This window comes from Haliotis asinina, chromosome 9, assembly GCF_037392515.1.
Source record: "Haliotis asinina isolate JCU_RB_2024 chromosome 9, JCU_Hal_asi_v2, whole genome shotgun sequence".
Lineage (NCBI taxonomy): Eukaryota > Metazoa > Mollusca > Gastropoda > Lepetellida > Haliotidae > Haliotis > Haliotis asinina.
The window spans coordinates 45,584,650-45,702,084 of record NC_090288.1 but is presented as its reverse complement, the minus strand read 5'-3'; the positions used below and the strand labels follow the sequence as shown (position 1 = coordinate 45,702,084).

At 39.5% G+C, this 117,435-nt stretch overlaps 4 protein-coding genes and 1 pseudogene across 4 annotated transcripts; all 5 read left to right on the top strand.

Moving 5' to 3' along the window:
- Nucleotides 1-5,092: 5,092 nt before the first annotated feature.
- On the top strand, nucleotides 5,093-25,765 carry LOC137296759 (proton myo-inositol cotransporter-like). Its single transcript, XM_067828604.1, has 10 exons — nucleotides 5,093-5,206; nucleotides 8,034-8,424; nucleotides 11,088-11,247; nucleotides 11,603-11,817; nucleotides 12,878-12,992; nucleotides 13,524-13,684; nucleotides 14,449-14,575; nucleotides 21,279-21,508; nucleotides 22,533-22,682; nucleotides 23,547-25,765. Exons 2-10 carry the CDS (start codon nucleotides 8,061-8,063, stop codon nucleotides 23,714-23,716), a joined length of 1,692 nt encoding a protein of 563 aa, XP_067684705.1. The 5' UTR covers nucleotides 5,093-5,206; nucleotides 8,034-8,060; the 3' UTR covers nucleotides 23,717-25,765.
- A 15,228-nt stretch (nucleotides 25,766-40,993) lies between these two features.
- Nucleotides 40,994-57,471, top strand: LOC137297285 (proton myo-inositol cotransporter-like). Its single transcript, XM_067829298.1, has 9 exons — nucleotides 40,994-41,351; nucleotides 42,477-42,636; nucleotides 42,778-42,983; nucleotides 54,380-54,494; nucleotides 54,633-54,793; nucleotides 55,141-55,267; nucleotides 55,447-55,676; nucleotides 56,110-56,259; nucleotides 57,317-57,471. Exons 1-9 carry the CDS (start codon nucleotides 40,994-40,996, stop codon nucleotides 57,469-57,471), a joined length of 1,662 nt encoding a protein of 553 aa, XP_067685399.1.
- Nucleotides 57,472-71,789: 14,318 nt separating this feature from the next.
- Nucleotides 71,790-79,231, top strand: LOC137297284 (proton myo-inositol cotransporter-like). The gene is made up of 9 exons (XM_067829297.1): nucleotides 71,790-72,153; nucleotides 72,547-72,706; nucleotides 72,858-73,072; nucleotides 74,659-74,773; nucleotides 74,912-75,072; nucleotides 76,295-76,421; nucleotides 77,587-77,816; nucleotides 78,060-78,209; nucleotides 79,044-79,231. The coding sequence occupies exons 1-9, from the start codon at nucleotides 71,790-71,792 to the stop codon at nucleotides 79,229-79,231; spliced, it is 1,710 nt and encodes a 569-aa protein (XP_067685398.1).
- An 11,007-nt stretch (nucleotides 79,232-90,238) lies between these two features.
- On the top strand, nucleotides 90,239-98,304 carry LOC137297283 (proton myo-inositol cotransporter-like). The gene is made up of 9 exons (XM_067829296.1): nucleotides 90,239-90,602; nucleotides 90,929-91,088; nucleotides 91,248-91,462; nucleotides 93,252-93,366; nucleotides 93,505-93,665; nucleotides 95,272-95,398; nucleotides 96,301-96,530; nucleotides 97,044-97,193; nucleotides 98,117-98,304. The coding sequence occupies exons 1-9, from the start codon at nucleotides 90,239-90,241 to the stop codon at nucleotides 98,302-98,304; spliced, it is 1,710 nt and encodes a 569-aa protein (XP_067685397.1).
- A 5,865-nt stretch (nucleotides 98,305-104,169) lies between these two features.
- LOC137297282 (proton myo-inositol cotransporter-like) lies at nucleotides 104,170-113,417 on the top strand (annotated as a pseudogene).
- The last annotated feature ends 4,018 nt before the right edge of the window (nucleotides 113,418-117,435 follow it).

Sequence of the window (117,435 nt, the reverse complement as noted above, 5' to 3'; positions counted from 1 at the left end):
ACCCCAAAACTTCTTTTCATCCTATAAAAACCACGAAAGAGATTTTCGAAGAAAACAGCGTAAACAGACTAAAACTGAACTGGACCAAACATGTGAAACTGACATTACAAACATATTTTACAAACATGTTCGTTTGACTTAGACATAAGAGTACAATGTAGTGTGTGAGTGAATTTATTTTTAAGCCTCTTTTAGCAATACTCCATCAACATCACAACGGGGGGACACCAGAAATGGGCTTCACACATTGCATCGCACGTGGGGAATCGAACCCGGTACAACAGTACAACAATAGACGCACTGGAGTACAATTTACGGTGCCTAAAATTATATCCACATCTGATATAAGTCTGTTTTTTTGCGTATTTTGTTTTTTAACATTGCACTGTACTAATAATACAGCTATTTGGAGGCTATCTGCAACTTAACCCAGGCAGTCCATTATTATAGCATATCTATTTGGCGCACATACCCATGCAACTATTGCTTAATCATGGCGCTGGTATTTGTTCCCCTCGATCATTGGATGTCTGTCTCTACGTCACATCGCATTATCAATCTCAACTCCCTGGTGAGTATACAACTAGAGCTGCCACTACACATCTAGTTTCACTGTGGCTGTCTCACCCTAGCCAAATACTCACTTCTCAGTTGGCTGGACTGCGACACCTTGTCACGGTATTTTGTCCAAATTTACTGCACGTTGCTGTACCCGCAACTAGGTGTATGCACGTATTCATATGCCCACCATCTGGTCATATATCAAAGGATTCCACGAAAAATATTCACGAACGATACAACTGTACTCTTGATATAATTGTGGAAATAGTAAGTGTTGTAGTCATTTGGTGGCTGAGTGACCAAAAACCACAAATGATTCCTTAACTTCGCTTCTCATCAGTGTAAATACAGCCACTTCCTTTTGATGGGTAGTATTTTACTGTTGTCCATATGGGACGAGCAAGTGTGTGGAAAGGCCGCGCAGCTCTGCAAGAGACCCTGTACTTCGACTTTGATATTTCAGTTCACAACTGTATTGTACACGATGACACAAAGAAACTACAGTTCTTAAGTAACGATAACGTTTCTGGACCGTAAAATTACAGAGACTCTCTAGACACTAAGTAAGCAAGTCCACTACGACTAGCTACTGACGCTACTGAATTTGATCCATACCAGACTTTACGTGGCGACTGATCAAGGTCGTCAGTTTGCCTTATAATTTGTCCAAAACGCTCTTCAAAATACACCCGCCTTTAAATTGAATCCTGAAACAGTCTGCACCATATGAGCAGGAATGTGTTTGTACAGGATTCACTCAACCGAGCAAAATATGGCAGCATCAGCTGAAAACACCAGGGAAAGCGCTTAGGTTGATAGAACTACTACTACTTTAAACGAAACACTCAAAGTAGAACCTGATGAAAGTATGGTATATGGCGATTCATCAAGTCATAAACAGCCAGCCAAATTAACCTTTACCACTTTAAAAAAATAGTGAAAATGGAACCCAAGGTCAAACTATATCAATGGGATGTAAATGGGAGGCCTCACTGCAGGAGCTACTGTTGTTCCTGGTTGATGTCGCTAACCTGATATAACGCTACAGACAGACCCTGGCAGACTTCTGAGAGGGAACAAGAGCAGGTAACTAGTCACAAAGACGACGTGCGAAAGATGCATCTCCGGAATCGATTTCTGACAGTGACATGACGTCATCAGCGACAAATATTTTGGGGCATGAGGATAATGACATGGCCAGGGCACCCAGGGCTCAAGTAATTACCGCCAATATACCCAACAGACGACTTTTATTGACAGTTCAACATTGGACTCTGAGACTAATACCCTGTTCGCATGGATCCATTTGCACACCATGTAAATATACATACGTACGCAAATAAAATACACATGTGCAAACTAGCCCATGGGGACACAATTTACACACCATGCAAATTTGCACTGGATGTAGATTTGCGTCTGATTTGACTCAGGTGTAAATGTACTTTTACACATGTGCAAATTTGCATGGCAAGCAAATTGGCCCGTGCGAACATATAATAACTTTGCACATGTGCAAAATAACATGTCTCGAAATATGAACTTTCATAAAACGTTTATAGAGGACAGGATTGCATAAGATCCATTTACAATTTTGGCGGGAATTGTTGCCGTCTCCCTCACAGTGATTCTTCGTGCATCAGACTTCCAAAATGACAGAGAGGGTCAAGAGGCGGGGCGCGTCCTGGTCAGACGATGAAACACTAGCCTTAAACTAAAATGCTTTATGGTTCAACTTCTATATTATACAAGGTCACAGCAGTTTGGAACTAGTTCCTAATCTTTCACCCGAAGAAGAGACTAGGAACTGTCTCGAAACGTTGTGACCTTGTATAATAAAGAAGTTGAACCATAAAGTATTTTTAGTTTGATTCCACCTACTTCTAAATGCCGTTGAAAGAACAAACACTTGCCTTGTTGAACATCTGACATGAGTTACATGTGGAGGAAAGCCTAGATGATCCTAACACCAACGATACAGGTATTTATAGGACTATTTCTTCAGTCTTTTAGGACTATGGATTTCAAAAGACACCAGAACAATGTAAAGTTGAATTGCATACAGCTACAGGATGTGTAAGGGAAAACTGAAGAAGAATGGTAGAGACTGTTCACTCTGCAAGTATTTTGAGACACTTGGTAAAATATTGGGATGTAGACCTTCGTCTTCTCCTGTGAAGATCATTGAAAACTCTGCAATAGATAAAACCCATGACGACATGGTTACTGATGTGTCTAGTGATACAGAGGTTGGTCCTGATGCAGAAGTGTCTGGGGCTACTGGTGATACAGAGGTTGGTCCTGATGCAGAAGTGTCTGGGGCTACTGGTGATACAGAGGTTGGTCCTGATACAGAAGTGTCTGGGGCTACTGGTGATACAGAGGTTGGTCCTGATGCAGAAGTGTCTGGGGTTACTTCCCTTCCTGGGGGGTTTACCCTTTTGTGAAACTGAGGAAACTTTGCTTTTGCATATGTATGTAAATATACATTAGGGTGCAAGTTTACACATGTGCAAATCATGTACCATGCGAACAGAGCTTAAGATGCCCCGGACTGTACGTCGCGGTGAGCAACGTGACTGACAGAAGGTCGTCTTCGGTGACGGAGGCTGGTCCTGTCTTCAAGAGCTATGGCAGCGCCTCACGGGAGACCGAATGCGTTGTTGCGCCCAGGAGGTAGTGCCATTTGGAGGAAGGGTTGTTATTAAGTAGGGAGGAATATGTGGGCAGAAGAGAACACCACTGTTCATCATTAGCTGAAATATGACAGCCCAGCGTTAAACAGAGGGCATGGAAGATCAGTCCTACAACAGCTTTCACGTCATGTTCTTTAGGGATGAATGAAATGGAATGGATGTTGGAGGACTTGGATCACAATTGTTTCTCGATCATAACATGCATTATTATTTTATTAATAAACCGTGTCCAATATATTGCACATATAAATTGCGAAATGAAAATGTCCAAAGGGCATTTGTGCTGTGACTACCATGGAGTGCGATTCGGCCAGTCCATCCCATACTGTGACGCATCAGCCCCAGATGGCCATGGTTTATGGGGACAGTGGGGTAACCTTGTGGTGAAAGCGTTGACTCGTCACACTGAAGAGCCAGGTTCTATTCCCGACATGGGTACACATTGTGTAGCTCATTTCTGGTGTCCCCCGTCGTCATAATGCTTGAATATTGCAAAAAGCGGCGTAAATCACTCACTCATGCTGTACGACGTTAACGTCCATCCAATCCGTTTCCGTCATGGAAGCAGAGAGAGAATCATGATTCTCCAGACAGCAGGAAACACGTCCAACCTAGACAACTCTCGTGTCAACACTACCGACGTTTCTGATTTTTGGTCTCAGCTGCCGAGAGCACGCCTCGATGTGAACGCATGCCTTGGACTTGGTCTTCCGACAGTTCTCTTTTCAGGGGAATGTTGAATGTTTTTCCTGCATCCAACTGCAAAAACCATGTGAGATTTTGCACGACACTACTTGAAACACAACGATCAATAACCACTATGACAGCAAACGATTTTGAAAGAATCGTCATGTGACGCCACGGAGGCGGGACCCTCTTCCTGAAATTTCGTTCGTGGGAGAAAATTGTACACTGTTGTCAAAAAGGTCGATATATTATAATCAAACGTCGAAATGAGTAGTTTTAATGACGGAGTTCCATTTATAACGATGTCAAAACGATTTATGTATTTGTACCCCCTAGAGTATATGTGGTCCACAGTCAGTGCATACAGACAGTAAGGGTAGCCTAGTATAGAGATCGTTCGTCACGCTTACGGTCTCCAGAACACAATGAGCGAAACTCAGTTCAGTTTCCCCAAGAAGAACCTTATATAGTTCGTCCTGTTTCAGACTACCGTCACATACTTTGGACACCTAACGGAGAATGCTGCTCTAGATTTTCTGTTGAGTGTTTACACTTCTGAAGCTAACGGAGAATGCTGCTCTAGATTTTCTGTTGAGTGTTTACACTTCTGAAGTCACCAGGTCTCTTGAAGGTTTACTTGTGTTTACTTGAAGCATGATGTGAAAAGCTCCCCCAAATGACTCACTTTAGTTTACTAAACTCGAAGTAAGTTAAACTGAACATATCATGATCTTCGTTCACCTCACCTTTATTTGTGTATCTGTGTATAGATTATTATTTAGATACATAAATTACTGAAGTTATGTCACTGAAGGTTTCTTCAAACGCCTTGCGTATCCAGTTTCTGGTTTTATCTCTCTAATAAAATAAGGATAGAGAGGTACATCGCTAGGAAGAGCATTATGAATCTTTAAACAGAAGCCGCGTGAACTGTGGGCGACATTAATATTGAGGCAAGCCGTGCATGTCATTTTTATACAAAATACATCATGAATGGGTGCACATGTTTTAAGCTTGTGACGCCCCCAAACTATTTTCAGAAAAATAAACCATTCAAGTCATTTTTGTCACATTCACAAGAATGGCAACAAGAATGAATGGACTGGTGGTGTATGCAAGTTGTTTAGCACAGACATTTTATATATGTGCACTGAAACGTGTATATCCAAACATGAAATGATAACGTGCTTGTAGCCAAAAATCTGGGCTCACGACACAACATTTGAGGTCTTTAGAGCACATCGTAAAGAGGGCAGGCTAAGGTGAGTAAGTTTGAGTTGTATCTTGTGATTTAAGGCATTTAAAATAGTTTGGCACAAAGGAAACGTTTATGAAGCTACAGCACTGTGGATGTATCTTCCAAGTGAGTGCATGTTCTTGGCCAGGCTGCCGCTTCGTTAAATGCAAAGGATATTCTTCATTTTTTCGTGAACACCTGTTTCGAGCACTGATTTTCAGTTTCCACATTACTGGTCCGTTAAGATCCTGGTTTGAATAGATGTTCAGCAACCTAGGATTGTCACAAGAGGCACCTACTTGATGCATGTTATCGCATCTAGCTTAGATCGATGTTCATACTGTAAATCACTGGATTATCCGACTCAGACGCGGTTATTCTGAGACCGACAAAGGCCTGCTTATGCCGAATGTGGCATTACATAACATCACCAAACAAATCACCTGAAGCTATTTTGCAGTATATGCTGAATTGACGTTGTACTTGTAGTTGCTTAGTTTGTAAGTCGGTAAGGTAGTCGTCTTCAGGTATTTGCTTATTTCTTTTTAGTACAGTTGAAAAGGAATATAACCCGGATCAGTATGGTACTGTGAAAATGACCACTTTGCGACTGACAGGGTCCTGGACAGCCACAAGGGTTACGCGTTAATTTGTAAAGTGAGAAGATCCGTGGTCGATTTCTGGACTGGTACAATGTATGAGACATTCTTCACACAGCCAGGCAATTTCTTGTAATGCGTGTAGGTTAAAATATATGCCGACATTCATACAATTTAGGTTGGTCAGGTAGTGGTTAAACCATATCTGGAATATGATGGGAGACGCCGACGATAGGATCAATACCGGCTGGTCTCAGGTTGACATTTGGAATGTCTTGTTTTTTTTCCATGCTTTACCACTGTCTTGCATGTACTAACGCAAATGGTGTCCACAACCATATTGTTTATTTATCTGTTAGATCACCACATTTTAGGCCGTTTGTGTCTGTTGACTTCATAACATCACATGTTATCCCATGTTTCTCATGTCTGTGTTCATGTAGTCGAAATCATGTACCTCAAGATGTTTTACACGACTTTGCATTTATCCAGCATTTTTCAAGCATACACGTGAAGTCACGCCACCCGCATTGCAGTACATTCGTAGCGCAACGGTTTGTGGAAAGATGGTAAAAGTTTACTTCCCTTCTTTGAACTCTCTTTCGGAATAACATAGCTCGGGTTTCTCAAGTCAATGCACATAAAAAACACATTCAAGCCTGCAGGCGATGCTACACAAAATGAATCTATTGTGCACATGAGGACAATGGAACAACGCTTGAGTTTGTGTCCGCTCCAGTGAGCGCTAAGTTGTTCAACTGAAGTTTCAGTATAGGATGCTTCTTAGAAAAGAAGTACAGTTTGTCCTGCCACCATGCGTTATGTAATACAGTGTTGCTTCGCCTTTAACTATCACCATAACAGGACACTGGCGTGCTATGTGCTATGACATTACAACCGTTTAGAGCAAAACGATACTTACTTGATGAGAAAACCTGCGAAGATCGCAGTTAGAATTGGATTTCAGCATCACATGCTTGTCGTAAGAGGTGACTAAACGGGATCGGGTGGTCAGACTCGCCGACTTGGATGCCACATGTCATCGAGTCCCAGTTACGTAGATCGATGCTCATGCTGTTGATCACTTGGTTGCCTGGTGGAAACCCGATTATTTACAGAACGCAATAAAGCTGGAATAATCCTGAGTACGGCGTAAAAATAAATCAGCAAGAATGTCCATCTTCAGCAGTGAAGACCGGGGCCTACTCTACAAATGGACGCTCCAAAATCATCATATTTCTGTTCCCCGCCGTTGTGTTGAAACAAATACTTATGAAAAGGGTTAAATCCATCATGCACATGTTGGAAACACTTGCACCCAGTTCGTACTGAACTTGACCTCATTCGTCATATCTTGACACCAGCAGTTGCAGGGAATGGGTGTTTGCATGATAATTACATTGCGCTTGTTGCACTTCAGACCGGGTGGAAACAAACGATGAACCGCACAGTAACCCTTTGTTGAACATTTTGCAGAGTCACAGTTTATATAGATGTTATTTAAGAGGTTTCTGCATAGCTTGGTATAGTTATCTTGCACAGACTCTTTTAAGCTTAGCCTAAAAAAATGAAATTCTTAATAGACAACCGCATTTATCAAAAGCAGAGAGATGGGAGTTTGAGATTCTTTATTAAAGCCACAGAACAGATGTAAAGGGTGAGCAATTTAATTGATATGCTTCAAGGACTACGTGACGGACCCTCCTGTATTCTCCCATCTGTTAAAAAAGGCAGCATAAACAATAGTCTGTGCCTACGCTCTCCTGTATCACGAAAACCTTTAGCTCATTTTTCAGGTTTGCAGCTCTATTTGGTTTGTTTAATCTCTCCGTTCTACTAAAAAGAAAATCAAGTATGGACCAGACGGTGGAATGACTAGCATCCTGAGCAGCATGAATATGGCTCTACGCCGCGTTTAACAATATGCCAGCAATATAATTCACAAACTGTACCTATGTGGGCAAACAAACAAAAGATTATGTCATGAAAAGCACACCACTAAACAACTGAACTTGTGGAACAAGCTATTATATGCGACCGCAAATGAGTATGTATAGCAATTCAGTTTGTGTCCTGAAAATAAGAAACTATTCAGCTGACACGTATGGCTGGATTTCAAACAACTGTGTGTCTCCGATACGTATGACAGAAGGACTGCTGTGAAATTGTAAGTACAAATTTCCTGAAAGTTTTGATTTGATTATGCAATGAAAGTATCATAATGCTATATCATTCTAACCGCCTTCTTAATAGGTTTGGCAGAACACCTGGAACGTCATCATGGGTAGTGAGGGCAAAGGAAAGCCAACAGAAAGTCATCCACGGTTCGTCTACATCTCAACAATATTTGCATCTACACTGGCGCTTTTGGTGGGCTATGCTTTCGGCATCATCTCGGGCGCCATGCTGCTTCTGGTTGATACGTTCCAGCTCGACACCATGTGGCAGCAGCTGATAGCTACATTCGGCACTGTCGGAGCTGCCTTGGCCCTTCCACTTGCTGGTTACCTTGTCCAGATTTTGGGAAGAAAGAAGATGATCCTTGGATCAAATACACTGATGAGTGTCGGTGCCATCATTACAGCTGCCGCACCAACAAAAGAGGTGGTTCTTGTTGGCCGATTGTTTGCTGGGATGGGAGCAGGTAACTGTACATATTCAGGCATCCCCAACAAACAAATCGAGTATGCACAGATCTTCAATCTCAAACCTGTCTCAAAAGAGTATTGGAAATGCGATTAAAATGAGATTAACACTAATAAACGACTTTTCCGGACCCACAGAATATTCATTATAACACATGTCTGACAAATCTGCTTGAGGGCATTTTTATGTTTCGAAATATTAAATGGGTAAGCGAGTGAGTGAATGAGTTAATATTTAACGTCACATCAGGGATATTTCAACTGTATCGTGGCGAGAACATGTTTGAAAAGAAATATGTATATATTATGGAAACATGTCGTCAAAGGACAGAAGAACAACTAGAATATGACAGTTACAATTAAAACTAGTGTGGAAAGATAAAACTAACAGCACTAACTGGGCAAAATAATATAGAACACGGGCTATACATCACCAACAACTGAAGGCAGATCACCATACTTGGGACCATGGGGACTTACAGTACTTTTGCTACCTCCATGGGCCCTAGCTGGATTTACACCATCCCGTCCGACGCTGGCGATGGTAGGAAGATTTAGCCATATTTTAAGAGAACAAGAATACCACGATTAAAAAGTATACCCATGGAAAAATTTAAGGGAACGCGTGTTTCTCAGGGCAATTCAAAATTTCTGTTTACTAACTTCAGCGCCGTGTATTATCGTTTTCGTGAAGAGCAGTTCACTCACACTCACCATAATGCTTTCCATGTACGTCCACTACATGCTCCTGAAGTTACATGCACTTAGATTTACACGTTACATGTATGTGCACTGTCAAACACAACGGTTCAAAACATTGTTAAGACGGCGAGACAGTACTTAACTTTGGCACAGAAATGGGAGGCAATTGGTATGGTTAATGGTGGAAGCTCATTACGACATTTTGCAACAACTTTTCACAAGTCTGTTAGCGTGATATCCAGACTTTGGAATCTCTATAGAGCGACTGTTGACGTCAAAATGAGGCGTGGTCGAGGACGGAAAAAAAAACACCCCACGGGATGACCGGAACCCACGCCTTATTGTTCTACGAGACAAATCCTCCTCCAAAATCAATACGGAATTCAGGCGAAGAACAAACGTCAGAATTTGTTCACGTACAGTGCGTAATCGTCTTAAATCGGCTGGTCTAAAAAGCCGCCGTCCATTGGTTGGAATCGACATGACTGAGCAACACAAGCACTTGAGACTGCTGTGAGCACGGAACCATGGAGGCAGAACCGTACTTCAATGGAGAAACACCATGATTAGTGATGAGAGCTGGTACACACTAGACTATAATGACGGTCGAATTCGAGTTTGGAGACGCGGAAGGGAACGTCACAGTACCTGCACTATCAAACAACATGATCGTTATGGAGGGGGCTCTGGTCGAATGTTCGAGTTCCAGAATGACAATGCCCGCCCTCACATCGCTCATGTTTGTCGGGACAGACTGAGGGCTGCAGGTGTCTGGTGTGTTGTAATGGCCGGCTAAAAGTCCTGACTTTAACCCCATTGAACATCTTTGGTATGTTCTAGGCCGCAATGTTCGGGACAAACCTGTTCAACCCAACTATTTTGATGAACTTTTCGTGGTTCTCCAGGAAGAATGGCGTAGAATTCCGATTGGTACTATCCGTACACTCATTCGCAGCATGCCACGGCGATGCCAAGCAGTTCTCCAGAGACATAAGCTTTTTCATCTGTGTGAACTTTTCTCTTACTGATTCAAAAGTCACAGCTGTTTCATGCGTTCCCTTAAATTTTTCCATGACTTTATATATGAGCAAAAATGACTCTAAAAGTTTTTCGGACTTGCCTCTCGGGAGGACGATATTTTTACACTACTTCAGCCCCCTTTGAGGGTACAGCCACTACCAATCGCAGTTGCATATTTATACTACCTATTGTGAAATACAAATTATCTAGGATCAAAGCCTATTCAGAATGTATCTAACAATTTTGTTTCCTTTAAAATTGTAATTGTTTATGATGATTAACATTATAAAAAATCCTTTACAGTTTTACCTGGAAATAGTTATCCCTTGTGATGGCAAAATCAATACAGTCAAGTAGGACATACTTGACCGTGATTCTTTCATCACAAGGGATACAAAACGGAGGATCCACACGTTTTGACAGGTACTCATGAGTATATCTTTAATGGCCTACAGTGACATCGTCGTATTATGAATATTAAATTAGACATTGATAACATGTTACATAGCCGTAATTTGTATTTTCGAGTTTGATAACTTGGTTCAAATGGTTTACATTTTTGTCAGCATTTACAACAGATTCCACAACGCAACTGAGGTTATAGTATCATCTCATATTTTGGAAACATCGGCACTGTCTCCAGTCCCAGTCTTGAGACAAGATTTGCATCTGCTGTTTTGACGGGCTCTACTCTCGGCATTATCCCGGGGTCCATGCTGAAATCATTTGGTCCACTGGACTGTCATGTAACAATATAGCTTGCATGTTAATACTGGTCATTTAGTTGTGCAGTTCGCTGTTATATACGTTTTCGAGTTTGATAACTTGGTTTAAATGGCTTACATTTTTGTCCGCATTTACAAAAGATTCCACAACGGCACTGATGATAAACATGTTATATGACGTCGGAAATCTTCACCTACTCACAATATTGTTGCAGGAGCTGCATCTCTCGCAGTACCAATGTATATATCGGAATGTGCCCCCGTCGATATCAGAGGACGTTTGGGAACTCTTACACAGGTCTTGATTTCTTTTGGGGTGTTTCTGTCATCAGTTGCGGGAGGTGCTTTCAGTGGACTAGGGGAAGCCGGATGGAGGTGAGTACACTATATGATGATACGTTCCGAAGTATCTCAAGGAGTAGATTTGTTTGTTGTTTATCACCACACTCAACAATATTCCAGCCAATGGCGGTGGTCTATAAGTAACTGTCTGGACCAGGCAAACCAGTGATCAGCATCAAGGGCATCGATCAATGCAGTTGGGATGTGATGACAACCATGTCAGCGAGCCTGAACACCCTATCCTTAAGACAATCATTAGTTGTCGAAGGCCCAGTCTGTCCCGTGTCCCCACGTGTATGAAGGAATGACACATTTGGGCAGCATGCCTTGAGCTTTCCGCGAAGTTCAGGTTTCAAATATTTCAGTACTTTAATTCCTGTTCCATCAGATGGATGTTCGCATGTCCGTGTGCTCTTGGTGGTGTCCACTTTGTGGGATTTCTGTTCCTCCCGGAAAGTCCTCGGTGGTACATGGACAGAGGAAGAGAGGAGGAAGCCGTTTCTGTCCTCAAACGACTGAGAAGTAACACGGAAGAAATCGACATTGAACTCAACGACATGAAAAAAACTGTTGCGGAAGGCAAGAAGCTGAAACTTGAAACAGGTTGGTATTCTCGCAATGTCAGTTGTCTTATGTTGAATTACATGCACCTATTCGGGAACGATTTGTGGTGGAATTTACCAAACTATTGTAAGTTCCACCAGAAATCTCTGTAGATAAAGTCGAGGAGCGGATGACTACAATATGAGTCGTTTTGTTTGATTGGCATTTATTAGAAGCTGGAGAGTAATAGAGGGTAAGATTCTTTGTCTAGACGTTTCGGTATTGATCCTTATACCGTTGTCTTGACAACGGTATAAGGATCTATACCGAAACGTCGCATCATACGAGAATAAAGAAGTTGTTATCCATAAAGAATCTTACCCTCTATTACAATATGAGTCCTTTTGCAAATATACTGTTGAATCGCCAAATTTATTGATGGCTTATTTTCTGGGTAATTATTATTTGTTTTGATGAAAACGGGCGGAGCGGAGACGAATACATAACGCCATTCAAGAGTGGTCAAACATGACTCTAGATTCTAGTTCTTGTGGTGTGCTGAAATCCCATCTGACGTATTTACTGTTCAGCAGAGGGATGACAGTTACTATTACTAATACGATAAAATATGAATAAACTTCAATTATTTCATTGAATGATCTGAAACGGGATATTAGTAAAATTTATATTGATGGTTCGAATGAACAGTGGTCCTGTACTGGGCATACCTGCTTCCCATTATCAATAGATGAAATTACTTTGGTCGACGTTTGCCGTGTTTGATTTGTCACATGCGACTGAAAAACAATATCAAGGAAAGTGAAGTGATCTAAAAATGTCACGAGTTCATACTTTCGTGTGAAGTATATCAAGTCCTGCTTTATGCAGTTACCAGAGTATTTCAAACATGAACCATTTCTAAACCATGTTATAATCTATTTCTTTACAAGAGTGTTCGTTATAAAACTACATTCCGTACTTCAACTTATAGTCATACAGACTTAGGCACAATTTCTAGTGATTTTCAGAAGAAAAATCAGCTGGAAGCATTTAGGTGTCCTGCTCTGGAACCTTGTCGATCCACCTTTGTTTTCGTTAATCTGACATTGCTTCGGTACAGAGCACGGTTCCTCGATCATCGTTCGGATACTAAAAACGCCTCCAGTCCGAAGAGCGCTGATGCTGTCAGTGATCTTGTCTTTGATCACACAGGTGACAGGAGGGGGACCAGTTATGTAAGTGGACTGTAGTTCGATTTCGATTGCAATATCCCCCAAAACAACACTCACACATTGTGCTATTCATAAGTGATAGGTTATCTATCATATTGAGCGGTAGTTAGTGAGTCAAGGAGTTAATATTTAAGGTCGTTTCGGCAATATTTCAGCCATATCGTGACGGGAATTTGACGTTGGTTAAAAACATGTGTATTTTATAAAAGCTCTCGTCAAAGGACGAGACTGATTGCATTTTGTGACAATACAGTATAAAACAGGCCACAGATCGCCAACAACTGAAGATAGATGATCACCATACTAAAGAACATAGGATTAGTGAGTGAATTAAAGTATGAAGTGAAATCGTTCAAATCATGACACGAGACCAAATATATACATGCATATATGCAAGTGCATCATAAATACAAAGCAATTTATAAAGCAGATAAGAAATTTAAAAAAGACATACAAGAATAGCGACAGCATAAAACTCGGTTTAGACGAGTTCAGCGGAAGAAAAGGATTTGGGGCAAAAATGATGTTTTGCAGGTTCTACACAGGAACGATACTCAAAAGAGGCGGTTTCGCAGTCACTGATGCACTGTGGATGACAACAGTTCCAACAGCAGTGCAGGCTGTAACATCCCTCATAGGCACCTGCTTGGTTGAGAGGATGGGGCGCAAACTTCTGTTTCTTGGCACACAAATAGGTAAATAATGTCACGTCACGCTTGCCGACGTTATGACCATATATGGAGCTACATCTTAGGTCACCTAAAACCTACCTTCATAACTGTTCACTACATCTGCTTTGGTTTTAACTTTGTTTTATGTTGATAATGTCACATAATTGATATATATCATTATGTGATATATACTCATATCACACCTGTTAGTGACGTATTAGTGACGTCACCCTATTCATCCCAGCTTAAATTCACATTCATTTAGATAGATTAAATAGATATCCGCCAACATATTCAAGATCCGTAACATTTTTGTTCAGTATAATCTGAAAATTCATTGCTTTTATTATTTATTTTATTTTGCGGGGTGGGTGTGTGGGTGTGTGGGTGTGTGTGTGTGTGTGTGTGTGTGTGTGCGTGTTATTAATCTGCACCCCGTCCGTTCCGTGCTCATTTATCTTTTGCTGCGCAGACCGTTCAATATTTCTTCACCAAGCTTGACACATGGATTGGTCTAGTGGCGTACTGGTGCCTTTTCACAGGTCTGGAATTCTGAATAAAATATTTTTGGCGTTTTCATGGCAACAGGTTTGACTTCGACTGAAATTGGAGGTAATGCGGGGGATATTGATGACTGTGTCTTCTTGTTTAGCTTGCCGTACCACGGCAATATGTCCCATATTGAACATGACTCATACTGGAGGACAACATACCCAGTTCCACTATAATCAGTGTATATAAACATAAATCTACAAAAGGATGACTTTTATGACTTTCATTGTTAACAGGACTGATAATTTCTTTGGTCATTCTTGGACTTGGTTTCTATCTCTCCACCACCCATTCTCCCGCCGTTAGTGAAGACATTCAGAGTACCATCAACAACGCTACAACAGGATCCATATGTAAATTCAGGTATGTTGTCATATGTTTTCAAATCTGAGAACAATGAAACCACACATTGAGACTAATGGACTACATTTGATATGAGTAAACTGTTATTTGACATTAAGTGACACACGTTCTGCAACCCAATTTCGTTAACACAAAGGACATAGGACATAGTGTAACTCTAATGTAGAATGTATGCGTTGGCAAATAAACAAATAAATAAATAAATGAATGCAACATTATACGACAATGTAATGTATTTGCTGAAGACATTTGAGCCCTAGCGAAGACAAAAAGGCGAAGTCGGGAGATATTTCGTTTTACTCATAGAAAGATAAAATTAAGTGTGAAACTGGCCAGACATACCTTCACACCCACAGTCGAGGTTGTCTATATTCGCACTATAGTAGTCCTTAAGAGTTAATTCCCGTGTGGACCCGGGGCAGAATTTGTCCACAGCACCCCATTGCTGGTCGTAAGAGGCGACCAAATTGGGCAACCTGTTTGCCGTGGGTTGCGTCCCGTGTCGGTGGAGGACGGTAGTCTGGTGGTTGAGGGCACTGGGAGCCTGGGACGTGTTCCTTTTGCTCAACACACCACTTTGGCCCTTACTTCACCTAGACGGGTGGTAGAATCGGCCCGATTCTATCAATCGGCTGGTCACATCGTGCACTGAGCATGGACACATTCATCTTGAAACTGACAAATGTGAAAATTATTGTGACTGATTTGAATGAATATCATCCATAACCTGTTCTCTTCCAATTGCCTAGAGTCCTATGCCAGAAGGCGGTGGCTCATGGGCCAATCTGGCAATAAAGATCTCTGAATTCTGTGTTTCTCCAGAAAGGTGTGAAGGGCGAACCAACCTGGCATTCTTCTGTTTGATTCCATAGCTTTTCAAGTTTTTATTAGCTGGAGTATAACATCCCTGTAGCCCTGGTGGTACAGACTGGTTTCCGCTGTTTCACCGTCCTCGTTGACACTCCATGGTGGGTGGGGAGCAGGGATGTCGAACGCTTTTCCTACACCATGGCACTTTCTATTCCATCTGGTTCATCCAAACATAAACGTCGATATGTGGAGTCTATATCGTCTCATGAAGGATCTTCTGATATTGTTGACACGTGGCCGAGGTTCATAGTTATCTCATCTCCAAACGATATTCCGTTGAAACTGAACCCCTTTGCAATATCTAAAGGCATTCAAGGTGTCTGTGGAGAAGTGAAGGACGTTACACGTCTCCGAAATGGTTCGCTTTTAGTGGAATGTGCACGGAGACAACAATCGGACAATCTGTTGAAACTAAAACAGTTTGTGAATACACCTGTTGTTGTCTCAGTGCATAGAACTCTGAATTCCTGTAGAGGTATAGTCAGAGACAGGGCACGTTGCCTTTGTGACATGAATGAGGATGACATTGTCAATGAACTGGAAAGCCAGGGAGTAACCGGAGTAAAGCGTTTTACTAAAAAGAAAGATGATGGCACAATCATGAAGCTGAACACTTACCTGTTTACGTTTTCACTTTCTTCACTTCCAAAATATGTTAAAGCTGGATACTTTAATATCGGAGTTGAGGTGTATGTACCATCTCCACTCCGATGCTTTAAATGCCAAAAGTTTGGTCATGGGGCCAAGTTCTGTCGTAACAAGACGATATGTTCTCGTTGTGGTGATGCACATGGACTCTCTGAGTGCACAAATGTCATCAAGTGTGCCAACTGCAATGGTGATCACTTGGCTTCATCCAAATCTTGCCCTTCTTATGAACTTGAAAATAACATCCAAAATATCAAATACACCAGCAATATTTCATATGCTGAAGCTAGAAAATTGGTAGCTATTTCAACCACTTCATCAGTGTCATATTCTGATGCAGTTTCATCACGTGCCACTACTTCTAAACCTCCCATGAGATCTACGTCATGCCAAACGTCAATATCATGGGTACACAAACAACTTACAATAGGTGACACAGATGAGACCTCTCAAATGGTCGAATCCAATACTTCAACATCGGCCTCTCAGACAGATTCTATCACATCGACTCCTTCAGCTGATCCTGTGTCTGTAACAGAATGTACATCGAAAATACAACATAAATCATCTAAAAATGTGCAAAAGGAAAAGAAGCAATCGAGAAGAACCAGAACCATCCAACACTTGGAGGTGCCTTCCTCTCAGTCGTCCCCCATACAGGTTCAAAATCAATTTGATCCTTTGGAGATGGAGGTCACCCCATCTCCCCCAGTCTGTGGGAGTAGACCCCACACCAACTCACGAACTCCGATTGAGCCTCCATGAGTAGTTTAGACACCATTGTTCAATGGAATTGTAGAGGACTAAAGAATAATTTTAATGATTTGCAACTACTAATACAGGATTTCAAACCATCGGCATTTTGTTTACAGGAAACTTATTATAAAGCAACGGATCAATTTGATATACGGCAGTATGCTTCATATAACTTCTTTTCTCCTCCAGGATTTAGGGCTACTGGGGGATTTTCCATTTAGGTGCGACAGGGTGTCATTCACAGCCCTGTTCCTCTTAATAAAACACTTCAGGCCGTCGCTGTGAGATTGACTTTGAGCATTGTTTTTACATTATGCTCCCTATATATACCACCATCTACTCATCTTCACCAAACTGATCTTCAGGCGCTCTATGACCAACTGCCGAAGCCATGTATCATTATGGGTGACTTAAACGGTCATAATCCACTTTGGGGTAGTTCTGACACAAACCAAACTGGAAAGATACTGGAAGATTTTCTTTCAAACAACGATCTGTGTATATTTAATGATACTTCGAAAACATATTTGCATCCTGGTACGGGCACATATTCATCTCTTGATTTGTCCCTCACTGATGCAGATCTGTTAAATGAATTTGAATGGTCTGTCCATAGTGACCTGTGCGGCAGCGATCATTTTCCAACCATTCTTAAACCATCAGTCCCGGCTGATATTCCTCCATCATCACGATGGAACTTGCCTTTATTTGAATTACTATGTACTGACAAACTGAATCCTGCTCGTTTTGTTGGTGCTCCTGATTCTGTGCAATTATTCTCTGATGAACTAAACAAAATTGCCGATGAATGTATTCCTAAGTCCTCTACCAATCCACACATACGTAAACCGTGGTTTAATAATGACTGCAAACAAGCTCGAAGGCACGGAAAAAAGCTGAACACTATTTCCGTCGCCACCCAATGGTGCATAATTTGAATAAATATAAAATCTTAAATGCTAAAGCACGGCGTACCTTCAAGCACAATAAGCGCCAGTCGTGGCAAAATTACGTTTCGAAAATCACTTCACGTACGCCAATGTCTAAAGTATGGAACATGATCCAGAGAATTAACGGTAAGGGTAACAAATCAAGCATACATCATCTCAAAACTGGAGATCAGGTATTAACAGATAAATCTGATATCGCAAATAAACTGGGTGAAACACTTGCTAAACATTCTTCTTCATCAAACTACGTTCCTCAATTTCAAAAATACCAAAAACTGCAGGAAAAGAAACGAATTAATTTTCATTCTGATAATGGGGAAGACTATAACGAACTCTTTTCCATTCATGAGCTTCATACTGCCCTTGAACAAGCTCACGATACTGCAACAGGAGCTGACAACATACATTATCAGCTCCTGAAACACTTACCTAACTCCTGTTTAGAGACACTATTGAATATTTTCGATGAAATGTGGATATCGCGTACATTTCCTTCCTCTTGGCGTGATGCTATAGTTGTGCCCATACCTAAACCTGGATGTGATCATACAGATCCACCCAACTATAGACCCATTTCCTTGACTAGCTGCGTTTGCAAAACCATGGAGCGCATGGTCAATAACAGATTAACTTGGTACCTAGAATCTAACAATTTAATCACTAATATTCAATGTGGTTTTCGTAAAAATCGCAGTACCATTGACCATTTAGTCCGATTGGAGTCCTTTGTTAAAAATGCCCTTCTTCACAAGGAGCATTCTGTGTCAATATTTTTTGATGTGGAAAAAGCTTATGACACAACATGGAAGTACGGTATTTTAAGAGATTTACATGATTTTGGTTTACGGGGCCGTTTGCCTGAGTTTATAGCTGAGTTTTTAACTGACAGGCAATTTCAAGTGCGTGTGGGTTCTACCCTGTCTGATTATTATAAGCAGGACCAGGGTGTCCCACAAGGCAGTCTGTCACTTTATTCAGTATTAAAATAAATAGTCTTTCAAATGTTTTAACAGATTCAATCAATGGTTCCCTTTTCGTGGATGACTTTAATATTTCTTGTCGTGGCAAAAATATGCGAACCATTGAGAGACAGTTACAAATCTGTCTCAACAAAATTCATAAATGGTGCCTAGAGAATGGGTTTAAATTTTCTCAATCTAAGACAAATTGCATTCACTTTTGCCGAAAATACAAACCTCATAAAGACCCTGACTTGTCTTTAAATGGTGCACCCATCAAAGTTGTCAAGGAAGCTAAGTTCCTTGGTTTTATCTTTGACTCACACTTAACCTTTCTGCCACATATTAAATACCTAAAAACCAAATGCTTGAAGGCGCTTGATTTATTGAAAGTCGCTTCAAATACAAAGTGGGGAGGAGACCAATCAACCCTCCTACATTTATACAGATCACTCATCCGTTCTAAACTGGATTACGGTTCCATTGTTTATGGTGGAGCCTGTAGAAGCAACCTCAAAATACTTGATTCTATCCATCATCAAGGGCTAAGATCGGATCATTCCGAACTTCCCCTATTGACAGTCTATACGTTGAAGCAGATGAACCTTCCCTTGATCAACGCCGTATTAAATTATCGTTGCAGTATCTCACTAAACTGTATTCAAATACGTCCAATCCTGCGTATAACTGTGTCTTCAATCCCCCGTATGGGGATTTCTACAATAAAAAGCCTTCACTTGTTCCGCCTCTTGGACTAAGAGTGAAACCTTTTCTCTCAGCTGCTGGCATTGAACTAGAAAATATAGCCCCTTCTCGCTTGTTTTCTTCACCTCCTTGGCAACTGGTTAGACCACAAGTTGACCTTACATTAAGTAAATACAAAAAATCAGAAACTAATGAATTACAATATAAACAAGCATATAATCAATTAAAAAGTAACTATAGTACGTATAAATCCTTATTTACAGATGGGTCCAAGGATGGTGGCGCAGTTGCTTGTGCCACTGTCATTGGATCCAGGACAATATCTTCCAGATTACCAGACAGCAGTTCCATTTTTACAGCAGAAGCACATGCCATATTAACAGCCCTAAAATATATAAAAAACCACCCAAAATATAAACAGTACATCATTTATTCAGACTCTCTTTCATGCCTTCAGGCTATTAAAAATGTATCTTCTCAACATCCACTTTTAACTGATATTGTTGAATTGTATAATGATCTTGCTACTGGCCAATACGACATCGTCATTTGCTGGTTACCAAGCCATGTTGGAATCTCTGGTAACACACTGGCTGACCTTGCTGCCAAGGCAGCACTCAACAAATCTGTAACACCACTTCTGATTCCATACTCTGATTATAAAGCTGTTATTAGATCTTATATCCGTGATCTGATGCAAAAGAAGTGGGACACCCAAATGGGTATCAATAAATTACACCAAATCAAGCCAACAATCGGTTATACTTACTTGGGTTGTCAGTCCAGATTTGAAGAGGTCATTATGCGACGATGTCGTATTGGTCATACAAGATACACTCATGAGTATTTGTTAAAGGGCGAAGATCCCCGGGTTTTGCATCCCTTGTGATGAAGGAATTACTGTCAAGCATGTCTTGCTTGACTGTATTGATTTTGCAATCACAAGGGATAAATATTTCAATATCAAATCAATTAGGGATCTTTTTAATAAAGTAAATCATCATTTAATAATTGGATTTTTAAAAGAAATAGAATTGTTGGCTAAATTTTGAATAATATGTTTTGTATATAGAAAAAGTTATTTAATTAATGGTAGTCTAAATTAGCAAACTGCGATTGTTAGTGGCTGTGCCTTCAAAGGGGGTTGAAGTATTGAAAAATTATTGTCCCCCTGAGAGGGTACGTAAGTCCCAAAAACTTTCAAAGTAAAATTTTCTCATACCAAGTTTTTAATCGTAGTATTTTTGTTATTTTAAATTTTGGCTAACTTGTCTTACAATCGCCAATGGCTGAGGGGATGGTGTAAAACCAGCTGGGATCCATGCAGGTAGCAAAAGTATTGTAAGTCCCCATGGTCCCTAGTATGGTGATCTACCCTCAGTTGTTGGTGCTTTATAGCCCGTGTTTTATATTGGATCGTCTTCTCTCATTACAGTGTTTTAGTTTTACATGCTAGTTTTATGTTCATACCTGTGATAGTCTAGTAGTTTTACTGTCCATTGTCGACAGGTTTTACTCTTCCAGACGTTTTCAATTTATTAAGTGAATTGTTCTCGTCACGATATGGCTGCAATATTGCCGATGTGACGGTAAATTTTAACTCACTCACTCACCTTAAGAGTTAACGCAGTGTCATAATTCTGTACTGCTGGTACTGATTAGGGAACCTAGCTGAATCACAATAAAGGATACCTTGTGTGTTGCCTCCTGTAAGCAACAGTATTCAAATATAACAGAGGACATATTTTATTTGAATCGTGAATGCAATCTCGTTAGCTCAGATGAATTCCAATTCTGTTTTTCTTATTATTTTAGAACATGTGAACAATGCGTCGACTCTTCACAATGCGGCTTTTGCTACGACGTCCTCTCAAGAGCCTCATGTGTACCCGTGTCGTTAAACGGCAGTGCTACAGCAGGGAGATGCTCTTCCACCAACTCTTTTAACAGTTCAGACTTTACGCTGGAAACACAGGCCTGCCCGAGTGATTATAAATGGATTCCTGTGATTGGGTCTTCACTATATCTGGCTATATTTAGCGCTGGTAAGAACATACTCACAAATATATATTAGGACATTTCTAAAACGTATTTCCAGCAAATATGCTATTTGCAGTGACATATGTACGGCCTTGTACATTTCCAAAACCATCCTTGATATCTCCAGGATACTAGTATACGTTCCGATGGATATCCACTGTACCCTGGATGTATCTACAGCGCGGCCCGACAATTTTATTACCTCCCTTTGCTGGCTACCCATTCTCACAGTAACCAGTCAAGTGAGCCGCCGTTACAGTTGAGCTCGGGCTTGCCAGTGTCAACAAAGGCAAGATTTGTTCCCAGTGCGACTCAGATTTGGGGGGAATCATATTTATTAGGTCCGAAACTTAAAAAAATATATGCAAGAGCTCCTTCTACTTCTTTAAGAGAACCTCTGTCTGGTTTGTGTTGCCAAATTTAGTCGGTTAGATACTATATAAAGCAAGAATTAGTTGTGATTGGTTCTCTTAACTTCCCAGCGAAGACACCGGATTGGATAAAAAGCCAGTGAAGGGGAGGTAATAAATTTATCGTGCTGAGACGTAGATGCATCCAGGGTATATCGGAAAGTGTGTCCTGGAGATATCGAGGATGTTCAAAAACGTGTTTCCTGCAAATATGTTATTTGCAGTGACTTAGTAATGACTCATATACGGTCCTGTAAAATACTTTTGTGGCAGAACATTTTGTGCGTATAAATCCCATTGAACCGAAAATCAAATCTTATTTTTACAGTTGGATGAAAATTTCAGCAAATATTAACATAACAAGAGTAAATAGTGATAGTAAATAGCCAATGGTGATTTTCCTGTAATGTCTACAGGCTCTGCTTCGTGTATATGTCGGTGTGTTGGGGTAGTGTAATGGGATAAGCGCCCGTTTGTCACGCCAAAGAATCGAGTTCGATTCCCCAACATGGGTATAATGTGTGAAGTTGTTTTCTGGTGTATCCCGCCATGATATTGCTGTAATGTTACTACAAGTGGCGTAAAAGCACACTCACTCTCTCACTCGTTTGTATTTCAGGAGTTGGTGTGATTTTCATTGTGATATCTGAAATATTCCCCCTGTGGGCACGCGGCATATGCAGTTCAGTCGGTACTTCAGTGATCTTCATATCTCAGGTCGTCGTCAACATGACTTTCCTGTCACTTGCTGACGCCATCACAATCCATGGTAATAACAATGAAGGAACTGTTTCGACATCCACGCTTCCTCGCGAAGATCCGGGTTAGAACTGATGTTCCACAATCCATGCTTGTCGTTAGAGGCGACTGACGTGATTGGAGTAGTCAGGCTCACTGACTTGGTTGTTGCATGTCATCGTATGCCAGTTGTGTATATCGATGTTCATGCTGTTGATCACCGGATTGTCTGGCCTTTACAGACAGGCTGAATATAGCTGGAACATGGCTGAGCGAGCATATTAGTCTTGCATTTACTAATATTTGAAAACTTGTTATGGCCTGATACTTTTACAAATCTCCTGTGTTTCTACACCTGTCGTGTCGTGTAAGCAGTGACTTGTATGCACGGTAGGCTGCTTTTGCCTCCATGTCAATTACTTTAATGAGGCTCCTCTAAGCAGATGCGTTGACAGAAGTGTGATATGTAACTATTACAAAGTGCCGAATTGTCCAGATGCGTGTGTGCATGATAATGTTCCAAGGATGAAACTGAGCCAGTAGACCCAATCCAGCGAAGAGTCTTTCAGACGAATCTTTCAACCCACTGCATTGGATTTAGTAATTTCTGAAATATTACTTGCTGCAAACATATTCTAACTAATGCCAGCTCTGCATAAAAAATATGAAACCATGTGTACTTGTTCATTCATCGCCACCTGCGTTACATAACCTAGTGTAGTATAGATTCTCATACATACTTATGGTATTTGATCAATGAATTGTCTGGTCTAGACACAATTCGATTATTTACCGACCGCGGCCATATTGCTGGAATATTGCTGACACAATCAACAAAACATCACTGATTACTGTTGGATTGTCAAGATGTTTCAGGTAACATCTCATCTTGTAGGTATCTTCTGGTTATACGCTGGATGCTCTGTACTTGCTGCTGTCTTCATCTTTATATTCATGCCGGAGACGAGAGGGGTACGCCTGGAGGAAATCGATCAGTTGTTCATGACACGTGATGAGAGGACGGTGCTGAAAAAACGGGAAGTTGATGAACTAGCAAGTCACTGAACAAATTACCGGAATCCATTCTCTGAATACCTTCATACCTATGACTTCAACATTACAACGATTAAATCCACAATCTAACATTGTGTAGATATAACAACGGTAATGTTTTCAAGTGCAGGACATATATATGTCCTGCCTTATGTGCAGAGTAGAATATTGTGTTTTGGTTCGGTAATTCTGGTCTAGTTATCATCTTGCGTTAGTTTTAACTGAACCATTTGAGGCATTTGTCATTTTCAATTATGCACACAACATTTAAAAATGTGTGAAGTTCAACATCAGCTAGTAACTACTTGACCAATATACTAGATAGAGTTAGTAACTTTCCGGGATGATAAGTACACATCTAAAAGATGAGGAACCAGCTGAAAAATTTAACGCAGGATAGCAAACGTCCATATGTTTTGACCACATTCGCCCTTACCACCTACTCTGATCATGATGTATTCCTTGTAATACAAAACAATGCCGAACATATACTTTGCAAAAAGAAACGCAAAAGTGCTTTTCTCGTGTATAGTTTATGTATCATGTACATAAACAACGGTTCATATGATTATTTCATGAATATGATAAAGGCCAACATCAAAAATACATTATACAATTTTCAAAAACGCATAACCAAGATTTGCTCGATCACCCAGTCCTTTTTACAAAGACCTTATTTGAGAAAAGATAGCACCAGAAAGAAATAAATCTTCATGGATAATTCAAGTTATGGTTTTGTTTTTCAAGAATTCATGATACGTAAATCTGACTAAGTTGAAGGTTAATACTTCAATTTTTTTTGCAAAAAAATGTATAAACTTTGGAGACATGTATACATCCAAAGGTAAATAGCGACGTCTGAATGTTAGATGCTTAGGACAAACCATGATAACATGATATTCATCCCCTATGTCATTGTTGCAAAAAGGACGTAAACGGTGTAATAGAGCTAGTTTTCGTCGGTCCTATCTTCCATTCTCAATCATAAGTGGATAAGAAGATAATCGTATGTGTATGCGGTCATACTGAAATGTTCCAGTGTGGCCCGAGTCATTGTCACTGACCAAGGTTCATCATGGTACTGGAATGGCGAGTTAGTTGAGCCGCTGGTTTAGCTGAGCCATCGCCTTTTTTGACTTTATGAAATGGGTCATGTGACCTTTGATGCCATATATAGAGAGGCTACATCTTCTGCTTCCACTTCTGTAGTGGCCTGAACTACATGGAGATAGTCTTCTCTTCAGAGCCGAACATTCAAAGTTTATGGAGCAATGTGGATTTCCATTCATCAGGTAGACTTCCCCTCACAGAAAGTTTAGGTTGGTCCTTGCTCCTGATGGCTCAACTTACCCCACAGCAGAAATCTGATTACCACACTGATAAAAGTTAACATCATCAAATGGCAAGCATCATCGTTGTCGTTTCAGCATGTCAGTCGATGGTCTGGATTGATTATGTTTAAGTGTGATCTTGCCAAGTTGGACTTGAATGCCTGGTGATTCCTTGGTGATAAAGACTATCCATGACCAGTCATGAATGCTTAGATAATGTTTTGTTGAGAATTGTGACTTTGTTGATGTTAAAATATTGCGTTAGTTTAATGTTAGTTCTTAAGAGCATTAAGGATAAATGTTGAAAAATGATACAGTGGTAGTGAAATATTCGGAAAGGTCACTGTCATACAAGAGTACAATTCTTGTCTGAAAATTTGATTGTTCCAAGCGCTATTCGTTAATGTTATACTGTTAAGCATTTCAGCGTTTGAAGTTAGTTCTTAAACGATCAGCCATGATAAAGCGACGGTAAAATGCTCAAAAGATCATTGTGGTACAACAGTAAAAATCCTACTAATAATATAGTGAGCTTATACATGTTTAATTAAAGTCTGTTGTCAGTTTCTTGATAACCGTTCAGGTAAAATATGAGGAAAAAAAAGTTAAGTTTGAATTTACTATTTTGTATACCAGAATAAATGCTTGGCCTGGTTAAAACCACTAACCATGATTTTTGTTTCAATTGTTCAAAAACACAGTTTTATAACAATAAACTGAATCAGTAAAGTGATTTTGTTTGTTGTCCTTTAATAATTAAAAAATTGCCATCATCAGCGGACATCGATCAACTTACCCCTTGAGCTGGTTCAACGTACCCCACTCCTTTTGTCAGTTGAGCCATTTTACAATCTTTTTAAAATTAATTGCTACGCGAAACGTACATGACATACTTGGTAGACATTACTAGCATAATTGCCTGAAAAGTTAATGAACATATTGCTCTACAAAAGGAATTGTACTGGTTATATTTTAGCTTCCACATTGTTGAAAGTATTATCCTTCCTCAAACTGAAATGTCGCTTAATGATTGGCTGAGCGCTCTTCCATTTTTACTGTACCCAACTTACAGGCGAGTAACATTTTTATGTAACCCGCTGGGAATACCGAAGTCATCTGGTACTTCCTAGTAGCAGTTCTTTATCTCGAATAGCACTGAATCACGTATGATGTACGGAAATTAACGACTTTTTGCAAATGCAAATCGATGGACGGAGATATCTGTATCTGTACTTTTTTGTCGTCTGCAAAATCTAGTGATGGCAACAAAACGTTTTGTACCAGTGCTTGAAACAAAACAAAATTAACACTGAGGAGTTCGGTACATAAATACGCTGTTCACTAACAAACATCTAGGGTACATCAACCCATATTCCCCACATGATGTAATTATTACTTTCTGTTCAACATATATTTCCAAATGTATATTTCTCAATAAGGTTTAAGAGTCACTAATAGCGTATGCATATGGGAATGTGCAAGTAATATAATATTGCTTTCAGCTGTATTTGCATGAAATCCCAAAACAGATACAAAAAGGGTACTTTAAAATATTTCTCAAACTGTAACCTTGCTGTCAATATGAAAATGAATACGTTTTAAAAAACTTTAAGGACACCAGAAACGTTAGAATAAAATGCCAACAGAGATCGGAACTGTAAGTCCAAAGACACAATTGATTAGTTATATATTGGTATATTGTTTTGACACTCGAAGCGATTTATGGTAATTTATTCATTTTCTTAGCGTCAGATCTCCAAAACATGCCCGCAAGATCGTTAGAAAAACACCCAATCATTGGAGCCATGAGAGCCTTCGTGTAAACAGAGACGTGCGTGTTTGAATCACTCACCGTTAATGACATAATTCTGATTAAAAACTTCAAATTAGGTGATGCAATACTGCTAGCTATGTTTGTCCTTTCAGTATGTTGATATAATTGGTTAATGATTTTTTAAACAATCACAAAATGCCATAAACGATTTAAGTATTCTGGATTACGTTTTATCAAAGTAATTTCATCATTACGCGCGTTCTGATTTATCAATGTACAGCCATCATTACTCGCGTTCTGATTAGTTTGACGTAACAGTTTGTATGTTCTGCCTGCTTAAACAGAAAGCCACCGTAAAATCCTTCACCTACAGCTGTGCTTAGCTGGTTGTCAAACTTTCAATGATAACATTCTTTCGAACAGTCCATAAAATACGTATTTAAACAGATTAAACATATTTATGGGAAGCAGACATTGTAAACCTTATAGGAAAGACGACTGTGTATATGATGCCCTTTAATATTATGGCTAGGAGAGAATAGATGGCTAATGGTAGACCAAGGGGCGTATCTTACTAACTACATGACAAAGATTTTGAAAGTTTACATCTCAAATCAAAACACAAAAAAGTGCGAAGAAACCAAAGCGGGGCTGGAACAAACATGTGAACCTGACATTAAGGCATTTCACAAACGTGTTCTTAGTTTCTGACACTTAAATACATTTATAGACGGACAATAAGGGAGACAAAGCTGTATACACATCTAGCATGTGTAACCTATGTACTGGTTACTACCTGGAAAAATTCAACTGAATCAAGGCTCCAATCTACAATTTTGGAAACCAACAAGCAAATCAATCACTAGATAACACCCTATCATCAGATATTCAAGCTCCGAAATCATTACGAACATCCAGAGCTTCCAGATGTGGTTGTTTGGTGTGTAGTTTGACGGCCCGGTCCGCAATGTTCCAATTTTATGGCGGCAGTCTGTAAATAAGCGTGTCTGGCACAGACAATCCACTATTCGAAATCACTGAGCATCGATTTAATGAAACATCGAGCAAATGTGATGCTCATTGATCACTCATATGGGGAGTATAACCCAGTCCTTTGGTCTTCGCGATGAGAATCGTTGCTGATTCTTTTAATTAGTGAATAAGTTTCGTTTTACGTCGCTTTCAGCATTATTCCAGCTGTATGGCGCGGTCTGTAAATAGTCGAGTCTGGATCAAGTAATCCAGTGATCAACAGCAGAAGCACCGATCTAACCAACTGGGACACGTCATGTGTCAACCAAGTCAGAGAGTCCGACCACCTCTATCCCGCCCGTCACCTCTTGCGACAAGAATGGGTTGCTGAATACCAATTTTAACCCGGATCTGCAGGGGTTGCATTCAGATGTTCATTGGTATTTATACAGAAAAATGAATCTTTATGTCACTGCAGTAAATCGAAACATTGTCATTGGAAGTCTCAATCGTCACCAGAGCACAATCAACCGTTTGTGAAACCGTTATCAAGAAACAAATGGTAGGACGATCGGGTTCCACGTGGTTTGACCTCGGATTACCACTGCATCACAGGATAGGTACATCCGGGTACGTCAAGTGCGTAATCGAACTACCACAGCCATAGCAAATACAATACCTGGTTTGAGGAGAGTGACACATCACTTGTACATACATCTCTTCGCTTATAATGCAGCCCAAACTAACTCACTTGTAATCCCGCCAGCCTCATGCACCTCCATCTTTACATAAAATGCGACCATGGACAGTATGGTGGAATCCTTATGAACGATTATCCTTTGTCTGCTATTAACATTATAAGGGAATATATAATGTTATCATTTGCTTTTTTGTCTGCTATTGACATTATATGGGAATGTAACGTTAGCATTTGCCCCTTTTGTCTGCTATTGACATTACAAGGGGAATACATAATGTTATCACTTACTTCTTTGTCTGCCATTGACATCATATGGGAATGTAATGTTATCATTTACTCCTTTGTCTGCTACTGACATTACAAGGGGAATACATAATGTTATCATTTGCTTCTTTGTTATTTACATTATAAGGGAATACATAATGTTATCATTTACTGTTTGTCTGCTACTGACATTACAAGGGGAATACATAATGTTATCATTTGCTTCTTTGTTATTGACATTATAAGGGAATACATAATGTTATCATTTACTGTTTGTCTGCTACTGACATTACAAGGGGAATACATAATGTTATCATTTGCTTCTTTGTTATTTACATTATAAGGGAATACATAATGTTATCATTTACTGTTTGTCTGCTACTGACATTACAAGGGGAATACATAATGTTATCATTTGCTTCTTTGTTATTTACATTATAAGGGAATACATAATGTTATCATTTACTGTTTGTCTGCTACTGACATTACAAGGGGAATACATAATGTTATCATTTGCTTCTTTGTTATTGACATTATAAGGGAATACATAATGTTATCATTTACTGTTTGTCTGCTACTGACATTACAAGGGGAATACATAATGTTATCATTTGCTTCTTTGTTATTGACATTATAAGGGAATACATAACGTTATCATTTACTGTTTGTCTGCTACTGACATTACAAGGGGAATACATAACGTTATCATTTACTGTTTGTCTGCTACTGACATTACAAGGGGAATACATAATGTTATCATTTACTGTTTGTCTGCTACTGACATTACAAGGGGAATACATAATGTTATCATTTGCTTCTTTGTTATTGACATTATAAGGGAATACATAATGTTATCATTTACTGTTTGTCTGCTACTGACATTACAAGGGGAATACATAATGTTATCATTTGCTTCTTTGTTATTGACATTATAAGGGAATACATAACGTTATCATTTACTGTTTGTCTGCTACTGACATTACAAGGGGAATACATAACGTTATCATTTACTGTTTGTCTGCTACTGACATTACAAGGGGAATACATAATGTTATCATTTACTGTTTGTCTGCTACTGACATTACAAGGGGAATACATAATGTTATCATTTGCTTCTTTGTTATTGACATTATAAGGGAATACATAATGTTATCATTTACTGTTTGTCTGCTACTGACATTACAAGGGGAATACATAATGTTATCATTTACTCCTTTGTCTGCTATTAACATTATATGGGAATGTACGACGAGGAATGGGTATGTACTTTTGGGAATATACAGTATTAGGTACATGGAAATGCACTGTTATCCTTGAAAATACGATCCTCCAGATCCTTTGTCCGGAAAACACGATCCCCTCTAATCGGGGTCCGTCTCGCGTAATAAAGCGTGCAGAGAGAGTCGGGAACTAGTTTAGCCCCAGAAGTTGCGCCTCGCGAGACTGACTTGCCCTTTCCCCTGTTTTGGGGTACTAGTACATGGAGAAAAATGGACACAGTTGACAAATATTTTATGGCATATGTTACTGCAGATTGAAAATATTGCAGGCTCACTGACCATGTTCTAATATCGTAAACCTGCCAAGTGTCACACTGATAATTAGCATCGAGCAAAAGCCGGGACCAGTATCTTTTAAGTTACCAGGTCCCGATTTCTCGAAACATACTGAGAGTCTGAGTTTTGACTTAAGTCTGAAATTTTACTCAAATTTGAGAAAACACATTTCTCAAAATGAACTGAAATCGGCACAAAACTCAAACTATAGGAAACAATTTGAGTTTCGTGAATAGCTTACTTAATTATGTCAAATATGCAGTTGAGTTAAAATTCAGCTGTTTCAAATTGTGAAACTCAGTTTGATATTTAAGTAAAAGTTTAAGGTTTTTTCGAGAAATCGTGATATTGCGATAGTTGATTGTAATTAAAGTACTGAATTACGTTGTGTAAACGTAAAAATGTGTATCACGGTTATGTAGTATGTATGGTATGGAACGCATCTACATGTGAATATCTGAGGACGATGTTGAAATTGTACGGACGCGGCGTACAAGCTCATCCCGTAGATGCTCGATCGACTTCAGAACTGGCGACATAGAAGCCAGAAAAGGAGAATGACGTATGCACAGATATTGGCGAGACAGGCACCTATTAACGAGATGTGTGAGGTCGAGCGTTGGCGTGTTAAAACAGTTCATTCTGGTGGTTAGAGGTGAGTGAGTGAGTTAAGATTTAACGTCACATCGGCAATATTGTACCCATATCGTGATGAGGATTTGAATAATAAATAAAATCGTAATAAATAAAGTCAAATTATGAAACCATATCAACGAAGGACGGTAAATTAAATGGGGGATAAAAAAATACTATAACTAGTAAAGAAAAATTAAAAGCTTTCAAGCATAGAAGACAACACAATATAAAAACAGGCTACATCATACAAGGGCCCTGGGGACTCAAAGTACATACGCGTCCTGCATGGACCCATGCTGAATTTACACCAAGGCGGGTTAAAAAGTTGGAGGAGGTGAGGTCGAAAGATTTGGTCGATGTAGCTATTTGTTGTAATTTTGCCTTGTACCACTACTACAAAGCTACAAACCGACCAGAGACCATCACAGGGACAATGCTAAAAACAAGTGGGTCTCCAACTTGCGAACCAAGGATACTCGGATGATATACTGCGACAGAAGAATTATGAATAATTAATCCACTAGAATGGCCCATCGTCATAAAGGGACAATGAACGTACCAGTAAATAAACAGTGTTTCTTTCAAGGTGTTTAATGGAGACATTTTAAAGATTACATTCAAACGTGTATACCCAAACATGATGTGATAATGCGCTTGTAACCTACAATCTGGATTCACGAAAGATCAATTTAGGTCTTTAGGTCACATCGAGATGAGTATGTTTGAGTTGTATTTTATGATTTATGGCTTTTGAAGAAGCTTTGCACAAAGGAAAAGTTTAGGAAACTGCATCATCGTGGCCATATCTGGGTGTATTTGACCATGGATAGATTGACAGGCCGCCGTCTCGTTTAATGCAAATTAGGTGAAGGGCTAGTTATAACTATAGGGCAAAGCCTACACATAACGGTTACATTAGGATCCTGATTGAAATGGATGTTCAGCAGCCAAGACTTGTAAGAGGCAAAAGTTTTCATATCGATAATCATAATTGTAAACCAAAAGTCACTGTGTTCTGTAATCTGATTGGTTGAAAAACATGATCAAATGGTATTAGATTCCCGGAAACTGCAAGACTATTTACTGCGTACTGACACGTAGAAACCTCGCAAACAATTGTTTTGTTGCGTCATCAACAGTGGTGACGTCATTCAAATCATATTGTGACGTAAAGTTAGAATGACGTCACAAATGAGCAACTCCAGATGCTACCATGGGAACCAGCTGAAACGGCCAGCTGATAACACTTCACTGCTGTACTCGTTCTCGATGTAAACGAGTGCAGACAGTAAAACCCTTTGGTTTACTTTTGTGTTTACAATGTCGATAAACATCATGTGTTGGCCAATTTCCGGGTGTTATTCTCCGGCTGACGCCGTCGGTTCCAAATGCATTCCCGTGCTTCAAATACTCAATAACACCCGGAAATTGGCCAGCACATGATGTTTATCTCCTAAATACGTTTTCCTATCGACGACATTTCCGATTTTTGCTCTCGGAGCCATAGTTGTTAAACAAGAGTATCAAAGCAAGCCATATAATGTTAACGCTTCACCCCCTGTATATATTATTGCAAATTGACTTTGTAAAGCCTTATTCTACTTTATATATTGTTTGAAATTGACGTAAACTTAGAAAATCAATATCGAAAAGTAGTTATAAATGGTCATTAAATCCACAGGGTTCTACCCGGGGGACAACTATTTGTTACGTAATGATATTATGGATGAAATCCATGATCAAAAATAACTCTTCAGTTATGATAGATCGCTGTCATCGTGGAAGACACGATCTCGCTCGCTAAAATTTTCTTACCCAACACCACCCAGCTCATGGGGTTGAAGTGCACGTCGAAGAAATTATCCGAAATCCCATTAAAAACTATTTCATGAACCATCATTCCAACGTCATGCGAAGCGATCTCGGGGACACGGAGTTATTCGATCAACCCGGCGATATGATACAAGGCACTACATGATACAAAGTTCTACCCTTATTGTCGACCTCTTTCTTAAAAATGCTCCCGGAATAGATGTCGTATTTCTTTCATGGTTAGAGTGAGTGAGAGCGTTTAGTTTTACGCCGCACTCAGCAATATTCCATCTATCTGGCAACGGTCTGTAAATAATTTAGTCTGTACCAGACAATCCAGTGATCAACAGCATGAGCATCAATCTGCGCAATTGGAAACCGAGGACATGTGTCAACCAAGTCATCGAGCCTGGCCACCCGATCCTTCTAAGGACAAGCATAGTCGCCTTTTATGGCATGCATTGGTTGCTGAAGGCCTATTCTACCCTGGACCTTCACAGGTCTCATGGTTAGAAATACGCTGGTACAAGCACAATGAAAATCAATGTTCTCGTATTGTTGTACAACCAGGAGCAATCGAGGGAGTCAGGGTGTTCGTTGACGATAGTGCAATTTTACTCTCTCATATATTTATAAGCAACCATTTGAACATCAGCAGCCTCAGGTACATCCATCAGCGATTGTCAGCGGACCAATTAAATATTATTTCATAAACTATATATATACTGCAAGATGCAATTGTATCCGGCCATGGACGACGATGGATTTCGTTTCGACAGGTCAGTGACATCCGACGCCAACTGGAGCATGAACGTGACGCGTGTCTCGGCTTGCATAAAAGCGAGTGAGCGAGTGAGACAGAATGTAACCCGCAAACCCGCCATTTAAATGGGCAGTATCGCCGGAATTAACACGAAAGAAACCCTTTAGGACACGTGTAATAGGGCCCTGTATAACTACTGACTGAGTGGCCGATCCCGTCAATCCCATTTACTTGGTTGACGCATGTTATCGTTTCTTAGTTCTGTAGATCGATACTCTTGCCGCTGATCACCTGTTTGTCTGGTCTTGACAGATCGACTATATATAGATGGAATATGGCTGGGTGAGAATTTGGATTTGCTGATATTTGGACAGTGTTTCTGGCCATTATCTTTACAATTCTCCCGTTTTCCTACCCCAGCTATAAAAAATGCAGAACTTTCAAGATGCATATGTGAAAGATACGTTTGAAGGCCCAATATACCCAATGCAGTGTCGAGTCTCTCAACCTTTGTTGCAAAAATATCCTAACGTAATTAATAATAACTCTGCACCTTGAATTTCAAAATGTGTACATGTTCATCCCGAGCCATTCGCGTGACATGGCCTCATAAGTATAGATTCTTTTACTTAGGCTTGATATCGGTGATCTGTTTACAGTATTTATTAGAGTGAGTGAGTTAAAATTTATCGTCACATCGGCAATATTTCTGCCATTTCGTGACGAGAACAATTATCTTTTTGCATAATAACTAATGATATATTGTAAAAACCTGTCAACGAAGGAGAGTAAAACTATCACAGATTCGATATTAAAACATAATTAGTTCTAAAACAGTTTAACTATAGATGACAATACAAGTTAAACAAACCAGGCTATATATTGCCAGCAACTGAAGGTAGGTCATCATACTACGGACATATTGATTAGAAGGCAATTGGTCTTCAACAACCCAAGCTTGTCGTCAGAGGCGGATGACGGAATCGAGTGGTCACTCACTAACTTGCTTGACATGTCATCGTATACCAATTACGTAGCCGTATACCATAATCTAGTCATCCGCTGCATTAGCATCGATCTACGCAAATGGGATACATGTGTCATGTGTCTGCAGAGTCAGCGAGTCTGACCACCCGATCCTGTTAGTTGCTTCTTACTTCTTCTTACCTCCTGTTAGTCGCTTATCGTATTGCTGCTACGAATGATAGGTAGGTTATACTCTTTCTGCATAAATGGAACAACTACTGAGTGAACACCTATCAGTTTTCAATGTCCGACCTCCAAATGAACGGCACAAGTAAGCGGATAGTGTCTGTTAGCAGTAAATGACTAAGTGTCCAGTGACCCTTGAAGATCCGGGCTAGAGTACGTCTTCACCAAACCATGCATATAAGGGGTGTTCGACTCCCGGGGTCGGATCGTGTGACTTAACTCATGCAAGTCATCGTATCCAACTTCAGCAGCTCGATGCAGATGATGTCAGTTACCGAGCTGCCAGCACCAGATTCAGGACAGATTTACAGACTACATTCTAAAGCTTGTACATTGCTAGTGCTGCGCACACAAACAAAGCATATAGCATTCAATCCCGTAAATCACCTTTCATGACACGATCGGGATGTTGAAGTTTGTTGTTTGATACGGTTTGAACGTCCATTAACACCAAACTTGATAAGAACAGACATCTCTACTGAGTTTGAGTGCACCGAGTTCGGTAAAGCATCTGTGCCACTCGCGAACGAGGCCGTATAACCCCAAAGAGCTTGTTCTGCAAAGCAAATAACATTCAGTCCCGTATATCACCTTTTATGACATGATCGGGTTGTTGAAGTTTGTTGTTTGATACAGTTTAAAGGTCCATTAGAATCAAACTTGATGAGAACAGACTAAGTTCTAAGTTTGAGTGCACATACTTCGGGTAAAGTACCTCTAAGGGTCCTCGGTTTTCCCTTGACCGTGGAGGTAGGTCATTGTATCGTGTTTGCCACTTGTGAACGAGGCCGTGTAACACATCTGAGCTTGTTCTGCACAACGTGCGGTAAAACACAAAACGCCCACCTCCTCGTGGTGGGTGCTGGGTAAGGCTAATAGCTCGCCAACCCTACGTTGTGGACCCGGGGGCATATTTGGTCCACCAACCCGACTGCTTGAGTTTGTGTTACGTCCCTGTGTTGTCGGTGGAGGAAGGGATTGTGGATTCTACACCACTTTGGACCTGACTTCACCTAAACCGGTGGTTGAATGGGCCCGGTTCAGCCAATCAGCTGGCCATGCCAAGCCCTGTGTATAGACTGTATGTGTGTCATATGCACAAATCTGATTTGGAATTGTTTGAATTTCGGTCTTGGACTTATAGTTACTCTGCAATGATTTTGATTTTGAAATATGATGATATGAAATTTGCCTGGAGTCTTATGCCAAGAAGGCGCTGGTTCATGGGCCAATCTGGTGGATTAGTTTTCTATAATTCTTCCGCCTGAGTATATCCTCTGAGTATCCTTGGTGCTGCAATTCGGAAAACCCAAAAGTACGGACACGGTATCTCTACCTGTACTAACTCGATAACATGCGCTCATTGCAGTGAGAAAACTCATGTTACTGAGGATTGCAATAAGAACAGTAGAAAATGTGCCAACTGTTCTGAAACACATTCATGTTTCTCTAAACAATGTCCCATCTGGACATATTTCCACCTGCAATCGATATTAGTTTTATTGATGTCAAGAAACTTGTTTTTCTCCCAACAGAGCGGACCATTTCTTGTGCCTCAGTTATGGAAATACCCTCTGCCGTCAATTAAATGTCTCAAAATATATAGCTGACATAACCACTTGAAAATCACCAAGACTGCATATTATTACAGCAAGTTGTTATGAAATGTCGTTTACTTACCCAGTTTAATTCCCCAAAAGGATGATTTTACTTCAGCTGATATCTCTATTCCCCAGCCCGATCCCATCCCAACCACTGCGTGCACCCGTCCTGGTTTTGCTTTTGAGACGACCCCCTACTTGTTTCTGTTATGATGATGGTAAGATTCCATGGTAGCTAGATCCTTAATGGTCCCAGTGTTACAGTTACTTATTGTTTTACGTCAGCTACCCTTTATCATGAGCTCATGGGTACTCATAAAAGTCCTTTGTAATGCAACGTCATCGCACACTAATTTGCTTAAGGCCATGGTCTGTTCCAAATAAGTTGCTTTGGACTTCAGGAGAGAAAAAACCCTCATTACTAATTTCTGTACTAATCTCTCATCACTAAAGTCCCTTTTCTACGTTTCTTATCTCCCTACTACTGAGACTGTAGTTAGACCAAACTTATGTTAAGTTAAGCATTTCACACTTTCACATGATATAAATGTGAAAACATTTTTTTTCTGTTTCCGACAGAACTTTGGTGATGTATGTATGACCGTCATACAAGGAACCGTGAGGACTTCAAATACCTTTGCTCTCCTGCTCTGTTCTCCGATAGGATTTTTTCCAGCTGATATCGATTGTAAGCAGTTTAGCGATTCGGCAAGAAGGAAAAATTGTGTCAAGGGGCTCATATACCCCCGCCGCTGTAGGGCCGCATTGCAAATGTGCGGACTAAAGTAGTATTTCATATGCGAGGACATGTCACTCATCTTTTGCGCATATGCTCTGCCCATGTACCGAGAAAGACCTAAACTCTACCCCGTCTATCCAAAATCAAGACAGGATGTTCCAAGAGGCATTGAAAGATAAGAGTTTGACCACAACACACAAGGATGAATCGTTTTTATTAATAAACAACAATGAATCAGGCATCGTTATTTTAATCATGTATGAAGGCACTGGATTGTGCAATACAGCAGAAGAAATATTTATTGATGGCACTTTCAATGTTGTCCCAAATATATCTACCAATTATACTGTATTGAAGAGGTCAAAGAAGCGCATGCTATGTTGCAGTACAACACGTGGAAGAATGGAACTATCACCTTATCACAATATCTGACTTACATGGGACACAAGTTCCGGCCAAAAGAAGATTTAGCATAAATCCGGACTTCACCAGATACTGATATCGTTGTGCACTGTATACATGACACTTTCAATTATTTTTAATTTTGTTCAGTACTCTATGATACTAATGTTCCTGTTCAAAATCCCGCATCCATCTGCCCATGTTGAACAGGGCTCAACAGATTAAATCTGGCTAACGGAAGGGGAGAAATCAATTAACAGTGTTTATTTACGGAAATCCAATGTTTGATTAATCTGCTCAAATGATATCTAAATTACGGAATTGTAATCTTTTTTTCCGCGCAAATATAATATGGAAATGCAAAACGCCCTGCTGCAGGAAGAGTTCCCTACACTGAGTGTGCCCTGGTGGATAGACTTAATCCCCTATTTCACTATCAGGGAGAAATTCGACACAATATGTCACAGTTCCAATGTCATGTCTCTAAACATACAAAGAACAATAAAATACAAACACAAAATATGAGATACACACCACTAGAGAGATGATAAAAGACACATCTAAGCTAAATGAGTTTTCGACAGCGGTTTTATATTCTGTTGTGCAGCTTTTCAGGAGAAGTGGTTAGACTTCATCCCCTGTAACACTACATTCAGAGAGAAATTCAACACAACTTATGAAAGTCCAAACAACATTAAAATACTAATTTAATATCATATGAGATTCACGCCTTTAGAATCCCTATGACGCACATGTATAATCTAAATGAATTCCATAAAATAGTTTTTGAGGATAACGTACATCACTCTTGGATGAAACGAACAGGCTGCACAGAACAAAATTCATTTAAGTTCAAGCATTTGTAAAAGTGACATTGCATAAAATGTTTATGAAAAGCACCATCCCTATGAAAGGCACGCAAAAGTTTTCTGGAGAAGTGGATAGACTTCATCCCCTATTACATTATCATCAGAAGCGTTGTTTTTTTTTATGTGGAGAAGTGGATACAGTGCAACAGTACTCTGGAAGCTGTCTAAAGCGACTGAAGAAATAATCTGGTATAGACAACGTGTCGGCTTGTTGAGCTGATGATGAATGCACATGCCACGGATGGGACTGTGATTTTATGCCGGTGTTGACAACTTGCCGGTTTGGGCAGATGTCGGTTATGACAGCTTCCACTGAGGGTAACCCTATATGCCTCATTCCATATATGGTGGGGGCATAAACATGTACAATTAACTCCAAATAAGGAAAAGTATATAGTGACCTGTGAAAGTCGCATAAAGTAACCTTATCATTTCATGTCCAAATTTTAAATATGTTTCTTGAATGAAAGTCGAATATATATTGTGTAGCAAAAGAAAAGCAAGTTTCGAAAATACTAAAATCTCACAAGAGTAAGTGTTCATGTTAATGCATTCGATTTAAAAACTTGACAAAGTGCCAGAGTTTCATTTCTTTTGCTCTTCATTATACAATTGCTAGATTTTGTGTCTGACATCAGAAAAAGGACTATAACAATTGTTATCATAGCGACACAAACTGGCAGTCATTCTGGGGTCCTCACATGGCCTAGATAATCGTATTACACTTGCTCCTGTGATAAGCTCTCACGTGTCTATTTTGCCAGGCCCACATGTCGAACTCGGAAGCAACAGTTGTCAACATCCAACAAGAGCAGCGCCAGGTAACTGGAAACGTGTTTTCCCTCTTCTTCAAGATGATGTTAGTACAAGCTTAATCCTACACGGTAAACTGGTAGACCCGTGAAGTTCCGGGGTAGAATACGTGTTCAGCAACCCATGCTTGCCACAAACGGCAGCTATGCTTGTCGTAAGAGGCGACAAACGGGATCGGTGGTCAGGCTTGTCATCGATTCCTAATTACGCAGATCGATGCTCCTGCTGTTGGTCATTGTATAACTGGTTCGAACTCGATTATTTACAGACCGCCGCCATATAGCCTGAATATTGCTGAGTGCGGCGTAAAACTAATCTCACTCACTCTAGTGATTATCTATCCCTCGAATGAAGGGCGAACGTCGCCAGACCAGTACTTGAAGATAGATACATAAATATGTGTATGTATGTCCGTTGTATCAGCGCGTGAGTGAGTTTAGTTTTACTCCACACCCAGCAATATTTAAACTTTATGGCGGCGGTCTGTAAATAGTCAAGCCTGGACCAGACAATCCACTGATCAACAGCATGAACATCTATCTACTCAACTGGGAACCGTGGACATGTGCCAACCAAGCCACGGGGCCTGATCACCGATCCCGTTAGTCGCCTCTTACGACAAGCATAGTCGCCTTTTATGGCAAGCATGCGATGCTGAAGGCCTATTCTACCCCGGACCTTCACGGGCCTGTATCATGGAAGGGACAAATGTGCTTCCTTTCCTCAAGAATTACCTCTTCAGTACTCAGCTAAGTCATACAATCGTCAGCGCGTTCGTGAAACACAAATGCAGATTGCATTTACTGCAGAATAACGCATGGATAATTATGTTTTCCCATATATACAGTCACTGTGGATATGGGGTGAATGTTAGTGGGTGGCGCACAGAGGACATCGCTCTTCGTGGTTACGGAGGTGTCCGCCCGGTCCATTGACAAACCACATATCGTCGGGCACAGGTACAAGTGACGAATGTGAGTCAGAAATGTTGTCAGTAATGAAATTCAAACTAGTTCAAACTTAGATGATCGAACATCACGTGCTGAGCTACTTATGACCTAAAAACAGGCTTGATTTTGGCCCGTCGTCAAGAATTTAGCGGGCATTAACAGGTTACAGTGGCTAGCTCATTTCTGAGAAGGTGCAGGCATTTCGATGATACTTCTGTCAATTATAGATATAATACAAATTAATACCCCACACTTACCACTATGTGGTCATGAGTTTAGCATTCAGTTATGCAGTCAAAGATAACGGGTAATTCTAAAGATTAAAATATGATCTTGATAAAGCTAATGCTGGTATATTTAAGCTGTTACATTATATTTTAGTATTTGTTCTCATTTTTAGAATTTTCTAAGAGACGCTTTTAGTCTTGTCATGGGTCAGTATCATCCACATTGGTTTAATAAACTGGAGTACTTCTGCTCTTTTGTGAAAAAAGCTATTATGTATGGCAAAAATAAGGTTATAAGGAAAGTGAGTTGGCAGAAACTGGAAAGGCATGCGTTCAGCATCAGACATTTCTTCTTGAGGCCAAGTCGTATATGGTTTCAACTCATGTAGACATATATATTCCAGAATGGAAGGGTAGAAAATACCAAAGTGGTTGTGAATTATCTCTGAAACTGTCGGTAAATGACAGGAAAGGGGTAACCTGCAATCATAGTGACACTTATATCGTATTCGGGACCAGGAGCTGTAGGGAAGTATGCCAAAAACTCTTTCGCTACCCTCAAAACCTATTGAAGTGGGTAAGAGGTTTTCTTCTGGTCTACCTTTAAGAAAGAAACTCCTAATCTGTATTCATTTACGTTTAATGGAACAGCAAAAAGGACCAAAGCGATGGACAGCACAAAGACACCATCAGACAGACACCCGTGGATGGTCTACATATCGACAGTGTTTGCATCCGTTCTAGCTTTATTAATAGGTTACAACCAGGCAATTATCTCGGGCGCCATGGTGCTCCTAGCTGATACTTATCAACTGGACACGTTGTGGCAGCAACTCATAGCAACATCCAATACTGCGGGATGCGCGTTTGCACTTTTTCTAACTGGTTACCCTGTCCAAATATTTGGAAGGAAAAAGATGATCCTTGCTGCAAATACGGTCATGTGTGTTGGTGCCATCATATCTGCGACAGCTCCGATGAAAGAGGTGGTTCTTGTTGGTCGATTCTTAACTGGAATAGGAGGAGGTAACATACTTCTTAGCTCTTCAAGCATGTATTCACAATGTAATTTGTATGCGTAGAACTGTGTCTCATAGGTAATACTGACAAAAATATTTTTATAGAAGAATACTTTTGCTGTAATATTTGGCATTTTATGTTCGTGCCTTTTTATCAAAATAAAACAAGTTAACTTCTCAAATTAAGCTAAGAGTAGTAGGGAGTAAGTAAGTTTAATTTTAGGTCGCAAGCGGCAATATTCGAACTGTATGGCGTAGTGGTCGAAATAACGGCCTACCCGACTGCCCGTGGCTGGTAAATTTTGAGTCGGGCTGCCTGGAAATTCTCTCCACCAGTCCGATTGTCTGGCTGAAATTTTTAAGGTTGACCTACTTTCAGTTCGCTCTCAGGACGATCATTCTTTTTAATTGTCATGTCATATTTTGTTTTAAGAAAGGTGAATGAAAGCTACGAGAATATTCTATAATTATACATGGACAACTCTTTAGCCAGTGAAGATGGTAATAGGACACTAAAACTGGCTGGCGTAGTAAGCTACGCAAAGATTGGTCATCTGCAGTCACATGATTCAATAAGAACCAATAAAAGAGAGGGTTAATTAAAGGTGGGCAGGAAACTTTCAACATGGGCAGACAACATTTATGGGCCACCAGCCCGGCTTTCAGGTTGAGCTGAAAAATTATTTTAATCACTGATATGGCGGCGGTCTGTACAGAATCGAGTCTGGACCAGACAATCCAGTGATCAACAGCATGAGTATCGATATATTTTTTATGTAACTGGGAACCGATGACATGAGTCAACAAAGAAAGTGATCCTGTTAGTCGCCTCTTACGACAAACATAGTCGCCTATTATGGCAAGGGTAGTGAGAGGCCTTATAATCACTAGCACACGATGAACTCTTGCCACTCCAAACATTATAGATCTAGAGATTTATTTATTCTTTAAAATAATTGGAACGATACATGTTGCCTGAGTTTTGAGTTATGGGCTACTCAGTAACTTTCCAGCTATATGGTGGTCACAGTTTGGCTGAAATCATGTAAATGAAGACATTGACAATACAGATAGGTTTATGGATCTTTAACAAACTGGATACATTTAGCAGCAATAACAATGTACATTACAGGGGCAGTATCCGTCGTGGTGCCGATGTACATATCAGAATGTGCCCCCGTTGACATCAGAGGGCGTTTGGGAAGTTTTACACAGTGTTTACTCTCTGTTGGTGTATTCCTGGCATCAGTTGTAGGAGGTGCCTTTAGTGGAATGGGAGAAGCAGGGTGGAGGCGAGTACTTTTTTTCTCAGGACTGAATAACTTTCACTTCTGTTCTGTATGTTTGCATGTTCCTTGAAGTACCGGGACTACATGAATTATACTTTAACAATATGTTCCATAAATACAAGCATTTTGAATTATTCTCAACAGATGGATGTTTGCTTGTTCCTGTGTTATTGACTTTGTACACTTTGTGGGATTTCTCTTCCTCCCTGAGAGTCCCCGGTGGTTCATGGACAGAGGAAGAAAGACAGAAGCCGAGGCTGTCCTCAAGCAGCTGAGGAATAATCCGGATGAAATTGCCAAGGAACTCGATGACATGAAGAAAAGTGTTGAAGAAGGAAAACGTCATGAAGGTTGGTATGTTGGAAAAATTGGTTGAAATCGTATGACAATAATATCGGGATTAAATCAAAATGTGAACATGTGATGTCTGCAACACCAGTTGTCATGTGCAATTGTCCGAGATATACCAAGTTGATGATGTGAGTTATAATCCATACTCAGCGTTTTAACTTTTGTGACCCATAATAACTAAAAGTTAATTAATGTGACACTTTAATTAAAACAAAAGAAAAGAAAGAAAACCAAAACCAAAACAAAATATATACACATAATAATACAATATAAAGCCTTTTCATGACTAAAACACGTTATATGATAAAACATATTAGACTCTATTACTTGTCAAGTAGAGTAAATGAACTAACACATCAAGGTACAGGTTCAAAACTACTTAAAACAATACTGATTTACATCCAGTTACGTGTATAAATATATGCAAAAGAATAATTTACCTACAAGCTTCTATGGCTGTGAAACCATGACTCCGCTATATGGCAAAAACATTGACTTCTTGGAAAATACCCAACGATATTTCGCTAAATGTATTCAAGGGTTCAAAAGACATATGTCAACAGATTCTGGACAATGGTTGGATACACTGGTAAGTGTAGATTGTTATTCCTCGGAAGATGATGTAACAACGCTTGTCATTCATCAATGGAAACTCTATTCTGTGCATTCTTATCACTCACTGTTCACTTAGATATCAACCCACACAGTATTTGCAACACTTTGTTTCGTACTGCACGAAAGTATAATCTATTGAAATATGTAGCAACTTATGTGCAAACTGGCATTTTTCCGTCTGAGACAGCTTGGAGAAGAATTGTTGTATGTTCTATCTTCTCTTATGAAGAAACTCAATGGAAACTGAGACTCTACATAAGAGAACGTATGTCCAGATATGCTGTAATACATCAAACACTGAGTCTACATAGACTTTTCACCCTAAGGAACAAACACTCTCAGACTATGAAACCCGTATACAGCTGTACGAGTCGGCTCTAAAGCCAAATTCCCAAAGGAATGTTTGATTTGAAATAAGTAAAGCCATGACCATGATGCCCACCTTATTTTACATTGTAAATCTGTAACGAGCAAAAGAAATCATTTTTATATGACACTACTTGACATACTGGATATAGATGTATATGTACTAATTGAAATGCCCTTGTACTCTTTTGTGGTGCCAAACTTCAGATCCCTGGCCTTGACGAAACAGCATGGCAAACCATCAACTTACACTTTTCAAACTACATGTATATCTATTCCTTAAAAGACTCTTTGATGTATACTTTCTAAACTACCACTCATGTAAATATCCATATGTTGTAAATATCCGTGTTTTGTTAATATCATATGCATCTATGTAACTGACTGATATCATAAATGCTTAATCTTCGAATGTATTTTGGAAGAAATAAAGACATTCATTCATTCATTTATTCATTCATTCATTGCAAAACGCTGTCTATTCATTCTTCCAAATTTAACACCACTTACTACAATACGAGTTATCAAAGTAGATCAATTAATTCTGTCTCAGTTAAAAAAACGCGAAGAGGGAAAAGCTGAACTAGTTAATGGATCCTGTAAACTATGAAATAGTCACACGTTGTTAATAACAAATAGTTTTCACAAGGATTGCAAAACGGAGGATCATCACTTCAAATGTATCTATTGTCTGGTGCCACAAGTATTTGGTGCGCTGCTTTAGTTGCAGCATCTGCAAATGTGTTACCAGTGATTCCAGTATGGCTGGGCAATCACCAAATGATGATTTCGTATCTGTTCATGTGTTCATGTGTTTTGCATTCTGGTAATTTCCAATAAAACATGTCATGCTGATATGTACCTGAGGGCACGAAAAAGAGTATGAGAACAGCGTTACCATTATTGGACGTTCCCTTCTGAATTATGCTCTCGCTAAAAATAAGAAAAAAGGGCGGATAGGACATTTATTTCCAAGGCTAATACTATATTTCAGCTAATACCTGCTGCAGAAATACCACTAAGGCTTCATTTTCTGATGGAATGGATTCCAAATACAGTTGTACGATGAGTTTGATTTTGATATGATGCATTTTATATACATGTAGACTGTGTGTAACTTACGATAGACCATGTTCTGAAAGGCCAAAGAAAACCCCACAAAACACTTAAAACCTTGATACGTAGTCATAGGTGTACGGGTGCATATGCAGGTTTCGCGTCACGATGGAGTTAACGATAGAGTCATTGCACACAAATTGCAAACGCTTGACTGATCCCCTCCCCATTTCGAATTGGATACTACTTTTAAAATTTCCAATGCCGTCTGTCATTTATTATTTAAGTGCTTGATATCGGATAGAACGTTAAATGTTGATCAAACATGATATTCACGAATATCGCTTTCTCACGCGTTGGTCATTAATTGCGGAAACGAGGCTCGGGACACATAATGTTTACTAGCGCCGCGCTGATCCATCGTCCGCTACAGAAATGCTATCTCATTGCACGTGACTGCCACAGTGGACAAGAAGTCTGTGGAATCTTGTGATATTGAAGTATGGACAACGTACTGCCGAATTCAAAGATAGTTTACAGCAATTTCGTTGAATCTTACATTCACGATATTGAAGGTAAACACGGTGAGCCATTGTTTGATATTTCATTTCTGGTGTACCCGTAACAATATTACTATGCCTGTTTGAAGTGCAGGTACCGGATATTTTTTATCACTTCATGTAAACTGATGTAGATTTTACCTACTGATTTATACAAAGATTTGACGCTGAAGAAAATAAATGGGACAAATCAATAAGACATGTTTCCTAAATCAGATCCCGCCAAGGTGAGAAGAATTCAAGGAGTGAATGAGTGAGTGAGTTAATATTTAACGTCGCATCGGCAATATTTCAGCCATACCGTGACGGGAGCATAACACTGAAATGGAATACATGTGTATAATAAAAACCTGTCGACAATACACTGTAAAACAACTAGAATATCACAATTAGCATTAAAACTAGCGTAGAAAGTTAAAAGTAATATCATTATATGGACTATACAGTATAAAACCTGGCTATAGATCGCCAACAACTGAAGGTAGATCACCACTCTTTGGGCTTAGGGTACGTTTGCTACCTGCATGGAACCTAGTTGGATTTACACCATCCTTTCAGCCCCCGGCGAATATACGGAATGCTGGCCAGAATTGAAACAACCAAAATACTACTTTTAAAAAGCCTGGTAAGTTTACATTGACTTGAAAATTTTGGGACTTACGTACCGCTTGACCGAGACTCTCGCAAGGGATACAGAACCGAGAATCCTTCCCCTTTAACAGGCATGCATGAGTGTATGTTGTATGACAAATGCGACATCGTCGCACAATGACCCCTTTAAATCTGGATTGACAACCCATTTCATGTAGTTTATTTATACCTATTTGGGTGTCACACTTCTTCTGCATCAGATCGTTAGTGTAAACTCTAATGCCAGCTTTGTAGTCAGAATAAGGAATAAGAAGTGATGTCACAGATTTGTTGAGAGCTGCCCCGGCATCAAGATCGGCCATTGTATTCCCAGAAATGCCAACGTGGCTGGGTAACCAACAAAAAATGATGTCGTATTGGCCAGTAGCAAGATCATTATACATTTTAAAAAAATCAATTATAAGTGGATGCTTACATGATAACCTTTTAACCGCCTGACTCGGGGTGACAAGAAAGAGAGTTTCAATAGATTAATTTATATATTGTTTAATTCTCAGCCCAAACGGCGGAATAAGAGATGATTTCTCTTGTTATACAGATCTTCGTAAAGAGGATTAAAGACACAGTGAAATGCAGGATTAGACACGTTAGAATATAACTTTGTAATATATTGTAAGGATAATTTTATACACCGTTGGGTAGAGATGTTCATCTGCCTCAACGTAGAGACTGTCAACAGAAGTTCTGAGAGACCAAAGACAAAGCCTTGGTGGTGGAAAGAATCTAATAGTTTCAAGTTGCAGTTTTTGCAGGCTCGACGACGAAGCCATAATCAAGTTTTGAGCGGACCAGTGACCTATATAATTGGAGGAGGGTAGCTTGATTCCCTCCCCACTTTGAATTAGAAACGAATTTTAATAAATCCAGCGCCTCCGGGCATTTAGTTTTTAGGGATTTGATATGGTGAAGAAAAGTTAAATGAAAGCCAAGAACTTTGCCTCCGTAACAGCTTTGATGGGAGTGCCATTTAAAACCAATTCTGAGTCTTTATGAGGTTTGTATTTTCTACCGAAATGTATACAATTGGCTTCATGTTGTTTATTTACTCGAGCATTTTAAACGAAGGATTCTAGTCGTTCCAGATGATCAATGGTACTACGATTTTTCCTGAAACCACATTTAATACATGTGAGAACGTTATTGGTTTCAAGATACCAAACTAATCTATTATTCACCACACGTTCCACACAGCTAGTGAGAGATATCGGTCTGTAATTCGACGGATCTGTATGATCCCTGCCAGGTTTTGGTAATGGGACTACAATGGCATTACGCCATGAATGATGAATTTTCCGGATGTCCATATTTTATCACATATATCAAAAGTGTAACCAGACATGGTTCAGGCAAGTGTTTCAGTAGCTGATAATGAATATTGTCATCACCTGCTGCAGTGTCATGAGCTTGCTCAAGAGCTGTGTATAACTCATGTAATGAAAAGGCTTCTTTATAATCTTCACCATTATAGGAATAGAAATTACGCTTTTTCTTTTGCTCTTGTTTCTGATATTTCTGAAACTCAGGGACAGAATTTGTCGAAGAAGAATTTTTGGCAAGAGTTTCGCCAATTTTATTTGCAATTTGAGATTTGTCAGTATTTAAATTATTACCATCTTTAAGATGGTGCACTGAAGATTTTGAACCTTTGCCTTTAATGCTTTGAACCTGGAGACATAGTTCCTCCAAGATCGTCGTTAGATTTGTTTAAAGGTACGACGAGCTTTCGCATTGAGTATTTTAAACTTATTTAAGTTGTGGACAGTTGGATGATGGCGAAAATAATGTTCTGCCTCTTTCCTCGCTTAAAGGAGCAAGGAAATCAATCGGATTTGAACCGTGGTTTCCGTACATGTGGAGCGGTAGAGGACCTTGGTGCATAACGTTTTAAAGAAGGACCAGTCTGCCTTGGAAAAAAATCCATCTAGTATAAGATGGAGAATCAGATGGATTAATTTCTGATGAAATAGTTGGAATATGGTCACTTCCACAGAAGTCATTGTGGACTGACCAATCAAATTCATGTAAGCAGTTTGAGTCTGCAAGAGAAAATCTAGACAGGAGTAGGTGTCGTTTGCAGGATGCAAATAAGTGATGGAATCGTCATTGTATATACACAGGTCGTTGTTGGAGACAAAATCTTTTAGTATTTTACCTTTAGAGTTTTTAGAGTTTGTGCCACCCAAGGGCGGGTTATGGCCATTGAGATCACCCGTTATAATGCACGGTTTAGGAAGTTGGTCATATAGAGCTTGAAGATCAGACTGCTGGAGTGCTGAAGAAGGCGGAATGTAGTGTAAAGGTAAGATGAAGAGTTAGCATCACTGCAACAGCTTGGAGATTCGTCACGAGTGTTACAAGACTATGGATTACACCCTGCGTGACAAGGATTGAGATCCTCCAGTGGCTCTGTCACTCGGAGCTGAAAAATAATTATATGCAACGAACTGTCGTAAATTAAAAGTGTCTGTCTGCTTCAAAAAGGTTTCCTACAGACAGAAGACTGAAGGTGCCTAATCTTGGACTAATAGTTGTAACTCATTTAAGTTGGTCCGTAATCCTCTGCAGTTCCACTGCACTATTTTATTGGAATAAATTATCTTTTAGGTGGGTTGATTGGGGATCTACCCCGCACCTTTTTGGAGGGCAACAACATGTGTAGCGAGGATGGATTTATCAGATACATCCATGTCTTCCAGTGATCCAAACTTATTTAACAGTTTGATCTTGTCCGATGCTAGAGCCTCGATTTGTTCTTGAAGTGTCTGATCTAGATTTGATTTTTGCTTTTTCCAGGCTGTTTCTGAATTGGCTCAGGTTGCGATCCAGGGCCCCGTTTCACAAAACTCTCGTAAGCCTAAGATCTCGTAACTTTTCTCGTAGCATTCGCATCTCCTACGCTACAGTATAGGAGGCACAATGGCTACGAGAAAACTTACGAGATCTTAGGCTTACGAGAGTTTTGTGAAACGGGGCCCAGGTTGCTGGGAGAGGTTCTGCTGAGCAAGTGATTTTTTTAGTCTGTGTCGATTGCTCAGGAGAAACAATTTCATGAGCTTCTGTATTTATCCATGTCAAGTCTGTTTGACAGGCATATGACAAAGTACTTACTGGTGAAGTGTTTTCATTTAGGTTTGCTTCTAAAGGTTTTCTGGTGATGGAGGCAGAAGGATCAGTAGGATTAGTTGATTGTGGTAACATTTGGGCTTCTGGTAATTGGTAAATTTAATCCTGTTGATCCGCATCTTCTTTTTCCAAATAGGACAATTCTTAGAAAAAGCTGAATGATTTCCATGGCAGTTGGCACATTTGTGGATCTACTTTCACAATCTTCTGTTACATGTGTATTCTCAGCACAGTAAGCACATGTAACAGATAACGTGCAAGTGTTCACACCATGTCCATATATTTGGCATTTAAAACACCGCAAAGGTTTGGGGATGTACAAATCAACGTTAACATTTCAGTAACCTGCCCTGATTGATTTTGGCGCATTTGGTGAGGAGAACGAAAAAAGATACGTGTTAGTTGGAACAACCTCATTATATTTTCCGGTCAGAAATTTTTAAACATATATCACTCCTCAATTCCGATACAGTGTCAGACTCAGTCATATCTGCAAATAGACGGTCTCGATCTCTTACAATACCTTTCAGAGTTTTATGTGCAGAGACCTTAACCGGAACTCCAACAAACATTTCAGTGGACAGCAGACTGGTTGCTTGCTGTTTTCTTTTACATTCGTGCAACAGAGATCCCGAAAACAAGCGTTACACGCGTTTAATTTCTTCTGCTATTCCGGGGGCACCTTTTGATATAGCAAACGGGTTCAGCTTTAATGAAGTTTGATCTAGTATCTCAGGAATTAGGAAACGAGGCCAATGATCAACGAATTTCCAAGGTCGCTTTTCATCATAATCATGTCAATTGGACGTTGCGTTTTTTGTTTGGGGTTTGGTATTCCATGCTAAGTGCTATTGATTCGTCATTCAAGCTCCCCATCCACCACGGAGTATCACAAGGACAAAGCTAAAATAAGCGGATCTCCAATATCACATTTACAAAATTCAAATATAATGTAGATAGTTAAAGTTTTCTTACATTAGGTAATAGGTAACTATTTACAGTTGACATAATTATGCACTGTTGGATACATTGACCCTGATTATAATGGCCAGGCAAGGTAGATACAAAGCGAGTTGAAATGTCTGTCGATTAAAAAGATATTAAATGGGGCAAACGCCCTGATGATTCAAAATCATGAAATGCTTTATGAATATCGTGTTTACATGTAGTTATGAAGTGACTATAAAGCCCATGTTTGGTGTCCGCCACAGGTGTGATATTGCTGGAATAATGCTGAAAGCGGCGTAAAACTAAACTCAATCTACTGACATTCTTAAGGAATAAGGCCACTGGAACTTTGTGGGGAAATCATATCGCATGTCAAGAGATCAGTGGACTGTTCACTAATACAATATCCAAAAACATTCGAAGTAAATTTGAATTTTCCACTTTTTAATCGTGGCATAATATGTACTGGTATATTTTGAATGCATGGCTAGATGTGTCTAAACATCTGAAGAGGTGATGTAAATACAGCTAGGGTCCATGCAAGAAGCAAAGGTACTTAAGTCCCCATGGTCCCTAGTATGGTGATCCACCTTCATTTGTTGACAATCTATAGCCTCTTTTTAACATTGTATTGGAATTTAGCGTTAAAATATTTTATATTAAATTACTAGTCTTAAATGTATCCCTGTCCTTCGGCGACAGGTGTTCTATAATTTGATTGTCTCTATTGTTTATTTAGGACGTTTAAGTCAGCATACGAAATATTACTATAAATGTTTACTCACTCACTCACTGATTCAGCCGCTGTGGCATTCACAAACAGTTTTATTCCAGGAAGACTGATCGATTGCTCTCTCCAAAGACATTACAAAAAGGGTGTGCCAGAGTGGAGAAGAGTTGCATTATTGTACTCCTCCACAAACACCTGGGATGCCCACAAGAGATGGCTGACGGACTCAGTGGGTTCCCCTTTTACTGCTAGACACATATCAGATGATCCTGCGCACTAAACGCATTTGTGATAAGAGAGGCGGTACAACGAATTGGGCAAGTACACTTGGCTGCTACAGGTAGCTTTACGATTATGCACGTGCAATTCATGCTAACCGTGACATTAAATCAACACCGCTACTGATTAAGACCCGTCTCACTACAGATTAACACCCGTCTCGCTACTGTGTAACACTTGTCTCGCTACTGTTTTACACCTGTCTCAATACTGTTAAACAGATTTCAGTTGTAGTGAAAAACATGGGCAAATAGTTCATTATCAGGCAAGGGAGATAGCATACAATGTTATCATGTATATGGACAGAAATTGTGCAGCCAAAGCAGATTCTCTTTTACAAAGTAGCCTTGCTACTGGACTCTCAACGGCAACTTTCAAGCGCATTAAGGCAGAAGGTGGTAGGAGTGCGGGTGGACCTACATTTATCAGTCCCACCAAGTTGCGGAAATCCAAAACTTGCAGTTACAAACTTGATGATTTCGACCGGTGTGCAGTCCGTCAATTTGTCCAAAGTTTATATGGCGTTAAAAAACAACTACCCACTCTGGATACGATGTATGATATGGCAAAATGTCAGTTGAACTACAAGGGATCTAAGGAAAAATTTCGAAAAAATCTCAAAGACATGGGGTTTAGGTGGCGAAAAACGCAGTCAAACCGTAAACTTTTCATGGAACGTAAAGACATTGTTTCCAAGCGTTTTCAATACTTGCGTGCAATAAAGAAATACAGAGAAGAAAATAGAACACTCATTTCTATCGATGAAACATGGTTGCATGTTAACCACATTTTCCCAAAGTGTTGGCAACTTGAGGGTGAAGTCGTAATAAATGGGGTTCAACCTCCGTCTGGCACCGGACCTCGGCTTATTGTGGTTCATGCAGGGGGGTGAAAACGGTTTTGTTCCAAATGCTTTGCTTGTTTTTGATTCCAAACTCAAATCAGCAGACTATCATGACGAGATGAACTTTGATAATTTTTCCAAATGGCTCCAGGAAAAGTTGATCCCAAACCTTCCACTCCACTCTGTCATCGTTATGGATAATGCACCATATCATAGCAAGCAAGTGAACAAATGTCCGCCAAGCGCCAACAGAAAAGATGACATAAAAGCGTGACTACAAAGGCACAATATCTTATTTGATGAGAAAATGCTTAAAGCCGAACTATTGTTTCTTGCAAAATCCAACAAATCGGGCCCTGTCTACAGAGTAGACACGATGTTGAAGCAACATGGTCATGATGTACTACGTCGAACTCCATTCCACGCAGAACTAAACCCGATAGAGTTAATTTGGGCAAATGTGAAAAATTATGTTGCTTCACAAAACTTGCAGTTCACAAAAAGTTCCTTAAGAGTTGCCATAAATGAAAGGATGTCTGCAGTCGGTGCAAAAGAATGGTCGGAATGTTGTAAACATGTTAAACAATTGAAGATGGTTACTGGCAACGCGAAATCGCAGTAGAAAGGGAAATTGACAGACTTGTGATTGACTTAGGACTTGCAAGTGATTCAGACACAGAGACTGATTCAGAGAATGATAATTAAAGCATAAATCAGTAAGTCCGCCTAATTTTCCAGCATTGTTGTGTCTTGTATAATAATTGACACATACTATATCAGGTTTTTACTGTTCCCATACTTTGTCATAAAAAGAGTTATCTTTGGTGAGTTGTCTGTATTTTATATTTTTTAGTCACTGATAAATCTACTGAGTAATCCCCAAACCGACAAATTTGTGTACAAAGATATTTCTCACTGACTTATCAATGTCAAAAGGTATTTTCAGTTTTCTGTACACAATTTTGGTGACCATAATAAAAATATGACAGAAATTTGGAAATATTGTTTGAATACTAACCATTTCTCTAGAACCGGTTATATAAATTTCCAAGACATGTATTCCCGGTCGATCACCAGCGGAATTATGGACGCAAATCAGCCCGTACAGAGAAATAGGAACAAAATTATGAGATAAAAATATTTCCCCCTTGCTACTCTGATTTAGCCACCACCATTCAGTAACAGATAACTTTTAACATATTAAAAAGTCAAATGTAACACAATATATATCTTCCCTATATGTAGTTATTATCTATTTAATATTTAGCAGACGAAAAGTCAACTTTACCCATTAAAACAACACCGCATATTCCTTCGAATGATAAGACTGCAATTTCAGGCATAAGATACTAATATTCCACGCTAACCTTTAGTTAAGACGAAGACAAATAGATGCTTGGGGCATTGACAGGCATTTTAGATATTCAACAATTTTGTTAAAAAAAACCCCAGGAAAATGTCAGTTGCTTCGTGAAATGGATCGGTGGTCCTAAACATATTTGCTCAGTTTATTGTGTAGATTCAATTCGTTGGGATTGTACCTGTTCCCAAATCGAGTGTGCACTAACAATTCATGTGTGAAACGGACGGGGAAAATGAACTTCTCGATATTTATCAGACAACCTGTCTCCCTCTTGTTTCAAGTGGATCGTTCTGTGGGGCGTTCCCAAGTATGCAAATTGGGGTCATTTGTCAGGTCGTGGATCATCTTATATGTGTTTACCAGTAAGACAAAATGACTGTAAACGTGGCTAGTAGTCTTTTAGTTCAGGCAAAATTTCGTTATCGGACAATACGCAAATGGCATGCTGATGGTTTTTATATGAAACTGAGCGTCGGTTATGAGACCAAATGGAGTAATAGTATTCAGCAACCCTGCTCCCCTCATTCCATCGATTGTGAACCGAAGTTGATGTGCCAGAGAAATTCTCTATTCCCCAAGGGTTGAAACAATGTTACAATCCAACAAAAAGCATAATCGATAGTTAAATCGTTCCTAGAAAGGCAATTTCTCCTCAAGCCAAGATAGTTCGAGTCATTTGCTGGTATCAGAATTTGTTCATTCTTCGTCAACATCTACTGTGTTCCAAATATGAGACCACCACGCTGGAAATTGCCTCCAAATATGAAATGGTAACTTGTTAAAAGAGGCATAAATAGCAATCCATTTCATCAGAGTGTATAGTTTACAGTGTTGTGTATTCAATCCTTACTGCTACACAGGGGACGGTTCTTCTATCATTGCTCGAGTGATAAAAACACCGCCAGTCCGCAGGGCACTGATGCTTGGAATTTGTCTGGGCGTGACAACTCAGATCACGGGGGTAGGGCCAATCGTGTGAGTATGCTTTTAAGAGCCTATTTATTCACTTACAGTTAATAGTATTTACAAGGTGAAGTCACTGAACACACATTCTACTTGTGACCAGCATTACAGTTTGACAATGTACATCCTGAGCGAATCGTGTTTTTGTAGTTTCTACTCTGGTTTAATATTCCGACGAGCTGGATTCAGTGGTGCAAGCGCCATATGGATGACTGCAATACCCGGTGGAATAATGGCTGTGTCATCTTTCACTCTCACATGCTTGATTGAGAGATTTGGCAGGAAACGTCTGTATCTTGCAGCCCAGATAGGTAAGTGAGGGTTTCATTTGGGTTCAACGTTACTTTGGCGACGGCTTGATGTGTGCAGACCTGAAACGTTTTCCACCGTTGCGAAACACCAAGCTGGTATGCATAGGTCCAAGCAGCCTTAGGTTTGTTTCATGTTCTTAATATTGTTGCTGATACGAGGTCAACATAACGTATATACGTCAGTACTGATACATTTTCTGATAGACGTGATACCACCTACCTTGGATATGTAGATATTCTTTTATCCGGTGCAATCATATTCTATCGAGACGATGTGAGAGTGTTGGATAACATAATTACACATTTTGCGGCTTATATGAATAGTTCTTGTGTTTTATTGTCACTAGGTCAATTTATTGCCTTGGTTATTCTTGGACTTGGCTTCTTCCTCTCAGCAACACATTCTCCCAGTGTCAGTGATGACATTCAGATAGCCATCAATAACGCCACATCTACATCCATGTGTAATTTCAGGTAATGAATCTACTTACCATATTACAGTCAAATATGAATGATCCAATCAGGCAAATGCACAAAGCTTATTTTGTGTAAATTTTCAGTCAAATTACATGTAAAACTACCATTTACCGTTTAAAGTGAATGTTCATGAAGGATCAGATGAGTTATAAATCCTCATCCTTTGTCTATTTCAGAACATGTGAGCAATGCATCGACTCTTCACAATGCGGCTTTTGCTACGACGTCCTCTCAAGAGCCTCATGTGTACCCGTGTCGTTAAACGGCAGTGCTACAACTGGGAGATGCTCTTCCCCCAACTCTGTTAACAGTTCAGACTTTACGCTGGAAACACAGGCCTGCCCGAGTGATTATAAATGGATTCCAGTGATTGGGGCGTCAGTTTTTCTAGCTGTATTTGGCTCTGGTAAGACAATAGACAGGCTATGATCGCCAAAGGCCTTTTCTGCTTTTGACTGGAATAAGTCAGATTTCATTTCATATCTGCTCTGAGTGTCTGTATGATAGTGTAAACAATGCACACCACGTCTTCAAAAGATATCTTATGCATACATAAACAGTGAAAGGATCAGCGTATCTAATTACGTATCTAATCGTCAATACTCAGGGTATTCGCTAAAGCATTATTTTGTCAAAATACAGAAATTAGAGTTTTTAACCACTCAAGTCGCTGAATGTGTAATTTTATAAATCATCTTACAGAGAGATACAAATCATCAAACCGATGATCAAATCACATTCAAGAAACATACCCGGAACCACGATATCGGATTTCATTCTTTGTTAAGATTGTCACACAAGACAAGGACAATCTGTTTTTGTTTTTTTTTAAATTTCAGTTTGTGGCGTCGTGTTTGTTGTGATATCTGAAATATTCCCTCTCTGGGCTCGCGGCACATGTAGTTCAATCGCCACTGCTGCGGTGTGGATATGTCAAATTATTGTCAGTGTCACCTTTCTGAGTGTGACTCAAGCTATCACTGTATATGGTAAGTGATCTCACCACTCACTCTGTGTGGCTGTGGTACGTAGGTTTATCTGACTGTGGCGCAAGCTATTGCTGTCTATGATAAGTGATCTCACGTCTTCCTCTTTGAGAGTGTGGTATTTTAGGCCACACGCAAACTGTAGAGCAAACTGGGTTGTGCAGCATAAAGAATATGACCAGTCTTCTTATGAGCGAGCAAGGTTGGCAACGTACTTCGTCGCTTCGGTTCGAAAAATATTTTTCATGTCAAAATAAAATATCCCCACCATCAAAGTTACACTGCCACTTCCCCGCTTGGGTGTGCTGTCATATTTCCAACCTCATATTTAATAATTGTTCATGTGAAATATATTTTATTCAAACTTTTAACCGTCACTGGTGGTATACAGATCGTCCTTTACCTCCATTCCATTTCCATCCTCTATCCTGACAAGGATGTTTCATTTTCAGTTCTGTAAGAGTAAGACTAACTGACTGAGTTTGGTTTTACGCCGCTTATGGCAATATTCCAGCAATATCCATTTATAGGGTTTGCACATTTCACTCACGTTGGAAATCAAACTCGGGCATTCGGCGTGACTACCACTTGGCTACTCCACCGCCCCTGTAAGAATGAGATGTTTCGAGGAATTGATAATTGTGGCCATAAGCAAAGCAGTGTTTATATCGTGAAATTGTAGAAGCGTATTATAATGTCGGGAGCATAATTATGGCACGACACGTGCCAACATATAAAATACAAAAGATGATACACGTCTTGCATATAATGACATGTCAACACCATTAAAGGGGTAGTGGGATAGCCTAGTGGTTAAAGAGTTCGCTCGTCACGCCGAAGACCCGAGTTCGAATCCCCACATGGGTGCGGTATATGACATCCATTTCTTGCTGACTCCACCATGATACTGGTGCAATATTGCTAAGAGAGGCGTAAACCTATACTCAGTCACAAACTCAACATTATGAAAATGTTTACATACATGTACTCGTCTTAGAGTATAACTGGCGACCTTGTGCACAGATATGTGTTAATCCTATGAACTATTTCTGATTTGAAGGTCTCTTCTGGTTGTATGCGGGATGCGCCATGCTGTCTGTCATTTACATACTGATGTTCATGCCAGAAACAAAAGGGGTACGACTGGAAGAAGTTGTGCTGCTGTTCTTGACTGACGACGAGAAGAATGCACCGCGAGGAAAAGACATTGATTAAAATCTCAGACCTGAATGGAAATGCGGCAACTTGTTCACCGTACGCTCTAAGTATACGGAAATTAGCAGAAGACTGTCATTGACCCACTGTTATTCTTGTCATGTAACATACGGGGTGTGGGGGAGGGTGTGTGTGTGTTTTATGAAAACGTTTTAGCCTAAAATACATCTTTATGATATCGAAGAATGGTTTATATTATTCACATAAACCAAATACTGATATGCTCTTTGCTCTAGTTTCTGATAACATGACATATAATAGCATGTACTCCCATTAAAACGACAGAAATAGGTACGTTTGAGTACAGATCTGTCATAAAGTGTTTGGTAGTTGAGGCCCACCCGGTGAGTGAGTTAATATTTGGCGTCATGTCAGCAATATTGCAGCCATATCATGACGTGAACAAATATATTTTGTCAATATTAAAATCAATAAACTGAGAACATAAAAACCTGTCATCGAAGGACAGTAAAAATACTAGACTATCACATATGTGAACATAAAACTAGCATATAAATTCAATGACTGTAATTAAAGAAAACACTACAATATAATATACGGGCTATAGATCACCAACAACTCAAAGTGGATCACCATACAAGAGGCCATGCCACCCGGTGAGGCACATTAAAGTACAGCATTAGGAGCGGGAGAGTCAAATGTGCATATCCATATGACGTTAAGGAATGAGATACACATTTTCAGTATTTTTTTTCAGCATCAATGTCTTAGTTGTTTTTATTCATATTAGGTGTATTTTTAGCTAAAATCGTTTTGATGGCCCCTTAAGCTTGTATGTTATATTTAGTAATATGTCTTCGTTTTCGTCTACTCAGGGAGACTATATATAGCCTGAAATTATAGAGGTATGTTTTGATTCATCCTCAATATCTACAGGGTATACTTTCCGATTAGTCTGCGCAATACCCTGGATACATCTATGGCTCAGCCCGATAAATTTATTACCTCCCTTGACTGGCGTTTCATCAAATCAGGTGTCTGCGCTGGGAAGTTGAGCGAACCAATTACAACTCGCTTTCGCTTTTTATATTATCTAACCTATTATATTTGGTAACAAAAAACACGCAAAACTCCTCTGAAAGAGGTAGAAGGAGTTCTTGCATATATAAATATATATTAAGTTTCAAACCTATCAGTTTGTCTGTATGATTTCCTCCAAATCTGAGTCGAACTGCAAACAACCTTCGCAGTTGCGACCGCTACCTTGGTTGACGCTAGCAAGTTCGGCTGTAACTGCGGCTTAGCCGATTGGCTATTTAGGTGGTTGGCTCTTGTGAGAATGCGGAGCCAGCAAAGGGAGGCAATAAAACTTATCTCGGAGATGCATCCGGGGTATAGTGGAAATTTATCGGAATGTTTAGCCTGGAGGTATCGAGTATAATTTAGACTGGACTAACGAGTCATTGCACATTACAATCAAAATCACTTCTAGTAGTCGAGATTGGGTGCTGACTGACCACCAAGACACGTTGGTCCACTGAGGGATTGGAAAGCAAATTATCCGTCAGGTGAGCATCCACAAACCTATGATCGTTGATATTTTCATGCATCTGGTCAAGGAATTCAAAGGATTTAAACAATATTTTATTTTCACTAATGTTTACATTGTTCCAACAAATTGGAACTAGGATTAGCAAACAGGCTAAGGGGCCTATCTCAATTCTTCTAAGGAATTCAAATTATTTCATGCACTTTGCAAAGTAACACCTGCTGTATTATGCAAAAACAGAAATCAAAATATCAAATTGTTTTGAACTGGCGCTGCCATCATCTGAAGCAAATGGAATCTGATTCCACCATTAACACATTGTTTTATATGATAAAATGAAAAGAAATTGATAATATCCATAAAACAAATAGTTCACACACTCACTTACAGGCAGCTATAACATATTAAACATCATAGCTGTATATGATATAATCCTAGTATGTAGGTCGATGTTGATAATCAGAGGAAGAGGAAGAGAGATGGAGACCGACCGAATGATGATACAACTCCAGTATAACTTTTAGGATAAGTCCGTGTTAGTCCCGTCAACACGATACCCAGCCTTATATATACACAGTTACTGATTCTTGAGCATTCAAGCGAAGTAAGGAATCTTCGCGATTGGCCTCGGTTATCAACAGTCAAAATACACATTCAAGTGGTTAAAGGAAGGCAGCTCTAAAGCACTACCTTAAAAGGAGTGGCTCTAAAATACTATTACTGCAATACGAAATGTGACCCATGATTACTATCACTCAAAAATCTACACATTGTGAGCCAATAATAACAGTCGCTTAATCAAAAATCATAAAAATGATAATAATATAAATAAATAAATAAATAAATAAATAAATAAATAAATAAATAAATAAATAAATAAATAATACCAAAAACACTCTCGCAACACAATACAGAGTAGTTGCAGTTAACATTGCAGTTAACATTGCACGTCACATGCATTTGTGAGATCTGCAGGAGATCGAAGTTCATCTACATAGTCCTAGGCCAAATGTTAGAAAAGTCCCTATCTTTTAGGATCTCTCAGCAGGAGTAAACGTGTTATTCAGTAATTGGTATGACACCTCCCACCCGCCAAAAATTCTTGTTGATGTGGAACTAGCAACAGGAGGTATCAGGTTACTAAAAACTAACTGGGTTCAGTCCACTGTTGAAACAGTGTCCACATGTTCATAAACAAACTGCTTGAGAATTGATCACATTGTCTAATGTGTGGTGACAAGCACTGGTGTTCAGCATGGTCAAGATATGCAGTATGGGTGATAAGGCTGGGTGTATCATATTACCTGATTTTCATGATATCGCTACATTTGGCCTAGGAGTATACAGAATTGTAAAACTACTTGAAAAAGCGAGGTGAAGAGAATTAGCATTGTTCGAAAAAATATGTCCAAATTCTCAACTGTGTGACATCGAATTATATATGTAAAGGTATGACAATAGCCGCTTTCCTGCAATTGTAGATAATGCCATAAATGGCAACCAGTTTCATACTAAAGTATTCATATGTAACAGATCAACTTTAGACGGACGTTTTAGGGATCTTTCAGATATGTTGCAGAGTATTCATTTTCAATTACAGCAAGGGTATATGGAAGTTCAGTTTCAGACACCGCATACTCTAAACCATAATAAGACTTGCTATGAGTTCTTCAGTTCGAGATAAATTTTTAAATTGTTTTCCTGTATTTGGAAATACACCTTTGGAAATATAAGCTGAACATTCGGTTATAATTACATCAGAATGCTTTCAACAAATCGTCATTATTATTGTTTGAAGCAGTTTGAAAATCATTTCGATTTTGATTGAATGCTTCAGTAATGCTTATTACTCTAGTAGTAAACAGGAATAGAGTTGTCGTTCTTGTTCTGGTGTTCATGCGTCAATATGAAAGCCTTCTAGTGGAGCACAAGTTGGTATTCAGCTTGTTCGGGAATAACACTAGTGGTTAACAAATGTGGATCGTGTTGACCATTCAGACTGAGGCCCAAATGAACCTGTTTAGCCTCAGTGTACATATTAAAAACATTTCACTACTTCTCTGGGTGCCATTACATAGAAGATGGAGGGTAATCAACGACACACTGTATGGATGAACAATTTCTCAAATCAGGTGCCACGACGTTTCGATAACACATTATTGCATACGTGCTTGACACACCATAAAATAATCTCTATTGAAACGTTGCGTCAACTGAATAAAGACGTTGTTTATTGATACGTTTGTCCATAAATAAATACATGTTGGCCATGCCAATAGCATATGATTATTATCACATGACGAAAAACAGTTTTCATCAATTGTACTAATACGTCTGGTTTGACGAGACTTTCCAGAACGAGTGAGTGAGTACAGTTTGACATCGAAGTTCAACGATATTCCACCATTACTGGAGTACAAGAGAACCTTGTGCCCATGTGATGAATCGAACCTGACTCTTCAGCTAACCCCGTCGCAGAAGGTGGAAATTTAGAATCACCCAACTTGTGTGTTCGCTCGCATGTTTCACTATTGGGGTTCACCGTCTAAGCATTGAACTACTATGTCTTTTCCCAATATTATGGCGTCACATCCAGATATAAGTGACACATCGCACAAGGTAACATTGGTTCAAGCTAGCTTGTGGTAAAAATCATCCATAAGACAAAAATCAATGCGATCTTGCCACTCATTGATGAAAGGAGCGAAGGAGTTTAATGTCATGTTGGATTACATAAGGGATCGAAATATGGGCACACTGGGTGTCAAGAGAATCACACAACACATCTGTCAGTAGAAAAACCCTCCTAGGGTCTATTTATGCGCTCCTTGCTTCGAATCAAATGGCCGTACTTGGTAAGACTAAACAAATGGATTCATTGCTGATGTTGACTGTATCAGGATGCTGTGAAGTTAGGATGCGCGAGAGAAACTGTAACCTGAAGGTAGCCGTTGGTTGCCTGATATCACACATTGTGCGTATGAGATACAATTTTACGCCAAAGTGGCTCTATTTCAGTCGCCCTGTGAAGGTTCGGGGTAGAATAGGCCTTCAGCACCCCATGCTTGCTATTAAAGGCAACTATGCTTGTCGTAGGAGGCGACTAACGGATGGTCAGACTCGATGACTAGGTTGGCCCGTGTCATCGGTTCCCAACTGCGCAGATCGATGCTCATGTTGTTGATCACTGGATTGTTATGTCTAGGCTCGAGTATTTACAAACCGAGGCCATGTACCTGGAATATTGCTGGGTGCGGGGTAAAAGCAAACTCACTCACTCCTAAAATGCCACTGTCTAAGTTAATTTTGCCGTGACTTGTTCCTTTGACCTGTAACTTTGAGTGAGTGAGTGAGTTAATGTTTAACGTCACATCGGCAATGTCTCAGCCATATCGTGACGAGAGCATTTATTTCTGAAATGAAATAAATGTATAGTATAAAAACCTGTCAACGAAGGACAGTAAAACAACTAGAATATCACAATTTCAATTAAAACTAGCATGGAAAGTTAAAAATAATATCACTATTCGGACAAAACAATATAAAATCAGGCTATAGATTGCCAACAACTGAAGGTAGATCACCGTACAAAGGACCATGGGGACTTACAGTGCCCTTGCTACCTGCATGGACCCTAGTCGGATTTACAACATCCCCTCAGCTGTTAACAATTTAGACACATCTAGCCAAAAATTAAAAATACACATATGCTATGATTAAAACCAGTGGAAGTCTAAACGTACAGGAAACGTTTTGGGACTTACGTACCCTCTCAGGAGGACTATAATTTTACGGTACTTCAACCCCCTTTGAGGGTACAGCCACCAACAATTCAAGTTACTAATCCAAACTTCCAAAAACTAAAATACATCTATTTACACAACAAGTTTTCAAAATTCAACCAAAAAATCAATTTCTTTTAAAAAACCAATAATTATATGAGATCTAACGGTGGTAAAAAGATCCTTAATTGCTTTAACTGTATAATACTTATCCCTTGTGATGGAGAATTCAACACGGTCAAGCAGGATATGCTTGACCGTGACTCTCTCATCACAAGGGATACAAAACGGAGGATCCTCACCTTTCAATAGGTACGCATGTGTATATCGTGTATGACCAATACGACATCGTCTTAAAATAACCTCTTCAAATCTGGACTGACAGCCCAAGTAGGTGTAACCAATATACGGTTTTATTTCATGTAATTTATTTATGCCTACTCGGGTGTCCCACTTCTTCTGCATCAGATCACGGATGTAGGTTTTAATGCTCGCTTTGTAATCAGAGTATGGAATAAGAAGTGGTGTCACAGATTTGTTGAGTGCTGCCTTGGCAGCAAAATCGGCCATTGTGTTACCAGAAATGCCTACGTGGCTGGGTAACCAACAAAAGACGATGTCATATAGGCCAGTAGCAAGATTATGATACAATTCAATAATACCAATTAAAAGTGGATGTTTACATGATAAATTTTCAATCGCCTGAAGACAAGAAAGAGAGTCTGAATAGATTGTATATTGTTTACGTTTAGGGTGTCTTTGAATATATTGAAGTGCTGTTAATATGGCGTTAGCTTCAGCTGTAAAAATAGAACTATTATCTGGTAATCTAGAAGATATTGTTCTGGATCCAATGACAGTGGCACAAGCCACAGCGCCACTATCCTTGGACCCATCTGTAAATAAGGATTTATAATTGCTATATTTACGTTTAATTGATTATATTCTTGCTTATATTGTAATTCATTAGTATCTGATTTTGTAAATGTGGTCAATGCTAGGTCTACTTGAGGCCTGACCAACTGCCAAGGAGAAGAAAGAAGACGGGAGGGAGCTATGTTTTCCAGCTGAATGCCAGCAGCAGAAAGAATTCTATGTCCTAGAGGCGGGACAAGAGAAGACTTTTTGTTGTATAAATCCTCATAAAGAGGATTGAAAACACAGTTATATGCAGGGTTAGAATGATTAGAGTATAATTTAGTAATGTACTGTAAAGCTAACTTTATACGGCGCTGCTCACGAGAAGGATCATCAGCCTCAACATAGAGACTGTCAATAGGTGAAGTTCTAAAAGATCCAAGACAAAGTCTCAGACCTTGATGATGGACAGGATCCAGACGTTTAAGATTGCTTTTGCAGGCTCCACCATAGACGATTGAGCCATAATCAAGTTTCGAACGTACTAGTGATCGATAAAGATGGAGAAGGGTAGCTTGATCCCCACCCCATTTAGAATTTGAAACCACTTTCAACAACTCAAGTGCTTTCAGGCATTTAGTTTTAAGTGATTTAATATGTGGTGAAAACGTTAAATGCGAATCAAAGATAATACCCAAGAACTTGGCTTCCTTCACAACTTTAATGGTCGTCCCATCTAGAGATACTTCAGGGTCTTTATGTGGTTTGTATTTTCGACAAAAATGTATGCAGTTAGTTTTCGATTTAGAAAATTTAAAGCCGTTTTCAAGACACCATTTATTCATTTTGTTTAAACACAGCTGCAATTGCCGTTCAATGGTATGCATATTTTTACCACGACAAGAAATATTAAAATCATCCACAAATAACGATCCATCGATTACATCGTTTAAAACTTTAGATAAACTGTTGATCTTGATGCTAAAAAGAGTGACAGACAAAATACTGCCTTGTGGAGCACCCTGATCCTGATTGTAATGATCAGACAGGGTAGAACCCACACGGACCTGGAATTGTCTGTTATTTAAAAAGTTGGCAATAAATTCAGGCAAACGACCTCGCAAACCAAAGTCATGTAAATCTCTCAAAATGCCATATTTCCAGGTTGTGTCATATGCTTTTTCAAGATCAAAAAAGATAGACACAGCATGTTGTTTATTAATTAGTGCGTTTTTAACAAATGATTCCAGTCGCACTAAGTGGTCGACAGTACTTCTGCTTTTACGGAAACCACACTGTATATCTGTTATGAGATTATTTGTTTCCAAGTACCAAACAAGTCGATTATTTAACATGCGTTCCATGGTCTTGCAAACACAGCTAGTTAATGAAATCGGACGATAATTGGATGCATCTGTATGATCACGTCCAGGTTTAGGTATTGGTACCACTATGGCATCACGCCATGAAGGAGGAAAGCTACCCAATGTCCAAATATCATAAAAAATACTTAGGACAGTTTCCAGACAGGATTCTGGTAAATGTTTCAGGAGTTGATAATGGATGTTTGAGTAAATTTTATTTTATTGATCTCCATTTGCTTTTTCCAAATTGGGCACTGTTTAGAAAATGAAGAATGGTCGCCCTTGGTGCACTTTTTATAATCACTGTCACAATCTTCTGTTGTGTGTGTCTTCTCACCACAGTGAGCACACACAACAGACAATGTACAAGTATTTACACCGTGTCCATATTTCTGACATTTAAAACACCTTAGCGGGTTGGGGATGTAGGTATCAACTGGAATGTTACAGTAGCCTGCCTTCACTGATTTGGGAGGAGTAGGACATGAAAAAGTAAACAGATACGTGTTCGTTTTGGTGGTTTCATTGTTTCTGCAAGTTGAAAAGCGCTTGACGTAGAGTACACCTTGATCCTTCATTTCAGATCCTATATCAAGTTCCGACATATTTTCAAACAATCGGTCTCGATCTCTAACGATACCTTTGCTTGAGTTCAAAGTTTTGTGTGCAGAGACCGTGACCGGAATGCCCACGAAAGATTTGATGGTCAGCAAATTAGTTGCTTGCTGCTTTTTCCCGCACTCTACTAGCAGAGCACCTGAACGTAAGCGTCTTATGTTCTTCACATCCCCTGCAATACCTTCAATACCCTTGGATACAGCAAAGGGGTTCAACTTCAAGGGTGCCGTGTCAGGAGTCTCAATTACAATGAAACGTGGCCAATACTCAATCGATGCAGACGGTCTATGGTCAGTATCAACAGGGTCAGTATCAAGTGGACGTTTTGTTTTTTTGTTGGGTTTTCATAAGCCATGGTTAGTTTAATTTGATTCATCATCTGAGCTCCCCATCCACCACGGAGTATCACAAGGACAATGCTAAAGTAAGCGGGCCTCCAGCTTACAGCACGTCCACCAAGGATACTCGGATGACATACTCCAGCAGAAGAATTAAAACATTAATAATTCTACCAGACTGGCCCATGAGCCACCGCCTTCTGGGCATACGACTCTAGGCAAAAACATGAATTAGTAAAATTTGAAATTCACAGGTAATCCAAAAATCGGCCAAGACCTAATAAAATACATATTACTATTCTCAAAATTTTGTGCCACATTACATACAGTAATGCTCAGGGCTTGGCGTGACCAGCCGATTGGTTGAACCGGGCCCATTCAACCTCCCGTCTAGGTGAAGTCAGGGCCGAGGTGGTGTGTTAAGCAATAGGAACACTGGTCCTGCTCCCATTGCCCTCAACCACCAGGATCCCCTCCTCCACCGACACAGGGCCGCAACCCACGGCAAACGGGTTGGTGGACCAAATATCCCCCCGGGTCCACTACGGGGGTGTCAGCGAGCTCTTAGCATTACCCAGCACCCACCACGAGGAGGTGGCTCGCCACGGGTGCCTGTAACTTCGAGGCATCCCCATGTGAAGAAATGCAAGAGAACGAATGTGTTCATCATATAGGATTGATCAAACATATTCACTACTGATGTCAGATTTCCCATTGCAGATCTAGGTCATATGACTCTATACACCCAACTGTAAACCTATCCTGGCGAGCATCACAATGACTTAAGCTAAAAGTGCACCATCATCTCCCTGTTGAGACAAAGGTGACATCAGAGTTAGTGGACCAAAGAGAAAAGTCATATCCAAGGTCGTTATAGAAAGCGCAATACACAAATTCGTTCTAATGATACATACAGCACTGATATCACTTAGCATGCTTGTTTGGTGTTTAACGGCGCATTCTGCACGTCCAGTTATATGAAGTAAATATATGACGGTCTGTATATAATCAAGTTTGGACCAGAAAATCCGAGATAATGGACATGGTTCTACTGTGCTAGGATAGGGGGACACACAGCAGCACGACTGAGAAAGAAATGGTGGAAAAGAAACCGAACGAAAGGACAGTCATAAGAATCCTTAAGGCAAAGGTATTGTGTTTCATCTACATTCGTCTACTTCATCAGACAAAGGAGCCATAGTGTATACCTGTTTCTCAAGAACACGTGATATCTTATCTATATGTTGTAGACAAAGAATCATTGTCTGTTATTATTGTCAGTCTTAATCCCTGCCAGTTGGCAAATTGTAACTAAGACTACAGACAAAATATATCATCACAAGGGCATCGATTGTGTCTGGCTGTTTTGCAGACAAGCAGTTATACAGTTAAACAGCTATACTTTCTTCAGCTGAAAAAATACATACTTTTTTATAGGAAAAAAATCAATTTATCATATTTGCTGTGCATTACTAATTGAAGATGTACACAGTCGAACATGACAGTTATATATATGTACTTTGTGGCGTTAACTAATCGATGAATGTTTCATTATAGGAGCATCCAAGCTTCGCCTGTCTCTCACAGCCTACGCCTTACACACCTACAATACTTTACATGTGAAAGATGTAAACTTGATTACAATATGTAAATCTCCATTTACCCACACAGTCAATATATAATAATTGATATTTATATATACGCATGCTACTCAAACTTTGCTAAGGATCAAATCATGTATTCAACAGAAAACAATAAGGTAGGGTCAAATTGGGTTTATGTCTTTTGTTGGCAGGCTTTTGTAATATACATATATCCCATTTCAGTGTTAAATGTTCTCGTCACGATATGGCTGAAATATTGCCGATGAGACGTTAAATATTAAAGGGGCACTGATGCGGAGCAATTTACGTGGACTGGTTTAATCTTTTGTTATTGTTTTTTTCCCGTGAGTACCCGGATGAAATCCCACAATTCGTGACTGGTTCGTGACCCTGCTGCGCAGTCCGTATGCGCAATTGAGAGTTTAATTATAGACAGATCAACTAAAGTGAAGTCGTTTTTACCTCATTACAAAAGTATTATGAAAACAAATGAAACATTTTGAAGGATCCGCCAGTGGTAAAAATGGTGAAAAACTATTAGGAAGGAAAAATAACGAAGCCAATGTACGTCTCTATATATTGTCTCATAACCCTAATAACTTTATTGTCATATTTGTATGATTTTGAAAATTAATAAAAGAACACACGGTCTACTCATGCTCATAGTAAATTCCTAACATGACTGTAACATTTAAACATTGTATAGACTGCCAATGTGCATCCTATTTCACACACATATGCGCTCTAGTGTGTGTTTTCTGTCATATAGAATCTGCTGAATGCTACAACAAATAAATTAAAGCAAAATGCAAATAATGAATGTAAAACAGACGCATTTTATAGCAACAATGTCAGGCTATTACCTTGTTCAGGAATGTATCCATCAATATCCACATAAAAGAACGATATTCCATTCATCTGAATTTGGTAAATAATCCTGCTCTGTGTCGTGTTTCTTACAACAGTCTAATTTGTGAAAAATTAACACATCCTTTCACGTCTTTCAAATTGGTGAAAACCTGATAAACCTCTCATTGGTCACCCAAGACAGCACACCTGGAAACTAATTGTATGACGTCCGACATTCTAAGTAATTTAGTTAACCGATAATGAGCAATCAATCAACGTAATGGTGATTAATTCTTTGAAGGGAGGATGTTGATTTTACACTCGCACTTAACGACAGGGTGTAGTCAGGATAGATTAGTACATCTACATACTGTCTTTTGACAAATCCGCTGTAGAAGATAAAGGTAATTAATCAATCAGTGTGTTATCGGTTAATCCGTTGATCGATGTTTGTTTTGTAACTCAGCTGATAAACCGTCTTTCATCACTTACATGCACATATTACATAACATGCAATACATTTGCCACTACAGACCTTAATTTATAATGTTGAGTATTTACTCCAGACAGGAGAAATGCCAAATGGGAACCATTGTTGAGTAACCTGAGTGCTGTTATCACTAATTATACCTGTTATAAATTAATTAACTGGCCACCAAGAGAATGATCATCAAACGCGAGTTACAACAAGGAAGATGTAATCTCTGTGTTGCATGCAGCCCGAAAACACTTATGGTCCGAAACTGTTTTGAGGATACCAACGGAACATCGTTACATAAGAAATACATACAGGCATTTGCTGTGTAAATAGGTGTAATCAGTTTTTTTAAGTAAGAAAATTTTCAGATTTTTCGACCAGTGGCAAAGGCATTGTTTTTGGCTTACGAATTCAAATAAATCAACTCTGTGCTTTTATAGTCATAGATAATAAACCAGGTCCTTAGCTACAAAAATTTACGTATGATATATGCTATCACAGCTGGGCCAACACTCAAAGCTTATCTAAATATAAAGCTTTGCAATCTTTCGGACCCAAACCACTGGCTTGCTACGTGCCTGTAGAGATAATATTTTCACATAACATGATTAAATATCGAGGTAAAAAACGCAGAAATAGGATCAAATTGGATCAGTCACTATACCATCCAAGCATCCGAAAAATAAACTACACAGCTGGGATATTTTGTTACAATCAGACAAGTAATACCATGGATATTTTTAAATGATGGCATATGATGGGCATCCGGCGTCCTGACTGTTCAGGTGAAGAAATTCTGCTAATGTGGACCGGAGCCCAGTCCCTTTGTCCGTCACGGTCGAAGGAGCGGGCGCTGACCAATTTGCAGATTGGTTTCGTTATTAGACTGTTGGCGACAGACATTATTCGCTCCGCATCAGTGCCTCTTTAAGTCACTCAAATGTGGTTTAAATACCTAAGCTTAGGTTTTACTATGTCACTGCATTTTGTGGATCCCATACCATACAAATATGGATTCGTTCTATGATTTGCAGAATTGCATTTCTATGGTTACTCATGAAAAATGTACATAACGTCAGATTAGAGTGGGGACATCCTATATACTTGTCAAATGTAGCGGAAATATCATTACACAGGCTTTTCATACATACATTGAGAATCGATATGTGACATATGGGGCATCGAATCCGAACCTTTGACATGATGAGGGAAGGTTTGAGTCACAACTCTACCCTACACCGGCGCTGCGTGGCTTGGGAAGAGGTTTATGGACATCCCCCAAATTGCACACTCATTTGCTTGAAACATTTTACAGCTTTATTTAGTATCAAGTTACAGAAATCGAGTAGCCGAATCAGAAACGTGCAAAACCTAGACTCTGTGCTTGACAATAGCATAAAAGCGAGAACAAAGGTTGGTACTATGCAAATTCATTGTTGTTGCTGGTGCTTCGAACGTAAGGAACTCGTTATACAGACATCATCCAAAGGCAGGCGGGATAAGGTGCATCTGACAAGGGTGGGTAATAGACTCATATAACTACCTTATTAAGAGACGTATGCTGTAGCGTTAGCCCAAGTATGTGCCAGAACAGTTTACTGTGTCAGATCTGTAACCCCAAACGTTACTTTCATATTCTTCAATATGAAGAATTCTTAATATGGGTTCAGTTGCATCACTCTCATACATTGGCGAGAGACGAACATCGCTATACCGGTACATAAACTGTTGCAATAAGCAGATATGAATATCCATTGTTTTGTGGAAGGAAACATTGTTCATCAAATTTGCAGTATTTTTGTAAAGCAAATACTAAGAATTTTATTGCAAAGTAAGCACAACCATTAGGTTTTCCTGTTCGCTGTTGCTTTAACGTTGTTGACATTTTGAGGATACCGCCTCAAGTTATCTTGATGTAATCCGGAGGAACTGTTTGGGACAGCTAACCCCTTTTGGAAAGCAAATCTGAATTCAAAAGCTTTGCTTTACATGTGCACAGTTTGGATTTCTGTGCTTCTGTATGGCTGTCGTACCATCCGACTGAATTTTCCGATTCTTCAATTCTAGGTGATCTAGTTTGTTTGTGGGGCATGATGTTACTGCTTCTCTGAGTCGTCGGGTGAAGAATACTTCAACTTTTGGTCGGGATTTGTGGGTGGGCGGGTAGAGCAGGACACGGTTGTGGTTGCCCCTTTCACAAATGCCTGGTGTACTAGCTATTTTGTTCGTGTCATCTATTAATATAATTTTCACAACTGTTATTTCCTTCACCGGTCGGAGTTTGTTTCTGAGGATAAGCATGTCTGGGTGTTATTTTGCACTGATGCTCCATATTTAAGACAACGTTCGGTCGTGTCAAGGTCATCCCGATAGAAAAAGAATTCATAATTATTTCTGATGGTCAGTGAAATTGTTACACTATGTATACCGTCATGGTGTTAAGTAGGGGAATCTGAAATTTCGTTTACTTAAACTAGAAAATAATATCTTGCCAGAGATCAGTCAGGTCTTTTCACATAGGGACGGGGTGGAGAAGTGAAGTGGTTAAAGTGCTCACAATTCCCTTTCTGGTATTCCGAGCTGTAATATTGATGGAATATTTTTAAAAGCAGAGTAAAACTCAAGTCACTCACTCTCACATGGGAAATCTCATTATCTTCTAAGTGTTGTTATCTTCATGCTATTTTGATTCAAGCATATTTGTACGGTTTCTGCTTAACGTACTTGGAATGGAAATGGCATCTGTATCGTCTTTCAAGAGATGCTTGTCCAAGGCACCATGACTACGTTTAAAATGATATCTTGAATGAGGTAGGATATTTTCCCCTCTCGTCTATATGCATTAAAGGCTACTTTCTATATTCTGATAGGTTCGGCAAAACAGGAAACGATTAACAAGGAAAAGCACTGAAACGAAATGGCTATTGATAGTTCAAGATCATCAACAGAAGGTCACCCGAGGATGGTCTTCATCTCGACAGTGTTTGCATCTGTTTTAGCCCTGCTGATAGGTTACAACCAGGCAATTATCTCGGGGGCCATGTTATTCCTAGTTGATACTTATCAACTTGACACGTTGTGGCAGCAACTTATAGTAACATCCAATACCATAGGGTGCGCATTTGCACTTTTTCTAGCTGGGTACCCTGTCCACATATTTGGAAGGAAAAAGATGATCCTTGCGTCAAATGTGATGTTGTGTATTGGCGCCGTCATATCTGCTGCAGCTCCCACAAAAGAAGTGGTTCTTGTTGGGCGATTCTTGGCAGGAGTGGGAGGAGGTAACACGTTTATGTTTTGGCATATATCCATAATGTAAGTTACATGAGTGCAAGTTTATCTCATTTTTTGATAAATATAGACAACAACATATTTTTTAAACAAAAGAGTATGGTTCTTGCCTAAGTTCATTACACATTGATAAAGTAGGTTTTGTTAAAGATAATGAATATGTTTTTGAACGAAAGTGTCGACCTTTAGTCCCCTATCAACCTGAAGAGAACAAGTAAGACAACCTAGATCCTCCAACAAATGTTTAAATGTTAACCTCTCCAAACATTAAGAATGAAGAGACTGACGCCACCAAAGAAATCGTTGTTCTCATATTTAAAATATTTGAACGTATCATCAAGATACATGACCATGTCAAAACGTAATATATATGCATGTTGCAGGAGCGGTATCGCTCGTCGTACCGATGTACATATCAGAATGTGCCCCCGTGGACATCAGAGGGACCCTGGGAAGTTTAACACAGTGTTTAATCTCTGTGGGTATCTTCCTGTCATCGCTTGTTGCCGGTGTTTTAAGCGGAATGGGGGAAGAAGCATGGAGGCGAGTACTTTTTTCTCAGGACTGAAAAAATACACCTCATTGTTGTATGCTTTCATGTTAATAAAAGTTTTGGAAAAGTTACTGTTATTGATATGTGTGATATGGATTAGATTATAATGAATCAATAAATAGTTTTTACTTTTCTCAACAGATGGATGTTTGCTTGTTCCTGTGTTGTCGACGTTGTACATTTTGTGGGATTTCTCTTCCTCCCTGAGAGCCCCCGGTGGTTCATGGACAGAGGAAGAGAGAAAGAAGCCGAGGCTGTCCTCAAGCAGCTGAGGAATAATCCGGATGAAATTGCCAAGGAACTCGATGACATGAAGAAAAGTGTTGCAGAAGGAAAACGTCTAAAACGTCACGAAGGTTGGTATGTTTGAAAGGTTGGTTGACATTTTACGTCGTAATTTCGTCAAAATGTAAATTATTCATCCGAAACCAGTTTATCATTGACTTAACCCAGCGATATCAAACTTTGCATGTGGCAAATATTTTATCTTGTAACATATGTTATTTAGATGTGGCCACTTGGACGTTTCACACATTTTTATGTCTGAAATTGATGGAAATATCAACTAATAAGTAATATACTCACTCCATTAGATCCCAAATGCAACATTAAAGTACGAGTTGTTTTAATCATTTTAATGTATGAGAAGGGATGTCACAGATTCGGCTGCTTTGGCAGCTGTGGCTGGGGCATACGCCATTGTGTTTCCAGTAATTCCAACATTCCTTGGTAACCAACAAAAAGGATATGTGCGAAAGGGAGTGCACTACACGCTCTTCACTGATTATAACGTATTGTTGATATTGCAGTTGATTTAGGTCTAATTTCTTCAGTTTATATATGAAAACATCAAGCTGTGAAGTGGCAATGGAAAGTGGTGCCTTTTGCTATTTACAGATTTTGGTGATGTATCATTTTCCGAATTTCCATGGAAACGGTTCAAACTTAGTCTCAAACGGGAGGGATGGGTTCCGTTTCTGGAGCACAACTCGAAAACTTCGTAATATCTATCGGCACAACTTGGCAGATATGTGAGACGGACCCCAGGGTGGTGCCTTTCGCTATTTGCAGGTTTTTCTGGTTTTTTTTTTTATTTTCCCCGATTTTGATGGAAACGATTCTGACTTAGTATCAAATGGGAGGGAGGTAACTGTCAGATTATTTGTCCTTAAAAATATGTAGGGGCCGAAGGTATATGCCATCTTCTGTTGACTCTTGTTATATTGTACTGTCCAAATAGTGCCACAAACTTTACCTTTCTATAATAGTTTTAGTAGTAATTGTGATATCCTAGTTGTTTTTTCTTTCCTATTATATTGAATCTATACTATATTATAGGCATCCTCCATCTTTATGTCAAATATGTTCCCGTCACGATATGACTGGAATATTGCCGATGTGACTTTAGATATCAACACACCCACTCATAATCGAGTTAAGGATGGATTCATGTTCTGCGTAAAGCATAAAGCCATAATCGACTTTAGAATGGCTTAGTGTTCTATGCAGATGAAAAAGGATTAAAAGCAAAGTATATCCTCAGGTATTTTCTAGTTATTGTTTTTATATGGGACAGAAAGGTGAAACCAAAATGAAAGCATTTGGCTTTTTTACAACTTTAATCAGTGTAAACTTTGTACATTTGTTAAATATTTATGCAATGTCTGAGTACAGGACTGCAGAGGCGATTAGGATTGTGGTATATACAAAGAAGAAAAAAATGTAGCTCTTACTGCAACAGCTTAAAGGGGTATTTAGAGAAACAGGACCATGAATGACGACTTGAATCACTACAACGCATGAATATTGGTGACACGTCTAATCTATTTCATCGTGGAACGTTGTCCTTGTATATGTTGTGTACAAGTAAAATGATACATAAACATAAGTCTGATTTTATTAATACCACAGTGTCATTTACTATACTTTAACTGCTGCACAGGAGATGGTTCTTCTACCATTGCTCGTGTGATGAAAACACCGCCTGTACGAAGAGCACTGATACTTGGAATTTGTCTGGCCACGATAACACAGATCACAGGTGTAGGGCCAATTTTGTGAGTAATTTTGCGATGACTTAAGCAATATTAATTCAATTACCTCCTGATATATTTATATGCTAAAGTCATTGAGCAAAATTTATACTTAGGATTGACAAAGCTATTTTGAAGTTTATAAGAATGTTATGTTTGTAGATTCTACTCAGGGATAATATTCAGAAGAGCAGGATTCAGTGGAGCACGTGCAATATGGATGACTACAATACCCAGTGTAATAATGGCACTCTTATCTTTCGCTGTTACGTGCTTGATCGAAAGATTTGGCCGGAAACATCTTTATCTTGGAGCCCAAATAGGTCAGTCCGTTTGAAATGAGTATGCGTCAGTCATAATCATGCATCTTCTGCTGTCTTTAACCCATAAAGGTCCGGAGTAGAACAGACCTTCAGCAGCCCATGCTTGCCATGAAAAGCGATTAACGGGATCGGGTAGTCAGGCTCGCTGACATGGTTCACACAAGTCGTCGGTTCCCAATTTCGCAGAAGGATGGTCATACTGTTGACCATTGGATTATCTCGTCCAGACTCGGTTATTTACAGACTGCCGCTATATAGCTGGAGTATTGCTGATTGCGGCATAAAACTAAAGTCACTCACTCATTCTGCTGTCTTTGTTAGATGCATATGAATAGGTACGAGTCGTCTTGAGTTTGTATCCCCATGGTGCATATTTATATACAATATTCACGGAAAGTATTGAGAAAACATCTAAGACATGTATATGAACTACTTAGATGAATACAGTCTAAGTCTCTTTTCTGTGGTTCGGAAAAAAGTCAAACCAAACTTTCATCAGTAAGAAACACATTATCCCAAGCTCGATTTTCGTGAGCCCCTTTTCTAGTTTAAACGTCTTTTTGTTTATGCATCTTTCATTGGTTAGGGAACTCCACGCTTTTTACCCAGTCTAATCCGTTTATTTTTTGTCTAATGGTGTGATTAAATAAGTGATGATTACCATAATTAATCAAGTCATTCCTGGTATTCTCAGCGCTTCTCAATTTTCCCCTCCTCACAATCTGACCACGTCACCGGCGATCTGTAGTACTGAACTTCCCTGGCCTCAAAGCCCTGTCTTGTGACCAATCCCAACTCCTGACTGAATAATCCTCTTCTGTATACCGTAGATAGAGGAATGTTATGTCTATCAACTATCTCTTTTGCATTAGTCACGCCCCTTTCAAAATCACCTTTCTTTCATCTTCCTCTGTCCAGTCTGCCAGGTCAACAAAGGAAGCTGTCTGCTAAACCAGGGGAAATAACTCTTTATGTAGTAATGGTCATTTTTAAGCCACCCATATTGAGTACCTTACAGTAACACATTTACAAGTCGAATATCGGTATTAGAAAACAAAGATTTTCTCCATAATTTCTGAGGCAGTGTGTATTCAATGTGTATTTTGTGTAACTCGACGAAACGTATTAAACGTATTTTCTATTGTGAAGACGTGAGTGTCTAATGTATTTTCACGGGTTGTGGCAACTAATATCAATAATTGCTGTATTCTGTTGTTCCCAGGTCAGTTGATTGCCTTGATTATTCTTGGACTTGGCTTCTTCCTCTCAGCAACACATTCTCCCGAAGTCAGTGATGACATTCAGATAGCCATCAATAACGCCACATCTACCCCCATATGTAATTTCAGGTAATGAGTCTGAATGATATATATATATAATCAAACCTACTTGGTAGATGTTGTTCTCTTTTTCATTCCACTCTATATTTTGCGTCTTCACTGATGCTATATGTGACAGTGTCATTTGTCGACAGCTATTTTCAATTAATGGCCTTGTTTTCATCGCTATATGGCTGTAACACTGCCGATGCGACGTAAAATTATAAGTTACTCAGTCACTGAAGACGAGGGTTAGGACTGACCTTTAGCCACCCGTGTGTGTCGCGCTTGTTGACCACTGGATCTTTCAAGTCCAAACTCGAATATTTACAACCAGAACATATCTATTACATTGCTGACAGCGGTCGTAAATAACAAACAAGCAGCCAAAATATTGTAAGCATGAACGGGCACTTGTATAAACATAAAACGACATAATTTCATGTGAACCAAGTGCCAATCCAGAATTCGCATTAGTCGGGAATCATATACAGGATATATTTATGTGAGTGAGTGAGTTAATATTTTAAATCACATCGGCAATATTCAGCCATATCGTGACTGAATATCGAATTATACATTTATGACAACTGATACAGTATATATTAAAATCCTGTCAACGGAGAGTAAAACAACTAGATTATCTCAGATATATATGTAAAACTATAATTAAATCAAAAACATTTTAACTACAGATCACACATACAATATATACAATACATTTTAAAGCTGACAAGCATTACACATAGCTGAACGTTGATCACCATGCTAGGGACCATGGAGACTTACAGTACATTTGCTTCTTACACGGACCCTAGCTGGATTTAAACCATACCTTCAGCTTTCACGGGGTTTGTGAGAGAACGTTTTGTTTTCAAATTAGTACACATATTCGGAAACAATGCACTACACACTAAACACGTCCACAAAATGTGAAAAAAACCTGTTTCCTTACCCTACATTGCAGTCAAATTACTACACTGAGGCAAGCCATGACCACCGAACCCCGATGGTTGATAGGCATGAATTACTGAAGACAAATTATAACTAACTCGCTAACTGAGCAGATTCTTGCTACCGCAATAATTTAAGATAACAATTGCATTGATTACAATTAGCTATTGCTAATAAAAACAGTAACAGCATGTAGTCAATTACATAGTCATAAAGACGAAACATGCCAATATGTTTTTAGGACATGTGAGCAATGCATCGACTCTTCAGAATGCGGCTTTTGCTACGACGTCCTCTCAAGAGCCTCATGTGTACCTGTGTCGTTAAACGGCAGTGCTACAGCTGGGAGATGCTCTTCCTCCAACTCTTTTAACAGTTCAGACTTTACGCTGGAAACACAGGCCTGCCCGAGTGATTATAAATGGATTCCTGTGATTGGGTCTTCACTATATCTGGCTGTATTTAGCTCTGGTAATGAATTAGTGAATCACGTCTTTGTTTTCATATCTGCCCTGAATTTCTTTAAATGATGCACACTTTATTTTTTCATAAAAATATTATGTATCCGTAAACAGTAAAACGATCAGCGCATGTCCTTTTAAATCGTCACTTATGGTACACTTTACACAGTACAACATTTAAGTTTTCGGACATTTTTATCGTCATGGTTGCGAGTCTGCTGGACTCATTTTCAAGAGTAAGCTTGTATTTCAGGTGTTGGGGTCATCTTTGTTGTGATAGCTGAAATATTTCCTCTATGGGCACGCGGCACATGCTGTTCCATAGCTACTGCAGCTATATGGATAAGTCAGACTGTTGTTAGTTTCACCTTTCTGACTGTGGCTGAAATTATCACTGTATATGGTAAGTGATATCCGGACTCCCGTCGCAGATGTGGGCTATTTTGGTTTAACGACTTGATCACTTGTTTAGTAATATTAATAGTTATCTCCCTGGCATGGTATGAAATCCCAACGTCATTCAGATCTAAAAACCTTTACTCTGTTTTTGAAGCTGATGAACACTCAAACGCCCGTGAAGATTCATGGTAGAATAGGTCTTCAGCAACCCATGCTTGTAATAAAAGGCGACTAACGGAATCCGGTGATCAGGTTCGCTGACTTGGTTGACACATGTCATCGGTTCCCAATTGCGCAGGTCGATCCTCATGCTGGTGATCACTGGATCGTTTGGTCCTGACTCGATTATTTACAGAAAGCCACCATTTATCAGAAGTATTGCTGAGTGCGTTGTAAAACTATACTGTCTCATTTTGTTTTTTGGAGTACGTGCATGCCTGAAAACGTACAGAATGAATAACGTCTGAAGAACCAGGCTAGATTTAGTCTTCAGCGACCCATGCTTGTAGCAAGATGCAACTAAAGGGTTCGGGTGGTCAGTCGTCATCGTATCATTTTTGCTTAGACAAATGTTCATGCTGTTGATCACTGGATTGCCAAACTAGATTATTTCAGACAGCCAATACATAGCTAGAAGATTGCTGAGTGTTCAACAACAAACATCCTGAGCCTAAATGTCTCTATTTCGCCACAAGAAGGGCTAATAGATGATTAAATACTCCTTTTGTTTAATGGAATCTCCAAACCATAAAAAAATTATCCAGTAAACTTTTTTCAGAGTACAAATGCGCCTGTAAGAAATATTTTTCAATACTTCATGCAACATTCTGTTTTCAAGGTATGTTCTGGTTGTATGCGGGGTGCTCGTTACTAGCTGCCATTTACATACTGATCTTCATGCCGGAAACGAAAGGAGTGAGACTGGAGAAAGTTGGACTGCTGTTTATGACTGACGAGGAGAAGAGTGCACTCCAAATTACCGATGGGCCTCGGACACAAACCATTGTAGTGGATAAAAATGTATGAACTGGCACAATGCCGTGCATGGCCATACTAAGCAGACCGGCAACACTTCGACACTGACATGTTGTTCTCATCTTGAAATTCATTTTCCCGAGTCAAAGTTGGTAACTAACTTTGCGAGGCGAGGCCTGATTTATTAAGAAATGGACGACGTAATCATGTAAGCTACGTGAAACCTAAAATCAGAATTCGTAATGGATGTACTCGTTTCATTTAAGATGTAACGGGAACACAGTAACCATTTATCCATGAAACTAATACCTGAGGAGCACTACCACATGCAGATGGATACAAGCCGTACGTACACAGTTGTAAAGAACGACTGTTTGGACTTTAAAAACAGTTAAAAATTCATATAAATTATGAAGTCCGGAAGATCCAATCGCAATTCGCCACTTGAAAAAGATATATAAGGACAGTACCTTCAGCTGAAGAAAACAGCCAGTTATGACAATTGTGTAATAAGCGACGTAACATTATTGTGATGAAGAATGTTTCATGAATGCTTTATTCAAAATTTAGACCGGTTCCCAGTTACTGATTATTCATGATTCTAAATGGCTGATTATTCATGATTCTAAATGAATGAATATTCATGGTTAAGAAAGGGCGGGCGCTGATCGTTTGAAGTCTGGGGTCACATGCAGCTTGATTTATGAAAACACTAAATGAAAACGTGGACTATGACTACTAACAGGATTAATAAAATGTGAATACATGATGTATTTTTTTCGAGTTTATGGATGACTAGCAGTTTCCAAGTGAAAGGGAGTGTTATTGTGCATGTGAAATTTGAACTTGAGATTGATACTTTATTATTGGTTATTCATGAAAACAAGAACATTTTTACATTTTCTGATTGTTACATTTTGTGATTTATTATGTGGACATAATTGTTTTGGTACTATACAATAGCTGTCGTTTACCCAAACACCCTATCTGCCTTCTACCCTTAGAGGATTGCAGTTTAAGGGAGGTAACTATTTAAATAAGATCCAATGACTTGCACATATAAAAGCATGACTAACTTTGGGTTTACGCCGCTTTTAGCAATATTCCAGCAACATCATGGCGGAGGACACCAGAAATGGACTTCACACATTGTACCCACGTGGGGGTTCGAGCCTGGGGTTCGATCTTGGGTCTTCTACGTGCCGAGCCAACACTTTAAAAATTAGGCTACCACACCGCCTCATAAAAGGGTGAACGTCCGCTTCTCTGTTCTCGTATTCTCTGATGTAACTAACATCCATCCGTGTCCATCAGTACAACTGAAAGTTGCATCTGACGTTAATTGAAAAATGTTCCCAACATTTATCTGTAAATCAGTTTCTGGAAACGTTCATGTTAGGTTGCTTCATCGACATTAGACAGTACAATACGTTACAATACAGCAAATATATAAACTAACCCAATCACATTATCTGATGAAGGCTTGTGATCACAGCATCACTGTATTTCTGAGACAGGGACAGCCACGTATGCGAGAAAGCATGCGAACAGCTCAGCACAGGTTAATGAATAAATAACGTCCTCGGCACTTTTGCATGTGGTTCTCGAACACCTGGCAGTGCCTTTCTCTACACTCCTCCCTCCTAATAAGCAGTGAAGTGTGTCAATATTTTAATGATAATTCGTTAAACAACTTCTTATTATTAGGACAAAAATTCTGCGAAAAACCTCACAGAGTTGTTGCGGTGTTTTGATTATGATCAGTGTTTCACTGAGTATGTTATGCTTATTTGTTTCGAGTAACATTGCAATTCATCGGTCCGCTTTTGAGCTAAACGGACCATAGAACATATGGCTTCTAAAAGTAGAGGAATCATTTGTGAAAGGCAATGATATGAAATATGCACGGCGACTAAACTACCAGTATCCGATTTTCCCGAAACAAACGGTCCACGTGATTTGATTTCAGGATAAAAGCTAATAGGCTAAACATTGTTTTGTTTTTTTTCCTTTTTTCATATCGAAAATAGATTTTACTGTCGTGAATAAAAACATTTCGTTTTCCGACTTGGAACAGCGTGCTCTAGTTTTATCTGTTTTACATGTATTTTGGGGCTCATGACAACAATGGTTTTACATAAACAGAATATTCACGATACATAAGCAGAGTATACAATTAAAGAAGTTTCTGATTAGTAACCAAAACAAATTAGTGAAGTTAAATCGATATCAACTGTCATGCTTTTAAGATCATATACATTTGTGTGTAAATGGAAGTTGACGACACACGTGTAATTTCTTTCCAGTCATGGACAATTGGTTTATCTGAAGTGAAACCCGTGAAGGCCCGGGTTAGAATATTGTCCTTCAGTAAATCATGCTTGTCGTAAGAGGCGACAAACGGGATCGGTCGGTCAGGCTCGCTGACTTGGTTGACAGATGTTCTCGCTTCCCATTTGGGCAGATCGATGCTCATTCTGTTCATCACTGGATTACCTGGTCCACACTCGAGTATCTACAGACCGTCGCCATATAGCTGGAATATTGATGAGTGCGGCTTAAAACTAAACTCACTCACTCTGTGTCTGAAGTGAATGGGTGATCTGATGTGGGCAGTATTTCATATCCAGCATTTTTATGTCATCTTGATTATATTTTATGCTAACATTTATATAGCGCCGATATCCAGTACAGCTGCTCAGTGGCGCTTTCTTTTCCCTTCGATCAGGTAATAAAACATCGTATTTTCATCTCAACTCCCTGGGGATCATGCAACTTTTGTATGACCATAGTAGGCGCACCGGGTTAATGTGGCTTTCCCATTGTGACGAGGCATTCATTCACAGCTGGGTGGACTGGGGCACGCAGTCACAGTCCTACCTCCAGGTTTATGCACGCTGTTGTACCCGCAACGAGGTGTTTTCACGTATTCTTGTGGCTACCATTTGATCATTTATCCACGGATTCGTGTGTTCTTTTACCAACGGATTGCTGTGTTGTTCTAAGTGCACAGGACTGTGTACCACACACTAAGGGTTGTGATAACACTGAAAGTGAGTGAGTGAATTGAGGTTTACGCCAGCTATTTAAAACTGCCCTAGCATTTGCTCTTGAATTTACACTACCCTCGAGCTTGGATACACGCACGTGTAAAGAAAATCACATTTTAAATGCACGCTTTCTTTTTGTATTGTCACTGATTATTTTATTCACCGATTCAGCAAATTCAAAATGCCTAATATTCACTCGTGTATGAAACGTTTGCCTACTGAAGCCGTTTGCAATCATCAATCATTCCCGTGTACACGAAATGTGACGTCATATTGTTTTGTGGATGATACAGTCGGTTACAATATATCACTGTGTACAACAAACCACAGCAGTAAGCATTGACACTGAAGATCAGACGGTGAGATGTGAGAAGTTGGTGCTAATGGCATCTTTTTCATAGCGAGTGAGTGAGTTTATGTTTACGCCGCAGTCGGCAGTATTACAGCTATATGACGGTGGTGTGTCAATAATCGAGTCTGAACCAGGCGTCCACTGATCAACAGCATGATGATCGATCTGCGCATCTGGGAACCGAGGACATGTTTCAACCAAGCCTGACCACCCGATCCCGTTAGTCGCCTCTTACGACAAACAAAATCGCCTATTATGGCAAGTGTAGTGAGAGGCCTTATAATCACTATCAAATGATTTAACCACTCCACTCCTGTCACTCCAAACATTATAGATCGAGAGCTTCATTTCTTCTTTGAATTAATTGACAATTTCATCAAGATACATCATGCCTAAGTTTTGAATTTAGTTTTACGTGGTGCTCAGCAATATGCGAACTATATGGTGGCCACATCTTGGCTGAAATCATGTAAATGAAGACATTCACAATACAGATAGGTTTATGGAGTTTTAACAATATGGATACATTTAACAACAATAACCATGTACATTATAGAGACAGTATTCGTCGTGGCGCCGATGTGCATATCAGAATGTGCCCACGTGGACATCAGAGGGCGTTTGGGAAGTTTTACACAGTGTTTACTCTCTGTTGGTGTATTCCTGGTATCAGTTGTAGGAGGTGCTTTCAGTGGAATGGGAGAAGCAGGGTGGAGGCGAGTACTATTTTGCTCAGGACTGAATAAGTGTCACCCCTGTACTGTATCTATGCATGTTCCTTGACGTACCGGCAGTACATGAATCATACTTTAGTAATATGTTCCATAAATACCAGCATTTTTTTTATTCTCAATAGATGGATGTTTGCTTGTTCCTGTGTTATCCTGTGTACACTTTGTGTTATTTCTCTTCCTCCCTGAGAGCCCCCGGTGGTTAATGGATAGAGGAAGAGAGATAGAAGCCGAAGCTGTCCTCATGATACTGAGGAATAATCCGGATGAAATTGCCAAGGAACTCGATGACATGAAGAAAAGTGTTGCAGAAGGAAAACGTCTAAAACAGGGACCGATCAGACAAAGAGGAACCGTCTCCGAGAAGTAGGAATACGTGCCAAACGTCCAAAAGTTGCCCCCTCCTTGACACGAAAAAATAGAGAGGCTATCATCTCAAAAGGCTTTGTCTGTTTTTCCTCCAACTCTTTTAACAGCTCAGATTTCACCTTGGAGACATAGACGTGCAGAGGTGATTGTAAATGGATTCCAGTGATTGGGGCGTCAGTTTTGCTAGCTTTGTTTGGTGCTGGTAAGAAAATAGAATCTCAAAAGTCTTTATCTGCTTCTGACTGTAATATGTGCGTATGATAGCGTAAACAACGCACACCACATGTTTACAAGATATAGTTATTATGCATACATAAACAGTGAAAAGATTACCTTACGTATCTAACTATAAATACCCAGGGTATTCGGGAAAACATTTATTTCCTAAAATACAGAAACTAGAGTTATTGATCACTCAAGTTGTTAAATGTGTAACTTTGTCAAATAAGTCGAACCAGTATAGTACAAAGAGATCCAAATCATCAAATCTAATTTGCAAAAGTGCAATCCGTTTTGTAAATTCTCTTTCTCAGTCATATTCAAGAAACATATCCGGAAACACGATATCGGATTTCATTTTTTTTTTCATTTTTTTTAGATTGTCACGCAAGACCAGGACACTTTGTTGGTTAACAGTCTTCAAGTTTTATTTTTTTCATTTCAGTTTGTGGCGTCGTGTTTGTTTGTAGTGATATCTGAGATATTCTCTCTCTGGTCTCGTGACACATCGCTACTGCTGCGATGTGGATATGTCAGATTATTGTCAGTGTCACCTTTCTGAGTGTGACTCAAGCTATCACTGTATATGGTAAGTGATCTCACCTCTCACTCTGTGTGGCTGTGGTTTATCTAACTGTGGCGCAAGCTATTACTGTCTATGATAAGCGATCTCACTTCTTCCCCTGTGATAGAGTGGTATTTTAGGCCACAGACAAACTGTAGCATATAGGGTTGTGCAGTATAGAAAATATGACCAGTCTTTTGATAGCGGACAAAGGATGGCAACGTACTTCCCTCGCTCCGGTTCGAAAACTAATTTTCATGTCAAAATAAAATATCCCCACCATCAAAGGAACACGGCCATTAACTCACTTGCGTGTGCTGTCATATTTCCAACCCATATGTAATAATTATTAACGTGAAAACTATTTTATTCAACATTTTAAGCGCCATTGGCGGTATACAGATCGTTCTTTGCCTCCATTCCCCTACAATCCTCTATTTTGACATGGATTTTTTCATTTTCAGTTCTGCAACAGTAAAACTGACTGACTAACTGCCTGAGTTTGGTTTTACGCCGCTTATAGCAATATTCCAGCAATATCCAGAAATGGGCTTTGCACATTTCACTCAGTGGGAAATCAAACTCGGGCATTCGGCGTGACTACCACTTGGCTAGTCCACCGCCCCTGTAAGAATGAGATGTTTCGAGGAATTGATAATTGTGGCCATAAGCAAAGCAGTGTTTATAGACTGAAATTGTAGAAGCGCATTATAATGTCGGGAGCATAATTATGGTACGGCACCTGCCAACATATAAAATGCAAAAGATGATACACGTCTTGCATATAATGACATGTCAACACCATTGAAGGGGCAGTGGGACAGCCTTGTGGTTAGAGTTCTATCGTATTTATACTAATCAAATTTAAACATTAACACTGACGTTTGTGGGATCTTTTATATGTTTCAACGTATTCATTTTGAATTACACCAGGGTATGGCAACAACGGTAAATGGAAGTTCAGCTTCACTAGATACTCCAAACCATGATAGGACGTACCACGAGTTCTTCCGTTTGAGATAAATTTTAAAATCGTTTTCTTGTATTTCGAAGTATACCTTTGGAAATATAAGCTGAACATTCGGTAAAAATTACATCAGAATGTTTTCAACAAATCCTTATTATTATTGGTGTTTGAATCAATTTTAAAATCATTTCGATTTTGATTAGATGCTTCAGTAATGCTTATTTCTCTAGTAATAAACAGGAACAGAGTTGTCGTTCTTGTTCTGATGTTCATGCGTCAATATGAAAGCCTTCTAGTGGAGCACAAGTTGGTATTCGGCTTGTTCGAGAATAACGCTAGTGGTTAGCAAATGTGTATCGTCTTGACCATTCACACTGAGGCCCAAATGAACTTGTTTAGCCTCACTGTACAGTAAAAATACATTTCATTACTTCTCTTGGTGCCATTATTTAGAAGATGGATGGTAATTAACGAAACACTTTATGGATGAACAATTTTTCAAATCAGGTGATGTGACGTTTCGATAACAAATTATTGCATACATGCTTCACAACCATACAAGAATCTGTATCGAAACGTCTTGTCAACTGAATAAAGACATTGTTCATTGATACGTTTGTCCGTAAATAAATACATTTCGGTCATGCCAACTGCAAATGATTAATATCATATGACGAAAAATAATGTTCATCAATTGTACTAATATGTCTGGTGTAACGAGAATTTCCAGAGCGAGTAAGTGAGTACAGTTTGACATCGCAGTTCAACAACATTCCACCATTATTGGAGGACAACAGAGCGTTGTGCCCATGTGATGAATCGAGCCTGACTCTTCAGGTAACCCCGCCGCTGAATATGGAATATCCCAACGTGAGTGTCCGCTCACTGGTTTCACTATTGGGGTTCACCGTCTATGCATTGCACTACTATATCTTTTCCCAATATTATCGTGTCAAATCAGGATATAAGTGACACACCACACAAGGTAGCACTGGCTCAAGCTAGGTTGTGGTAAAAATCATCCGTAAGACTAAACATTCGTCAGATTGTAACCCCACTCATTGATGAAAGAAGCAGTGGAGTTTGATATTATGTTGGATTACCACAATCACACAACATATCTGTCAGTAGAAAAACCCTCCTAGGATCTATTTCTGCGCTCCTTGCTCCGAATTACTAGAATCAAATGCCTGTTCTTGGTAAGACTAAACAAAGGAATTTATTGCTGACGTTGACTCGTTGATGTATCTGCGAAATTAGGATGCTCGAGAGAGATCATGAGCTAAAGGTTGCCTTTGGTTGCCTGATATGAAACATTGTGCATCTGAGATACGATTTTACGCCAAAGTGGCTCTATTTAAGTTGACCCGTGAAGATCCGGGCTAGTCTGGATTATTTATAGCTGCTACATTGCTGAGTGCAGCGTAAAACTAAACTCACTCACTCCACTGTGCAAGTAAATTTTCCGTGACTTGTTCCTATGACCTGTAACTTCGAGGCATCCCCATGTGAAGAAATGCAAGTGAACGGATGTGTTCATCATATAGGATTGATCAAACATTTTCACTACTGATGTCCGATTTCCCGTAGCAGATCTAAGTTATATGATGCTATACACCCAACTGTAAACCTATCCTGGCGGGCATCACAATGATTTAAACTGAATGTGCACCATCATCTCCCTGTTCTGACACACACAACACTAATATCACTTAGCATGCTTGTTTGGTGTTTAACGACGCATTCTGTACGTCCAGTTATATGAAGTAATCATATGACGGTCTGTTTATAATCAAGTTTGGAACAGAAAAGTTTAGATAATGAACATGGCTCTACTGTCCTAGGAAATAGTGGAAAAGAAAACGAACGAAAGGACAGTTATACGAATCCTCAAGGCAAATGTATTGAGTTTGACGTAAAAGTGAACTTAAGAGAGTTCATCAGACAATGAAGCCATAGTGTACACCTGTTTCTCAAGAAAACGTGATATCGTATCTGTTCGCAGTAGACAGAGAATCATTATCTGTTGTTACTGTCAGTCTGAATCAATGCCAGATGGGAATTGTAACTGAGACTACACACAAAGTATATCATCACAAGGGCATCCGGGCCTCGGTTGTGTCTCACTGTTGTTGCACAAGCAAGTACTTACACCTTAAACAGCTATACGTGTTTCATCTGGAAAGATACACACTTTTATGTGTGTATATACTTTATGACATAAACAAATCAATAAATCTTTCATTTCAAGGGCATCGATGCCTCGCCTGTCTCTCACTGCCTCTCGCCTGTCTCTCTCAACCTACACCAGCACACATATATACTACTCAAACTATACTATATGCTATTCAAACTTTGCTAAGGATCAAATCATGTATTCAACAGAAAACAATTAGGTACGGTCAGATTTGACCTGTGCTTTCAGTAAGCATGGATCCTAGGTTTCAGTATGTCACTACATCTTGTGGATCCTATACCTGCTATTGACATGTTGTTTTTTGTCATGGACTCGTTCCATGATTTGCAAAAGGTCTGATGGGTGCCATGAAAACCATTTCTATAGCTACTCATGTATCAAGTACATAAGGTTAGATCAAAGTGAAATTACGATATTATTATATATCCAGTTTTGAATGAATGAAATTTCCAATAATAAATCTAGGTTTAAGAAAAGTTGTGAAATTTTGTTATAGCAAAGTGTGAGTAGTATACTACTGTACATTTTTCACGGTAATGATATGTAGGCGCAAATATCACTTAAACGTTATTTTGTTGATTTTATGTCCAAATGTCAGATCTCTCCCTCTCTAGTAAATGAGTCTGGACCAGTCGACATTATGAGCATCGGCCTACAGAGTAGGGATTCAATGATATGCATGTACCAGTTTAGATAGGAAGGTGACGGGGAGATCGTGTACCGGACAAATATGGCGGAAATATCTCATTAAGTAGGCTTTTCATACATTGTACCATGTGGGCATCGAATCTGAACCTTTGACATGATGAGGTAAGGTTTTTGTCACACCTCTACCCAACACCGGCGCTGCGTGGCTTGAAAAGAGGTTTATTGGCATCCCAGCAGTTGCACAGTCATTTGCTTGAACCATTTTGCAGCTTTTGTGGTAGTATCAGGTTACAGAAATCGAGTAGCCGAATTAGAAAGGTGCACACCCTAGACTGTGCTTGACAATAGTTTAAAATCGAGAACAAAGGTTGGTACTATGCAACTTCATTGTTGTTGCTGGTGTCTCAAACGTCAGGACCTCTTCATACAGACATCACCCAAAGGCAGGCGGGATAAGGTGCATCTGACCAAGGTGGGTAACATCCTCATATAACTACTTTATTAAGAGACAAATACTGTAACGTTAGCCCATGTATGTGCCAGAACAATTTACAGCGTCAGATCTGAAACCCCAAACGTTCAATATGATCTCAGTTCAGGTTCAGTTGCAGCACTCTCACACATTGGCAAACCTTCTAGTCATCGTAGAATCTCAAACGTTTCCTATAACCAGAGATGAACATTGCTATACCAGTACAGAAACTGTTGCAATAAGCAGATATGAATAGCCATAATTATGGAAGTAAATATTGTTCATTAAATTTATAATGTTTTAAAAAGCAATTTCAAAGAGTCAATTTATTACAGAATAAACACAAACATTACGTTTTCCTGTTTACTGTTGCTTGGAGGATACCACATCAAGTAAACTTTTTTCGTAATCCGGAGGAAATGTTTGTCCAAGACAATTAACGCCTGCAATGCTGTGAAACAACTCTAAATGCAGTTTAGATTACCGTGTGCACATCGAGATTTCTATGCTTCTGCACGGCAGTCGTGTTTCCGAACCATCTGACATGATTTTCCGGTTCATCAATACTAGGTTATCTAGTTTGTTTGTGGGGCTTTGCGTTTCAGCTTCTGTGAGTCTTCGGCTGAAGAATATTTCAACTTTTGATCGGGTTTTGTGGGTGGTGGATGGAGCAGGACATGGTAGCCCCTTTCACAAATAACTGGTGTACTCGCTATTTTGTTTGTGTCGTCTATTAACACAATTTTCACAGCTGTCATTTCCTTGTCACTGGTCGGAGTTTGTTTCTGAGGATAGGCAAACCTGGGTGTTATTTTGTACCGATGCTCCATATTTAAGACAACGTTCAGTCGTATCATTGTTCAAGGTCATCCAGATAGAGAAAGAATGGATAAGTATTTTTGATGGTCGGTGGAATTGTTAGACTATGTATTCTGTCATGGTATTAATGAGGGGAATTCAACATTTCCTTCTAAATATGGAAAATGATATCTTGCCAGAGATCAGACAGGTCTTTTCACTTCGGGGTGCGGTGGGGAAACCATGTGGTTAAAGCACTTGCTCATCACGATTCTCTTTCTGGTATTTTCTGCCCTAATATTGCTGAAATATTTTTAAAAGCAGAGTAAAACTCAAGTGACTCACTCACTCTCAAATCGGAAGTCTCATTAACTGGAAGGCGCATAACATCCACATTGAAGTTTTGTTATTATCGTGCTATTTTGATACCAAAAAAATGGTTTCAGCTTAACGTACATTTGTAGACATGCACACATGTATATTGCCAAACCGCTAGGAAATGATAGAAAGGGGTATGCCTGCAAGTGTCTTGACATCTGTGTCATTTTCGGTCCCAGGAGATGCTTGCCCAAGACAACGTGACTACGTGTAAAATGATATCTCGTCTACATGCAATAAAGGCTACTTTCTGTATTCTGATAGGTCCGGCAAAACAGGAAACGATTAACAAGGAAAAAAGACTGAAACGAAATGGCTACGAGCAGCTCAAGGTCATCAACAGGAGGCCACCCGAGGATGGTCTACATCTCGACAGTGTTTGCATCTGTTTTAGCCCTGCTGATAGGTTACAACCAGGCAATTATCTCGGGGGCTATGTTATTCCTTGCTGATACTTATCAACTTGACACGTTGTGGCAACAACTCATAGCAACATCCAATACTGCGGGATGCGCATTTGCACTTTTTCTAGCTGGGTACCCTGTCCAAATATTTGGAAGGAAAAAGATGATCCTTGCGTCAAACGTGATGGTGTGTATTGGCGCCGTCATATCTGCTGCAGCTCCGACGAAAGAAGTGGTTCTTGTTGGGCGATTCTTGGCAGGAGTGGGAGGAGGTGACATGTTTATGTTTTGGCATATATCCATAACGTAAGCTACATGAGTGTATGTTTATCTCATTTCTTGATAAAAGATTATGTTTACTGCCTAATCGCAATAAATCTTGATGAGGTAGGTTTCGTGAAAGATAATGAAAGAATATGTTCTCAAACAAAAGTGTCAACTATTAATCCCCTATCAGTCTGAAGAGAACAAATAAGACAAACTAGATCCACTCCAAACATTAAGTGGACACTAAAGAAAACGTTGTCCTCTCAAACTAATTGAACGTATCATCAAGATACATGACCATGTCAAAACGTAATATACCTGCATGTTACAGGAGCAGTATCGCTCGTGGTACCGATGTACATATCGGAATGTGCCCCCGTGGACATCAGAGGGAGCCTGGGAAGTTTAACACAGTGTTTAATCTCTGTGGGTATCTTCGTGTCATCAATTGTTGCAGGTGCTTTAAGCGGAATGGGGGAAGAAGCATGGAGGTGAGTACTTTTTTCTCAGAACTGAATAAATTACATTTCATTGTTGTATGCTTCATGTTAATAAAAGTATCAGGAGAGTTACTGTAATTGATATGTGTGACACGGATTAGACTGTGATGAAATGTTGCATCAATAAATTCTGTTTACTTTTCTCCACAGATGGATGTTTGCTTGTTCCTGTGTTATCGACGTTGTACACTTTGTGGGATTTCTCTTCCTCCCTGAGAGTCCCCGGTGGTTCATGGACAGAGGAAGAGAGACAGAAGCCGAAGCTGTCCTCAAGCAGCTGAGGAATAATCCGGATGAAATCGCCAAGGAACTCGATGACATGAAGAAAAGTGTTGCAGAAGGAAAACGTCTAAAACGCCATGAAGGTTGGTATGTTTGAAAGGTTGGTTGACATTTTACGTCAGTGTCGTAATTTACGAAAATGTAAACCTGTCATCTAACATGACTAAGTGAGTGAGTTTAGTTTTACGCCGCGCTCAGCAATATTCCAACTGTATGAAGGCGGTCTGTAAATAATCGTGTCTGGACAAGACAATCCACTGATTAAAAGCATGAACATCGATTTACGCAACTGGGATACGATGACATATGTCAACCAATTCACCTCTTATGACAAGCATAGTCGCCTTTTCTGGCAAGCATGGGCGGGTCATCTTCATCTGACATGAGAGACTAGAATCCAGTTTATCATTGACTTAACTCGGTGATATCAAACAATGCATGTAGTAAATATTTCATCTTGTATGAACTACATATGTTATGTAGATGTGGCCGCATGGACGTGCCGCATACTTTGACGGATGAAATTGATGTAAATGCCACTTGTCAAATAACATGTAATATGCTCACCGTATGTGAGATGCAACATAAAAGTGCAGGCTTTCTTAATCATTGTAATATATCGTAGTGAGTGTGTTTAGTTTTATGCCGCACTTAGCAATATTCCAGCTATATGCCGGCGGTTTGTAAATAGTTGAGTCTGGACCAGACAATCCAGTGATCAACAGCACGAGCATCTATCGCGCAATTGGAAACCGATGACATGTGTCAACCAAGTCAGTGAGTCTGACCACCCGATCCCGCTAGTCGCCTCTTACGACAAGCATAGTCGACTTTTATGGGAAGCATGGGTTGCTGAAGGTCTATTATCGCCCTGGACCTTCACGGGTCTAATATATGGGAAGGGATGTCACAGATTCGGTGCTGTTGTGGCTGATGCATACGCCATTATGTTTCCAGCCATTAAAGTATGCCGTGGTAACCAAGAAAGCAGCAAAGCAGGATATGTGCAAAAGGGAGAGTACTATACGCTCCTTACTGATCAGGGCTTAATCTTGATATTGTAGGTGATCTGGGTCTGATTTCTTCAGTTTATGCATGGTAAAACCCCGATGTGAACTGGCAGTGGAATGCAGGTGAAAGGATATCCCAAAGCCAAGAAGCAGTAGAGAAAGCAGGCTTAACTCTATGTCCTAGTGTCGGGATTAGAGAAGAGTTTTTATTTGTGAAGATCACAAAGAGGATTCACGTCACGATATGGCTGATGTCTTGTGTATGCGATGTTAAATATTTACCCACTCACTCACAATCGAGTTAAGGATGGATTCGTGTCCTAAACAAATGTTTTGAATTGTGATGACGTATTTCTAACTTTTCAGTTCTTTTTTGGTATATAGCATAAAGCCATATAGTCGAGGATGAGGATGATTCAGTGTTCTATGCACATGAAGAAGGATTAAAAACAAAATGTATCCTCAGGCATTTTTTATTTATTTATTTTGATATGGGAAAGAAAGGTGAAACTCGAATGGAAGCTTCTTCTACATCTTTAATCAGTGTTCATTTTGGATATTTGTTCAATATGTTTACAGTGTCTGAAGGCGGTTAGGATGGTGGTGTATGAAAAAAATGACACCAATATGTTAAATATAGCTCGTACTGCAACAGCCTGAAAGGGTATTTAAAGAAACAGGACCATGAATGACGACCTCACAACAGCACAAGTAATATTGGTGTCACATCTAATCCATTTTATCGTTGAACATTGTCCTTGCATATGTTGTGTAAATGTGAAAGGATTCATAAATATAAATCCAATTCATCTGATTTTATTAATACCACAGTGTCATTTATTCAACTTTTACGGCTGCACAGGAGACGGTTCCTCTGTCATTGCTCGGGTAATGAAAACGCCGCCTGTACGAAGAGCACTGATACTTGGAATTTGTCTGGCCATGATAACACAGATCACAGGTGTGGGGCCAATTATGTAAGTAATTTTGCGATGACTTAAACAATATTAATTCAATTACCTCCCGATATGTTTAAAAGTTAAAGCCATTGAGCAAACATTCTACTTGAGATTGACATAATAATTTTGAAGTTTATAAGAATGTTATGTTTGTAGATTCTACTCGGGGATAATATTCAGAAGAGCAGGATTCAGTGGAGCACGTGCAATATGGATGACTATAATACCTAGTGTAATAATGGCTGTGTTATCGTTCGCTGTTACGTGCTTGATTGAAAGATTTGGCCGGAAACATCTGTATCTTGGAGCCCAAATAGGTTAGTCAGTTTGAAATAAGCACGTGTCAGTCTGCACTGTGTCAAGAAAATTTGATTTTTACAAATCTGTCATATAATCATTCATCTTCTGCTCTCTTTAACCCGTAAAGGTCCGGGGCAGAATAACTCTCCAGCAGCCCATGCTTGCCATAAAAGGCAACTATACTTGTCGAAATTTCTGGCTATGTGCTGGGAGATCTTCATGGTATCTTTTGTCCACATTTTGACACGGTTCGGAAAAAAAGCCAAACTGAACTTTCATCAGAATAGAACACATTATCCCAAGCTTGATTTTCGTGACTCCCTTTTTAGTTTAAACGTCTTTCTTTGGTGAGAGAACACCAGATTTTTATACCCATTATAAACTTTTTAACTTTTGTCTAACGGTGTGCTTAAATAGCTCATGATTTCCTCGATTAATCATCTCATTTATTTCTGGTATTCTCAGTACTTTTTCAATTAGCCCTCCTCACAATCTGACCAAGTCACCGGCGATCTGTACTACTCAACTTCCTTGGCCTCAAAGCCCTGTCTTGTGATCAATCCTAACTCCTGACTGAATAATCCTCTAAGTTCTGTACACTGTAGATAGAGGAATGTTATGTCTACCAGCTATCTCTTTTGCGTTAGTGACAGCCGTTTCAAAATCAGCTTTCTCTTCTCTTCTTCTGTCGTACTTGTCGTGTCAACAATTGAAGCTGTTTGCTAATCCAAGGAAGATAACTGATGTTGTGGTAAGGTTCATTTTCAGGCCATACATACCTTACACCTTTACAAGTCGAGTATCGCTATTAGGAAACAAAGATTTTCTCCATAACTTCTGGGACAGCGTGTATTCAATGTGTATTTTGTGTAACTCGTCTGTTTTAATTCGATGAAAACTATTATACGTGTTTTCTATTGTGGAGAGATGAGTGTCTAATATATTTTTATGCGTTGTGGCAATTAGTATCTAGAATTGCTGCATTCTGTTGTCTCCAGGTCAGTTGATTGCCTGTTTTTAATTTTTGTGAAGCAGTGTGATTAAATTGCTGATGATTTTCACGATTTATCATCTCATCTGAGAGATTTTCTCAGCGCTTTTCAGTTTTTCCCTCCTCACAATCTGACCAAGTCACCTCCGATCTGTTGTCCTGAACGTCCCTGGCATCCAAGCCCCTGTCTTGTGATCAATCCCAACGCCTGACTGAATAATCCTTTTTTTCTGTATACTGCAGATAGAAGAATGTTACTTCTACCAGCTATCTCTTTTGCATTAGTCACGCCCATTTCAAAATCAACTTTCTTTTCTCTTCTGTCCAAACTGCCATGTCAAAACACGAAGCTATCTAAACCAGGGGATGTAGTAAGGTTCATCTTTAGGCCACCCATATTGAGTACCTTGCAGTAACACCTTTGCAAGTCTAGTGTCGGTAGTTGGAAACAAAGATTTTCTCCATAATATCTGGGACAGTGTGTATTCAATGTGTATTTTGTGTAACTCGTCTGTGTTTAACTCGATGAAAAGTATTAAACGTATTTTCTATTGTGAAGACGTGGGTGTCTAATATATTTTTATGTGTTGTGGCAACTAACATCAATAATTGCTGTATTCTGTTGTTGCCAGGTCAGTTGATTGCTTTGATTATTCTTGGACTTGGCTTCTTCCTCTCAGCAACACATTCTCCCGAAGTCAGTGATGACATTCAGATAGCCATCAATAACGCCACATCTACCCCCATATGTAATTTCAGGTAATGAGTCTGAATGACATATATAATCAAACCTTCTCTTTCTCAGTCAATGACAGTCTAGTTAGTTTTAGTGTCCTGTTGTCGACAGGTATTTTCAATTAATTACATTGTTTTCATCGTTATATGGCTGCAATACTGCCGGTGCTATGTAAAAGCTTAACTCATTCACCCACTGAAGCCGGGGTTTAGGAATGGCCTTCAGCAACCTTCATCTTGTCGAGTGTCGTGGATCTATCAAGACCAAACTCGAATATTTACAACCAGGACATATATATTACATTGCTGACAGCGGTCGTAAATAACAAAGAGCCAAAATATTGTAAGCCTAAATGTATAAACATATAACGACATAATTTCATGTTAACTCAGTGCCAATCCAGATTTCGCCCTTGTCGGGAATCATATGCATAATTCAGGATTTGTGTGAGTGATTGAGTGAGTTAATACGTCAAGTCACATTGGCAATATTCAGCCATATCGTGACTAAATCTCGAATTATACATTTATGGCAATTGATAGTATATATTAGAATGCTGCCAACGGACAGTAAAACAACTAGATTTCGAGCCATGACCATCGGCCTCGATGGTTGACCGGCATGAATTACTGAAGACCAATTATAACCATGATCTTTATTGAGTGAAATATACTTGATGAAATATATATTAATGAAATGGTTAGTGACGCCTGATGTATAGTACAGATTAATATAGAACTCATAAAGTTTTACTGTATTTTCCCTTTGATATACCGTTATAGCAGAGTTTTGCTAACTGAGCAGATTCTTGCTATTGTAGTATTTTAAGATTTACTGATTACAATTAGCTGCTATGTAGTCAATTCCATAGTCATAAGCACGAAAAGCCATTACATTTGTACTGACATGCCAGTATATGTTTTAGAACATGTGAGCAATGCATCGACTCTTCACAATGCGGCTTTTGCTACGACGTCCTCTCAAGAGCCTCGTGTGTACCCGTTTCTGTAAACGACAGTGCTACAGCAGGGAGATGCTCTCCCTCCAACTCTTTTAACAGTTCAGACTTCACGCTGGAAACACAGGCCTGCCCAAGTGATTATAAATGGATTCCTGTGATTGGGTCATCTCTATATCTGGCTGTATATAGTTCTGGTAATGAATTAGTGAATCACGTCTTTGTTTTTGATATCTGCTAGTTTCTGTATTATTGTGTAAATGATCAAAACGATCAGCTCGTGACCTTTTAACTCGTCACTTATGGTACACTTTACACAGGACAGCATTTAGGAGACAAACATACTGTGATATATAACGCAATTATTATAGTTCTAAATTTGATTTAAACCTGAACGCGGAACGTGAGGTTTCAAACACAAAAATTAAGAGCTATTATAATTTCGTTATGTATGTTCCAACACAATGCGTTTATTTCCATTCTACCATAACCGCGTTATTCAGACTTTAAATAATTACAGGATGTGTCGGAAAATCATAATCATTCAGAGGTATAAAACGTGATTATATACCTCTGAATGACTTTGATTAACCAATCACAATCCAATATTTAGTGAAGTCATGGTAGAACGGTAGACCTTTTTATCGTCCAGACTTTTTATCGTTTGCGAGTCTTCTTGACTCATTTTCAAGAGTAAGCTTGTATTTCAGGTGTTGGGGTCATCTATGTTGTGATAGCTGAAATATTTCCTCTATGGGCACGCGGCACATGCTGTTCCATAGCTACTGCAGCTATATGGATAAGTCAGACTGTTGTTAGTTTCACCTTTCTGACTGTGGCTGAAGTTATCACTGTATATGGTAAGTGATATCCGGACTCCCGTCGCAGATGTGGGCTATTTTGGTTTAACGACTTGATCACTTGTTTAGTAATATGAAAGGTTATCTCCATTGCATGAGATAGAATCTCATCGGCATTCAGATCTAAAACTTTTACTCTGTGAAGCTGATGAACACTCAAACACCCGTGAAGATTCATGGTAGAATAGGTCTTCAGCAACCCATGCTTGTCATAAAAGGCGACTATGCTTGTTATAATAGGCGACTGACGGGATCCGGTGGTCAGGCTCTCTGACTCTCGGATCCCAATTGCTTTGGTTGATCTTCATGCTGGTGATCACTGGATCGTTTGGTCCAGACTCGATTATTTACAGAAAGCCACCTTTTATCAGAAGTATTGCTTAGTGCGTTGTAAAACTATACTGTCTCAATCAAACACTAAGAAACGTCCGGCCAATCTCAGATTCACACAAACGAGTTTCTGTTTTCTGGAGTCCGTACATGCCTCTAAACGTACGTACATGCCTGAAAACGTACAGGATGAATTACGTCTGAAGATCCAGGTTAGATTTAGTTTTCAGCAACTCATGCTTGTAGCAAGATGCAACTAAAGGGTTCGGGTGGTCAGCCTCGCTGATCTAGTTGACATACGTTATTGTATCCCATTTGCGTAGACAAATGCTCATGATGTCGATCACTGGATTGCCAGACTAGATTATTTCAGACTACCATCATATAGCTGGAACATTGCTGAGTGTTAAACAACAAACATCTTGAGCCTGAATGTCTCCATTTCGCCACTTGAAGGGCTAATGGCAGCTTGTATACTCCTTTTGTTTAGTCGAGTCTCCAAACCATAAAAATATCTAGGACGTTTTCTTTAGAAATCAAATGCGCATATAAGAAACATTTTTCAATACTTCATGCAACATTCTGTTTTCAAGGTATGTTTTGGTTGTATGCGGGGTGCGCCTTACTAGCTGCCATTTACATACTGATCTTCATGCCCGAAACGAAAGGAGTGAGACTGGAGAAAGTTGGACTGCTGTTCTTGACTGACGACGAAAAGACTGCACTGCAAACTACTGAGGTGCCTCAGACACAAACCATTGTAGTGGATAACAATGCATGAACTGGAACAATGCCTTGTATGGTAATACTAAGGAGACTGGCAACACTTTGACACTGACTAAACATGTTGTTCTCATCTTGAAATTCATTTTCCCGTTTCAAAATTGATTGCTAACATTTGCGAGGTGAGGCCTGTTTTATTATGAAAATGAGAAGTTGATCATGTATGCTACGTAAAACCTAAAATCAGAATTCTTTATGAATATATTCGTTTCATTTATGACGTAACGGGAAGACAGTAACCATTTATCCATGACACTGATATCTGGGGAACACTATCACATGTACAAGAGGATGGATACATGTCGACTACAGAACGACTGTTTGAAGTTTAAAAACAGTTTAATTGATATACATTATGAAGTCCGGAAGATATAATCGCAATTCGCCGCTTGAAAAACACATATTAGGACAGTACTTTCATCTGAAGGAAAACGCCAGTGACGTAAAATGTTTGAGATGAAGAACGTTTCATCAATTTATTAAAAGTTTACCAGAGACATTCTGAACGTGATGTTAATAACCCAGTGTTGTTGCTTTCGTTGTATATATCATTTCATAGATCTGAACTTGATTTGTGCCAGTCTCACTGTTACGGACAAATGTGTAAAAAGTTCAGTCCGCTTTTGTTGGCTGAATCGACATAGAAGGGAGGCCCACTTGGCCTCCGTCGCCTGCACGAAAATGGAAATCCGATAACATGTCTCGATCACGTACTCTAGACCAGGTTCTCAATGAGTGATTATTCTGGGTTCTGAAATGGTGGGCACTGATCGTTTGAAGTCTGGAGTGACATGCAGCTTGATTTATAAAAACACTCCATGAAAACGTTTCCACTTGTAACTTGTTATGATTACTAACAGGATTAATAAAATGTGAAACGCTGATGTAGGTTCTTCAAGCTTATTGTTGACTAGCGGAAGTGGAAGAGGCTGTCATTGTGCTAATGAAGTTTGGACTTGAGATTGATACTTCATTATTGATTATGCATGAAGACAAGAACATTGTTACATTTTCTGAATTACTATGTGGACATTATTTTTTGTTACTGTACAATACTTGTCGTTTACACATACACTCTATCTACCTTCTACCTTTAGAGGTTTACAGCTAAAGGGAGGTAATTATGTAAATGACATTCAATGACTTGCACATGTAAAATCATGTCTGGTCGATTGACTGAGTTTGGTGATGTTGCAATATTCCAGCAACATCACGGCGGACACCAGAAATGGGCTTCACACACTGTGTATGTACAATATGTGTGTGTGTGTGTGTGTGTGTGTGTGTTTTCTCTGTTCTCGTATTGTCTGATATAACTATCAAAGCTATATATAACTTTACACTTTTAATGACATATATACATTAAGTTACCCACCTTTTATCCACCCTTGTTATAAATCCGAGGTAAGTGCTGACTGAGTTACAGTGTCCATCAGTACAACTGATCTATGAACTGAAAATTACATCTGATGTTAATTGCAAATGTTCATATTACACGTATTTATCTGTAAATCAGTTTTCTGCAAAAGTTCATGTTAGGTTGCATCATCGACATTAGACAGTACAATAGGTTTCAATACAGCAAATACATAAACTAACCCAATCAAATTTGTTTGTGAAGGGTGCTACCGGTCAGACAGGGTACTCTCCCCTTTTGCAAAGACCGTGTATCATCACGAGTGATCGGAAAAGTACTATGATGTCCATGGAAAGGGTTGTGATTACTTCAGATAACTACATTACAGCATGAACTGAATGTTTGAACAAAAACATAAGACCTCAACCTACAGTAGCTTTCCAAACACCTGACGTTTAATAAAGGCACAAAAGAAATATTTTGACGTGTAAGTATGCTCCAGAATCGCCTTCCTCGTGTAAGATACATGCGGTAAGATTGTACTGTTTGTGTGATCTACAACTCTACAAAAACACAGGAGAGAATTACACATTAACTTTCTATACTTACCTTTGTAATCTCTGTTTGGTGGTGCGAGTGGCTTAGTTCGTATTCAGATATCCAATGTATGGATGTGATGACAGCGTTACAAGAAAACGTATCTCTCCAAATATTGAACTACGACCTTTTACATACCGGTATTGGGCGAAATAGATATTTTGAGGGTATTAAAAAACGAACTGAATGCTTGGTCCATGGTGTGGAACCTGCAAGCTGGCAAACCCACTAACACGGAAAAAATATTGCACAGCGAATCATCACACAGCGAGGTCAGGCTTGATATAGGCTCAACGGTCTAGTGCATTTGTTTTGCATAATGTCTATGTTTAAATTTCCACTCAGCTAAAAGGATGCAGGGGTGAGGAGGCGATGAGCGATATCCTTGTACTTACGAGAGTGAGTGAGTTTAGTGTTATGCCTCACTCAGCCGTTTTCCATCTATAGAGCGGCGAATTGAATTACTTTGTCCTTTCCTAATATTGTGGTGTTACAATAAGATATAAGTGACACACCACACAAGGTAACATTGATCCAAGCTAGCTTGTGGTAAGAAACATCCATATGACAAAACTCAGTGGGATCTCTGAACCACTTGCCAGCTGGTAGCCTCACTCATTCATGAAAGGAGCCAAAGAGTTTGATGTCATGTTAGATTACATAAGGGATCAAAATCATGGGCATTTTGGGTACCAAAGCAATCACACAACATATTCGTTAGTAGAGAAAGCCCGCCTAGGATCAATTTCTGCGCTCCTTGCTCCGAATTACTAGAATCAAATGCCTGTGCTTGGTAAGAATAAATAAATGAATTGATTTCATTGCTGATGTTGACTGTTTGATGTATTCACGAAATTAGGATGCTCGAGAGAAACCATGTACGTTGTGATGTAAGTGATCATATCTTCAATATGATCTTAGTTCAGGTTCAGTTTGCGGCACTCTCACACATTGGCAAACCTTCTAGTCATCGTAGAATCCCAAACTTTTCCTATAACGAGAGATGAACATCGCTATACTAGTACATAAACTGAACAATTTACAGCGTCAATCTGAAACCCCAAAAGTAACTTAAAAAATTTACTATTCTTCAATATGAAGAATTCTTGGTACGAGTTGCAGCACTCTCATACATTGACTAACCTTCTGGTCATTGTAGAATCTCGAGCTTTTCCTGCAACGAGAGATGAACATCGCTATACAAGTACATAAACTGTTGTAATAAGCAGTAATGAATATAATACCTTGCTTTACGAGGACGTCCTTGGTGGCCATCGCCATACCCAGGTTCATAGTAAGCATAACCATGTCCTGCAGGTCTAAGTCAAGTTTGATATTCAGCTGTTTTAGTACCGTCTTGTTCAATGGAGCGTACCCTACGGCTAGGCCGGCAACCACGATGGTGTGGTATGCGTTGTTGACGAATGTTTTTTTTCCCTCAGATGTGATATATACAACTAAAATATGTTTATAATTAATTATAACATAATATGAAGGTCGATCTCCGGAGGTGGTAGTAGCGGTTGGGGTTGTTTTGGTTACAATAGCATGAATAATGAGAAAACACTGGTACCCGCAGTCGTGCTTATGGCCACCCATGTGTTAGTTACCTTTGCGGTGCCTGGCTAAGTCACATTTTCTACCAGCTTCAACTCTCTTAGGGTTCTTCTTCCTGGTGACTTGTATCGGGGTCTCCTGGTGTGTTTCCTGGGGTTCCTCCTGTGTGTCACTTCATCCATCTTGTATAATACTATTATTTAATTTTTACTCTATTAAATTGGATATGCTTTGCTGTAACACTAGCCCCTGTCACCTTGGTTAGAAACATGCTGTATTTGTGGTAATAAGTATTTCTCTAGGTCTTCCCACAGCTAAAGCCTACGCTCTGGCTGAATAGGAAGAAAGTGAAACCCTATGGTAGCATAAATCTGGGTCATAGTCGACCCTATAGTCTTTGTCATCATGGCCCCAAGCTGTGACTCTTATCTCATGTACAGCTTATTGCTTTTTTGGCAGTCTTTCTCTGTATTTTATCAGCTGTGAGGTCACCACTCCCTAAGTATAGTTTAGCATGGCCACCGACAACTATCTCCACCAGTCTATCTCGCTCACCATCATTTTTGGTACACCCTTCTGGCACCAGCATTTGTTCGAGCAGCTCATGGCACTCCATGCTATAATATAACAGACGATTCTTAATTTTAATGATAAAATGTCTGGCAAAGACAAAGCACAGTGAGTTGCACATGACCAGGACTACAAATGGCATGTTTGCTAAGTATTGCTAAGTATAGTTAAGCACTTGGTAAAAAGCTACGGGTTGGTCGGTCTTTAGCAATAATTTGCCATGCTTAGTCTCGGCTACCCATTTCTTTACTTATTTTCATGCTTATTATGGAATCACGTCGTTCTCCCTTAGGCACTCCTCGAACAAATACATGTCCTGGCCACCCATCGCATCTATTCCCACAAGTCTTTCAGCACTGGGTTGAATTTCAGAAAAGGCACAGATCTACTGCTGTCTTGCCAATCACTAGCTCTGGTTTACAATGCTGCTGATTTTCAGCCACCTGGTGTGGTGAAAAGGGCTGTGCATGTCAAACCCTGGGTCTCGGGGGTGGTGCCACGATTCCTGTAGACGTGGGTGGTGGGACGTGGGCGACATTGACGTCGGGGTAAACGCCCAATTGCAACTTCTGATTGGCCGTGGTGATGACAATTTCCTTATTGTAGCCCACCACTTTGTTGATTCTCACATAGTCAATCTTCAGTCCTGGTAACACCGAATAGCTGTTGGTAAGTCCACCAGCCTGGCGATGACATCCTTCACGTTGGCCACAAACTGTTTCTGGGCATCGTAAGCCATCCCAGCCCTGTAATACCATAACATGTCTGCGTCTGGGCCCCAAGAATAGCCCCAACATATGTTCGAAAAGAATTGTTCAGACGCACAGTGCTGGTGTGAGTGAATCCCTTCAACGTGTCCAGCATAAATGTTCCTGCAGAGCCGGGCGCTGATCTCTTTGAGGATGTGCCTGATTTGGTAGTATATGTGAAACGTGAACATGGCTCTACTTTGCACATCATCCCTAGTGTCTGTCAGTGTCAAACCACACCCAGTCGTTGTGCACCAGACGGCGAAGTTGAGTTGGTTTAGCCAGAACTGCATAGGGTTGCAGAACCATGCATGGACTGATGTCACGTTTGTTACTGAGAGGCCATACTTTTCAAACATGTCAATAAACTGGGCTCTCAACATAGCTCTCTGAGATATCATGTACTCCTGTGATGAACTAATATCAATGACAACAATAATGCGCTGCTCGTCAGTGGCCTCCGCCATCTCATAACCGACGGCGACGAGGTCTAAAAGCACAGTGGTGTTGACTAACAATGGTGTAAACACATTAAGGCTCGTTTGACTAAGAATGCTGGGGCTGTCGCCGGACGAAACGGAGATTACGATCATTGTTACAGATACAGTGTTGACATCCTTAATATTCAAGGTGGGTATCCTTTCATGCTGCTGAAATCTGTGAAAGCAGAGAAGTACGATGACGGCAGAAGAGAGTCGTGTTTGCCTCGGCAGTACAAAAAGTTGGCCAAGAGACCATCCTGGAGTTGACAATATCAGTTTCTGATATGACACATATTCCTGTTAATATACGATATCTTGTCCCGCAAAATACAACAATACAATGTAAAGCAAAGAAACATGATGAGATCCACTACACCCACGAATAATAAATTTTGGAGGAGTTTTATTTCATCGTGACTATGTGTAAAATGATATCTTGAAGGAGGTAGGATATTTTTTCCTCTTGTCTACATGCGATAAAGGCTACTTCCTATATTCTGATAGGTTCGGCAACACAGGAGATAATTAACAAGGAAAAGCACTGAAACGAAATGGATATGGATAGCTCAAGGTCATCAACAGAAGGCCACCCGAGGATGGTCTACATCTCAACGGTGTTTGCATCTGTTTTAGCCCTGCTGATAGGTTACAACCAGGCAATTATCTCGGGGGCCATGTTATTCCTGGTTGATACTTATCAACTAGACACGTTGTGGCAGCAACTCATAGCAACATCTCATACCACAGGGTGCGCATTTGCACTTTTTCTCGCTGGGTACCCAGTCCAAATATTTGGAAGGAAAACGATGATCCTTGTGTCAAATGTGATGATGTGTATTGGCGCCGTCATATCCGCTGCAGCTCTAACGAAAGAAGTGGTTCTTGTTGGGCGATTCCTGGCAGGAGTGGGAGGAGGTAACGGGTTTATGTTTGAGTTTATCTCATTTCTTGATAAATATTGGCAAGTACATATAGTCTACAAAAGATTGTGTTTGTTACCTAATCTCATTAAAATCTTGATAAAGTAGGTTTCGTTAAAGATAATGAATATGTTCTCAAACAAAAGTGTCAACCTTTAATCCCATATCAATCTGAAGAGAACAAATAAGACAAACTAGATCGTCCAATAAATGTTTTAACATTAACCACTCCAAACATGAAGAATGAAGAACTTGACATTTTCAACACCACCCATGAAACCGTTCTCTTATTCAAAATAATAATTAAACATACCATCATGACATAATGCCAAAACGTAATGAAAAAATACATAAAGCACCTGCATGTTAAAGGAGCTGTATCACTTGTGGTGCCGATGTACATATCGGAATGTGCCCCCGTGGACATCAGAGGGACCCTGGGAAGTTTAACACAGTGTTTAACCTCTGTGGGTATCTTCGTGTCATCAGTTGTTGCAGGTGCTTTAAGCGGAATGGGGGAAGAAGCATGGAGGTGAGTACTTTTTTCTCCGAACTGAATAAGTTACACAGTGCTGTTTGCTTTCATGTTAAAAAAATATTAGGAAAGTTACTGTAAGTAATATGTATGATATGGAATAGATTTTAATGAAATTTTGCATCAATAACTACTTTTTACTTTTCTCCACAGATGGATGTTTGCTTGTTCCTGTGTTATCGACGTTGTACACTTTGTGGGATTTCTCTTCCTCCCTGAGAGTCCCCGGTGGTTCATGGACAGAGGAAGAGAGAAAGAAGCCGAAGCTGTCCTCAAGCAGCTGAGGAATAATCCGGATGAAATTGCCATGGAACTTGATGACATAAAGAAAACTGTTGCAGAAGGAAAAAGTCTAGAATGCCCTGAAGGTAGGTATGTTGGAATGGTTGGTTGACGTCTTACCTCAGTGTCATAATTTCGTCAAAATGTAAACTTGTCATCTGGCATGAGAGACTAGAAACCAGTTTTTCATTGACTTAACTCAGCGATCTCAAACATTTCGTGTAGTAAATATTTTTAACTTACGAACTACATATGCCGCACTCAGCAATATTCCAACTGTACGAAGGCGGTCTGTAAATAATTGTGTCTGGACAAGACAATCCACTGATTAACAGTATGAACATCGGTCTACGCAACTGGGATACGATGACATATGTCAACCAATTCACCTCTTATGACAAGCATAGTCGCCTTTTCTAGAATCCAGTTTATCATTGACTTAACTCAGCGATATCAAACAATGCATGGAGTAAATATTTCATCTTGTATGAACTACATATGTTATGTAGATGTGGCCGCATGGACGTTACATATACTTTGACGGACGAAACTGATTTAAGTGCCACTTGTCAAACAATATTCAATATACTCACTGCAGTAGATCCGGGATGCAACATCCAAGTAATCATTGTAATATATCGGAAGGGATGTCACAGAGAGATTCGGTGCTTCCTTGGCTGATGCATACGCCATTACGTTTCCATTAATACCAATATTCCTTGGTAACCAGCAAAACAGGATATGTGCAAAAGGGAGGACACTGCACTCTCCTTACTGATTATCGCTTAATCTTGGAATTGTAGTTGATTTGGGTCTAATTTCTTCAGTTTATATATGGTAAAATCCAACTGTGAACTGGTAATGGAAAGAAGGTGATAGGATATTCCAAGGTCAAGAAGCAGCAGTGAAGATCAGTATGAGGATTAAAAATTGCTGTAAATATGTTTAGACTCATTTGACCATGTTTTGGGATATTGTAAAGATACGTTTTACTCTGCCTTGTTCAAGAGAAAGCTTTTCAGGGTTCAAATACAAACTATTCTAAAAGATCCCAGACAAAGTCTAAGGCCTTCATGGTGGATAGAATCTAAGATTTAATGAAGTTTTATACGTACGCTAAACCGTTTAAAGTCACAATCGAGTTAAAGGTGATCTGCCGTCATTTTTTCTATTGTACTGTCCAAAAGTGTTGTTAGTTTTACCTTTCCTTACTAGTTTTAGTTGTATTTGTGATATCCTAGTTATTTAATGTCTTTTGACGATATATTTAATTTACCTTATGTTATATATAGACATCTTCCATTTCAATGTCAAATATGTTCTCGTCACAAAATGGCTGAAATATTGTCGATGTGACGTTAACAATTAACGTACTCACAATCAAGTTAAGGATGGATTCATGTTCTAAACAAATGATTGGAATTGTGATGTCGTATTTCTTTTTTTTTCCTGTTCTTTTTCGGCGTAAAGTATAAAACCATTATCGACTTTTGGCTGGCTTAGTGTTCTATGCAGATGAAGAAAGATTAGAAGAAAATATATCCTCAGGCATTTTATATTTATTTTTATTTTATATATGGGACGGAAAGGTGAAACCTAAATGAAAGTAGTTCGTTTTGGAGTGTTCGTTTTGGATATCTATACAGTGTCTGAAGAAAAGAGATGGTGGCTTATGCAAAGAAAAAACAATATCAAATGTAGTTTGTACTGCAACAGAACAGGACCATGAATGACGACTTGAATCACTACAGTGCATGAAATATTGGTGACAAATATAATCCATTTCATAGTTGCATATAAAAGTAAAATGATTCATAAATATAAATCCTATTCATCTGATTTTATTGTTACCACAGTGTTCTTTACACAACTTTTACTTCTGCACAGAGGATGGTTCCTCTGTCATTGCTCGGGTTATGAAAACGCTGCCTGTTCGAAGAGCACTGAGATAACACAGATCACAGGTGCGGCACCAATTGTGTGAGTAATTTGCGATGATTTAAACAATAATATATTAAAGAGTTAAAGGTCACATGCAACGTAAAACACAACTTTGCAGATTCTGGTACCTTTCGGTGTGCACTTACCGAAACAAATCATAAAAAATGCCAATTCAAACTGTAAAGTTGTAAAAACGCGATGAAAAAAAGCCCGCGAATTCGGAGTTCAAACGTTTCACTAAATCCCCCCCAGCGCTGGGGGGAAAACTGGTTTCAACAGTTGTGCAGCGCTGCGTCCATAACGCATGCGCAGTGAGTAGGTTCGTGGAGCTTGAAACAGAATGCATGCCCAGCGTCTGAGGTGTGAGAAGTAGTCTAATCGTAGTTGTGTATACAAACAAGTAACTAATCTACTCGTTACGTAAAAAACTTGTTGATTGTGGTAAACAGTCTCTGTCACATTGAAAGCTCAGTGTCTGGTTTATTCACACCTATATGTCTGCCTGTCTGTCTGCTAAAGACAACATGCAGTACACAGCTTCAATCATTGACCACGTGCAATTTGATCTTAACACCTATCACACTTTACGACATAAAGAAAACAAGTTGATTTATGACTCGTGCACCCGTCTCTGCCACATTATGTAATTAGGCACGTGTGATACACATGGCATGTTTTTATGTCTGTGGGCTGCAAACAAACTACATTCATTTTTTTCGGATGCCTGGATCTGACGGAAACTGGTGCAAACTCTTGTCAGTTTCAAGTCCTGCTTTGTACTTGGACGAATGACAGATTCCAGCCACGCAGTAGTTTGTCTCTACTGACATGATTTTTGATTGGATCGAGCGCAAACATGCATTTTCAAAACCCAACATCTCTATATACATTCTACATGGATAACGACGTTCTTTAGTGTGTATGATTTTGTTTGACAACAGTATATGAATCCATACTGAAACGACGCATCAAGTACACAAAAAGAAGTTGTTATCCATAAAGAATCTTACTTTCTTGTGACTCGCCATACTTCTAAAATGCCCATCAAACAGATCATCTTTCTGTACACACAATGAACCCTCAGCATATCAACAAATGAAACAGTCAATCAGAAGCCGTCGTTACACTTGAGTGCACATCCACCCGCTACGACTGGGTTCGGTCTCCCGAGGGCTTCGTTTCGGGGGAAGTAAGCCCAAGTACAAAATATTCCACTTTTGAATCGCGATTGTACGCTTATAATTTTGTTTATTTGTTTTTGTAAAAGCAGCAATGTATATTATATGTCATGAATAAGTGATAAATGTGTTTTAATTATGTTTGATTTTTTTGTTGCATGTGACTTTTAAAGTCATTGAGCAAAAATTCTACTCGAGACTGATATAATAATTTGGAAGTTTATCCGTATGTTACGTTTGTAGATTCTACTCAGGGATAATATTCAGAAGAGCAGGATTCATTGGAGCACGTGCAATATGGATGACTACAATACCCAGTGTAATACTGGCCGTGTTATCTTTCGTTGTTACGTGCTTGATTGAAAAATTTGGCCAGAAACATCTGTATCTTGGAGTCAGTTCACATTGTGTCAAGAAAGTTTAAAGTTTTACAAATCTGGGACATAATCATGCATCTTCTGCTCTCTTTAACCCATGAAGGTCCGGGCTAGAATAGGCCTTCTGCAGCCCATGCTTGCCATAAATATCAACTGTGCTTGTCGTAAGAGGCGACTAACGGGATTGGGTGCACGTGGTCAGGGTGGCTGACTTGGATGACACATGTCATCTATTCCCAATTTCGCAGATCCATGGTCATACTGTTGATCACCTGATTATCTGGCTCAGACTTCATTATTTACAGACCACCGCCATGTAGCAATATTGCTGAGTACAGCGTAAAACTAAACTTACTTACTCACTCTGCAATATTCCCAGACATTATTAAGTAAGTCGTTTCAGTAAATATCTAAAACATGTTTATGAATACAGGCTAAGTCTCTTTTCAGTAGTTTGGTACACTAGGTACACTACCCTCCAAAGTTTGTCCATGTGATGAAATCCAACAATTCAGTTTCGGGCTATGTGTTGGGTGTTGGACATAGTCTTGACAGTATCTTTGTCCAAACTGACACAGTTCGGGAAAGAGCCAAATCGAACTTTCATCAGAAAACAACACATTATCACAAGCTTGATCCTCGTGAGCCCCTTTTCTAGTTTAAACGTCTTTCTATTTATGCATCTTTCATTGGTGAGGGAACTCCACGCTTTTTTACCCAGTCTAATGTTTCTAATTTTTGTGAAGCAGTGTGATTAAATTGCTGATGATTTTCACGATTTATCATCTCATCTCAGAGATTTTTTAGCGCTTTTCAGTTTTTCCCTCCTCACAATCTGACCAAGTCACCGGCGATCTGTAGTACTGAACGTCCCTGGCATCCAAGCCCCTGTCTTGTGATCAATCCCAACTCCTGACTGAATAATCCTTTTAGTTCTGTATACTGTAGATAGAAGAATGTTACTTCTACCAGCTATCTCCTTTGCATTAGTCACGCCCATTTCAAAATCAACTTTCTTTTCTCTTCTGTCCAAACTGCCATGTCAAAACACGAAGCTATCTAAACCAGGGCATGTAGTAAGGTTCATTTTAGGCCACCCATATTGAGCACCTTGCAGTAACACCTTTGCAAGTCTAGTGTAGGTAGTTGGAAACAAAGATTTTCTCAATAATTTCGGGTACAGTGTGTATTCAATGTGTATTTTGTGTAACTCGTCTGTGTATAACTCAGTAGTATAATAAAAGTATTAAACGTATTTTCTATTGTGAAGACGTGTGTGTCTAATATATTTTATGTGTTGTTTCAAGTAACATCAATAATTGCTGTATTCTGTTGTTGCCAGGTCAGTTGATTGCCTTGATTATTCTTGGACTTCTTCCTCTCAGCAACACATTCTCCCGAAGTCAGTGATAACATTCAGATAGCCATCAATAAGGCCACACCTACCCCCATATGTAATTTCAGGTAATGAGTCTGAATGATATATATAATCAAAGCTACTTGGTACATGCTATTCTCTTTCTCAGTCAATGACAGTCTAGTTAGTTTTAGTGTCATGTTGTTGACTGCTATTTTTCAATTAAGATATCTTGTCTTCATCACTATATAGCTGTACTATTTCCGATGCTATGTAAAAGTTTAGCTCACACACTCATTGAAGCCGAGGGTTAATATTGGCCTTCAGCAACCCGTGCTTGTCGAGTGTCGTGCTTGTTGACCACTGGATCTATCAAGTCCAAACTCGAATATTTACAACCAGAACATATCTATTACATTGCTGACAGCAGTCGTAAATAACAAATAAGCAGTCAAAATATTGTAAGCCTACAAAGGCACTTGTATAAATGTAAAACGACATAACTTTATGTTAACCAAGTGCCAATCCAAAGTGCAGGCTAGTTGGGAATCATATGCATAATACAGTGAGTGAGTGAGTTAATATTTTAAGTTACATCGGCAATATTTCAGCCATATCATGACTAAATCTCGAATTATGCATATATGACAACTGATAGTATATATTAACATTCTGTCAACGGACAGTAAAACAATAGTATATATTAACATTCTGTCAACGGACAGTAAAACAACTAGATTATCTCAGACGTATATGTAAAAGAATAATTAAATCAAAATATTTGAACTACAGCTTACATATGGAATATGAAAACAGGCTAAAGATTGCCAATAACTGAAAGTTGTTTTTGTTTGTTTGTTTGTTTCTTTGTTGTTGTTTTTTTCTTTTTTTTTTGTTTTGGTTTTTGGTTTTGGTGGTGGGTGGGCGTGGTGGGTGGTTATTGTTTGTTTATATTTTATTATTCCATTTCAAACATTACACATGGCTGAAGGTTGATCACCATGCTAGGGACATTTGCTTCTTGCATAGAACCTAGCTGGATTTAAACCATACCTTCAGCTGTCACGGGGTTTGTGTGAGAACGTTTTGTTTTCAAATGAGTACACATATTCGGAAACAATGCATTACAAACTAAACACGTCCAGAAAATATAGAAAAAAAACTTACCCCACATTGCAGTCAAATTGGTACATTGAAGCGAGCCCTGACCACCGGACCACGATGGTTAACAAGCATGAATTCATGAAGACCAATTATAACCAGGACCTTCATAGAGTGAAATATACTTGGTGAAATATATATTAATGAATTAATTAGTGACTCCTAGTATATATTACAGTTTTTCTAGTAATAGTACTCATAACGTTTTGTTGTATTTTCCCTTAGATATGCCGTTGTGGCAGTGTTTTGCTAACTGAGCAGATTCTTGCTATCGTAGTAATTTAAGATAACAACTGCATTGGTTACAATTAGCTGGTGCCAATGAAAACAGTATGTAGTCAACTCCATAGTCATAAGCACGAAAAGCCATTACATCTTTTCTGACATGCCAGTATGTTTTCAGAACATGTGAGCAATGCATCGATTCTTCACAATGCGGCTTTTGCAACGACGTCCACTCAAGAGCCTCATGTGTACCCTTGTCGGTAAACGGCAGTGCTAGAGCAGGGAGATGCTCTCCCTCCAACTTTTTCAACAATTCAGAATTTAGGCTGGAAACACAGGCCTGCCCGAGTGATTGTAAATGGATTCCTGTGATTGGGTCATCTCTATATCTGGCTGTATATAGCTCTGGTAATGAATTAGTGAATCACGTCTTTGTTTTCATAAATGATGCACACTTAATTTATTTCATAAAAAAATTATGTAGCCGTAAACAGTAAAACGATCAGCTCATCTCCTTTGAACTCGTCACTTACGGTACACTTTATGTTTGCGAGTCTTCTTGACTGATTTTCAGGAGTAGGCTTATATTTCAGGTGTTGGGGTCATCTTTGTTGTGATAGCTGAAATATTTCCTCTATGGGCACGCGGCACATGCTGTTCCATAGCTACTGCAGCTATATGGATAAGTCAGACTGTTGTTAGTTTCACCTTTCTGACAGTGGCTGAAGTTATCACTGTATATGGTAAGTGATATTCGAACTCCCGTCGTGAGTTAGCTATTTTGGCTTAACGACTTAATCACTTGTTTAGAAATATGGAAGGTTAACTCCGTGGCGTGGGGTGAAATGCCAACGTCATTCAGATCTAAAACGTTTACTCTGTGAAGCTAATGAACACTCAAACACCCGTGAAGATTCATTGTAGTACACAGACCCCATGCTTGTGATAAAAGGCGAGTCTGCGTGTCGTAAAAGGCGAGTAACGGGATCGGATTGCCAGGTTCGCTTACTTGGTTGACACACGTCATCGACTGCCATTAGATCGATCCTTATGCTGTTGATCACTAGATTGTCTAGTACAGACTCGATTATTTTCAGACCGCCGCCATATAGCTAGTATTGTATTGCTGAGTGCGGCGTAACACTAAACTAACTCACTCACTCAAACCCCAAGAAACATTGTCCGGCCAATCTCAGATTCAAACAAACGATTTTGTTGTTTTCTGGAGTACGTACATGCCTGAAAACGTACAGAAAGAATTACGTCTGAGGATCCAGGTTAGATTTAGTCTTCAGCAACCCATGCTTGTAGCCAGATGCAACTAAAGGGTTCGAGTGGTCAGCCTTGCTAATCTAGTTGACATACGTTATCGTTGCCCATTTGCGTAGACAAATGCTCATGGTGTTGATCACTGGATTGCCAGACTAGATTATTTCAGACAGTCACCACATAGCTGGAACATTGCTGAGTGTTAAACAACAAACATCTTGAGCCTGAATGTCTCCATTTCGCCACTTGAAGGGCTAATGGCAGCTTTTCTCCAAACCATAAACATATCTTGGAAACTTTCTTTAGATTACAAATGCGCATATCAGAAATATGTTTCAATACTTCATGCAACATTCTGTTTTCAAGGTATGTTCTGGCTGTATGCGGGTTGCGCCTTACTAGCTGCCATTTACATACTGATCTTCATGCCCGAAACGAAAGGAGTGAGACTGGAGAAAGTTGGACTGCTGTTCTTGACTGACGACGAAAAGAACGCACTGCAAACTACTGAGGGGCCTCAGACACAAACCATTGTAGCGGATAACAATGCATGAACTGGCACAATGCCTTGCATAGTCATACTAAGGAGACTGGCAACACTTTGACTCTGACTAAACATGTTGTTCTCATCTTGAAATTCCGTTTTCCCGTGTTAAAATTGGTTACTAACATTTAGGAAAGTTGAGGCCTGTTTAATTACGAAAAGGAGAAGTTGATCATGTAAGCTACGTGAAACCTAAAATCAGAATTCGTAATGAATGTATTCGTTTTAATTAATATGTAGCGGGAACACCATATATCTATGATACTGATATCTGAGGAACACTACCTCATGCAGATGGATACAAGTCGTATCAACAAAATTGTAAAGAACGACTGTTTGAACTTTAATTGATATAGATTATGAAGTCCGGAAGATCCAATCGCAATTCGCAGCTTAAAAAAGATATATCAGGACAGTGTGTTCATTTCTGAAGGAAAACGCCAACTTTGCAAACTGTAAGCGACGTAAAATTTATGAGATGAAAATTTCATGAATGTTTTATTCAAAATTTCCAAAAAATCACTTTCTGAAAGTATGTTAATAACCCTGTGTTGTTGTTTTCGTGTACATATCATTTCACAGATCTGAACTTGGTTTGTGCCAATCTCACTGTCACGGACAAATGTGTAAAAAGTTCAGTACGCATTTGTCAGTTGAATGGACATAGACGGGGAAACTAGCCCACTCGGCCACCGTCGCCTGCACAAAAATGGAAGTCCGGGAACGTGTCGTCTCGATCGAGCCCTGGTCTTCGACGTGACGATTAGGTTACCTCGCGGCCCCATCTCTTATTTGAATTTAATTTGGTTTAGAGAATGACCACCTGATCCCTTAAGACAAGCATGAGTTTGTGAAAATCATTTCTAAACCAGAGTCCATCGGAAAGGCATCTGTACAGCTGGACCTTCGGGTTCAGATATTTAGACAAAACGTGAGATTCAACTTTCGAGAACTTCGACTTCTCCTGACGAATCATATTCTAGCAGGTTGAATCTTTGGCATCTATATTCCATAACGTTCGGGGCATAATCTAGAATATTTTTTTCTACGACACAACATAAAATTCAAGACACCAGTAACATTTTATGGAGGACACTGGATTGTGCATCAGTTAAATCCCGTCCGATATTATTTGTATCTTGAAATTACAATTCATTGGCCCTCGGTTTCAAGTGAACAACTGATTTGCCTGTGAGCGTGTGTGTATAGGGTTAGACAGGGTACTCTTCTCTTTTGCAAATACCGTGGATCATCATGGAGTAATCGGAAAAGAACTGTGGTATCCGTTTTGAGCACATGATTGTATGGAAAGGGTGGTGATTCATTCACAGCAAGAAATGAATGTTTTAACAAAAACATAAGACCTCAAGGTTTTGCTGCAGCTTCCCAAACGCCTGACGTTTAATAAAGGTACAAAAGAAATATTTTGACGTGTCAGCATGCTCCAGAATCGCCTTCCACGTGTGAAATACATGCCACAGTAAGATTGTACTGTTAGTGTGATCTACAACTCTACAAAAACACAGGAGAGAATTACACATTAACTTTCTATACTTACCTTTGTAATCTCTATTTGGTGGTGCGACTGGCTTAGTTCGTATTCAGATATCCAATGTAGGGATGTGAGGCCAGTGTTACAAGAAAACGTATCTCTTCAATTGAGCTACGACCTTTATACTGGTATTAGGCGAAATAGATATTCTGAGCGTATAGCAAAACAGACTGAATGCATGGTCCATGGTGTGGAACCTGCAAGCTGGAAAATTCAAAATGTGCACAGGAAATCCTGGGGTGGGACGCAACTCGGCACAAATGAGGTAGGAAGGAATGCAGAACGTATCAATGGTGTTGGGCAGATCAAATTATCTGCACCGAGACGACATCAGCTAAATGTCACATGTGTCATTATTCCAGGCACGGGAGGGGTTAGAGTATCACATACAAGCTCTACGGTCCAGTGCTCTTGTTATGCATAGTGTTTATGCAGTCCCTGACTGCATATGCATTGTTTCCTATTTCTCTTCCTCTCGAATCGTTAAGAGGACCCAGTATGCATGCTGTTGCTTTATTCGTCTTCTAGGAATAACATTTTTTAAAAAGTTCTACTCAGCTGAAAGGATGCATGCGCGAGGGGCCGATGAGAGAAATCTTTTTACTGACCTGAGTAAATGAGTTTAGTTTTATGCTGCACTCACCAATAATCTACGTATACGGCGGTGAATTGAAAATAATCGAGTCTGAACCAGACAACCCCGTGATCATCAGCATCGATCTGCGTATTGGAAACCGATGACATATGTCCACAAAATCAGACAGTCTGACCACCCGATCCCGGTAGTTGCAGGGACAAGCGAGGAACAATATATTCCTAGGTTTTGAGAACGCTGCGGCTGATTTGTTTGTTCCTTACGATCAAGCCATACGAGATAACATGCTTTTGCAGTTTGCTCTAATGTGTTAAGTTGTTTATGTTGGCACCTTATCTCATGTGGAAAGAAAGGTTTACGGAGATGTTTTGTGGTAAAAAACAAAAGCAACGGTACCATATGTTCCGCTGCCTGTGGAGAGCACTGTCACGTAAGATACTCATCATGTGCTGTGAAAACCTGAGCAAAACGTAAAGTGTATGTTACGTGTGGAGGCATGGCATTTTGAAGAGTGGAACGAATTCTATTTCGTGGTTTGTTTGTTGCTAAACATTGCTCTCCAGCAATATTCCAGCTGTGTGACCTTTCTCTGTAAATGATCGAGTCTGGACGAGACAATCCAATGACTAGCATCATCACTATCGATCTGCGCAATTGGGATACGTTGACGTGTTAACCAAATCAGCGAGCCTGACCACCTGGTCTCTTTAGTCGCTTTCTACGACAAGGCTGCTGAAGACCAATTCTAACCCTAAAAGTAGAAGAATCATTCGTAAAAGCAATGATAGAGATGAAATATGCATGGGGACAAAACTACTACGTGTTATCACTATCAGATTTTTCGGAAACAAACGGTCCACGTGAACTGATTGCTTGATAACAGTAATAGGCTAAACATTGTTTTTCATCAAAAACAGATTAGACTGTCTGGAATAAAACATGTTCCATTTCCGACATGGAACAGCATGCTCTAGTTTGATCTTTTTAATATGTATTTTGGCCTCATGACAACAAAGGTATATTGTTTTACATATACAGCACATAATACAGTATATAATTATAGAAGCTTCAGATTAAGTGACCAAAACAAATAAGTTAAGCTAAATGTACCACGCGCGATATCGATTGTCATGCATTTAAGATGCTTTTCTATGTGAATGGAAGTTCACGACACACATAATTTCATTCCAGTCATGAACAAATGTCTATCTGACGTGAAACCCGTGAAGGTCCTGGTTTGAATATTTGCCGTCAATAAACCATGTTTGTCGTAAGTGGCTACTGACAGACGTCATCGGTTCCCATTTGCGCAGATCGATGCTCATTCAGTTCATCACTGGATTGTCTGGTCCACACTCGAGTAAACCCGTGAAGGTCCCGGGGTAGAATAGGCCTTCAGCAACCCATGCTTGCCATGAAAGGTGACCATGCTTGTCGTAAGAGGCGACTAACGGGATCGGGTGGTCAGACTAGCTGACTTGGTTGACACACGTCATCGGTTCCCCATTGCGCAGATCGATGCTCATGTTGTCGATCACTGGATTGTCTGGTCCAGACTCGATTATTTACAGACCGTCGCCATATAGCTGGAATATTGCTGAGTGCGACGTAAAACTAAACTCACTCACTCACTCACACTCGAGTATCTACAGACCGTCGCCATATGTTGTTGAGTGCGGTTTAAAACTAAACACACTAATTGAGTGTCTGAAGTGAGAGAGTGAAGTGAGGGAGTGAGTGATCTAAACGATATCCAACATTTCATGTCATCTTGATTATTATTATTATGCTAACATTTATATAGCACCGATATCCATTACAACGGCTCAGTGGCGCTTTGTTTTCCCTTCGATCATGTAGTAAAACATCGTAATTTTTAAT

Coding starts and splice junctions, on each gene's coding strand:
- LOC137297283 (XM_067829296.1), top strand. CDS start 90,239: ATGGCTACGAGCAGCTCAAGGTCATCAACAGGAGGCCACCCGAGGATG. Junction 91,089..91,247: donor ATGGGGGAAGAAGCATGGAG/GTGAGTACTTTT, acceptor TTTTCTCCACAG/ATGGATGTTTGCTTGTTCCT. Junction 96,531..97,043: donor TCTGGCTGTATATAGTTCTG/GTAATGAATTAG, acceptor CTTGTATTTCAG/GTGTTGGGGTCATCTATGTT.
- LOC137297284 (XM_067829297.1), top strand. CDS start 71,790: ATGGCTATTGATAGTTCAAGATCATCAACAGAAGGTCACCCGAGGATG. Junction 76,422..77,586: donor ACCCCCATATGTAATTTCAG/GTAATGAGTCTG, acceptor ATATGTTTTTAG/GACATGTGAGCAATGCATCG. Junction 77,817..78,059: donor TCTGGCTGTATTTAGCTCTG/GTAATGAATTAG, acceptor CTTGTATTTCAG/GTGTTGGGGTCATCTTTGTT.
- LOC137296759 (XM_067828604.1), top strand. CDS start 8,061: ATGGGTAGTGAGGGCAAAGGAAAGCCAACAGAAAGTCATCCACGGTTC. Junction 11,248..11,602: donor CTAGGGGAAGCCGGATGGAG/GTGAGTACACTA, acceptor CTGTTCCATCAG/ATGGATGTTCGCATGTCCGT. Junction 22,683..23,546: donor TGACGCCATCACAATCCATG/GTAATAACAATG, acceptor CTCATCTTGTAG/GTATCTTCTGGTTATACGCT.
- LOC137297285 (XM_067829298.1), top strand. CDS start 40,994: ATGGACAGCACAAAGACACCATCAGACAGACACCCGTGGATGGTCTAC. Junction 54,495..54,632: donor ACGGGGGTAGGGCCAATCGT/GTGAGTATGCTT, acceptor GTGTTTTTGTAG/TTTCTACTCTGGTTTAATAT. Junction 54,794..55,140: donor GTATCTTGCAGCCCAGATAG/GTAAGTGAGGGT, acceptor TATTGTCACTAG/GTCAATTTATTGCCTTGGTT.